Source organism: Microtus pennsylvanicus, chromosome 14, assembly GCF_037038515.1.
Source record: "Microtus pennsylvanicus isolate mMicPen1 chromosome 14, mMicPen1.hap1, whole genome shotgun sequence".
NCBI classification, from domain to species: domain Eukaryota; kingdom Metazoa; phylum Chordata; class Mammalia; order Rodentia; family Cricetidae; genus Microtus; species Microtus pennsylvanicus.
The window spans coordinates 34,958,049-35,082,706 of NC_134592.1; the positions used below are offsets into that span (position 1 = coordinate 34,958,049).

Sequence of the window (124,658 nt, forward strand, 5' to 3'; positions counted from 1 at the left end):
ACAGCGGGTTTTGGCGGCTTTGTCTTGAGACAGGGTCTCAGTGTGTACCCCAGACTGACTTTGATCTCAAACTTGAGGTGGGCCCCCTGCTTCAGCCCCTTGAATGCTGAGATTACAGCCCAGTGGCTTTCATGCCTCATAAAGTACTTAGTCCGGCTGGGTGCCCTCAGGAGGTGGAAGCAGGTAACCCTCAGTGACGCGGAGTTCAAGGCCAGCCTGGGCTGCAGGACCCTGAATAAAAACAGGATACAAGACACACTCGCAGCTGCTCTGTTATAGCAGAACTTTTTTTTTTTTCTGGTTAATAGCTCGCCCAGGAAAATCAAAAAGCATTTGAAATTTTCCCCAAGAGCAAACTATTATTAATTCTTTAAAAACAAACAAAACAAGTAATCTTGGTTTTATAAATCTTCATTTCAAAATCCGTTCCACATACACATATTATCTAGATGAGCGTCAGGTCTATGCGTGTTTATACACATTTAAAGCTTCGTATTTACACACAAATGCACTGACTCCGAAGCACCCTGAGACCACCCCCACCAAAAAGGACTGCTGAGGACAGGGTAGCCTGGGCCTTGGCAAGGGCTCCTCTCAGGGCCTGCTTCTCCTGTCCCTCCCTCACACTTCAGTCTTTCAAAGAACAAAATATGGGCGCCTTTGTCCCACCGGTGTCTGAGCACCCAGCCCCTTTTAACCACTTTTTAAAAGACTTATTTATCCCATGTGTATGAATGCTTTGTATGTATGTATGTACATGCACCGTGTGAGTGTCCGGTGCCTGTGGAGGTCAGAAGAGGGCGTTGTATCTCCTGGCAGTGGAGTTACGGGTGGTTGTGAGATACCATGTGGGTGCTGGCAAGCAAATCTGGGTCCTCTGTAAGAGAACCAAGGATTCTTAACCACGGAGCCGTATCTCTCCCCCACCCCCGTCTTGTTTGGAAAGAATGATAGACTCAGGCAACTTGTGAGGGATGGGCCCCGAAGACTGTCACAGACGAGGAACACGTTCCACGGTCCTTGGCCTCCTGAAAGGTAGAGATCTTCCACAAAACCTGCAGGCTGGTGTTAGTGCCACTGTGACAACAGTGAACCAACCCGTGGCTACTGGCTCACCGCAGACCCAAGTTCCCCTGTGGTGAGTTCATGGCTGCGCTAATTCACTGAGTGAAGCAGCTGCAGGGAGTGGAGACAGACAGGTGAACCAGCTGGGAGGGAGACACAGCTCTGTGATCTCTGGGCAGCAGGACCACAAGAGCCCAAGGCAGCTGTAGCTCTGCCTGACTGAATAATACAGGAGCTTCGGCTGCCTGGCTCCTGATCCAGCTGTGCGGACTTCAGGGGAAAAGCCCCCCCCTCCCCCAGTCGAGGGCTCCCAATCAGGGCTGGGAAAGAACCAAGTGGGATCACATGCTTCTCCCGTTCCCTCTTACAGGTTGTTGAGGCTGTGTATGGAGAAGATCACTTGCAAATAGAAGGGCAGCCCCCAGGAAACAGATACAGCAGAGAGGGTGTGGGTGCTGTGAGCCTGGGGTTGTGTCTTAGGGCTACTCTTCCCTCTCCAATGACATGGAATAAGTGAGGGGCCCGGACAAAAGTTACAGAGAGGAACAGGGGTAAAGAGAGTTTGGGGGTGTCCCGTGACCAGGAACAGAGCAGCAGGGTCACAGATGGGTATGGTGGGTACCAGGGAAGTCTTTCAGTCCTCAGCCAGTGTGCAGGCCCTGCGTGTCCTTGCGGAATAAACATTTTCTTTTCCTGACCAAAGGACACTATACATGGTCAGGGCTCATCATTACAGCCAGGTAGCACCCAGTTGGATCCACCTACCCAGTGGAGACCCAAGGTCAGGGTTTCAGCCTGGAGAGATGGCTCAGTTGTTAAGAGCACACTTGTGACTCTTCTAGAGGACCCAGATTCAATTCCCAGCACCCAAATAGTGGCTCGCGACCATCCATAACTTCAGCTCCAGAGGCTCAACACTTCCTTCTGATCTCCAAGGTCAGGACTTGGTGAGGCAGAGGGACGTATCACCTCCTTTGAGAATGAGTGTACCCCTTCCTGGTGGTGCCCTGGCAGAGAGGAGCCAAGAGGAGTCAGGCTTCCCCCCTCCCCTACCAAGGAGGTAGAGGAGGATTCCCATCATTTCCCTCCCCGAGGGAGCGCAGAGGCCCCAGGCTGGGTGGCCATGATGTGGTAGATGGATTCCCGGAAGCGCTGGTCTCGGCTTAACCGCTTGGCCACCTCCTTTAGCTCTTCTATGTTGTTGGCTTCTAGCTGGGAGGCCATGAAGGACTGAGATGGCTTCACTGGGGAGACAAAGACCCATTGCCCTGTGAATGGCACTTCCCCCATGCTGAGCCCACCCTTCCTCCCTCATCCCAGCCCTACGTGCTGGTGCCTCCTGCCAAAGGCTGGTAGAGCCAGGTTCAAGAACATATCATCCAGCCTGTCTACTTCATCTCAAACCTGTTGTCTTCCTGCCTTGCTGCCAACAGCCTGTGCTACCTGACCCCACGCAGGCATATGAGTGCTCACTGTCATTCCAGGAAGTACTGGACCGGCGACGGTGGAAACGGCAGCTCTTGATGCGGCGGGTGGCTGCCTTATGGATGTACACGGAGTTCTTCATGATGACCGGCATCTTGGCCTCCAGCTCGGCATTCCGGATGCATTCCTCAAAGAACCCTGTGGTGGCAGGAAGGAGCCCTTGAGTGTATCTTTTTCCGGGCCTGTCCTTCCCCACCTAAGTGCTCATTTGGTCAGGTGGGATGTACGTTGATCTGTCCTTTACAGAAAACAGTTCCTCCACACACCACACACAGTCTGTAGCTAGCTCAGAGAAGATCTGCTGGGAACAGAGCTTTTGAAAAGAGGACAAAACTCCAGGCTTTCCTCCCATTACCTCACCCCAGGCCCAACTGCCACAAAGCGGCAGTGCCTAAGGGGCTCCTACAGGACGGTGTCTGGTGTCCGTAATAAAGAACTCCAGGAAGGATCACCTCACACACGCAGGGCCTGTTCCAGGTTCTAATGGGCTTGGGATTAAGGGGCTGAGCTCCGGGATTGGGGCTGGGCCCTGGAGGGAGGCCTTACTTTTCAGGTGGCTCACGTCAGCCCGCATCCTCTCTTCCTTCTCCTTGTTCCGAACCTTGGAATTAAGCCCTTGTTCCAGACTTCTCAAGGCTGCCTCTGCCTCTCGAAGTCGTCTCTCCAGGTCCATGCGCACCTTCACTTCAGCCTAAATGGCGGGACAAGCGAGAGGGAAGCTGAGTCCAGGAAGCAGTCGCCACCTCCCCCAAAGCCTTCCGTGACGGCTTATTTTCTTTGCTAATTCGAACCAATTAGGGTCACTTACGAGACCCACTGTGTAACCGAGGATGCACCCTGAGTGTGGGTGGCACTGTCCCGTGGGTTGGGGTGCCAGACTGAATAAAAAGGAAGGGGGAGAAGGTGTAGATTCGTCTCTCTGCTTCCTGACTGCAGACACAATGTCACCAGCTGCCTCACTCCCACCATCATGCCTTTCCTATCATGACAGACTGCATCCCCTAAACCACGAGCCATCCTTCTGTTAGCTGCTTTTGATAGAAACGTCATCACAGCAATGAGAAAAATGGTTAGTATCCCTTTCCCTATCATCCTGGGCTCAACAGTCTTGGGTGGGCGTTTCCATGTCTTGGTTCCACACCTTACCCAGGAGCCAGATGGCTGGGCACAGCCCTGTTGCTAACAGTTGACTATCAGTGATAGAGAGATTGCTGCCTCCTGTGATAAGCCTGCCCCTGAATCTGGCCAGCTGGCCATTCTGGGAGAGGAGTGTAGGGTAGCTGTGAAGAACAGGGACGGGAAAGCATCCCTGGCCATGTGGAAAGGCCCAGAGCACAAGGCCCATGTGGGCTGCACACCTTGAGCTCCCGCTCAGCCTGCTGCTTCTCTGCGGTCAGCTCCTGAAGTGAGTTCTGCAGGGCTTGAGACTGGCTTGAGTAGAACTCCCGCTCCTCCTCCAGGGCCCTTGAGCGTTCTTCATTCTCCTTCATCCTGTGGGCAGGAGGGGAGCTCACCCAGGAGTCGCTTACAAAGGGGGTTGCCCCTGCCAGAGACATGGCTAGAGAAGGGCTGCATCCTCTCTGGGTCCAGTCAGATAGGGGAGGAGGGAGGTGATGTGGAGAGACAGGAGCCCTAGACTTAGAGGTGTAGGGATTGCTACTTCCCTGACCTCGGGAAATCCTCCAACCCCAGTGAGGCTCAGTTTCTTCATGGGCTGGGTGGACAGCCGCTAAGGGAACCTGCTGGCCAGCCACGGGCACTGCTCTGAGGACTTGATGATGCTCTGAATGATTTGTCAAGTCAACTTTGGGAAAGCCAGGTCATGGGCAAAAAGGAAGTGACCCGTCTTGTCAATGACAGCTGGAATTCAAATCCAGTTGTATAACTTGAGGGTAGTGACAGCTCCCAAGCTGCTGGAGGACCCAGTGGTCTTGGGTGCCTCACCGCTTCTCTGCTAGAAGCTTCTCTGCCAAAAGCTCCTGCATCCGCTCTTCAATCTGCCTGAGGTTGCTATGGAGACCATCATTGGCAAGTGGCTGCTCACTCTGATTGGCCGAAGGCTGTGGCTGGTTCTTATCTTCCTCCAGCATCTCTAGGGTTTTCTTCTTCTCTAGGGAGAGTTCCTGGTGCAAAGGCAGGGAAGGGTGAGAAGGAGCATGGGTTAACCCTCCAGCGTGACTGTCCTGGTCTCCTCGCAATTCCGGGGAGTGATCAACTACTCCCTTGGTCCTCCATGCTGGGCACCTTACACGCCTGATTACAAGATCTCCTTTCTTTCTTTTTCTTTTTCTTTTCTTTTTTTTTTTTTTTTTTGGTTTTTCGAGACAGTGTTTCTCTGTGGTTTTGGAGCCTGTCCTGGAACTAGCTCTTGTAGACCAGGCTGGCCTCGAACTCACAAAGATCCGCCTGCCTCTGCCTCCCAAGTGCTGGGATTAAAGGCGTGCGCCACCAAAGATCTCCTTTCCTACAACATGGCCAGGTTACTCCTCCATCAAGACAGACAGACAGACAAGGAGGAACCCAATGTGACTTCCAAGAGAGAGGGTACCTATCAGGGCCAGGTCCCAAGGCCTCAGGGCAACATGACCTTCTGAGGTCCTTGTTCCTCGAGGAGAAGGGAGATGTTACCGGACTCATGTGAAGATGCCCGAAAGGACCAGCACAAGAGTTCTCCGCACTATCAGCCAGGATCGTAACACGACAAGGAAACTCTGGGGTTGGAAATACCCACGGTAATCACTCCCCATGCCAGGGAAAGCTAAACAAACCAAGGCTCCGGTCACTCCAGGGAGACTAAAACTCTCGCAGCCTTCACGGCACTTCATGGATTCAACTAAGATGCACAGGGGTCCCAAGCTCCCTTCAGGTGCTGGACTTCGGGAAATGGCTAAGACACGGCCAAGTGAAGTCCACAGTTTCGAAAATACAACCCAGCGTGTTAATCCTATAACGGATGTACAAATTCATGGGAACACAGAGCAAATACCTGCCCAGAAGAATCAAGGAAGCTTGACTACAGAGATATTTTAGCTTAGTCTGAAGACAAACAGTTGCCAAAGAAGAGACAAAAAGATATATGTTGTGTAGAAGCAATGGTAGGGTGGAGGTGTGTATGGGGGTGTCAAAAACCTTGTTTTCCTTAGGGACATGCTCTCAGTAGTTGGAGCAGGGGCAAGGGGTGAAGGGGTAGCAGGGGAGGACGGGGGTGGGGGGGTTGTACTTGCATGCTGTGCTAAGAAGCTAGGCCTCTGTCCTTGACACCTGCTGCTTGCCCCTGCCCCTCCGTCCCTGCCCCTCCCGATCTCTTGTATCAGATGAAGGTGACCTGGAAGTCGATTTCCCTAACGCTCAGTTTCACCCAGGAGTGGCTAAGTGAAGGAACCACAGAAGGATGTGGTGAGTGAGGCTATCGCCCACTCTGATCAATCCGGCCTCTGGTATAACCCCAGCACTAAGAGAGCAGGTTTCCCGAGGCCGCGGTCGTCACAAGGGCAAGCCGGAACATTTGTTCTGGGTCTGGGAGGAACCAGTCCTGTGCCAGACAGAGCTCCCAACCATCCACAGACAGGGTCCTTTAGATAGACTCCTCTTCACGCTCATTCTCCTGTGGGTACCTTCCCTGGGAGATATATGGGAAATCCAGTAATATATAGCCCCACCCACCAGCTCGCCTCCCGGGGAAGCAGCCCCCTCACCTCCAGCGTGTGCTGTAAGGATTCCGTGAGGTGCCTCAGCTCCTTCTTCTCCTGTTCTACACCCTTGAGGCATCTTGCGGTGAGTTCGAGCTCCCTGTGGGGACGGAGAGCTGGAATGGCAGCCAGCACCCTCCCCAGCCTCTGCACGCAGGCACGCTTCTGTCATACCTGATGCGGCTCAGCAGGGCCCGTGGACAGCCAGCGCTCTGCAACGCTGGGCACTGAAAACAGCTGCAGAGTCAGGGCTGCAAGGGCGGCTCAGCCAAATGAGGTGGGTTCCCTAGCCAGGTACAGTAAGGTCCTGCAGCCGGGGACTTAGCTTCCAATTCGGTGTCTAACAAGTACTTAGGGAGATTCTCTTATTTGTATGCTAATTAGAAAAAAAAGAGTCTCTATTCCTTCCACCCATATATAACTAAATGACTCCCTTTAATAAGGTCCTTCTGGGCTGTCTCTGATAATCCGTGGTGGTGGTGGTGGTGGAGATGGGGATGGAGATGGGAGGGGGTGGTGATGATGATGATGATGATGATGATGGTGGTGATGGCATTGCTATGACACCGAGCACCATCCATCACAGAAGTAGTTTCCAAATTCTGGACAGACTACATCTGAATCGCCTGGGCTGGGGATATATACATGTCCTACATTCACAAGATTATAATGCAATTAATGCTTAGAATGGGCAACTAGATGGGTAAATAATACATCAGACTAAAGATCCCAATGTGTCATTAACTAAAGTGCGGAAGGACTGCAGGAGAGATGGAGAACGTTGCGGATATTTTTGGGGCAGCACTTCTAGGCCAGGCCAGTTTGCTGCCAATAACTTGGGTAAATGGATCTGGTAAAGGTAGGAGGGGCTTGGCCCTTAGGGGAGTCTGGCCTGCACTCACCCATGACTCACACTCTTGTTCATACCTTTGCAAGAGTGATGGGAAATGACCTGCTAGGGACGGAGAGATGGCTCAGCTGTTAAAGGCCAGGCTCCCAACCAAAATTATAAGAAATGACCTACTGAGGGGGGTGGTTATTTTCTGGGCATACTCAAGATCTGGAGCATTGGAAAGACCAGGTCATAAGTGGTTTCCTGGCAAAGCCCTCTCCAGGTCTGACTGCACATGGCTGCCAAGGCTAGAAAATCCCCCCTGTTGTCCCTCACAGGGCCAGGGCATCCCCCTGTTCCCCCTCCACACACCGGCATTGCCTGGGCAATTCCATCCCTTCCTATCCCTCCCAGGGCCAGGGCATCCCCGTTGCCCCGCCCCCCGGCATGCCCCGCCCCCGCTGCCCGCCCCCAGGCCCTCGGTCACCTCTTGATCTGCTCTTGCTCAACTCGCAGCTCTTGTACCACCTCCTCGAATTGCTGTTTCTCAGCCTCCAGCACCTGGTTCAGGCGCTCAAGCTCCTGAAGAGAAGAGGAAAGTCAGAGGAGACACAGGGCTCCTAGGCTCAGGACGATCCCTCCTTTCGCTAGCCCAGGGGACACCCCAGGGTTTGGAGCATAAGGACAAGCTTGTAAGTTCCGAGGAGCCCAGGCTCCATTCAGCGCCAGCAGTCTCAACTAATCCAAAAGTGTGATGAAGCTGGCCAGGAAAACGGTTAGCAAGAGGAAGGACAGACAGATTTAGATTTAGAAATGATCCCAACAAGGATCTTCCGACAGATGTGACTGTAATTCTGGATGTTGTTCCACTGGGCAACTCTAGGGGTTAGCATCCCAAAGTGAAACTGTCTTCTCATTTTCCAGTTCCAAATTACTCTCTGGTCACCTGGGGGCTTTGTTCTCAAACAGAATGGCATCCTTGCTAGGGAGGGGCACTGCCTATGGAGGGCGATGTTGCCATTGGCTTTGAAGAGATTCAGATGGGGAAGAAAATATATAGAGGGGAGTATCTGATTTTAATCCCCACACCTAGGTTTCTTATCCGCGTCAGTTACTTCTTTCTCATCTAATCTTTCCTGGTACCTGGCTACAAACTGCCTCAGTTTGCTAATGTGGTCACCACCTGGGCAGCTCCCTGGCGTTCTGGTGCCTCTACGCACATGCCCGGCTACAGTACACTGGGTATAGGTAGCTGGGCTCGTGGGAGTAGCTGAGGCCGATGGAATGTGAGCAGGAGGGCAGATAGCTTTTGAAAAGATGATGCATGGTAGGCTATGGTTCCTTTCCCCTGGCATAGGTAGGGGTCCCCTTAGCCTGGATCCCCAGGGATGAGGACAGATGAAACCAAGCTCCGACCAGTCCAAGTAGCTGTGTGAGAAAATACATTTGCACTGTGAAAAGCCATGGACATACGGGGGCTTTTAGTTACTGCAGAAGCTATGACCTAGCCTATAGCTATATTTGACATATCTTATCTAGATAAGATACAAATGAAATTTGTATTCTTGCAATATACCCCCTCCCACAACTGAAGAAAACTTCAGACCTTAAAAAAAACAACATACATACGAAGCCGGGCGGTGGTGGCGCACGCCTTTAATTCCAGCTCGAGAGGCAGAGGCAGACGGATCTCTGTGAGTTCGAGGCCATCCTGGTCTACAAGAGCTAGTTCCAGGATGGGCTCCAAAGCTACAGAGAAACCCTGTCTGGAACCCCCCCCCCATCCCCAGTCAGAAACTGTGTCAGTTTTGAACAACCTACAAAAACCCCCTACCCTCTGTCACCTCTGCCCCTCCCTCAAAGCCACAGATACAAAAACATTGGCACATGATGGGAGGTTTTGTGGAAATCTTCACAGGGAACCAAGAGCAGGGCTCACCTCATTCAGGCAACAAAACTCTGCTCCTCTCCCTGCCTCTCGAGTCTCCTCTGTGCTTGCTCAAACTTTCCCTCCCTTCAACAGCTGCCTCGCTCCTGACCTTTACCACACTTTCTTCCAGGGTCTCTCTAAGTCTCGGAGACCTGTGGAACCCAACCCACAAAATAAGGGCTAGCACATGGTCCTGAGCCAAACAGAAGACCCGCGGGGCCAAGGGCAGCAGCCAGCATCTGGTCAGTCCAGGTTGCTACAGCGCATTTGGAGAAGCAGGCAACCCATGTTGCCCACCAGGTCCATTTCAGCCCACATCTGCCTCCCTCCCAGGTTCCCTCACCAAATCCAGCTTCTCCTTGGACCATCAAATACGACTAATTTCTTTTCCCTTCAGGTATTTAGAAAGAAACAGTGTGTTCCCAAGTCTCCTGTCCTCCAAGCTAAACACATCTTGTTTGCCATGCTTCACAGACCGTGATTTCTCGTCCTCAATAAAACTAATTACATCCGTGAAAAGAATGCAGCTGCAGGGGCCCCTGCTCAGGAAGCCTTGATACAGGGAGGATTCTTCGCAAGGAATTTACAGGCCTAGTGCAATTCCAGGAAATAGCCCGGTGAGATTCTTTTCTATTCATCCATGCCACATCTATTTACCAAGCGCATACTATGTTCCAAGCTCCTGCTGGGCTCCGCATGGAGGATCTGAAGATGTTCTTATGGAGCCCGTGGCCGAGCGTAGCTACGGAGAAACCCTGCCCAGGATTTTAGAGCAAATGTAGGAATCCAGTAGTGCTGAAATAATCAGACATCTCAGAGAGTACTACAAAACAAGATACATGCCCTGCAGGACAGGGACACAGTTCCAGGCCAAGCTCTCCGGATGGAAGGAGAACAGAAAACTCCACGGAGGTGAGAATCTGATGATTCTTGAGCTGAGAGACAAAGATGGGCAGATAAATGGGTTGGAGATTTAGCTCAGTGGCTTATCTAGTAAATACTGGAGGAAAGAACATTCCAGATGGAAGGAATAGTACATACAAAGCCCCCGTGGAAACACGTTGCCTGGAAGAACTAAGCCAGGCCCAGATGAGACATGAGGGCAAATACGAGGGAGAGAGACTGGGTCAGAGAAGCAGGGAGGCTGGTAAAGGAGACGCTGGAGGTCATCGCTGACTTGGGTGAGGGTCTTACTGGGTTTTGGGTGTTTTTTGTTTGTTTGTTTGTTTTCCCTGAACAAGAAGCAAAGAACATTTTGTTGTTTGGTCATTTTGTTTGGATATATAGTGAGACAGACTATCCCAGACTGGCTTTGAATAAGTTCCCCAGCCCAGTCCAGCCTTAAATTCACAATCCTCTAGCCTCTGCCTACTGAGTGCTGGGATTGCAGCTGTGCACCGTTGCAGCAGCTGCAGTGAACGTTCTGAGACCAGAAGGATGGTGATGCGCTTTCTTTTCCCTTTAAACACTGAGCTGGCTACCTTGTAGAGGAAGAGACAGACAAGACGTAGAAACAGTTTAAGGGCACCAGGTGGGATGTGGCGGCACCAGTGCCTGCTAGTGGTGGCTCTTAGAAGTAGGGTGGGAAAGAGAGGAAGGAGGGAGGACAGGGTGAATGAAGCATGATCCCCAAGTTCCTGGCTTGAATAAACCATGGGTGGTACATACCCTGAGATGGGTATGTGAGAGGAAACCCAGTCCTTTCTAGGAAAGGTAAAGGCAAGACATCTTGATCTCAGACAAGGTGTGCTCTCAGCATCTTTGGAAGTCTGGCTGGGATGTGAAGTCAGCTGTTGGGAAGCAGAGGATGAATGGCAACCAGAAGGAAGGGACTGGGGATATCATCCTGGGAGTCATTTGCACACAAATAGCAAAATGTAGTGAGGGACTGTAGTCTAGACAGCCTTAAGATCTAGAGCAGAGAGAGGAGGGGAAGTTCAAGTACTGTGCAAGGCAGCACGGTCTGCAGAGTTGCTGGGATGGTCGCACAAGTTCATTCACACAAACTGCTTGTAATTTAGTAAGTGCTTATCGCGTGCCCCCCAGGCCAGGCTTTCAATCTGAGCACTCAGAAGGCAGAGGCACATGGATCCCTGTGAGTCAGAGGCCATTCTGGTCTGTGTAGTAAGTTTCAGGCCAGTCAAGACAACACAGAGAGACCCTGTCTCAAAATGAGGTATAATACACAGTTTGAAGAGACTATTAGAGTCAGATGGGAAGACTATTAAAATTATCAGACCAGGGGGGCTGGAGAGATGGCTCAGTGGTTAAGAGCACTGACTGCTCTTCCAGAGGTCCTGAGTTCAATTCCCAGCAACTTCATGATGGCTTACAACCATCCATAATGAGATCTGGTGCCCTCTTCTGGCCTGCAGGCATACATGTAGACAGAACACTGTATACTAAATAAATAAATAAACTTAAAAAAATTATCAGACCAGGAATTAAAATCAAAAAACAAACCCAACTGTAGGTTATATACTAAAGACTTTAATAGAAAAAAATAGACGTGTAAAAATAGATGACTAATATATGTAGGGAGATGGATTTTTACACACATACATGCACACACACAAACGTGCATGCGCGCACACACACATTCAAAATTCAAAACACAAGACAATTGGATAATCGCCAAGTATGATGGTGTGTTCTTGTAATCCCAGAACTCAGGAGGAGGAAGCAGAAAACAAAGATGATCAGGAGTTCAAGGCTGGCATAAACTACATATCACTCTGCCTCACAAAGCAAGCAAGAAAAGAAAAAGCAAAATAATAAAGCCACACCAGGAAACAATAAAGAATGCCTTTGCTGAGAGAAACTTCTAACTACACCAGAGAGCTTGCTTTTCATGCCTTCCCACGTGTGTACAGGCAGGACACAGCGTACACCGTCAACTGGCAGCTGCCTATAGAAGAGGCCTCAGAATAAAACAGTCCTTTTGACAACTTGATTTTTCATTTTCTAGTCTCCAGAACTCTGTGAAATATATTGCTCTCGTTGAAGCCACTTGGCCTGATTTTTTCATGGTAGATTAAACTGAATAAAATCAATAAACCACACTATTCAATAATGGCAATATTCCATCAGGATCAATGAACCGCACCATTCAACAAGGGCAATATTCCACATTATTCCCAAGATCGCAGAGAATATTCACCAGTAGAGTCTGGACTCTGCAGGAGGAGAACAGCTTAACAAATTTAAAAAACTAGAAACCACATAATGTTTGATTTTAAGCAATAATGAGATTATACTAGAAACTAAGAACAAAACAATAGCAAGAAAATCCACAGTGATTGGCGATTAAACAATATTTTCCTGAGTAACATGAGCTGAAGAAGTGATTTCAAGAGAACTCCCCCCAAACTAAATATTGAGAACTAAGTCTTTAAAAAAAGTAACATTCCTTGTTACTTATTCAAGTGAACTGACAGTGTCTGCCCACACAAAAACTATCTCTGAGCGTTCATAGCAGCTTCACTCAACCTAGAGGTCCGCCTGTGGGAAAAGAGATAAACCAAGGTATACACCCAGGTAACAAATTTATTCAGCTCTGAGAAGAAACCAGTGTTCAAGCCATGCAAAGGCATGGTGGCCGCTTAAATGTACCTCACTGAGTGAAAGACGGTGAACTGAGAAGTCACGTGTGGCATGCGACTCCAACTTCATGAGCTCTAGAAAGAGCGAAACTTGGAGACAGTAAAAAGATCAGTGGTTTCTGGGTTAGGAGTGGGAGAGATGAACACACGGAACACAGGATTCTTAAGGCAGTGAAACTATTATTTGTGATATTCCAGTGGGGAATTAGTGGCGTTTTACACCTGTCAACAACTACAGAATGTGCTATACTGAGTAAAGCCTGCTTGGTGGTGGTGTCACACGCCTTTAATCCCAGAGCGTGGGACGCAGAGGCAGGTAGATCTCTGTGAGTCTGAGGTCAGCCTGGTCTATAAGAGCTAGTTCCAGGACAGCCAGGGCTACACAGAGAAACCCTGTCTTAAAAGAACAGAGAGAGATAGAAAGAGAGAGAAGGAGAGAAGCCTGATGGCCCTAGCAGATATGCCCAGGCAGCTCCTCATGAATTCTCAGCTAAAAACACTTAGGCTAAGAGCCCAAGGATCTCGCATGGAAAATGCCATGGCTACAGGTACATGGCCACACCATCACATGGAATATTTCCCTGAATTCTAGTCTGTTTAGCTTCTCGGTAACCCAGAAGAACACAAAGAAGCAATTACTTTTATTAAGCATTGGAGATGAAGAACACAACGTCCAGAGGAATCAGATGACAGTCACACCATAGGTGTTGAAGCTGAGACTCTACCGGTCTCCTGGCTGTAGATTCTGAGGTTCCCTATGGTTCAGACTATCTCCCAGAAACCTCATACTTATCAGAAGAACCATCTTGCCTCTGGGATTCAGAATTCTAGCTATGTAGCCCCAAACCCCTTTGCCAATTTTGGATCTAGGAGGAGAAGGTATTGGGGAAAAGTATACCTACCCTGTGGGTGAGCTACCTAAGGAAGAAAAACATTTAGGCACAGGGACTCAGTGTGGCCAGACCAGGAGCAGAATCTGGGCTCCGTTTCTGGCCTAGAGCACATCACCGACAGGGAGCTTGACTCTCGTGTGGTTCTCTTCCTGCTGCCTGCTCCAAGCATCCCCCACCATACCAACATCTGGGCTTGCACCTTACTCGTATTCTGTAGTTGCCAGCGTCCCACTTCAGTGTGACATTAGGGAGGCCTGTGTGCCCTGGGTCTCTGCTGCCCTAATTTCCAAGCTAAGACCTAAATAGTGTGTCTAAATTTTCCTCAGGCCAATTTCTGCCCCAGATTCAACCTCTGTTGGCTAAGTCTCCTCGCCCCATCGGGGGCGGTGTCTCCCACTCCATCCCATGCTGGGTCTCCCAAGTCACCTGTCCTTAAAGTTTCTGACAGTATACCAAAGTCTCCCTTTAAATGAACAGGATGCTATGGAGAAAAAGCCCAAACTCTAATGGAATCTAGATGAGAGTGTGCAAACCTTAGGGTTCAAACTCACTATGGTGAGACCAACTTAGGGTCCCACTCCCTCATTTGCTCTTCCTGGGCACTGGGCACACATTTGGTACACTGACATGCATGCAGGCAAAAACACCCACACACATAAAACACTTTTTGGGTTTTTTCTTTTCTTTTTTCCCTTCTTTTCTTTTTCCTTTTTTTTTGTTTTGTTTTGTTTTTGAGACGGGTTTTCTCTGTGAAACAGTCCTGGCTGTCCTGGAATTCCCTTTGTAGACCAGGCTGACTTAAAACTCACAGAGATCCACCTGTCTCTGCCTCCCAAGTGCTGGGATTAAAGGCATGCACCACCATCGCCCAGCCATAAAACACTTTTTAAAGACATTTAATCCCATTTTCTACTCCACATCTCCAAATTAAAACCTTAAACTTTTTCTTTTATTTGTAATCAACACAAAGACTCTAAAGTCTATTTGGAAGGCTAAATGGGCACAGGAGGTGAAATTTTGGGAGAAAAATGGAAGTGGAGTCCTAGTGGCTTGAAATGAAGCTGTAATGTAAAGCTGCCACAATCAAGTTGGCTTAGTCTTGTTTTTCCCATGGTTGCCATGCTCTCCTCTCACACTGGATGCTGTGACAGGACCTGAGGGTTTGGGGTCTAAAGGAGACTGTGTTTCTGACTTCAGGGTGTGTTTGAGAGACCCATGAGGGCGGGAGGGGAAGGAGCTGAACTCCTGAGCTGAGCCACAGTCAGGCACTGAGCTACAGCTGATGGCCTCAGCCCTGTGGCTGACCTGAAAGAGGACAGTGAAAAGGGACAAGGCTGAAGGCATGGGATTGGGTCAGTCTCTGCCGTGAAGGCTCCTGTGAGCACCACTCTGCCAGGCCAGGCCTCACCCATGCAGGAATGGCCCATAATTGATAATAACATGAGCATCCCAAGAGCTGAGAAAAACAGCTGCTCACTGAGCACACACTGCATGCACAGTGTGCCAAATGCTTTCAGTGTAGCATCGTGTTTCATCTTTACACCATCCCTAAAAGGATGGATTTCATTATTTTCCTCGGGTTTTTGGATGAGAATATTGACATTCAGAGAGGTTAAGTAACTTGTCAGGGACCATCAAGTTAGAAGGACTAAGGCCACATACAACCCCAGGAAGCTGACTCCAGGGCTCCCGGCTTACTTACCACATGCCCTGCCCTTCAGGTGTGGGGACGGAACAAATGGTCAAATGATTGAGACAAGAGTCCCCTTGGCCTTCAGGCTGCTTTAAATATGCACTGAGCCTCCGCAGGGCTTGTACTGCTGGTGCCAACAGGATGAAGGGATCTCTGATGTTCTCAGACCCCATCACTCTTATGTACCAGAAGCCCCCACCCCAAAGCCGAGGCCATTACATCCTCCTATGGATACCAGTAAAGCTGCCTATGAAGTATTCAGACGGCTTTGTCTCTAAGACCTGCTCACTCATTCGTTTCCCGAAGGCTCACGGGAGAAATGTTGCTTCCCACCAAGATGCTGGAGCAAGATGAAGACACTGTCCTCTGGTGGTCTCACTGCTCCATCCCATCTGAGGTCCCTCAGGCAAGTCTCTGGATGCCTAGGGGCCCCCACCACCAGTACCATCCCCTAATGCAGTGGTTCTCAACCTTCCTAATGCTGAGACCCTTTAACACAGCTCTTCACATTGTGGGGCCCCTCAACCATAACATTATTTTTGTTGCTATTTCATAACTGTAATTTTGTTAATGTTATGAATCACAATGTAAATATCCGTGTTTACGGATGGTCTTCAGTGACCCCCGTGAAAGAGTCATTTGACGCCCCTGCCCAAGGGGTTGTGGCCCACTGGATGAGAAATACTGCCCTAATGGCAGCCATGAGGGGGAGTTGAGTCTTCCTGCGCAGTCACACTGTGTGCTTACCTCCCTCTGCTCCCTCTGAAGGCACAGTTCTTCTGTCTCCTCCATCAGCTTGTCTGCCAAGGCAAACACACACTCACTGAAAACAGCAGGGGTCCTGAAGGCAGGGGCCTTAGGTGGCCTCTGTCACCTAAGCCATCTCCCAGGGAAGGGGTCTGCCCTCCTAGTCAGAGGTGGGGGGTCCTGTTCTGCTGAGAGGAAGCTGTCCCACTGGTCCGAGCTGCCTTTCGGGTCATCTTCCCTGTTCTGTGCACCCATAGATCCACAGAGGACTTGACCGCGGAGGCTCGGGTGGGTTTTCAAAGCCTGTGGTCTCTGCGGTTTCCTACTGCTGGCACTAATGCCCGGTTAGTCAGAGAGGGCACATTCCAGGTAAGGGAGGGGTACTTAGAGCAGGCAGTGAGGAGCCGGGGCCCTGGATGTCTCAGCCGGCTCCCAGGAAGAGGATCAACCCACGCACATCATCTCCCCAAGTCATTAAGGGTGTCATTGAGCAGACAGAGCATGGGGGCTGGATCCCTGCAGCTAGGTTTAAAGTGACTTTGGTTAGAGATGAAGAGGATAGGCACAGGACTTGAGACTCAGGCAGGATAATATTTTTTCCACTTTTAGGTCCTTCAACCGAAGGCCTGACACATTCACACACCCAAGGATTTTCCCTTTAAACTGCTCTCCACCCCATGTCTAACACGAGGGACCATTTTGGTCTCTTCTCTAAGGAGGAGGAAATTGAGGTTTATAGAGACTGGGTGACCTACAGATCCACACAAGAGAAAGGTAAGTGACAGAGTTGGGTTTAAAGCCGAGTTCCTGGTCACGAGTATCTCCTGCCCCTAGCTTCCTGGTCAAAAGGACATTTATCGCACCAAAATGCACTCTAGGTGCCAAGCTCCCTGCCATGCCCCAGAGAGATCTCCCGTACCACTCTTCTCTGTCTGTCACCCAGGTTCCCAATTCCAGCTCACCCCGGTAACCAACCTAAATATTCCTGCTTCTCCTTAGCCAGCTGTAGCCCCTGTGCCTCCAGGCTTTTGATCATAGCTTCTCCTAACTGGGCATTTTTCCAGGTCCTGTCGAGGGAAGACAGATGGGAGAGAGGAGAAATACAAACAGTTAAACCAGAAGGAAGGCCCGGGGAGAAGGTGATTGTACATTTTCTGTTAGCCTCTCTTTTGCCCCGCAGAATCTTGGTTCAGTCTGGCACCCAGAGCTCTGGGCATGCCACCAGCACTGATCAGTTACAGTAACTGGAGGCTGAGGTTGCAAAATGGGCCACAAGGACAGAGCCAAGAGCGCTCACAGAGGAGGGAAGAGGCTGTTTCTCTCGCAGCCTTCTACACGCTGCATGTCCACCGTCTGATTCAAAGCTGGGTACTCGGTGTTATTGTTTGGGTTAGAAGATGAACTGGCTTGAACGGGCATGGGCTGTGTTGGTCACGTGGGTTCTGTGATTTGTAAACACCATCTCTGGTCCTTGCTAGGGTTAATTACAGGTCTGGGCAGGCAAGGTGGACATACTGGGGTGTTGAGTATGAGGAGCAATGATTGATTAACGCCTGAGAATTGGAGGCTAGTGGTGTCCACATCTGCCGCCTGACAGTGCAGACGCCTACCTGAACTCACCACCTAGGCCACCCTCATAGACGATCTACAGTTCTTCCCATGCACCTTAGCCTGCTCCCACAGCCCTGTCTCAGGACCCAGCAAAGAGGCAGGTGGGTAGACCAATCTCACCCATCCGCTCTCATCCTGGCCTCTCAGAGACCCTGCTGGCAGACACTCAGACACTTACACCTTCCCAGACTCCTGCAGCATCTCGAGCCATTGCGTCTGCTCAAACTCAGACTCAGCAGCCAATAAGACATTCCCCTGCCGGGAAGAGGAACCAGAGTGAGAGGTAGCAACTCCAAAGGAGAGGGAGGCAACCTCTTCTCTTCTCCCGCCCCCCAGCAGGCCTGGGCCCTGACAGTCCTTTCATGTTGTACTATACAGGGTTATTTCCAAGGGATCAAGACAAAGCTCATTTGTCCTGTGGACCCTGGGCTAGGGGAAGGTCCCCACTCACATGGAAGTCCTGGTGTGAGATCTTCATGGCATAGGGCATGCTGGGCTCTTCTCTGGCCTCCACTAGGCAGCCGCCCAGTGGGATGACACCCTGAGGAAGAAGCAGAGCAGGCAGCTCCCACCCGACCCAGCTCACATCACTTAAGAGTCCCAGGAGGTCCTGGAGAAAGCCAAAGGCTTTGCTAAGCACCGCAGACGGGACCACATCCCAGGGTTATGATACCAAGGCTAGAACTGACTCCCAGAAGGAAGAGAGCTAGGGCTGGAACTGTGACTCAGGAAGAGTGTGTGTGTGTGTGTGTGTGTGTGTGTGTGTGTGTGTGTGTGTGTGACGGGGGACCCAGTGCAGAAGCTAGAAGGCATGTCTTGAGCCCTGAGAGGATTTGTCCTCCACATTCTACCAAAATCACACAACAGATAGTTCCCTAGCATCCCCGAGTGTCCCCAGTGGTCCTTCCCTCGCTGTGGCCCTGGAAAGGAGCCTCCTTACCTTAGGATGTATATTAAAGTATTTATTGGTTTCGAAGCTCTTTCTTTCACTCTCAGAGTAGTAAAGCAGAAAGCTTTCTTTGATGATGAAAAACCTAGGGGGGAGGCATGAGAAAATGGTGAGATCTTGTGGGCCAAGAACACCCTTGGGGGCCCTGGACTCACATGGGAGCCCGCGGGGACCCTAGCTCACACTGCACATGGCTCAGAGGGGCCTCAGATGACCTTCTGTATAGGCAGTGAAGAAGGGAGGCTCGTGGCTGGCTTCCAGGGCTGTCCCTTCAGTTCAGTAGGAACCTGTTGTCTTTCTCCTCAGGTCCCTTTACCCTCTGAACTACCCAGTACTCCAGTCACGTGGGAGCGCCTGTCTAGGTATGGAAGGAGGATGAGACACATGGTTCTAGATGGGTGTTTTGGTGTAATCAAATGGAATTGGGTATCAACTGTTAAGGTCTGCAGCCCTGATACCCCAAGGTGATCCCTGCATTCTCTTTTGTTTCTGACTGCTCACATCCTCTTTCTGGGACTCAAGTTTAACTTGGAATCAAAGTGGCCATGGTACTTTCTGGGTACCAGGGAAGCAAATCCTCCATGCCAACAGGTACATTCTTTGACCTGTCTTGGGCACCCTTACAGAACTATCAGTGGAAGCTTTAGGAAACCAAGTGTGCTCCAGGGGGAGCCCCAATTAGGTCACAAAGCTCCCAGGGCTTAAAGATGCCAGGGTTCTCCTTCCTCCAGGGACACTGCTCCGATGTGACCTGAAACGGATCTGGAGGGATCCTGAGTTGTGAGGCATGCACCTGTGCATGCATATGTGTGTGTGTGTGTGTGCGTGCATGTGTGTGTGTGTGTGTGTGTGTGTGTGTGTGTGTGCACTCCTGGGTGTATACACAGGGGAAAGTTCAGAGCAGCGACACAGTGGAACCTGCTAGGACAGACTCACAGTGGTCAACGGTGTGACTCTCTTAGCTACTTAGCATTCAGTGACATGACACTGGTGACAATATAGGCCACAGCAGGAGTATTTGTACTATGAAAATCAAATGCTGCAGAATCACCCCAAGAGCCTGTTATTAAACTGTTCCCTTCTGGTGGGGAGCTTGAGAAGATGCTGGTGGCATCAAGAAGTCAGAGGACCCTTTCAGGTTCCACCATCCCCATGATCTTTCTTGTGACCACAGCGACTTTGGGGCAGAGTGGAGGGGCAACCTGAATGGCTGCAGCAGCCCCTTTCCCGAGGGAACTTAAGCTCAACTTCATACTTTGTTGTGAGTTCATAGTTTTGTTCTCCCACTCCCTTTTGAGATGGAGGTCTTGCTGTGTTGCTCAGGCTGGTCCTGAAATCATAGACTTGAGCAATGCCCCCATCTGCTGAGACTGCAGAGCAGTCTGACTTCAGCCCATTTTCTGTGTTGTGCCAACCGTCCAGTAACCCCAGAGTAAATGCAGTCCTGGCAGACACTGTGTTTGGGTTCTTGCACTTGGCACCGAGGACTCCCTGGCACACCTGAGTGCTTCTTTATCCAGAGGGGGGTCACTGAGTTCCTGAAGGGTAGGACCATGCCATATCAGTCCCATGGAAAAGACAGATGTCCTCCGATGGTTCCAAAAGAAAGTTACAGTATGTAAGAGCTTAGACCTCCCATTCTCCAGCTTGGGGATGGGAAGTTTGGATAAAGACACTCAGCTCCCTGACCCTCAGTCTCAATAGAAGAGAAGTGAGGACACCTGCATTCTGGGATGGAAGTGGGGACTGAATGAGACCGGAGTCATAACCTAGCCCATGTGTGAAGGACCCAAGGTGGGATGGAGTGATGCATGGCCTGGCGAGGTCCCCTGCAGGAAATGCAGGCAAGCAGAATAGAGTTGCCTTCCCACTCCCACGATAGTGTGACACGAACCCCTTTCTATGTTGACTCCCTATCTGCAGAGGGATTCTGTGTCTGCACACAGGATTTTTAGGCGGTATCTATGGTTCAGCGAACTAATAATTAGGCAGGACCACGATCTAATGGAACTGTGGCTTTATAAAAGAGGAACCTGGGCTGGCGGTGTAATGGTCGTTTGCCTAGCGTTCACAAAGCAATTTCCAGTACCACATAAACTAGCATTGTAGTACACACTGCTAACCTCAAACATTCAGGAAGTAGAAACAAGAGAATAAGAAGCTCAAAGTCAGCCTCCGCTATGTAGTGAGTTCAAAACCAGCCTCAGCCACATGAGGCTCACTAGTGGCACATGCCCCTAATCCCAGCATGTGAGTCGCTGAGATCCAAGGACTACAAGTCTGAGGTCAGCTTGAACTGCACAGAGAGCCCCTATGTCAAGAAGAATCAAAGAAGGTAATCTCCGAAGAGAAGGCAGATACCTCAGACACAGGGCCCACAGGTACCAAAGTCCGGGCTGAGCTGTTCTTGGTTCTAAAAGGAACCAGAAGGCTGGAGCAGAGGAAGCAAGACTACCATCCCTATATCTAGACTACCGAGGGCCTGGGGCTGCTGTGATAGCAATAATGGCAATATTTACATTCACTAAGCCCTTACTGCCCCAACCTACCCGACTCCACAGTTACCCTCCCAGGCAGGTGCCCCGTGCTTCCTATGTGCAGACACAGAGCAGAGAGCTGGCACAAGGACCTGAAACTCCCTGGTAGAGATTGGCTTTCTCTCAGAGTAAAATGACCGTGTGTGTGTGGTGGTGGTGGTGGTTCAGCAGGAGTGACATGACCTGACTTACACTGTAAAAGGCTAGCCCTGGCTACTGCATGGGAAACAGATTGTCCTGGCATAAACAGGGGATCTGCTAAAAGCTATGGCCACACATCACTGTGTGTATGTAGAGTGGATCGAGGCATGTAGAGTTCCAGGATCTTCCTGATACACAGGGCGTCCCCAGAGGTTACCCCCCTCCTAAAGCAAGCACAGAAAGGCAGAGGAGAACACTCCAGGCAGCCTCTGCTCCACGGAGGCCACACTTCAGCAGGCCGAGAGTCAACATGGACTGCCACATGAGCCATACCCAGCACAGACCTAGAGGCCGAGGGCCAGCTCCTACCCACCATGGCTCATCTGACAAGACCCACAAGATCTTTGCTCGTCAAACAGCTGTGGTGGTGGCCACTCTGGTTGATGTCTTTTGGCTTCTCAGCAGCTGAGACCCTTGCAAGTCTAGAGAGGCGTTCCTCTTCTCATACCTTCCTTCAAAGTTGCCCTATTCTAGACACGCTTGTTCAGGATGCAAGGCTGGGGCAGCCCATTTGGGTCCTGCAGAGCTGGACCGCCAGTGTAAGGGCTGGTCACAGCTAATACGTAATTTCTACGTATTAGCTTCTGTGAGGCTGAAAGCCTGCCTCTCGGAACAATGCTGGAGGTGAGGGCTTTCACTTCCGGTTCACAGGTGAGGAAAGAAGGGCTTAGATGTGAGGTAACACACAAAGCCCTACAACTGCAGACGAAGGATCGGAACCCAGGACGATCACGCCCTCCTCCCACCCCCTATATGGCTCGCGGAGCTGCTGTCCTGGCTCAGGACACACACCCAGGAGAGAGACGTAGGAAACCGAACTGCAGTAGGCAAGGTGGGAGACCATCAGATACCAGCAGTGGTGGGGCAAGGATCTAGTCTTCTAGGCCTCAGGTCCCGTGAGGAGCTTGAAGATGATAATTAAAGGCTATCATTTCTCCTGCCTGGGAAGGAGGGAAATGAGCCTCATCACACAGAGGCTTAGCTCATAGCAAACACACGAGAAAAGTTCATTAGTCCTCTGATTACTGCTATTCCTTATCCTTAAGCTCAGCGTCTGCGCAGCCACTCTGGCCCCCTTCCCATTCGGGCTCACACAGCAGCTACCGAAGAGAACATGGCTGCAGGCCAACTGGCTGGCTTCTTGCTTTCCAAACACATGTCACAGCCATGTCCTCCTCCTGTCTGAAGCCTCCCCACCTCCAGGGCCAACATCTGTCCTTGGAGAAGCTTTACTGTCAGCTTTTGCTTTTAGCTCTCCTGGTTACAGGAAGCCTGGAGTGTGTGCGCGGGAAAGGTTTCATGTCAGTCCTGGCTGCCTCCTCTCTCTAGAGGGTTTATTACCACTACTATCATTATTATTTTATTATTGTGTCTCAGATGCTCAGGCTGGTCTCAGAATCACCGTATAGCTGATGCTGACCTCGAACCTCTGATCTTTCTGCCTCCACTCCTGAGCACTGTGGTTATTTATCCGCGTGAGTCGCTATGCCTGGTTTATGGAGAGCTGAGAATGGAGCCCAGGGCTTCATGTGCGCTACACAAGCAATCTACCAAACGAGCCATGGCCTCAGCCCCTACCCTGCTATTTCCACCCCCAGATGGAAGAATTTAGAAGTCAGCAAGGTAGGCCCTTCGCTGCACACACTGTATTGACATTATCTTATTTAAATGTCTCTATGTGATGGGTGGGATTTTTGTTTCCTAGTACACTGGTAAAGAAACTGAACCACAGTGAGCCCGAGCCGCTGGTGAGTGGTAAACTCGGAGCTCTGTTGCCAAAGCTCAAGTTCTCGGCTGCCTGTGCCCTGTGCTGCCAGTACTTCCCACCACCACGTCCTGCTGTTGGCTCCCTTGAGCCGATCACTGCGGAACGGCTGCAGTGCCCACTTGGCTCAGGTCAGAGACCTGTTATGGTGCCAGTTGCCCCACCTAAGCAGGTACCGTGCTGGGCCCTGACAGCTCAGTGAATCTCTGCCCCGAAAGAGCTCAAGAGTTGAGTGCAGGAGAGAGCATGTGTAAAGAAAGAATTTTAAAACGGCTAATGTATATCAAGCTCCTTCTTGGCGCCAGGCCCTGTTGGATCAACCACAGGTTGTGTAGTAATTTATTTGCCGCTTATTCAAGGTTGGTGATGGAACTGGAATACAGAGAAATTCAGGATATGCCCCAGATCACACAATGGGTGAATGGGGAAGCTAACAGTATTGAGCGCTAGACTATAGGGTGACACCGTCAGGCCATGGGAATACACAGCTGCGCAGAGTGCCAGATGCCGTGACCCTGCGGAGCACCGGGGTGCATTAGCGTGACGTTATAACATAGCAGGGTGCGTGACAAAGTTACACGGCACCTGGAGAATACACGGAGATTACAAAGGACCAAGACACGGAGGGAGTAACAAGAGAGGTCGGTGTGAAAAGCAGAAGCAGCTTAGGGTTTGACCGAGGTCTGAGCGGAGATCATAACGGAAGAGGGTTTTGAAGAAGAAAAGTCTTAAGAAGTTGGAGGAGGGGCTGGAGAGCAAGAGACGTTCTCTCGACATAGAAGGGCATCTGTGGAGAACAGTGTGCTCAAGGTTATAAAATATGTCTGCTGTTATAAGCAGATAAGCTCTAAAGGGGTGGCAGGGGAGGGATCTGTAATCAGGGGCTGAGAGCGGGCAGCCCCCACACCCTGCACAGATAGCAAACAAGTCCTGGGAGGTCAATTTGTGGTTTTAGAATTAAGAGAGGTGGCCCTGAGGAGGTCACATCTGGGCAAAGGGGTGAAGCAGTTATTAGAAGGTAAAAATCAACAGAACACACTGAACAGTCAGACAGGAGCAGGATGACCTAAGTCCCATGACACCACGGCCAGGATGTTAGTCTGACTGACAGGATGACACACAGGTGTCATCTAACATGATGGATTTTCAGAGCGTGGCTTCCCTTCCCTCTACCCTGTGCTCTGAGTCTAAGGGCCCAACCAGAGCTTAGTGGTTAAGGCTGGTCTCCTGAGAGAGCCAGTGGAGGCAGAGAAAAATGTTCAGAGCACACACATGCCATGTATAGCAGACAGGCCTGGGGCTGTTAAAGAAGGACCAGCCTGGGGCTGGAGAGATGGCTCAAGTGGTAAGGGCTACTGGCTACTTTTCCAGAGGACCTGACCTGGGTTCAGTTTCCAACACCTACATGTCAGCTCACAACCATCTGTAACTCCAGTTCCAGAAGATCCAATTCCCTCTGTGGCACAGCATACACAAGATGTACAGATATACATGCAGACAGAACACACACACACACACACACACACACACACACACACACACGATACAAGTAAGTAAAATCTTAAGAAGAAGAAGAGGAAGAAGAAATCAAAGCAGCAGCAGCAGCCAGTCTGGTGTCCTGAGCTCCCTGAGCTTTGTTTTGGGGATGTAGACCGCATGAGAGAAACTTGAAGTTGCGGACATCACGTAGGACGGAAAGGAGGAGTGATGGTGAGTACAGAGGAGGGAGGGTCTCAGTAGCATGCATGAGTCTGGGTCAAGAAAGTAGCATTGCCTGTACATTGTATACATACATACAAGCAGGCATGAACAAACAGATGTAAATTTAAAAAAATCGATAAAACCTAAAGTCAACACACAAAAACCGGAAGAAAGGTGTCAAATAAAATAGGCTTCAGAAAACAGAGCAAAGAGCCCGCCTGAAGGCGCTTGCCCTTCTGTGATGTCCCTCAGCTTCCACATTGCCACACTTTTCCTTAAGCGTAGTTTGCTCTGCTCCCAAGACCATGTGATTAGCGGTAGGAGGCAGTGGAGATGGCTGGGCTGCAGGTGGGGAGGCTGAGTTCCACCTAGAGTATAGAACACCCGACAGCAGGACATCTGAGTTCAACACCTGCTGGGGATTATAAGATACAGGACTTAGACTTCTGTGGGAGTTTTCGTCTTGGAGCCAAGGTTATCTTGCTCCCAAGAGGGCGGAAGGAACCTACCCAAGGTCTGGTTTCCCAGCAAGGAGAGGGCGAGCCGAGTTCTGGAGGCACTATGGTGGTCTGTGGAGGCCGAAAACTGCAGGTCCATTTCCACCTTGTCTGCTGGTCAGAGAGTTTGGAGATTGACAAGCATAGTTGTATGTCCTAATGCAGGAGGTGACTGATTCTTTTGAAATTAAGATAGCTCAATACCATCCTGACAGGTGGTCAGGATATGTACGGTCAGGATATGTATGGTCAGGATATGTATGGTCAGGATATGTATGCAAATGAATTTCTGCTCCTTCTGTTGTAACTATGAGGTCACCTAGGGAAGGGTGGTCTTCAGCAGCTATGACTTAGAGACCTTAGCTACCTAGAGGACAGAATGCTAATGATTTGATGCCTCAGAGTGATAAGGCCATTGATTGTGTGAGTTATCCTTTTGTATCATGTTAATGAAGTCTTTTGTTACCTTCTCCCCCAGTTTACATAGGGTAAAAAGCTGTGGAAAAATAAACACGGGTGAATTTCAGGATTTCAGTCACTGGAATGCCCTCCTGATTCTATGTTTTCTGTCTTATTATTTTTATGTGTCTTCATATTCTTTATTTATATCTCTTCAATTCTCACGCCCCTACTCTGGTTAGAAGTAATTTTTGTGGAGGCCTCGACAGTGGTCTCAGAAGGGCATCCCATGAACCCCTTGCTGACTGAAGCCAAGATTGTCCCCTCCTCCTGCTCAGAGCACCTCGGTCTCTGCATCTGCATTTCTGCTACCTCCAGAGGAAGGAGGGGGCTGTGGTCATTTGTTCCCTAGACACCTCTCAAACCCCTCCTTTCTCTGTTAATGAACTCTTCGATTCCCTTCTTTCTGTCCAGAGGAAAATAAACTAACAAGGAAGGCATCTTCCCACTGCAGTGTGGGCAAGGTGGGGATAGAAATGGGGGACACTGGACGCTCCCCCTAAGACAGAGCCTGAGGAGGAGAGGTTTTACAGAACTCAGCCAGCCACAGCCAGTTCCCTCCTGCCTAATGGTTGGTTATTTATGCAGCCCCGGGCCTTTCCAGGCTCTTCCCCTCGGCTGCCCACTCGGGCATCGATCTCCCTAATGGCAAGTCTCTGCAGTGGTGGGTGTTGGCTGCCCTGTCCCAAGCCTTCCTGTGGCCACTAATTAGCTGAGGTCCAGAGACTGCACTTCACAGATGGGAAACTGGAGCCCGGAGACCCTGCCAGGAAGCAGGAGAAGGCTGGCTGCGCTGGGCATGGGGCCTGATTCTAGATTCTGACTTTTTGACGGCTGTTGCTGACTCAAGGGGAAATCATGTGTGTTGGGGCGGAGGATGGGGAGGCATTCTCCCAGAGGTGGGAACACAAAGGTCTAGAGCTGGCAGGTAAGATGCTGTTTTCTGAGCCACAGAGCAGGGAGTCTTTGCATGGTGACAGCCCTGGAGCGAGGAAGGTGAGGGGCTGGCAGTGTCTTTCAAAGGGCACAGAGTTTGGCTTGGCACTGGGACCTATTGTTTTGACTTAGACTGGTTTGTTTTGGGTGACTGTAGGGACAGCAGATGGAGTTTATCAAGGCCCCAACCCAAGTGCCCCAGCGTCTACAACCATGATTTTAGCTAAGAGGTTTTCTGACATTTATCAGCCCCAAATCAACTGTGTATGCAGTAGCCAGGTCCCCCATACTTGCAGGGGAAAAGAGAACCAGGAGACCCGCTAAGGGATCCCAGGCACCTGCCACATCATGGAAGCCACCAGGTGAAAATGCCTGGCGGGAAAAGTCTTAAACAAGGACAAAAAGTCAGGCCCGATGGAAAGAGAAGACTGCCTGAGGTAGCTCAGGACATTCTGCACAATAGCTACCCCACGCCTCACAGGACTCACACAAGTGCTGAGGCAGAGACTGGATGCTCCTGGCCCTCGGTGGCTACATTTCCAACGGTGCAGCCCTGGGAATCTCTCATAACCTTCACCCTGCTCCAAGCCTTCACTTAAAGTATCAGAGAGAAACTCAACTTGGGAGGGACTGGGGCGGGGGGGGGGGGGCTGGATCCCATTAAATCCCCAAGAGAAATCAGCCAGAAGTAATAAAAGGGTATGAAACGTCTCCGCAAAATGTGAAAGCCCATCCACACCTCCATTTGTTCTGAGGTCTTACAGGAATAGTAAATTATTCATCAAAAATCGAACATCTGCACTAACCACCACCACCACCACCACAAGCACATGACCTGCGGTCCTGAAAACATCTGAGGCACTCAGACTCCTGGTGTGGGATGGAGAAAGGGCTGTGGTCCCAGGAACGGTCCCGCCCTCCAGGGAGGGGCTGGGACAACGTCTTGAGTTTTCTAGACACCAGCAATAAATCTCAGTTAGCTTGTGGATGAAAGCGATGAAGAAAAACGGTCCATTGCCCTTGCAGCCAGCTTTGGGAGGTTCCTGCACATCCAGGTCTTGTTCTCCGTCTCCCAATACCTGTCAGGGCCGTTTGTACGTAGAAAGTCGTGTTTATCTAGGGCCTTCATTTGGCGTTGCTGAGAAGGGGGCCAAGGTTGCTCTGTGTCTCCACAATACCACTCCAAACATCAGGGGTGGACAGGACCAATCTACCTTCTCTCCCACTCCAACTTCAGGGCTGTTTGTGTGTGTGTGTGTGTGTGTGTGTGTGTGTGTGTGTGTGAAGGCACAGTTGGAGGGGTTGTGGTTCACTCTGCTGAGTGTTACAGAACGGCCAGTCTCCCAGCCCGCTTTAAGCCTCAACAAAGGGATGGAATTGGCTGTGGAGGTCTCTGCAGAATCTCTGGTTGTTGACGGGAAGTCTCCTTCTGCCAGTCTCGCCCAACTTAACCTCAGTCTCTCTAGCCCACATGCAGCCTCGCCGCTTGGGACCCGGGACTCAGTTCATTCCTCAGGGAATTCCCGGCCACTATAGGCCAGTGATTTCATTCTAACTTCGGCGGCCAACTAAAGTCGCACATTGGGGGACAGCACAGGGAGAAACTAGCTGGGCGGGCCAAGGTCACAGAGGAAGGCTGAGGCAGGGCGGTGACTAGAGGAGTGGGAGGGGTCCTGAGGCCCCGGGGCTCCCTCCCAAGGCGGGGAGGGGAGGTCTCCGGGGACCCGGGCACTCACTTACCGCCTGGACCACTTGGCCGACGATCTCCCGAACGGCCGCTTCCACAGAACCCCGTAGAGCTGCACTTTGGTGCTGATGTCCAGCGCGTCCGCGTCGGCCTGCTCCAGGGACGGCGATGGCGACACAGAGTTAGACTTGGACGTGAACATCCTGTCTCGGAGGCGCTGCCCCGGCCGTGCCCACCCTTTTCCTGGGACTGGAAGGGACAGGGAGGACAGCGAGAAGCAGTGGGCGCAACGAGCAAAGGCAGCTCGGGACGCCGTCGGGGCTCGTCCCAGCGAGCGGAGCCGGACGCCGAGGGGCTCGGGAACCGCAGCCAGCGCCTGGGACGAAGCTCGGGAGCGCCGCCGGCTGGGAGGGAACTCCGCGGGGAGGGCAGCTCCGCCGCAGGCTCGCAGCATCCACTCTCCTCCACCCCCTCCCGCGCAGGCAGCCTCAATTCTGGTGGCCTGGATTGGCTGGGAGTGGCAGGTGAGCCGGCCGCAGGCCAGCGGCGAGCGCCAATGAGGGCAGGCGCCGGCTGCAGAGTCCAGCTCAGAGAGTCCTCAGGGTCCCGGCCTATCGCTCGGCCGGCCGGGGATTTGGCCATTGCACCTCCCCACCCCCAACCAGGCGCCCAGCACTCTCCCAGTTCCTTATAATCTGTGGCCCCTACGTCAAAACGAGGGCTGGCTAGGTGTGCGTGGTGAAGACCAGGGTCATTCGCAGGCACCTGCTCGCCTCTGGGCGTGGGCGTGGTGTTAGGGAACTGGACTTGTGATTCCCACTCAGGCTTTCAATGACTCTGCAAACCTCTGGACCTTGTTTTTCTCACCTTTAAAGCAGAGACGCTTGCTTGGGGCAGGCCGGTGTCCAGCTAAGACTTTTTGGTAAGTGCCCAAGGACCCGCCTCGTAGAAAAGGTTCCAGCAAGGTTCAGGACCCTTCCCTGTCCCCACAGGTGGGTTTCACTTTGCACTGCTGCGCGACTGTCTGGACCAGATCGAATTTCTTTTCCTGGCACTTGGCAGTCTGTGCTGGCATTTGACACTCGGCGTCAATCTCAAACTGTCAAGGCAGCTTGTGTTCGTGATTTATCTGTGCGTCTCCGGTGCTCCACAGGGCTAGGTGCTCTGTCCCCTTCCGCTCTCAGTGAGGGCATTTGTTGACCGCGTCACTCTGGCCAGGCCTCAGGACTGCCTTTGGCCTCCTTCTCTGCAGGTGGAAAGGCACTCCAAAAGCGAAGAAAAGGGTTTGTTTGCATACTGGAGCCGCGCCCCTCCCTCTCCCCCTTCGAGTCTTTCCCAGGTTAAGAACCCACCAGCCCTCAGAGGCAGCCATAATTCACCTATGCCCTTAGTGAAATAAAGAAGTGGAACTGCATCAGAGTTAACAAATAGATGGGTAATCTGAGAGCCAGATCACTTTGCTCAGACTTGATGAATTTGCCCCGAGCAAGCAACATTGAGGTAGTTAGTATACCATATCTCCAGGGCTCATTTGATGAATGCGAACCCCATGTAACCACCACCCAAAGCAAGAGACAGACCTTTCCAGCCCTAGCACCCTTTCCAGTCAACCCAGAACCTCACTTTTCACCATTTGCTTAATTGCCTTAAAATATTTGACCTGAATGCCCTAAAAAAAGGCATCCTTCAAAGACCTCACTGTCACTTTCTCTTGTTGTCTTATCTGCCCAGCTTTTCTTCTTTATAGTCTATAAAACTGTTTTTATCTTCCCGAGAATCAAGCCTGGGGCCTTCTGAATGCTCGGCAGCTGCCCTACCATTGAATTGCATCGTCCCTTGCAGGCACTAGGTCCCTTGCAGGCACTAGGTCCCTTGCAGGTGCTCAGGCCCTTGCAGGTGCTCGTTTATAATCCTGATCCTGGATGCTTTACTACTTTAGGAGGCCTGCTCTTCTTAAACACAACAAACCAAACACACACACACACACACACACACACACACACACACACACACACAATGGAAACTTGCACCAAGAGCCTTTGGTACTGTGTTCCCTGGAGCACAGCAGGACCTTGAATTGCAGGTGGTAGCACACACTGGCACGTGCTTTTCCAGGGAAGCAGGTGGCGAAGGCACCTGACTTGCGTCCAGAGGTTTCTATGGCTTCTGGGCTGCCTTGCTGAGGCAGCAGTAGCAAGGGTGCCCACTGCAGTGGGAGTCACTTGGAGTCAGAATCCTGGCAGCACCTGACAGCAGCAGCTAATGCTCTGTGGCATGAGCAGGGTTTGAAGGATTGTTCTAGAAACTTCCCCTCAAGCCTGGCTCTCTGGCCTTTCTGATAGCCTTTTAGCAAACTCATTCTCTCTCCTGAATCGGGTCAGTGGCAGCCCTGGCCTTGTGGTAAAGGCCAGTGATGAGCTTGTGAGCCATGGCACGGGTAGAGCCACTCGTGAGAAATTTTTCAAGGGGAGGGGCTGAAAAAGCCCAGGGGCTCCTGGGAAATGTTCTGTGATGGAAGAAATGGAGCCTAGGTTTTTTTAATGGTCGAGGGAAGCCAGTCTTGCTCATTTCATCTGCGTGCAGGGTATCTGGACAGCCTTCAACTAACAGTTAAGGTTGGGTAGAAAAACTGTAAGAGGCAAGCAATGAGATACTTCAGCGGTTTTCTTCCCCTTGTCAGACAGCCCGGATGCCGCCAGGTCAGGCATGGGCAAAGCTTTTCTGTTCCCACTGTGTTCTCTGCCCAGTTGACGGGTGTCTTAGTGCACAGAGTCCTGGGGAAGACAAACAAGCCAGGGCAGAGGACGAGTAGGTAGGGGGTGCTTAAGCATTCTTTTCTTTATTCCTCCCTTCCTTTCTTTCCTAGAGATAGGATCTTGCTATGTAGCCCTGTGTAATAGGAGACTGTTGTTTCCTGACAGCTCAGACCCGAATAACCATATAGAAACCAACACTGTTAATTACAACACTGTTTGACTGATGTCTCAGGCGTATTTCTAGCTAGCTCTTACATCTTAAATTAACCCATTTCTATTATTTTATATTTACCACGAGGCTCGTGGTTTATTACTCCTTGCTTCTTGGGCAGTTACATGGCATCTGCCTTCTTTGGCAGCTACATGGAGTCTCTCTGACTCCACCTCCTCTCTCTCTATATCTCTGTTTGGATTTCCCACTTGGCTTTACTCTGCTAAGCCATTGGCCAAAACAGCTTTATTCATCAAACAATAAAGCAACACATATACAGAAGGATATCCCACATCGGCCCTGGTCTCAAATTTGTTATCCTCCTGCCTCCACTTCTGGAGTGCTGGAATTACAGGCATGTACTACATGCTTGGCCAGGATGACCCAGTCTTAGCATTCAAATGAGATTAGCGTGGAAACTCAGGCTAAAGGTTGCCCCAGCCTCCTGGGTAGGTGTGCTGCTGCTGTTCTCAGTGGGCCGTTTCCAGTGCACCTAATTTAGCTAATTGTGGCAAGAGGCTAAGGGCAACACTTTAATCTTCATTGCCCCATGAGAAAAATCAAGATGAAAAAGGTTTATCTAACTTTTAATTCAAGTCTGGTGAGTCGTATGTCCCCAGGAATTTATGCACTTCTAGATCTTCCATCTTTTTGGAACACAGCTTTTCAAAAATATTCCCTAATAAGCCATTTGTATCTGTTGGAACGGCACCACGCCCCACCCCCATGCCTTTCGTCTCTCTTTTCTCAGACAATGTCTCGCTGTGCAACCCTGACTGGCCTGGAAGTCGCTGTGAAGACCAGGATGTCCTTGAATTCATACAGATATCCTCCTGCCTCTGTCTTTAGAGTACTGGGGTTAAAGGTGTGTGCCACCATTCCTTGCTCTAATCTTCCTAATATTGATCTTCTCTTTTTTTCTTATGACGAGTTTTGCTAGGCCTTATTCCCCAGGGAAAGGTGAGTGTGTCATCCGCCTGTTCCACAGCCCCATGACACAGGACAATCAGACGTGATGGGAGTCAAGTAAAGCAGAACTTAGTTTATTACTGTGTCAGCTTATATAGGTTAAGTGACTTCGTGTGATGTGGGGGTGCCTCCAGCCAATGAGAGACAGCCAATGAGAGACAGCCAAGCCCCTCCTCTGGCTGGGGAGGCATCTACCTAGATTTTGCTGCCTCATCCTCGGTAGCTTTGAGACTCCCTCAAACTCAAGCCAGGCTTTTCTCTGTCCTACAGGCCTCGCCCTGAGATAATTTTAGCTCAACAGAGCTTGGCTAAAAGCTGTCAATCTTGTTTGTCTTTCCAAAGAGCAAACTCTAGGTGTGGGGAGGCGGCCCCGTGGTTAAGGGCATTTATTGCTCTCTTGTAGAGGACAAGGGTTCAGTCCCCAGCACCACATGGTGACTCACAACCGCTGGTAACTCCAGTTCCAGGGGATCCGGTGCCCTCTTGTGACCTCTGTGGGCACCAGGCACACATGTGGTACACATACATACATGCAGGTAAACACTCATACATATAAATAATCTTTAAACTATTTCAAAAGAACTGTTTTACTTTTTGTATCTTCTCAGTGTGTTTCATCACTATCTTCTGCTTTGGCATTTGGCTTGTGCTTGTTTGCTAAGACGCTGAGGTGCACTGTTTAGTTGTTTCTGTTTTTTAAGTTATCTACCACTCAGGAGAAACACTTCTGTAATCCAAGTATTCGGGAAGCTGAGACAGGAGGATCACAACTTGGAGATCAGACTGGGCTACATAATGAGACACCGTCTCAAAAAAAAAAAGTTGGGCTGGAGAGATGGCTCTGAGGTTAAAAACACTGATTGCTCTTCCAGAGGTCCTGAGTTCAATTCCCAGCAACCATGTGGTGGTTCACAACCATCTATAATGAGATCTGGTGCCCTCTTCTGGTGTGTAGGCAAACGTGCAGGCAAAACACTATAATAAGCAAATCTTTAAAACAATAATAATAATAATAATAAGTTGTGTACCCAAGGTTACATAGCTAGGCTTTCCCTGAAACATGCTGGGTCTGTGTATACATGTGGAGTGGGGCAAGCCGTCGACCAGACATCTTGATTTGCTCTGAATCTAGACTTTCCCACTGCAGTTCACGGCTTGTCAACTGCAGTGGGAACTCGGGAAATGCTGAGCCACTTTGAGTGTTCTCCATGTTAGTCATTTCTCAATTGAGAACTTACCTGATGGTTCTTTAAGGGTTATCTAAGGGTTCTTAGGATGTATTTTACGTGTTCATATGTTTAGTTGGGTGAGTTTTGTGTGTACCATGTGCAGGAGCCCTGAGGAGGCCAGAAGAGGGTGTCAGACCCTCTGGAACAGGAGCGTTAATACCCCACTCTACGTGAACAGCAGTCTCCAGGAAGGAGCTGTGTGAGGGAAACCTGATGGGGTTGCAGCTCTCGGCTCTTAGACACAAGACCAACTTCCACACTCAGAAAAGACAATAAAAATTCCCTGAAGGGAAATGGAGAGAAGGGCTTCCCTGGCATCAGACCTTGACTGGGCTGCAAAAGCTTCCAGCAACATGTTCAAAAGTTCTTCCCACAGTGTCGTCTCCTCAGCTCCCTACCCACTCTATCCTGGAGCCCCACCCTCGGGCACACAGACCATTTCTTCTGTTTCCAGGCATGCTCCAAGTGAAGGACCCAGGAATGATACAACCTGGTTTCCCTGAGCTACCACAGCACCCAGGTATCCCTATAGGAGCAAGAAGTAGAAGTGGCTAGCTCTGGGCTAGCTCTGGTCAAGCCTGGAGCAGCATCATGTCTCCCTTTGCTAGCACTAATTGCTGAGCTCACATAAAGGCTGTGGCCAGTTTCAGATAACCTTGGTACAGTGGATCTTTGCCTGTTCTACTCCAGCCCACTGCTTGGTTTAGAGTTTCTCTCTGGTGACTGCTGCTCTTCTTTACATGAGCTACTTCAGGACAGAGACGGGGTATGTAATAGGAACAGGACAGGGACGGGGTATGTAGTAGGCACAGGACAGGGACGGGGTATGCAGTAGGCACAGGACAGGGACGGGGTATGCAGTAGGCACAGGACAGGGACGGGGTATGCAGTAGGCACAGGACAGGGACGGGGTATGCAGTAGGCACAGGACAGGGACGGGGTATGCAGTAGGCACAGGACAGGGACGGGGTATGCAGTAGGCACAGGACAGGGACGGGGTATGCAGTAGGCACAGGACAGGGACGGGGTATGCAGTAGGCACAGGACAGGGATGGGGTAATGTAGTAGGCACAGGACAGGGATGGGGTATGCAGTAGGCACAGGACAGGGATGGGGTATGCAGTAGGCACAGGACAGGGATGTGGTAATGTAGTAGGCACAGGACAGGGATGGGGTAATGTAGTAGGCACAGGACAGGGATGGGGTATGCAGTAGGCACAGGACAGGGATGGGGTAATGTAGTAGGCATTCGGCAAGTGCCTACTGCATTGACGCATCTTTGCCCAGTGGTTTTCTGCTTTTGTTGGCCAGCCAAATGGAGGCCAGTGTCTCAAGCTCATAGCTTCCTCACCTATAAGATGGAATCTGTGGCGTGTCTGAGAATGATGTGGAAGTCGCTTTTCCATGACAGACTTTGAGACATTGGCTGTGAGAGCCAAGGGTAATCACTGGGCTTCTGAGGGCCTTGTGTTCTCAGCCTTGCTACTCTCCGCTCCCAGCATGAACTCTCCCCCACACAGCAGGATCCTCCAGAGTCCAGGCTTACCGGTTGTCCCCCATCTGATCTCGAAGTCCAAAGCTGACCACGTGAGTTGGCAATACCCTCTGCTGGTCACCACTGCCTTGACTCTAGCCCCCAACTCCTGACCTTCAGCTGTAATACCTGACACACACACGCACACACACACATGCACACACGTGCGTGTACACACACACACACATACACACAAGAACACTCACACTTGCGCGCACACACATGTTCTGATGTTTCATTACTCCTGCGTCTTTTCTCTGCTCGCCCCTCCTTTGGTCTAGAATGTTGCTCTTCCTTCTTAGTCCTGCTCACACTCAGGCCAAACGACTCCCCTGTAATGCCTCCCCCATGTCATGCCCTGATAAACTCCATTTTGTTGTGCTTTGTTTCTTCTGTGGTTGGATTTTCTAATGTCAGGTGTGGTTGCTGTGCAAGGCTTGGCTGCCTCCAGAGTAACCTTGGAGAGATGTGTCCTTGTCTCGTTTCGGTTTCTGTGAAAAAAGTACTTCGACAAAAAGCAACATAGGAAACTCTTTACCTGGCTTTTTTTTTAAAATATTTATTTATTTATTATGTATACAATAGTCTGTCTACATGTATGCCTGCAGGCCAGAAGAGGGCACCAGACCTCATTACAGATGGTTGTGAGCCACCATGTGGTTGCTGGGACTTGAATTCAGGACCTTTGGAAGAGCAGGCTCTGCTCTTAACCACTGAGCCGTCTCTCCAACCCCCTTTACCTGGCTTATAATTAACTCCAAATTACAATCCATTTTTGGTAGGTCAAGGCAGGAATGCAAACAGCCAATCACACCACATCCATGACCAAGAGCAGAGCGTATAATCGCTTGCTTGCTTGGTGTTCGGCTAGCTTTCTCTACTCACACACAGGCCAGAGCCTAGCCCATGGTACCCATCCACCATCAATTAACAGGACAGTCTTCCACAGGCATGCCTACTGCTCTAGGTAATTCCTCACTGAGACTTCCTCCCAGGTGATACTAGGTTGTTAAAATTAAGCAGTGCAGGAGGTAATGTGGGGTGCATGCACTAGGGGTCAGGACAAAGCCAGGAAAAGTTGAAGGTAGGGGAGGCAAATCAGAGCATGGAAGACTGGTCCCCACCAGCCCTGAAGGAAGGCTTGCCTGCCCAGAGCATGCCCACCTGAGGCCACTCTGCGGCCCCCGTTAGAGATTTCCCTGGCAGGCTCCCTTGCACCAGTCTCAAAGATCAGCTTGTTCTCATCATCAGGCGGCCTGTTGCTCTAACTGTCTCAAAGATCAGCTTGTTCTCATCATCAGGCGGCCTGTTGCTCTAACTGCCCACAGGTGCTCACACCCAAGGATGCCAGGGTCGATGTTTCTGGGGGAGCTGGAACACCTTGCTGTCCTGCCACTTCCCAGCACTAATATGGGCTTTGGGGACCCCAGGGCAGCACTTGGGCAGCAGACTTCTCAGAAATGCATATGCTGCTGCCTCTTAAAGGGTGCTAGGTGGATAAAAATACATATATTAATTTAGCTTCTATCCAGGCAGTGTTGGCACATGCCTCCTAGCACTCAGGAGGCAGAGGCAGGCGGATCTCTGTGAGTTCGAGGCCTGGTCTACAAGAGCTAGTTCCAGGGCAGGCTCCAAAGCTACAGAGAAACCCTGTCTCAAACACACACACACACACACACACACACACACACACACCACCCCCACCCCCACAATTTAGCTTCTAAGAAGATGGGTATTTTATTTGGGTCTTGGTAGATATGTTGAGTTTGGCTAGTAAAGCCATAAGCCATTTATTGTTATAATCTTACATGTTCCTAAAACATCCCCGAGGGAGATCCAGGGAGTTGGTCCCTCATTAGAACCGAATACAAAATTCAGCAGGCCAGATAGGCACCAGTGTTAGTTCCAGCTTCACTCAATAAAAAGGTCGAAGGCAAGTTACTTTGAAACCCTCTAGAACTCACATATCAAAAGGGGGCCCTATCACATGGTTTGGTGGTGCATATCTGAAGTCCCAGCAATTTGGGAGGCTGAAACAGGTGAATCATGAATTCAGGGCCAGCCTGGGCTACACAGTGAGACCCAGCCTTAAGTGGGGAGAGGGCCTTCCACTATTGAGCACCATATTAGCTTGGGATGTTGGTGCAAGTCCCCCAAGGTTGATTTCTGATTCTCAAAGTACTGAGTAAATCTGTCTATGACCAACATTCAGGATAATCCCCTAAACATACCCAATCTTGTAGGACAAGGGCTGCAACAGAAGAGAATTTAAAAAGGCATGCTTCTTCTGCCCCTACCTTTTATCCTGAGCCCAGAAGATCCAGCTAAACCACAGCCAGGAGAGATGGCTTAGTGGTCAAGAACACTTGCTGCTCTTTCAGAGGACCTGGGTTTGATTCCCAGCACTGACATGATTCACTAACATCCCTAACTTTGGTTTTAGTGGATCCAAACCCTCTTTGGTCGTCCGAGGTTACCAGACAAGCACATTGTGCACATATAAGCATGCAGACAAAATGCTCACGCACATAAAATAAAATAGTATACACACATACACACACACAGGCACACATTTTGATGAGAATGGTAGTGGTCTATGCACAGAGGAGGGTGGTGGGCAGGGTCACTCTTAGGACATGCCTTTTTTTATAGCCCAGGAGCAGAGAGAACAGGAACATTGGGGAAAGGCCAGAGGCAGGGTGAGTCTGCCAGGGTGAAGCAGGACTCTGCTCAGAGTGTGGAACAAGGAAGACTTTAGTCCCTGGTCAGTAATTCAGGGAGACAGGAATGCAGGCATGGGAAGAGGAACATCTCCCAATCACTAGAATGAAAAGACCCAGAACTCCCCAGCTACTCCATCCATGTATCACCCATATGGCGACCAGGCAGGACAGCGCCTGGCAGGGGACACTGATATGACCCACCTATCTCTAGAATTTTATATTTCTCTGAACCCTCTCTCCCCTTGGCAGGATCCCATGTAGTCAAGGCTGGCCTTAAACTCCAGATCTTCCTAAGAAATAACACAAAGTAAGGACTGCTAGCTACTTGGCTAGCATCTTTCGCTCTCCCAGAAGTGAGGGCAGGGTACAATGCTAACTCCCTGACTTCAGATTCCACTTCTCTAAGAGGCGGCAGGGACCACAAGTAGTGTGTCCTCTTTGCTGGTTTTTATCTTTTTAAATTTTCATTATTTATTTAATTTTTAAAAGCTGGCTTTATTTGTTAAAACATAAACAAAATATCACTGTAGGCAATTGTTAGAAGAACCAAGTTATGGAATCAGCTTAGCCACTTATCAACAGATAAATGGTTAAAGAAAATGTGGCGGCATTGGTTACGGTATAGTGGTGAGCATAGCTGCCTTCCAAGCAGTTGACCCGGGTTTGATTCCCGGCCAATGCACAGTACCCACCTTTTGGGGGCTGGAGAGATGGCTCAGAGGTTAAGAGCACTGACTGCTCTTCCAGAGGTCCTGAGTTCAATTCCCAGCAACCACATGGTGGCTCACAGTCACCTGTAATAAGATCTGGTGCCCTCTTCAGGCCAGCAAGCATACAGATAGACAGAACACTGTATACATAATAAATAAATAAATCTTTTAAAAAAAAAAGAAAGAAAAAAAATGTGTATGCATATGTAACAGGAGGAACGGCCTGGCTATCTTACACCCAAAATAATCACACAGAAACTGTATTCATTTAAACATTGCCTGGCCCATTAGCTCTAACTTCTTATTGGCTCATTCCTATATCTTAATTTAATCCATTTTTATTAATCTGTGACTGTGGCTTACCAGCAAGATTCTAACCAGCGTCCATCTCAGGCAGGAGATCCATGGCATCTGCCACTCTGCCCTTCTTCCCAGCATTCAGTTCTGTCTACTCCTCCTACCTAAGTTCTGTCCTATCAACTAGGCCAAGGCAGTTTCTTTATTCATTCTCCAATGAAAGCAACACAGAAACAGAAGGAACTCTTACACCATGTACACATGGTGGAATATTATTTGGTCCTAAGGAACAAAATTACGACCTTTGCAGGGAAACAGGTGGAATTGGAGATCACTGTGCTATGTGCAATAAGCCACACAACAAATACTACATATTATCTCAGCTCTGATCTCAATTTAAAAGAGATCACCCACCTCAATCCCAGACTCTGCCTTTATTCCCCAAAGGAGGCAGACTTCTGAATCCAAGGCTGACCTGGTCTACACAGTGAGTTTCAGATGAATTCCGACTACATAGTGAGACCCTATCAAAAGAAGGCAGACAGTTTGGGAAGGAGCCAGCAGAAAAGGGAGAGGAGGGAAAACAGAGGGCAATAAAGGGATTAATATGATTAAAGTGCATCATATTATCTGTAGGCAGATGTCATAATGAAATTAATATTTTGTACACTTATATATATGATATATATTATAAATGATATATTAAATATATGATTTATTGAGCTGGGGGGTCTTATGCAAACCAGGCTGGCCTTGAACTATGCAGTGAAGAATGACCCTGAACTTCTGACCCTCCTGCCTCTACCTGAGTGCTAGAATTACGGGCACCAGCCACCATCCCTGCTGCATACAGTATTGGAAACTGAACATGCAGGGTCTCTTGCATACCAGACAAGCATTCTACCAACTGAGCTACATCCCAGAGCCTGTCGTTTTTGTTGTTTGGTTGGCTTTGCTGAGACAGGGTCTCACTCCTTAGCCCATCTTGAATTCATGGCAGCCTAACTGCTTCTGCCTCTACAGTGCTAAGTCAACAGGCATGGGCATGCCATTAATAAATACAATAAACATGTTACTAATAAATACAACTTAAAAAAACAACTCCATGTGCCAGTGAGATCGCTCAGTGGGTAAAGGTGCTTGTGGCTTGTCAAGCAAGCCTGGTAGCCCAAGTCCGAACCACCCAGAGGAGGAAACTCATGAAAGTTGTTCTCTGCCCTCCAGACTGAGGCATGCCTGCGCCTGACCGCCCCCATGCCTAATTCAAATGTCAGCAATTCCATTTAAGTATCTTTCTCCAGACACAACTGATCAGAGCATTTATATGCTCATATAACACCCTTAACCTTTGGAAGGGGCAGATAATGATCCACTTGCCTGCTTCTCTTTTGGAAAAGCTACTTTTATAAATTAATATCTGCTAATGAGCAGCAAGAGAGGAGATGATTACCACTGGGTTTGTCTTTTGGAGCAGCGGCATTCAGGGTTCCTCATTTCCCCTCTTTCCTCCTCTGTCTAAAGGGTACCCTTCTTCTGTCCTTTACAACCTACCATTACCTAAAAATATTTATATTTTTGTTTTTATGGGGGTGGGGCACACATACCACAGTACACATGTGGAGATCATAGGTCACTCATAGGAGTTGGCTCTCTCCTTCCACCATGTGGGTCTCAGGATTGAACCCAGGGCACTGGGCTTGGCAGTAGGTGTCTTTACCAGCTGAGCCATCCTGACTACCCACCTGTTTTCAAATCTGCATCAGGCCTGGTTGCCAAACACAAATACTGCCATTGTATAAATAAAGAACCATTCACATAAGATGTGCACTAATAAAAATTTAATATCATAAAACAAATCAAAAAACAGCAATTTTGAAACCATTCACAATTAAAGTGGAAAGAGACAAAATTATAAGGCAGCCATCCATGGAATGAATTTATGTGTACAAAGGATCCAGAAAAGGGAACATCTGAAATCACCATTCAGGCCACCAGACCAGAACTGTGATGTCACCACACCCTCAGACTCCCGGCCTACAGGAAGACATCACCAGACAAAGAGCGGACAAAGCCAGTCTGTTCAGCAGCTGTGCTGGACCGAGCACATCTAAAGCAGCACTACGTGGTCTGCCAGTCCTGTCCCTGCAGCCACACACCTGCGGGGCTCCCGAGCTGAACTGCAATGTCTCGAGCACAGAAAGGTTGTCGTTGTACAGTATCTCCACCAGTGCTCTTCAGGGCCGAGGCCCATCTGTACTGCGCAGAAGTGCTGCTGCAAGCCTCTCTTGTAGAACGGCTGCCGAGGGTGTGGCCCTGGGCTGCAACAGTCTGGGGCTCTGGTTTGTGCTGCTGACATACAGTTCCCATGATCACAACTTCACTACCATGAGTTTCAGGGCTTAACACACTCTGTCGCTGGTGTGCCCCTCCTAGTTCTAACCCCTGAAAAAGAGAACCAGTCAGGGACAGACTGTTTTTTTTTTTTTTTAAAAAAAATCTTTTTCCCCTTTCTACAAGAAATGGCACCTTTTCTTTTCTCTAATAATCCAAAAACCCCAGAGCAGGCCGACCTGGCTGTCTTTAACTGAGAAATTTGAAGACTAGGGTGGAATGGGGAGACACACTGCCTCGGTACTGTTCCAGCTGCTGGTGTTCCAGGCCAGAATGTCTGCCTGTAAGACACACGCTGGCAACAGCACAGACAGAAAAGCAGAATCAAACAGGAACACCGCTGCTCTGCTGACGTGGAGACTGACGACACTGCGGGCCCAGTGAGGGGAGTGGATCAGTGTTTTTCAACTTAGAGTTGCCTTTTAGCAGCATGCCTGGAATCTGAAGTACATCCATGTCTCCCAGAGAAAGGGGCTCCAATTGTAATTAAGACTGCTTTGGTTATGAGGAAGGATGGCCCATGCTTTTTATGTAGTACTTCTTTGGTAGCCCATAACTCCACTGGTAATCACGGCAGCAGCCGAAGCATCACCAATGTGTTCAAATGTGTTATCGCATTAAGGCATCCACACCTCTGGAGGGAGTTTTGAGGAGGAAAATGACAGAAACACGTTGGAAAGTGAACATCAAGGTGGCCTTTCTGAGGTCACTGCCTGCCCGTGAGCAACCTCTCCCTCCCTAGACAGAGGCTCTTACCCTACAGCATGGTTCCTGCTGCCTAAAATGCATTGGACCCCTATTAAGGTTCTATGGCTATTTGAGCCTGATGTCCAGGGAAGGGATGAGTGGTTCCCAGGCAGCAGCTCAGGACCTGCGAAGGGCCCCAGCTTTGGAAGGCTCATTACCACTGAGGTGGGGGTGGGGAGCAAATTTAGCAGTTTGATGGTTCAGTCCTTGCCAGAGTCCAAGGCCCAACCCAGCAAGATATTCTAACCAAGCTTAGAAGCAAGATGGCAAGGCACTGCTGAGTGAAAGAGGCTCTGGCCAGCGCAACAATCCCTGACTACTACATGTAGTAAGATGACAGAGGTTACTTCGATTCAAACCAAACCAGACACAGAAATTGGCTATTTACTTGACACAGTGAAGTTTCTAGAAACTTTGGAAGGACTTGATGAGCCCAGACCTTTCCCAAGTTAGCTGTTGCTGCCTCATCAGGAGTCACCCAGCTCCCACACTGCACGCCTTGTCACCTTACGTGGGCTGCAATGGCTACCAGCCTCCAAACAAAACCGCACTTCTGCTAACTTTCTTCACTGTGGCCAGCAGAGGGCTTGCGAGTTTAATTCCACAGCTGCTGCCCCGGTGACAGTTTAGGAGAGAAAAGGAAACCACAGGCATGCTGGCAGTGTCCTAAAAATACAAATGACTGGAGCCACTGCGCTGAAGAAACTAGTCTTGGCTCTCTCTTTATGTAAAGTGTTTTGACATGATACAGAAAATATAAATTAATACAGTATTATACACTTGTCTGACAAAACAGGGTTTAGGCAGATTTTGGCAAACATGGAAAAATCACCTTCGTTTGTTGAATACTTTCTCTGTCTCCACTGCTTAAATTATCAAAGTATTAGTGATATGTCAACTCACACATGAGGAGGTGACATTTTTAAGGGCTTGAAAAAGTGGTATTTGCCACCAAGGTAACTCATTTGAAGGAAATGAAGAATAGGGACAGTGCTGGCTGTCTTTATCATCATGGTTCAGAAGTGGGTGTCCTGATGAAAAGTCATCTCCCACCAGTCCTGACATCAGCAGGAGCAGTGAGCAGCACACAGGTAGCGGGCAGGAAAGAGCACAGCACGGGGAGAGCGGACACTGACATGATTACAGGAGCTTGAGGCCAGCAGCGGACACTCCCTCCTGACGCTCCTGCTGCTCCTGCACAGGAGCTGAGCAGAGGACAAGGACTCAGCCAGAGGGACTGCCGGCTGCTAAAAGAAATAACAGCAGTTCTCAGCCTGTGGGTTTGTGACCCCCACAGGTGTTGCATATCAGATATCTACATTACAATTCACAGCAGTAGCAAAATTACAGTTATGAAGTAGCAATGAAAATAATTTTATGGTTGGGGGTCACCACAACATGGGGAACTGCATTAAAGGGTCATAGTATTAGGAAGGTTGAGAAGCACTGACTTAGCAGAAAAGGACAACATACTTTGTAATAGTGTTACTTTATAAAAGGCTACTACAAAGATGTCAGTTACTAGCCAAATTCCTGGAAAATTTAACATCCCTTAATTCACTGTGATCACGCTGTTGTTGAAGGAAAGCTGTGCCTGAACAGATCCTGGCTCCTCGGGAAGAATGTGCTGCAGACAGGCACCCTGCAAAGGCTACTTCAGGAAAATGCTGTAAGATACCGGACCCTCTTCAAAAGCCAGCCCCACCTTCACTGCTCTACTGGCAGGGCAGGCTCTGTTTAGGGAGGCACGTGCAAAGGAGATGCTCAAGACTCTAGACATCTTTCGCTGGACATCTCTCTCAGGTACAAGTCAGCTTGTGTCTTCTGCCCTTATTTTCCTTACTCTAACCTCAAATTAATTGCCATCACCTTTAGCATCAAGAGGGTGAGTGTTGCCACCTTCTCTCAAGGTGTGTGGCACAGATGCTAAAGCACCAGTCAGAGACAGTGAGACCCATGTTAAAAACCAACGGAGAAAGTGGTAGAGCCTCTACACTAAGGGGAAAAACTTTAGCTTAATTACAGAACACTGTATTGTCATAATTACTATTTCATTGTATGAAGTTCTCCACTTTTCTTTAAAACTAAATTCCATCTTCCCTGAGAATAGGGTTAAGAGAAACATCAAAACTCAATATGTCAAAGTCCCTCTAAAAGACAACACAAAGTCTGTCTGACTATAATGTTCCTGCTACGCGCTGTTCCACTTCTCCACGATTGACCCTCATCTCCCTCGGACTCTAGGAACACGGTGGAGATGGGCAAGGTGAGACGAGACACTGAGGAAGTGAGGGGCGTCCCACGCTTGCTCTTCTTCCTGGATGGCAATGGCCGTGGACTGAGGCTGGAACCTGAACGTTAATGCTGGTGTCCTATTGATAGGATGAGTGGAATGAGGCACCCCAGAACCAGGGCGGCCACCTCGAGGCGGCTGAGGCCTTTCCCTCCAGTGGAGTCAGCTTTGTGGCTGTGCCCCATTCCACCCACTTCAGGGAGGACGTGAACGGTGGCAACATAAAGAAATGTCCCGGCAGAGAACAGCATGGCCACTCCAGTGGCATTGACCTCTGAAAGGGCTTCTTTGCTGCTCTGTGAATTAGAAGAGAGAACGAGGAAAAAAGTCACATCAAAGTTGGAGACAGGAAGATGTCCCAACTAAATCTGAGTATTTATTTATGCTTGGTGCTGCTTGGTACATGGAGGCATCTTGAGATAGAAAATTCAAGGGGAGGTCTCAAATAAAAGACTGAGAACACCAGTGACAACATGCAATCACAGATTTAAAATTTATTTAAAATTCATAATTTTCATTATACAGATACTATGATTTGAGAAAAGAATAAAATAAAAAAATCAAGCTAATTAATATCTACGCTTGTGTTTTTGCAGGAAGAACACTTAAAATTTACTCTTACCATTGTGAAATGAAAGCTGTATCAATAACAGCTGCTTTTCAAAGCCACTTTCAAGTGCTGGTTAGGAGGTTTCACTTATGTCTGAGATGAATCTCAGAATTTTAGTCATAATTCATTAGTTCTAACATTTAATAAGTATCCTCTATGTACCAGGCCAGGTGCTTGAGACAGACTAATCAAGATGCAACAGAGGCAGGCGGATCTCTGGGTTTGAGGCAAACCTTGTCTACATTAAGAATTCTAGGACAGTTAGGGCTACACAGAGAGACACTGTCTCAAAAACAAAACACAACAGAAGTACGCAATAGCTGCCCTCACAACATTTAAAATGTATCCCATTCATTTGTAGCAGGCTTTCTAGAACCAGCAGTCCCCAAATCATGACATGGAGACTTATTATTAATTATCGTATGCTTGTTCCACTAGCTCTTACAACTTAAATTTAACCTGTTTCTCATCATCTACATTTTACTTTGGGGCTTTTTACTTTTCCTTCAATCCTGCTCCTGCTGCTTCTGTGGCTGGCTGGCCTGGGGCTTCTCCCTTGTTCTCTCTTCTCCCCCAATCTAGATTCCTCCTCCTACTTAATCTCTTTGCCTACCAGCCCTGCCTATCCCTCTGCTGTCTAGCTATTGGCCATTCAGTTTTTAATTAGATAAATCAGGTTCCTTAGGCAAGCAAGATAAAACAAATGCAACACATCTTTACATAGTTAAACAAATGCAGAATAAATAAATGTAACATCTTTGCCTAGTTAAAGTACTACTCCACAACATTCAGTAATCTGGGTTTGTAGTTTTTGATTTACAAGGTCTCATAATATAACCTGGGCTAGGCTTGAACTCTCCTGCCTCAGTCTCCCAAGTGCTGGGATTACAGACATGTGCCACCATACCTGTGATCATTTGCTAATCTTTATACAGCCAGCCACAGTCTTTTCTATTAAAAAGAGTAAATCTGTGCGCCCAGGCCATTGGTTAAAACTTCACACCTTGTCCCAGACACAGCATGTACTGCCATGCTTCCTGTGGAAGGTTCTGAAGCACAGCAGTCAGTGAAGAGATACTTGTATTTGAGAAGAAACTATCAGGGCTGCATCATGTTTCAGTAAGTTTATGGTTTTGTGTTGGGTCAGTCATAGCTCTCAGTCCCATTAGTTCACGTGCTGCAGACTTTACATCTATATCTATGTGGGGAACTAGGTACATGACCGTACAGTAAGGGATGCTCACACTTACCTTACTTAATCCTAAGTATGTCAGCATGGACATGGCTGGTGCTGCCAATGCAAATACCAGCAAGTGCTTTCTAATTCGATTCCGCTCCAGGCCAGCATGGATCAGGAAGGAAACCAGCCCAAATGCTGCTGGAGCCTGGAAATGACAAAGTAGCCCTTATTATCACTTGGCAAATAGGGCTTGCTTCCATCTCAAGAAACACATGCGGTGTCATCTGAATATGAACGCTCATTACAGAAACCTAGGCATCCCACCAAGAGCAAGCTTGCCTTTTAGGAATCAGTGTTCTCACAAGATAAGCCTGTGTGTGTCCATATATATGCATCTTGTAGAACTGTACAGAAAATTATTTGGAATTTTTAAATTTTTATTTATTATTATGTGTGTGAATGTAGCCACCTGTGCACCAGTGTGTGTGATGACCAGAGGACAACGTTGGGGAACTGGGCTTGTCAGACTTGCTCAGCAAGCACTTTTACCCACTGAGCCATCTCTTCAGCTATGTGAAAAAAATTCTATGAAAAATAGAAATTGAGAGCCAGGTGGTGGTGGTGCACGCCTTTAATCCTAGCACTCGGAAGACAGAGACAGGCAGATCTTTGTGAGTTCAAGGACAGCCTGGTCTACAAGAGCTAGCCAGGGCTGTTACACAGAAAAAACAGAGAAATCCTGTATCGAAAAACCAAAAAAGAAAAGAAAAAGAGAAAGAAAGAAAGGAAGGAAGGAAGGAAGAAAAAAAGAGGGCTTGAGAGATGGCTTGGTGGTTAAGAACACTGGCTGCCCTTCCCAGCAACCACATGGTGGCTCACAATCAATGATAATGGGATCCTGTTCCCTCTTCTGGCATGCAGGGGTATATGCAGACAAAGCACTCATATACATAAAATACATAATAAAATAAATATTTAAAAATGGAAATCAGTAAGAATTTATCCCTTTGTGTATATGATAATACAAAAAATAAAGCCCTTCAAATAAGATTTTAAGAAAATAATAGTAAAAAAATTAGCTATGAGCAGACATATTTAATTCTGTTAAATAGATAGCAATTAAGAAACAAACAAACAAAAAAGGCTATCAAGATGCCTCAATGGGTCAAAGTGTTTGCTACGAAGGCCTTGAGACCTGAGTTCAAACCCCAGGAGCCGGTCAAACGTAAAAGGAGAAAACAAACTTCACGCTAATGGTCATACATGTGTATGACCATGTACACACACACAAAAATAAATACATTTTAAAAGCTAAAAAAGAAAAACCAACAACTAAAAAACAAAACAAAACAAATAAAACCCCATATATCAGAAATACTTCTAGGACCAAGACAAATTTTAATTACAAATATGTTCAATACCCAATCTTGGCTTACCTTGTGTAGCATTATCGCCACAAACACAATTAACTGAACGCTAGTCTGTGAAGTAGAAGCTGCTGCTCCCAGAGCTACACCATCCGCTAAATTTGGAGACAAGGAAAGAGAAGATGCTATGAAGGACACAAGTGCAGGGCTGGGTGCATGGGCTTCAAAGCCAAGCAGAGCTGGACTTGGCTCTAGGGAAGTTACTCAACCTCTCTGAACTTCATCTTTAAGATGGGGCAAAACATGCATTTTTAGGGCCTCGTGAGGGTGAAAAATGAAAGAACATTCATCTTAGCAAAGAGCTTAGCATCTGGCCCTGAGTAGTCCATATGTTAGCTGTTTTTATTGTTAAAAAGAAGGTATGAAACACAGACAAGTACTGATGAGTCAAACTGTAATGACAGTCGTGCTAAAGAATCTCAAAGGAAGCATCTTTCTGTCTTCAAGGCTTGAGGCCTCAACACAGATGATTCACGTGGGATGGGGACTGCCTTAGTTTGGGTTGCTATCTCTGTGATGAAACACCATAACCAAAGCAATTTGCAGAGGAAAGGGTTTATTCAGCTTACACTTCCACATCACTGTTCATCAACGTTAGTCAGTTCTGGAGTTCCAGCAGCGCTGGAACCTGGAGGCAGGAGCGGATTCAGTGGTCATGGAGGGGTGCTGCTTACTGGCTTGCTCCCCAAGGCTTTCTTAGCCTGCTTTCCAGGACCAACAGCCAAAGGATGGCACCACCACAATGGACTGGCCCCTTCTCATCAATCACCAATTAAGAAAATGCCCTACAGCTTGATCTTACTGAGGCGTTTTCTCAATAAAGGCTCCTTCCTTTCAGATGACTCCAGTTGTGTCAAGCAGACATAAAATTGGCCAGCACAGGGACTTTGGCTGAATGGGTGTGTGGAAACACAGTTTAGGAATGGAGTTGTATGAAGAGAATTCTGAGTGCTTTGAGAATACTGCCAAGAAAACAGGACAAAAGTCTTGTGACCTCAGTTGGTTCCAAACACAAAATTGTTCTTGGAATGTAAAGTTTTTGCGCTCTTCCCAAGTGTGGTAGATAGGAGTGAGTTCAGATTGCTCATTGTTGCTTGCTGTTGCTTCTCAAACATTTATCCTTTATTATGTCTCTAAAAACATGCTTTTGTCATGTGCAGCTTATCCTTACAATTGTATACTGATGGAGGTAGGTCTTGTATCTTATCTGTTGCTTTCATTGGTTAACTAATAAAGAAAACTGCTTGGCCTGATAGGACAGAAAATTAGGTAGGCGGAGTAGACAGAACAGAATGCTGGGAGAAAGAAGTCGAGTCAGGCAGTCGCCATGATTCTCCCACCTGACACAGCCGCAGGTTAAGATCTTCCCTGGTAAGCCACCTCGTGGGCTACACAGATTATTAGAAATGGGTTAGATCAATATGTAAGAGCTAGCCAATAAGAGGCTGGAACTAATGGGCCAGGCAGTGTTTAAAATAATACAGTTTCCATGTAATTATTTCGGGTATAAAGCTAGCAGTGCGGGCGGCTGGGTACCAGGAACATAGCCCGCTGCTCCTACAACAGTATACAGCTTGAATTCATGAGAACTTTATTCATGTGACCTTTCCTTTTTTTAAAAGATATATTTTTATTATTTTTAGATTATGTGTACGTGTGTAAGTGTGTCTAGGTACCTGTGTGGACCAACAGTATCAGATCCCCTTGGAGCTGGAGTTGGAGGTAGTTGCAATGCCTGCTGTGGGTGCTGGGAACTGAACTCAGCTCCTCTGCAAGAGCAGTACATGCTCTAAACAACTGAGTCACCTCGCCAGTCCCATGCAACCTTTCTTACCCTTAGAGTAAAATGCCTGGGGCTCTGAAGAAAGTTGGCTATTGCATGAGACTTTAGTCTATTGCATTTATTGGCTCCATTCTCCCAGGTCCCACTGCCTCTGGATCGGTGACATCAGTGAATTTTGTTAGAAAGCAGAAAACAGCAGGCTAGGAGTGAGCTACTTTTCACACGCCTTTATTTGGTTCTGACAGAATCCTACCATCAGGGTCTAGGTTTGGGTTGTGGTACTAAAGCAAGTCCCATCAGCAATGCTGAGTCTTCTGCTTAGACCTCAGCCTACATGGGGCAGCAGAGCTGTTTGGTGCTGAAATGCCCAAGCTCTTCTCCAGAAAGATCTCAGGGCAGAGGTCAGCAAACTTCAAGCCCAGGCAGGAAATACCTGGTCTCTTGTAACTACTCAACTCTGTCACTACTGTACAAATCAAGCCACAGGTGGCATATAAACATATGAGTACAGCTGTCTTCCAAACAGCAGCAGTATTACTTTAAATGGCATAGTTTCCCAGTGACATGAAATATCCTTTCTGTTTGGTAGTGCTGAGGCTTGAACACAAGCCATTCACACACTAGACAGATGTTTTTCCACTGAGCTACAGTCCAGATTCTTTTGGACAGGGTCCGGATATATAGCTCTGGCTAACCCTGAACTCGCTAAGTAGCTCAAACTGATCTTGAATTTGTGATCCTACTGCCTCCACTTTCTCAGTGCTTGGATTACAGGTGTGTGCCCCATGTCCACCTTATACCTTGTGTTTAGGTATCAAAAATACAGAAATCACATTAAAGGAGGCCACTAAAATTTGAAATAAATAAATAAATAAGTATATACCTATATCAACATACATATTTATGGTTTAATATGTGTATGTAAAAAAAATACAGAAATCGCTCTTAGCTTGTAAACACAGATAACAGGGCCGTGCTCAAGCTAGAGGGCTTTGTTCAGCACCCTCCCCCAAGAGCATTCACTGCAACCCTGACTTACCTGCAGCGTGGACAACCAGCCCCAGCGTGGTGGTAATTTTGGAACTGCTAGGCCTTGCTGTTTCTGGATCTACATGAGAATGAGAAGGAATCACAAAGTGGTATGACATAAAGCAATAGAGACATCTGTCTGGAGATGGTCTGTTTGTTATTATTGTCATTGTTACTGTTTCACTGTGCAGCCCTTGTAGGCCTTGAACTCAAAATCACCCTGCCTCAGCTTCCTGAGTGCTGGGATTAAGAATATACAAGACCACATCCAGCTGGATAAGTATTTTGAAAGCTCAGATTTCAAACTTTGATGTAGATTTTTTTTCTCATTGTTTTTTTTTTCTACTTCAAATACTTAGATGTTCTCCTTGCACTAAAGAGATGGGCGTGTGGGAACTCCTGGATAAATTCCTGAAATGTAAAATCCCCAACTGCCTGAACTTCCTCAGTCTGCAGAAAGTGCTCTCTGGCCTCTGTTTACTTCTTTGCAGGCTCATCTAACCCACCTGCAACTCTGCTCTCATCCCCTCTCCATTTCGCAGCGACCACCCTAGCATGAGCTTTCACCAAGTTACTACAGTTGCCCACTGCTTTTCTTACTTCCCCAAACTCGGCTTAGCCCGTCCCATCAGAGGCACCTGTAGCACTACCCTTCCGCTGTACCGTTAACCAGCTCAGGTCAGCTGCAACCATGTTGTTACGTAGGTTGTTCCTTCAGGACTGAGAACTGAACCCAGGGCCTTGTCCATGCATCTGAGCACTCTTCCACTGAGTCCACTGAGTTATAATTCCCAGCCTCCTTTTTACTTTTTTTTTTTTTTAATTTTGAGATAGAGTTTCACTAAGTGTCAGACTGGCCCTAACTAACTCTAAAGACCATGCAGGCCTTGGGTTTGTGACTTCCCTGGCTTAGCTTCTGATTACAAATCAGAACCACCACACCTGGCATGAGGCTAAGCATCACCTAGGTCCATAGTAGCTCTTAGTATCTAGACCAGTTAACACAGTTTCTCTAGTACTTTCTAACATTTTCACCCCCCTTTCCCTAAATCTCCTCATCTCTAGTTCTGGGCAAGTATTAACTTTCCCAGAGTATTGGCCCAAAACCTAGATCCAAGTCAAATCCTAGGATCACATCCATCAAGAAGGGATCAGAGAATAAACCTAGCTCAAAATAACTGTCTCTTGGTTCAACTAACATTCTGTGTAGCTGCAGAGGTTCCGTATCCCCACCTCAGAGAGAGAAAACGATGTCCCTGCTTCCATCCCAGGCCAGTTGTAACCAGTGCACTCTGTCCTTCTTCCTCTTCCCGTCTAACATGTCTCACGTACTGTATGCAGCACTGGGCACCCAATGCTGCTTTATAACTCCTTTTTCTGGGGATGGTACTGCTTTCATGGGAAACACAGGGGTGGGAGTGGGGGCAGGCATGAAGATCCAGCCCTAGCTAAGGAGCTCTTGGCATTTGGTAGCTGCTAGGAGAGAAAGAGACCGTTCTCCTTTAGAGTGGATCCCTAGTAGGTCAACTACTCTCCAGAGCAGCCTCCACACCCCACAACCAAGAGTATTTGTGCAACACAAATTAGACTTCATGGAGAGGGAGAGGAAGGAGGGAGGTGTTCAGTTCTACTCTCAGCACTCACATCTGATGGCTCATAGCCACCTGTGACCAGCTCCAGGGGATCTAACTCCTCTGGCCTATGCGGGGACCCTCATGTGCAGAGACACACACATGGAAAATCATGTAATTTTTTTTTTTTTGAGACAGGGTTTCTCTGTGGTTTTGGAGCCTGTCCTGGAATTAGCTCTTGTAGACCAGGCTGGTCTCGAACTCACAGAGATCCGCCTGCCTCTGCCTCCCAAGTGCTGGGATTAAAGGTGTGCGCCACCACCACCTGGCCATGTAATTTTTTTTAATCAAGCAAGAGGACACAATGGTTGTTATAAATCTACAGGAAGAGACTGAAGTTCAGCATAATGTTGACAAGTGAATTAACTTTTACTGACATTTAGTAATACATAAAACCAGAGCTATGTATGTGATATACTCCTGTAATCCTAGCACTTGGAAGACAAAGGCAGAAGGCTGTGTTTGAGGCCAGCCTGGGTTATATAAACAGAGGAGGCCTATATAATTTAAAATTCTTTTATTGGGGTAGGGGGTTAATAGAGAGATGGCTCAGCAGTTAAGAGAACTGGCTGCTCTTCCAGAGGGCCTGGGTTCAATTCTGCGCATCAACATAGTTAGCTGTAGGAGGCTGGTCTGACGGCTCCCTGAGCTACACCAAAGCAGACTGCTGGCTTCATAGATCTTGATCATCTGGTCAAAGCACTTTCAAACTTCTTTGTTTACTTCTTTCCTCCCTGTATCTAATAAGCAGATAATAATTTACTCACTATCAAGTTCTTTGCTTGTTTGGTTGGTTAGTTTGGGGTTTTTGTTTGTTGGTTGGCTAGCTGTTAGATAATTCTCACTGTGTATCTCCTGGCTGGTCTGGAACTCAGTATGTAGATAAGGATAGCCTTGAATTCTCTGTAGTGCTCTGTACTAAGTTTATAAAGATCAACATTCCAATAAGTGGGCTACAGGCTTTAGCCTGCCTAAGGGTTTCATAGCACAGAAGAGATAAAGGACTTCTACCCTAGACTCTTACCCAAATGCCACTGCTTTAAGCCCAGCAGGGTCGATAGATCAATAAACAGTTGTGCCATGCCACAACTTACTAGCTTCACAACACTTGAGGAAAACAAGTTTGCAATTAAGGCTACTGGTGCAGACTGACAAGTGCCCACACAGCCCCCAAAGCCTGAGAGCTACTCACCGTCAGTGGAATGCACATGGGAGCTGCCAATCTGGTCCACTAACAACATAAACACGAAGCCCAGGACAAGGGACACGCCTATGTAGGCATGCAGCTGTGTGTGGTCGTGGCTGTGCTCATGTTCATGGACAACTGGTATTTCTGCTGCTTTGTCTGATGCAATCACATTCTGCTTTGTTTCACTGGCTTGGTGGTGTTTTCCTGGAGCAAACAAACCACAAAATGTAATAGCTTCCATTTGTGTTTTAAGTGCTACTTAATTTACTGCAAAGATACCTAAATTCCTATACTGAAACTGAGGCAACCATAAACTCCTTAAGTTAAAAGGCTATAATGAAAACATTCCCAAATGCCTTTTGCTTTTTGGTATGCAGACCTTCTGACTGCATATCAACTCAAAATCTTGGACATGGAAGCAAATCACCATACAAGAATGCAGTCACATTTCAAAGGGCCCCAAACCTAAAACTTCCCTTTTCATCTGAGAAGTTCATGCCAGTCTCCTAAAAAGCACACAGGGTTTTACACTGATGAAACCAGATGAAGGCAGGACAGTGGCAATGAAAGCAACTGTGGGCAAATTCACATTTTCATACCTAGGTTGATATGACATTTACAAATAAAAAGCAAACAGGATAGAAAACATTTAGCTTTCATAAAATATTAGTGAGTAATCATACACACACAGGAGTCATATCCTTCCATTTAAATTTAGATCATCAATGTGGTTGGGACACTAATAATCAACCAAAGGCTATTCCAATTTATAGTTATGTGTTTGACACTTCAAACATAAATGAAACATAAAAGACCAACCTTTTTTTTTTTTAACATTTTTATATAATACATTTTGATTACATTCTTTCCCTTCCTGCAACTCCTCCCAGGTCCTCCCCTCTTCCCTACTCATCCAACTTTATATTTTTTCTCTCTGTAAACAAAAAGACAAAAAAACAAAAACAAAAAATCCAACTATCAAAACAGACTAAAAGAAAAGAAAGTCAACACGACTAAAAAATACCTAAACAAAAACAAATCAAAACAAACAAAAGCACACACACAAAAAAACCATAGGATCATTTTATCTCAGTAAACTACTCCTGGGGATGTGGCCTGCCTTGAAGTGTGGTTGATCTACTTGGTTTCCATTGAAGAAAATTAACTGTCCCTATCCTAGCAGGTTTCAATTGCAAATAGCTTCTTGGTTATGGGTATAGGTGAGACTTTGTATCTACTCCCCTTCTCAGTGCTGGGACTTGTCTGGTTTGGACCGGTGCAGTTTGTTCAAGCCTCTGTGGGTTCATATGTAAGTTCATATGGGCATCAGTCCTGTTGTGTCTGGAAGACGGTGTTTCCTTAGAGTCATCTATCATCTCTGGCTCTTAGAGTCTTTCTGCCTCTTCTGCATAGATCCCTGAGTCCCGAGGGAAGGACTTTGATGAAGACATCCCATTTAGGACTAAGTGCTTCAAAGTCTCCCACTCTCTGCACATTGTCCAGTTGTGGGTCTTGTCGTTAATTTCTATTTACTGCAGGAAGCTTCTCTGATGAGGGTTCAGCCATGCTCTCCACTATGGCTATAGCAGTATATCACTACAAGTCATTTTATTCCATGATCCTTTAGCAGAATAGCAGCAGGTTTTCCCCTAGGCTCATGACCTACCTAGTCTCAGGTTTGTGGGCACTCTAGCAGCGTCAAGTATAGGTTCCATCTCTTGCAGGTCTTATATCCAATCAAAAATGACTGGTTACTCCCATAACAAAGGCCAAACATCTTTGTATGTGCGTGCATGTGTTATACATGCATGTGCTCAACTGTGTGTATGCATGTGGAGGCCAGAGGACAGCTTGAGGAAGTCAGTTCTCTCCTTCCACCATGTGAGTTCTGTGATCAAATTCCCGAGACCATCTAGCTTGACACTAAGTCCCCTCATCTGCTGAGTCACCTTGATTGGCACACCATCTGATTTTTGGAGTCAGGGTCTCTCACTGAGCTTGGAGTTTGTCATTTTGACTACAGTGACTGGCTAGCATGCCCCCGGGATAGGTTTACCTATGTTCTATCCTCCAACATCTCCCCTCCCAGCACCAAGAGTACAGATACATACAACCATGGCTGGCTCTAGTTGTTTTTTTTTATGTTTATTTTATTTGATCAAGGTTTGCAACAAAGTTCCAGAAATCCTCTAAGGCCAGGCAATGTGAGAAAAGACCCAATTCCCTGAGTGAGCTGTTCATGAAGCTGTAAGGGTAAAGGCTAAGTTGTGACAGGGGGGTCACTGGGACGGAGAACACAAGCCATCTTCTTCTGAACGCAGTAGGACCCAGTGGAGACAGCACAAGAGAGGCCACAAATGCTACAGGGGACAGAGCTATGGGGCAGGGCTATGTAAATCCATCAGAGCACATGAAATGCCACCCTGAATCACAGTCAAAAGACACTGAATGGCAGTGTTTGGTGTTTGGGTTTCCAGTTGACTTTGATCTCATCTTTCCATAGTATAGAAAATGTTCTCAACCTCCTGTGGTAGTTTGAATGTAATTGGCCCCCATAATCTTATAGAGAGTGGTACTATTGGGAGATGTGGCCTTAATGGAGGAAGTGTGTCACTGTGGGATAGTCTTTGAGGTCTCCTATGCTGTTTCAATCTACTTCCTATTACCTGTATATCAACATGTAGCAGCTACCTCTCCATCAGGTGTCTGCCTGCATATTTCCATGTCCCACCATGATGATAATGGACTGAACCTCTGAACTGTAAGTGAGCTGCTACAATGAAATGTTTTCCTTTGTAAGAGTTGGATGGGCAGGGCGTCTGTTCACAGCAATTGAACACCTTCCTGATGCTGTGACCCTTTAATACAGTTAGTTCCCCACGCTGTAGTGACCCCCAATCAAAAAATTACTTTTGTTGCTACTTCGTAACTGTAATTTTGCTACTGCTATGAATCATAATATAAATATCTAATATACAGGATATCTGATACGCAACCCCAGCAAAAGGATCGTTCAACCCCCAGGTTGAGAACTGCTGTTCCATACTATCTTCCAAACGTTTACTCTGTGCTACTGTACACTAGGAAAGACCTAACATGTTTCTTATTTTGCAGGGGCTCACAGTTAAGAGAATGCCTTGAGTCCCAGAGGAAACCTTGGTCCTTTTAACAGTTTCTGAACTGCAAGAGTGTAACGGCGTTAAATGAATGCAGACAGATTGTAAAAAAATATATATAGCTTTAATGGCGAAATAGACTTATAGAACCACCGTTCCTGCGGAGACCAGGAAAGCAGAAGAGAAGGCTGGGAGCACACTCGCCAAATTTATAGACAAACATTAGCCCGAGGCGACCATGCCCCCTTAGGGGCGGGACTTATCCCTACATCTCCCCTTTTTGTCTAAATAAGACAGAACTAAACCAAATACAACTATATACAATAATAACAAATAATAAATATGACAAACAATATAGAGAACAAAAGTTTTGCTAAACATTCTATCTCAAGGAGTCTAAATAATGTAGAGAGTGGGCTGGTGAGATGGCTCAGTGGTTAAGAGCAGTGACTGCTCTTCCAGAGGACCCGGGTTCAATTCCCAGCACCCACGTGGCAGCTCGCAGATGTCTGTAACTACAGTTCCAGAGAATCTGACATCGTTATACCAATGTGCATAAAATAAAGTTAAATAAAGATTTTTTAAAAAAAAAAAGAAAAAAAATAATGTAGAGAGTAACTATAATTATATAATCTTCAACTCTGTCAAAGATCTGAGAAGGGAATAAATATTACTTAACAAATGAGATATATCCAAAATGTGCAACAATTGACAGAGACAACTGACTACCTGGGCAATCACCCAAAGTCTCGTTTGCAATGTTGAGTCAACCAATTTTGGCTAAGGCCTAACATAACTGACATACCATTATTAAAGGCAAGGAACTTTTCAAAAGTATCTTACCCTGTCTTGGCAGGATATGACAGTCCTGTTTTATCCATTGATGCACGCTCTGTATCTCTGTCAGTGGTTGAGGTATGGGCATTTCTTTGCCCAAAGGCCAGTTCTGCCAAATAGAAAGGCTCCAGGTGGAGTGTCTTTGGTGCTCAACATTCTCTCGGGAATAGAGCGGTGTTGCCAGGAGCAATTGTGTCTCACTATCATGAAACTCTGAGTTAGATTAAAGGCCATTTTCTACAGCTCTTTGAATAGATTGAAGATTATCTATCTATACTGAGTATAATCTCTATATATCTAGAGAACCTGATTAGTCTAATTATAAATGACAAACTTAGATGACTATTTATCTATATAATTCTCAATATCTATCTAACTTAAAAGACTAAGACAATAAACAACTGTGTAACAAATGAGGATAATGACCTCCAAATATAAACACTGTACAAATATACATTGCAATATGGTAAATATATATCAATACACAAACATTATATAAGTATCTTAATCAGAGGTAGAAATGTACACTGCAATATGGTAAATATATACAATATATATTTATCAATACAATATATGTCAATACATAAAAAATGTTTTAAACAGAGATAGAAACATGCATGCATACAATAGTCAATATAATTTAACTTTGTATCAATATACAAGAATCGATACCAATATATTTGTCTAAAAGCAGTAACTCACAATTATAAATCTATTATCCCATCATTCCCTCTTTTTTTTTTTTAAATGATCCCTGAGCTTATAAAATTCCTCCCCCAACCTCCCAACCCCTAAATGATGTCCCTAAACTCAGGGGTAAACTTTACTGGGAGAGGGGACGTCGTCCTCTAGAATTACTTCCAGCTGTCATGGGGGCGACGTTCTTTCTGGGGGATCCTGTGAAAGTAAAATGATGGTTAAATTTCAAGATCAATGTCTTTTAAAATTGCAAATAGTCTCTGAGTATTTTGTGGAGGTCTGGCCAGAATGTTGTACAAGATGTGCACCATTTCAGCTAACCAAGTTGGGATCGTCTTGTGCAGCTGGTATCCAAAACAGGTCTTGTAGTAGCGCTATCAGTATCATGACGTCATATCAACCAGGTAGAGTTGTTGTTGTGGGGCCCCATCTTCTTCCTGGAAACTTCAAATGTCACTTCAGGAAAAACTCATTGTTCATTGTGAAAAACTTAAACATTAATCATATAGACATATATAGACATACATATATATATTCAATGAAAGGCATGATAGATATATTCAATGAAAAGTATGATAGATATGAAGAAAAGCAAAGATGTTTTCTAAACTCATATTTCTTTCTGTCCCATATCATGGCTCTTGACATGAGACAGAAACTCCAGAAACTCTGGGTTTTTCTCTTACTAACAGGCTTGGAATTGGAGAGGGACTGGCCAGAGTCCAACTTCAAAACCAGCTCTACATATTTATAAAGAAATGTTTAATAAGACATATATATATATAAATTAATACTTACAAAATGTGTCCATCCATCAGTAATTAAATATTCAGGGTCCCTTAATTTCTTTGAAGATGAGTATTTTCCTGTGGAGATAAGAAAAGAACCCTGCCTCCAACCTATCTGTATTTCTTACCATCAGTATGCTCGCCATCCTTATGAAAGAATTGTTATTTATCTTTTCCAAGTGGCTTCTCTTCTTCAAACCGAACCTTTATTAATTTTGATGGTATCCACAAGTTTTCCTCACCTGTGGGGATAAGAGCAAAACCCCTTCCCCAACGTAGCACATCTCCTGGCTTCCATTGTGAGGTCAGCACATCCTTGAAATAAACTGGTTGATTTAGTTCAGTAGACTTTTCCATTATCCAATGTCTTTCTGCAGCCGTTGTTCCCTTCTCATTAGCGTTGAGAAAATTCAAGGTTAACAAAGCATTATGTAACCTATTTCTGGGGGTGTTTTCCACCCCTTTCTGTTTGTTCAACATATCCTTTATAGTTCGATTTGATCTTTCTATGACTGCTTGACCTGTAGGATTGTATGGTATACCTGTAACATGCTTGATATTGTAATGATCAAAAAACTGTTTCATTTTCCTAGAAACATAAGCAGGACCATTATCCGTCTTTATTTGTGTAGGTATACCCATGATAGCCATGACTTCTAATAAATGAGTGATTACTGAATCAGCTTTTTCTGAACTTAAAGCAGTTGCCCACTGAAAGCCTGAATAAGTGTCAATGGTGTGATGAACATATTTTAATTTGCCAAATTCTGCAAAGTGGAACACACCCATCTGCCAGATTTCATTCCTTTGGGTGCCCTTTGGATTAGCCCCTGCAGGCAATGGCATTTGGTTATATAAAGAGCAAGTAGGGCATTTCTTTACAATCTCCTTAGCTTGTTGCCATGTAATTGAAAACTCTTTCTTCAAACCTTTGCTATTAACATGATGTTTTTTATGAAATTCAGAGGCTTGTAGCACACTACCAATCAATAATTGATCAATTTCTGCATTACCTTGTGCTAGAGGACCTGGCAGACCCGTATGGGATCGGATGTGTGTTATGTACATAGGGCAAAGCCTGTTCCTGATCAAATCTTGAACCTGGAGAAACAATGAGGTTAGTTCTGTATCATCAGGTATAAATTCAGCAGTTTCAATATGTAAAATAACTCTTTCTGCGTATTGTGAATCAGTGACTATATTAATAGGTTCTTTAAAATCCCTTAGCACCATAAGAATGGCATATAATTCCGCCTTCTGGACAGAATTATATGGACTTTGTTCCACCTTACCCAAGTCTTCTGATTTGTAACCTGCCTTCCCTGATTTATTGGCATCAGTATAGAATGTACGGGCTCCAGTTATTGGAGCATCACGGACGATTCGAGGAAGAATCCAAGAAGTTCTCTTTATGAAGTTAAGCCTCTTGCTTTTTGGATAGTTGTTATTAATGTCTCCCAAAAAATTAGCACAAGCTCTTTGCCATGGTTCGTTGTCTTCCCATAATTTCTTTAGTTCATCAGCAGTGAAAGGCACTATAATTTCTGCTGGGTCTATGCCTGCTAGTTGACGAAGTCTCAGCTTGCCTTTTATAATTAACTCAGAGACTTTTTCCACATAAGTTTTCAGTTTCTTACTTGGTTTATGTGGTAAAAAGATCCATTCCAAAATAATATCATCTCTCTGCATTAAAATTCCTGTAGGAGAAATTTTTGATGGTAGTATGACGAGAATACAATCGAGCTCTGGATTCACCCTGTCTACATGTGACTGTTGTAATTTTTCCTCAATCATTGTCAGTTCCTTTTCTGCTTCAGCGGTTAATTCTCTGGGACTGTTTAAATCTTTATCACCATCCAAGGTTTTGTTCAAATGAATTATTAGATCAGGTGTTATTCCAATAGCTGGTCGTAGACTGGAAATGTCTCCTAACAGTCTTTGAAAGTCATTAAGAGTCCATAGGCGATCTCTCCTAATTTGTGCTTTTTGTGTCTTAATTTTTTGCAAACGTATTTTATAACCTAAATAATTAACAGAATCTCCCTTCTGAATCTTTTCAGGAGCGATTTGAAATCCCCATTTAGGTAAAAGTATCTTTATTTCTTCAAACAGTCTGTTCAAGGTATCCATGTTTGAATCGGATAACAAAATGTCGTCCATGTAATGGTATACTATAGATTTGGGGAATTTCTTGCGTATTATTTGCAATGGTTGGTTCACAAAATATTGGCACAGGGAGGGGCTATTTAACATACCCTGGGGGAGGATGGTCCAGTGGTACCTCCTCGAAGGTTGAGAATTGTTATAAGTAGGCACTGTGAAGGCAAATTTTTCTCTACCTTCTTTTTGCAAAGGTATAGTGAAAAAACAATCCTTTAAATCAATAACTATGAGAGGCCATCCTTTTGGTAATAAAAAGGGCAAAGGAATTCCAGATTGCAGAGGGCCCATAGGTTGAATAACCTTGTTGATGGCCCTGAGATCTGTCACCATTCTCCATTTACCTGATTTTTTCTTAACCACAAATACAGGAGAATTCCAAGGGCTGGTAGATTCTTCTATATGTCCAGCATCTAATTGTTCTTGTACCAGCTGTTCTAAAGCCTGTAACTTTTCCTCAGCTAAAGGCCATTGCTTTGTCCATATTGGTTTCTCAGTCAACCATTTTAGAGGCAAGGCTGTTGGTATCTCTGAAGGGACATCAATTGCTTGTTCTTGTACAGCCTGAATGGCCGGTTTTCTCCGTTTGTAATATCTTTTAATATTATTCTCAGAAATATAGGCTCTAGAAGTAGCAGGAATGTTAATTTCAGTATTCCATTGTTGTAATAGGTCACGACCCCATAAATTCATTGTGATATTGGCTACATATGGCCTTAATTTTCTTATTTGTCCCTCTGGCCCTATACATTCAACTCATCTCGTGCTCTGCCTTACTCGAGATAGGGTTCCAATTCCCAGGAGCTGAACATTTACATTCTGAAGAGGCCAATACGGATGCCAAGATTCTGGGGTAATGATACTTATATCAGCACCTGTGTCCAGCAGGCCAGTAATAAAAATGCCATTTACACACACTCTCAGTTTAGGTCTTTGATCATTTATAGAAGTTTGCCAAAACACACGTAACTTATCTTTCTGATCATTATTGCTTGTAACAGTAGACATGGGGCTTCCTAATTGTTCTGACGAGGCACGTTCTCTGCAGAAACTGGAAATGACTGAACCATGTTTGCCATGGGGACCTGTGAGGCCCCCCTCTCACGTTTTCCATCTGTATCAGGTTGCCTTGTCCATCTCTTGTAGACCTGCATTCATTCATCCAATGTCTGCCTTTTCCACATCTTCTACATAAACCTGAAGGCTGAGTCCTCCTATTTCTGTTATTTCTAGAAGATGCATTATTATTATTTTTGAAAGATGCATTATTATTATTATTATTTCTGAAAATCTGTTGTCTACAATTCCTTTTCATATGACCCATTTTGCCACAATTAAAACATTTGGTATTCTGGTTTCTCCTTTTACCATTGGAAATTGCTTCTTCTACCCATGCTTCAGTGCCATAATCAAATGTATCAACATTGAGTGTATGCAAGATCCATTCTTCCAAGGGTGCTGATCTGAACTTTAAAGGACCCAAAATTCTTTTGCATTCCACATTTGCATTTTCATAAGCCAAAGACTCAATCATTATACGTCTTTCTTCTGGGTCAGATATTCCTATTTGTACAGCCTTAGTTAATCTTTGTAAAAAGTCACTAAAGGGTTCTCTCTGACCCTGTTTAACTCTGACAAATGATTCCATTCTCTGTCCTGGGTCTTGTACCCTGTCCCAAGCCCTTAAGGCTGCTGTAGTACACATGGAGAGTGTGTTTTCATCCAAATTAGCTTGTTCCTGAGGGTCAGAAAAGAGCCCTTCACCTAGAATTTTATCTAGGGAAATGTCAATTCCCTTTGCTTTTTCCTGCTGTTCTAAGAGTCTAGCCTCTTGCCTGAATAAGCATTTCTATTTTAATTGCGGTCTACTCTCAAGTACCGCAGGGCTCAGCTGGAGCCAGTCCGAGGGGGTTGCTCTGCTTGTCGTGGCCCAAGATCTTAGCATCTCTTTAACAAAAGAGGCTTGCATCCCAAAAGTCATGACAGCCTGTTTTATTTCCTTGAGATCATTCATACAGACAGGCTCCCGTGTATCCTCCTTGATGACCCTAGGGTTTCTGGAACCAATCACCTTCTCTGTTGTTATTACTGGAAAGGCAGGTAGAGCTGTAGGTAGAGCTTTGTGGAAATTGTCCCGGAAAGATTTACCCACAGATGTAGTTAAAATTTGCCTTTCTACCCTTTGCTCTTTTTCATCAGAATTTAGAAATTCCTCAATCTTTTCAATTCTATTCACCATTGCCTTCTGCAATGTCTGAATCTCCTGTCCTGAATTATGTTCCAAAGCCTTCATTGAGGATTCTAAAGTATGAAGTTTGTCCGTTAGAGATAACATCTCATCTTTGGACATAATTTTTATGGCATAAACCGTGCCTTCTTGTATTGACAATCTTTCCGTCAATCTGTCATAAGCTTTAGACAAAATCTGATTGTCACGTTCAGCAGTTTTGATTCTCTCAGTTAATGTTTCATTTCCTACAGAAAGGGACTGAAACTTACGATCCAAATCATCTGTTGCCTCTTCCATAGTAATGAATTTCTCCTTAATATCAGCACTAATGTTTCAGTTCCTACAGAAAGGGACTGAAGCTTACGATCCAAATCAGCTGTTCCCTCTTCCATAGTAATGAATTTCTCCTTAACATCAGCCTGGAGAACGTCAAACTGATTCTTGAGAAGATTGTTGTCATTCTCAATTGTTTTTAAGGGTTCAATCTCTGCCTTAAGAATCCTGGATTCGTCTCGTAAAGACTTTATCATATTTCTATTATCAAACCATTTAGTGCCAATGAAAACTACGAATCCCAGAAGGATCCATAGATGTGGGGTGATAGACACCTCTTGTAAAAGCTCCCACATGGTACAATTAAAAAAACTGTTAAATTCTTGAACAGTAACAGTGTTCAGACATTTTATTTATAAAAGAAAAATTTTTTACCTGCAATGATCGGTTCCTGCCAGTGGTGGTCTCTGTGTTTTTGGAGCCTGTCCTAGAACTAACTAGCTCTTGTAGACCAGGCTGGCATCGAACTCACAAAGATCCGCCTGTCTCTGACTCCCAAGTGCTGGGATTAAAGGCGTGCGCTACCACTGCCTGGCCGGCCTCCCACTCACAGAAATCCACCTGCCTCTGCTTCTCAAGTGCTGGGATTAAAGGCATGCGCCACCACTGCCTGGCCGGCCTTGAACTCACAGAGATCCGCCTGCCTCTGCCCCCCAAATGCTGGTATCAAAGGCGTGCGCCACCACTGCCCGGCCAAGTCACTTTGTATCAGACCAAATCTGCCGCTGTGGCAGCTTTTGTTGCAAAACCGCAGGTACTTGAGCTTCTGCTAATTCAGGCAGTGGGGTTCCGCTGCAAACTTAGCCAAGGCAGGAAGAATGGGCCTGTGTGGCCGAGTGTATCTCGGACTCGGCACTGGGGCCGGCGTCACGAACTAAAAGACAGCACCCGGGAGGGTGCTGTGTTAGCTAGCGGGCTACCCGCTTGGGTCGGGGGCAAAACAGCCCGACATTGGATGCCAAAATGTAACAGCATAAACGAATGCAGACAGATTGTAAAAATATATATACAGCTTTAATGGCGAAATAAACTTACAGAACCACCATTCCCACGGAGACCAGGAAAGCAGAAGAGAAGGCTGGGAGCACGTTCGCCAAATTTATAGGCAAACATTAGCCCGAGGCGAACACGCCCCCTAAGGGGCGGGACTTATCCCTACACAAGAGTATGGGGACTTTCAAAGTCGTATTCGTATTGAACATATTTTATATTATGAACCTATGAGGGCCAGGGTCAAGACGTGACGGTTGGAAGTTAACAGGTTGTTTCCCAAAGACTTGTATGTTTGAAGAGTTAGTTCTTAGCCCTGGTGCTATTTTAGGAGGGTATGAGACTTTTAAGAGGTGGATCCTTACTGGAAGAAATGACTTGCTGGTACAAGCCTTATGGGTTATATATACACACCTCTCCCTGAGTCAGTTGGTCAGTCAGTCAGTCAGTCAGTCTGTCTCTCTCTACTTCCTAACGGCCAATGCAATGTACCAGCCACTCTACACTCCTGTCACCATAGCTTTGAGTTACTCTTGCAGCCAGACTTTTCCTGCCATGAAAGACACGATCCCTTTAAACCATGAGCCAAAGTATCTCTCTTCCTTTCAAGTTGCTTCTTCTCAGGAATTTGGTCACAGTAGTGAAACAGTTATTAATATAAACACCTTCCAAAATAAAGACACCAGGCCCAGATGCTAAACCCATCAATAACTCTACAAAACACTTAAAAGAAAAATAGCAGTTCAGTAACTTCTCCCAGAATATGGGCAATAAGGGAATATATATTTCAACTCTTCTGAGTTAAAATCTCCAGCACCAGCCAGGCATGGTGGTGTGTGCCTGTTTTTCTAGCACTGCTGAGGCAGAGGCAGAAGGATCTGTACAGCCCTTTGGTCATACAGTCTAGCCAAATTGGTGAGCTCCAGGTTGAGTCAGAGACCTCATCTCAAAAAACAAGGTTGAGCATGACGAGATAGCTGAGTAGGTAAAGACAATTGTAAGCAAGCTTACTTGATCCCATGGACCCACATGGCAGAAGGAGAGAACCGATTCCCACAAACTGCCCTTTGACCTCCACACATGCACCATAGTACATGTGTACCCACCCCATACAAAATAATAAATAAACATAACAACAATAAGGTACTGAGGGAGAGAGGAAGAGATCTGACATCAACCTCTGGCTTCCATACTCCACGGACACAAATACATACATGTACATGCATCACAGAGAGAGAGAGAGAGAGAGAGAGAGAGAGAGAGAGAGAGAGAGAGAGAGAGAGAGAGAGAACTGTTAGACTTTAAAAGATTGAAATCACTCATTATTGCAAATGAATATTAAGTAGTTAATGAATTGTGGCATTCAACTGCTAAGGATGCATTCAATATCTAAGGTGTCTAATGTTATCTCTGTAATACCCTTTTTAAAACAAACATGAACTGTATCCAGAAGAAATTTCACTCACTCCTCTACGAACACTTCTCATGTAAGGCTTTCTCTCTTACCCTCCAGAACCTCTTCATAAAGTGCATGCACCCCTTCAGGCACGATAACCGCCAGTGCAGTTCCACAGAGAAGACCAGCACCCAAAACAGTCACCAGCTTCAGTCGCTCCTGGAAAAACAACAGAAGACAGTATTAGAACACAGTGCTTCTCAACCTTCCTAATACTTGACACTTTAATACAGTTCCTCCTGTTGTGGTGACCCCCAACCATGAAATTATCTTCGTTGCTATTTTGTAACTATAAATTTTGCTACTATTAGGAATTGTAATGGAAATATCTGTATTTTCCAAAGGTCTTAGGCAACCCCTGTGAAAGGTCATTCAACCTGCCCCCAAGGGGTCACAACCCACAGGTTGAGAACTGCTATGTTAGAAAGACTGATTGATGAATGGGAATGGCCAGTAAGCATGAAGAATGATTGGCTTCATAAATAATACAGTTAAAGATGAGAAGCTGGGCACACTGGCTTCTGAGAAGGGTGAGGGAGGAAGACTTCTTGAGCCCAGAAGTTTGAGACAACTTGGGCAACACAACAAGATTATGACTTCTTTGTTTATAGAGAGGCAGAGTTTTGTATAGCCCAGGCCAGCCTCAAACTTGATAATGTAGTTAAGGATGGCCTTATTGTTGGATATCTGATCATACTATGAACCCCAAAATTGTGTTATTTACTAGAAAAAAAAACATTTCTCTCTGTGGTGTGGCTCAGCCCTAGTACACACCTTTAATCTCAGAGCTTTCTGGCAGAATATTGTAAATAGGATTAAATAGAGTCAAGCATAGGTTAGGAGGCGGAGCACGCAACCAGTTGACAGGAAAAAACCAGAGAGTATGAGGGAGTCAGGAGGCCAGATAGAGAGATGCACTGGAAGGAGAAGGAGAGGACATTCAGTTTGAGGAGTTTTGTTTGGGCCAGCGTAGGAGACATAGGAGAAAGCTCTTTCTGGGATGTCAGCAGAGGAGGAAAGTCAGCCACGTGCTTTCTCTGTCTCTCTGAGCTATCAGGTTTCCACCCCAGCATCTGGCTCCCAAGACTTTATTGGTAAAACTGAATGGCTGAGATTTATATAAAAACAACATGACGTTGAATTTATGCTCCTCCTGCCTCTCGTTCCTAAGTGCTGAGACCATGGGTGTGAGATCCACAAGTGCATCTGGTTTTATGCAGTGTTGGGGCTTCATGCATTCTAGGTAGCACTTAGGCACATCCCCAGTCCATTTGTTTGTTTTTAATAAACAGCTCATTTTATTAGTTAAAAACATGCATACAAAGTAATAGGTCTCATTATGGCACTGAACCACGGAGTCGCTGCTCCAGTCCATGGCAGTTATGTATTCTGAGCATATGTCCTTCCCTATTTCACTTCCACTAGTCCTTCTCCTCTTCCCCCACTAGCCGCCCTGCCACTTTTGAGTCTTTTTTTCTTTAAAAGATCATGAGTTTCATTAGGGTATCATACAGGAGATGGGTAAGGGTTTGTTTACAGAAGCATGAGCACCTCACAATGGCTACACCACTGAAGAAAATGTCTCAGGCTGGAGAGATGGCTCAGCAATTAAGAGCACTGACTGCTCTTCCAGAGGACCCGGGGTTCAATTCCCAATACCCACATGGCAGCTCAAAACTGTCTATAACTCCAGCTTAACTCCTCTTTTGGTTTCTGTGGGTACTGCACACATGTGGTACAGACATAACATGCAAGCAAAACACACACACACACAAAATACAAAATAAAAAAAATTAAAAAAAAAAAGAGAATCCTTCTTCCTCCCCCATCAACCACTAACTTTCTCAGGAAATAGTAAGATCTCACACTGCCCTGGCCAGGGACTACCAGCCTGAGCAGGCTTTGAACCTATGACAATCCTACCTCAGTCTCCCAACTGCTGGGATTGCAAGTATCAGCCAGTGAGACTACAACCCTTGAAGCAAAAACAGAAAGTTGGCAATGATGTAGGGAAACATTTACTATTCATGAACAGGAACAATGGGTGTATTTCCTTAAACGTGACAGGAATATAAACTGCTATAGCTTATTTGGGCCACAATATGACACTTTAGGTTTAAAGTCTCAACGATGTAAATTCTTGAGCTAGAGAGATGACTTAGTGGGTAAGAGAACTTGCCATACAAGTATTCGAATCCCAGAAACTTTGTAAAAACTTGGGCAAGGCTATGTGCCTGCCTGTATGTAACCCCAATGCTGTGGGGAGGCAGAGAAGGACCACTGGGTTTGCTGATAGCCAGCCTAACTCCAGGTTCAGTAAGAGATCCAGTCTCAAAGGAATAAGGCAGAGTGACAGAGCAAGGTACCTGGTGTCTTCCTTCACAAGCCACCTTCACACACGTACATATACCATACACACACAACATTCTTTCATTCACACATACACACACACTCAGAATAAAATTAAAGAGTGCCTTTTGCTCAGGCTCTCCCCACTCCCTGCTCCCCCTCATACCTACCTTCCTACCAAAGCTGATTCACAAACTTCACTTCCAGAAATTCACCCAAAGAAAGAGAAAAGCAAAAATAAACACGCACTTATGAAGAGTCCTAACTTAATTTAAACTAAGTGTCCAAGAAAGGAAAGAACAGCACCTAAGCTACAAAAGCTCTGGGAGATCAGTGTCTAGTCATGGGTTCGGGAAGTCATGACGTACTGGTAGGAGGAAAGTATGATAATATATACTGATAAGCTCATATCTGTGAGAAAAGTACTTGTAGATGGATTTATTAAAAAGTATTTATAGTTACTTCTCCAACTGCTGCAATGAAATCCTGGACCAAAGCAACCTAAGCAAGGAGAAGTTTATCTTGGTCCCAAGGTGAAGGCACGGTCTGACATGACAGGGCAGTTAAGACAACAGGAGCTTGATGTAGCCCACTCACATCACACCCACACCAGGAGGGAGAGATCGCCTCACTTTCTCTTTTTATGCCACGTGGAATGGTGCCCTACAGTAGGCAGGTCTCCCTAGTTCAATTAACCTAACCAAGACAACCTCCCAGAGGCCCATCTCCCAGGAGATTCTCAATCTTATCAGTTGAAAACTGAGATTAACCACCATAATATACAAAAAAAAGCATACATTAAATATAACAACTTTTGTTTCATAAGGTATAAACAATATACAGTATATAATTATATATAACTTATAAAAAACACATGAAAAAGTAAACTTAGGTATGAATACTAACATGGTTCTGTGGGTTTTGTTCCGTTTTCTTTGTGTTTGTGTGCACATGTGTATGTGTATATGCATAACAGAGACCAACATCAAGTATCTTCTCCTCCACCTTATTTTTTGAGGCAAAGCCATGCTTGCAGAGGACCCAATCTACGATTACAGCACCCACAATAGGCAGCTCACAATCACCTCCTAGAACTGAAGGCTCCAGGTGACCCCAACATCCTCCTCTGGCCTCCTCAGAAGCACATGCATGTGCACACACACACACACAGAGAGAGAGAGAGAGAGAGAGAGAGAGAGAGAGAGAACAGATAAGTTACACAGTGCAAGAATGATTCAGGGAATGCTGGGAAAACACTACTCATTTAGTCTGTTTCAGGCCAGGCATCTGTCCCTGTTCCTACAGCAACCAAGTGACACTTCACCTTCTCCATCTGCTTTATCCTGTTGTTCTCTCATAGATGTTATCACAGGGCACTCCCCCAATAAAGTTCTGCACACACATCTCAAAGTGGATTTTCCAGGGAACCCACCTAAGTCACTGAGAGAAGACTTGTATTTGAAAGACAATGAACCTCACAACTCAATACCCAGACACAAACACCCTGGTAAAAAGCTTCACAGAGGATATGAACAACCAGTAAGTCCATAGACTACTCAACAGTTAATTACCAGGAAGATGCAAATAAAACTCATGCAAGACTTTTCATACCTATTTTAAAATATCAAAAATTAGAAAACAAACAAAAACAGTCACAGCACTAAAAATGACAAGGATATAAACTGAAACCTTCGTCTACTGCTGGGAGCATGGAATGAAGGCAGTCTCTAACAGGCATGGTCAGCATTCCCTTTTTTGGGAGTTACCAAAGAGAAATAAAAAAAACTTGTACAAGAATGATCATGGACTGGAGAGATGGCTCACTGATTAAGAGCACTTCTTCTTCTGGAGGACCCAGGTTTGATTCCCAGCACCTATATGGTATGTCAACAATGATCTGTAACTCCAAGAGGGTTTGATGCCCTCTTCCAGCCTCTGTACATAGCAAGCACACATGTGATCACAGACATACATATGTACAGGCAAAACACCCATACATATAGAATAATTTTTAAATATTTACAAAAGAATGTTCACATGGGACATAGGAGTTTGAGGGAGGAGTCAGCATAGTATAACTCATATATGAAATTCTCACCCCTGAAAAAATAAAAAGCCGGGAGATGGCGGTGCACTCCTTTAATCCCAGCACTCAGGAGGCAGAGGCAGGTGGATCTCTGTGAGGTCGAGGCCAGCCTGGTCTACAAGAGCTAATTCCAGGACAGGCACCAAAGCTACATGGAGAAACTTTGCCTTGAAAAAAACAAAAACAAAACAAAACAAAAAACAAAAGGGAGGAAGAAGAGAGGAGGTTCACAGAAGTCAGACATGGTAGTGTATACTTGTAATCCATACTGCACACTGTGGGGGCTGGGCAGGAGGCTTTTGATTTAGAAGGCAGATATCAATTATCAAAAAATGTCTGAGTATAAGACTGGACAAAAATGTAAGAAAGCATCCTCCTTTGATATATAGATTGAAAATCAAAGAACAAGGATGAGAACTGATTTATCTGAGACCCATGCTGTATGGTTAAGGCACAGGGTGGAGAGCCACGCTGTCCAAACATTCCATGATCATGTACAGTCAGCACATGCTACAGTCCATCCTGTGCAACCATCTCAGAAGAACAGTAGTCACACAGCCTATCAACCAGGAACATCCTGTGCAACTCATCTCAGAAGAACAGTAGTCACACAGCCTATCAACCAGGAACATCCTGTGTCATGGGGAAACAAGAGTTATGCCTCTTTTGTGAAGGGTTAAAATAAATAAAGAGAGGGCTGGAGAGATGGTTCAGAGGTTAAGACCATTGCCTGCTCTTCCAAAGGTCCTGAGTTCAATTCCCAGCAACCACATGGTGGCTCACAACCATCTGTAATGAGATCTGGTGCCCTCTTCTGGCCTGCAGGCATACACACAGACAGAACATTGTATACATAATAAATAAATATTTTTTAAAAAAAAATAAATAAATAAAGAGAACAGGAAACAGCCAGTGCTTCACAAAATTTCAGTGTCATCCCTATGCCACCCCTGACAAGACAGGGCCTCACTATGTGGCTCTGGCTATCCCAAAATTCACTATGTAGACCAGGCTAGTTGGAAACTCACAGCCTCTGCCTCCTGAGTGCTGGGATTAAAGGTATGCACCACTATGCCTGGCTGCTTTGGTTTTTTACTATAAAGGGTTATTTATTCTGACAGGAAACGTCACCTACTTTTTTGTAGAGAAATTCTGGAGAATTGGGCACTGCCACTTCACTGGCTTTACCTCAGGAATGCAATGGAGCCCCTTTCGACAGCTGTACTGGAAACAGTCCTGACATATTCCTTACCCATGAAGCCATGTCAAGAATTCTTAGAGCTGGGCTTGGTTGTGCACACCTTTAATCCCAGCACTCGGGAAGCAGAGGCAGGCAGATCTCCGAGTTTGACGTCAGCTTGGGCTATGCAGAGAAACCCTGTCTCAAAAATCAAAATAAGACTTAAATGTTTTAATACTTTGTCCCCAGTTAGTGCACTGTTTAGACAGATTCAGGAGGTGCATTCTTGCTGGGGGAAGTATGTCACTGGGGGTAGGCTTTGAGGCTTCAAAAGTCATGTGTTGTTCCAAGTTTGTTCTTTCAGCTTGCTGTTCCCCATGTCTTCCTGCTGCCATGCCTCTCTGCCATGGTGATAAACTCAGCCTCTGGAACTATAAACCCAAATAAACTCTTCCTTCTATAAGTTGTCTTTGTCAAAGGTTATACAAATATTTAAAGGACCATAACAGGATTCTGTCTCAGTAAGCATGAAGCAACACACCATTTGTCTCATTAATGCAAATATCTTTGATCATAACTGGACTTTTTCCCAAGGAGCAGAAAACCTTGTTCATTTATTGTTTCAATTTTCAGTATTAGAAAGAAAAGATTATCCTACAGTAAATTTACAGCTTGGTGGTGACCAACACTCCGATGAAAAGGACTAGTTAAATGACATAAGCACCACTGCCGTGAGCTGCAGTGCCAATTTTTATTAGAAAAAAATTCTTAACTACCAGTCTTAGTTTGGGTTACTATTACTGTGAAGAAACACCATGACTAAAGCAACCTAGGGAGGAAACGGTCTATTTGACGAACACTTCCACAGCACTGCTTTACCTCAAAGGAAGTCAGGACAGAGGAACTCAAAACAAGACAGGAACCTAGAAGCAGGAGCTGATGCAGAGGCTGTGAAGGAGTGCTTCACAGTGCTTATTGGCTTACTCAGCCTGCTTTCTTAAAGAACCCAGGGCCACCTGTCCAGAAATGGCACAGCCAACAAAGGGCTGGGTCTTCCCAATTAAGAAAATGCCCTAAAGGCTTGCCTACAGCCCAATCTTTCCAAGATTTTCTCAATTGACGCTTGCTCTTCCCTGAAGACTCTAGCTTGTGTCAAACTGACATAAAACTAGTCAGCATACCACCACAATCATTTTAGACTCGATTTGATTTATTTCAACTCTGGAAATAATGGCTCTATGGTGTCTGTATGGCTGTATTCTCTCATATAACTTTACAACCAGGGATTTAATCTCAAATTTAGTGTTTATCAAAGTTAACAAAGTGCTGGCAACTCCTCTTCCCTGCCTTGTGGCAAACCACTATGAGTATATTTAAATGAAGAACTACAAATTCCAGGCATATTCAAGATGGGAGGAGAGCTCCCCAAGCAATCATTTCTGTCAGAGTAATGAACTGTTTTCTCGAGAGAGGCACAAACTACGCAGTGAGGTTTTGTTACCTCATTCCAAAACTTCACAGTTGTAGCTGATTGGGCTGAAGAATCAGCCAGCTGTATTAATTAAAACAACAGCTTGCATCATTGCCATTAACTATCAGTGCAAAGCTTTGAAGTCTGTTTAATTTCCTTGGCAGACAGCGAGAAAATTAAATAGTTTTTCTTTTCCAGCTCATAAAATAGTCAACAAATTATTCTGTTCAACCAAATATAAACCAACACTTTTAGAAGCTTTTGAAAACTGAAAATTCCTGTTTCTATCCTTGTGTTCCAGCCCACTTTAGCACTCAAAGCATCAACAGAGTCCAAAAAACAGAGGTCAGTCTGTTAGAGCAAGACAGACTCCATCCAAGCACTGAAGAGATAAGAAGATATGGAATAATTCTTGTTCAAAACAACAAAGCTTTTTTCCACACTCTTGCAAACAAGGCCGATTCAAGGAGCTCTTGCTTAGGATTATTTTAGCCACTCCATGACCTGTCATTAAGTATTAGTAACTCAGATCTGAATTTTGTTCAAGTTCTTCTGTCTGATACAAGGCACCCCAAAGCTCCTGGGCTCTAAGAGGCAGCTGCATGAATCTTCCCTGCTTCCGTGTCCTCCTCTGTAAGAGGCTGCTGCTATCACTGCAAAGCAGCAGGATGTCAGCACACTGCACAGAGTCACCGTTAGTGTTTATCTTCCACATCCTGTGCTGCACAAACACAAAGCTTCTCACACTGGGGAAATGTCTGGAGCAGCTGAAATGAACAGTGGCTGGGGGCATCTAGACTTCCCTTTTCTAATTCATTTAACATAAAGATTAAGGAAGTCTTCCAGGAAGCAATAATAAGCATGCACTTTATTAATGCCACTTCCTCCAATCTTGGAAGATAAGATTAATCTGTTTTTCTTCCTAAACTTAAAATAACTAAATATGCCAGTTGGGAGTGATGTGTGCTCAGAAGCCGGGGTCTTTGAGTTCAAAGTCAGCTTGGCCTTCAGAGCATTCCAAGACAGCCAGGGCTACACATGAAAAACCCTATCTTGAAACACAAAACAAAAAGAGAATTTAACATAAATACAAATCCTATGTAGATTCTTTCAGTTGGCCATAAAAACAAAAGCAGAAACCCACTAGCAAAGAAGTTGGGGAAATACTGGCAATAAACATACCAGTAATATATAAAGAGCCCAATAACCAGACTAAAAATAATATTTTTTCTCTATTAAAGTTTTTTTTAATGATAATTGAAAACAAAATGTCATTTGTGTTTGTTGGCAAATATATTCTTAAAAGATTGAGAACCTTCTTAGGGACATTTATGCCCTTTCACCCATCATTCTACTTCTCTCTCTCTTTTAAGGCAGGGCCTCTCCATTATGTAGCCCTTCTATCTTGGAACTCACTGTGTAGACCAAGCTGGTCTTCAACTCACAGAGATCTACCTTCACCTGCCTCCAAGGGGTGTGTGAAGCCACTAAAGCTGGCTCCTGTACTTCATTCCTTAAATCTGAAATATGTCCAGAGTTTTCAAAAATTAACTGAATCTAATCATGTCAAAAACAAATGAATATACAAGAATTTCACTACATAAAATGATTGAATGTAGTAAAGACATTTGAAAACACCTGCATTAAATTTGAACAATAAAGGAAAACAAGAAAATATTTAAATATTTCCCAAATAAAAGGGAAAATGTAAAATTATGCATACCTCACCTACGCAACCACGTTAAAAATGTATACAGAAGAAAGTAGATATAAAATTATTAGTGATCCTACTAGGTTGTGGGAAAACATTATTAAACATTATTTTCTTTTCCTTCTACACCATTATATTAAATTTCCTACAAACTATCTGTAATTGACTATAAACAGGCCTTTAAAAAAAACAGTGCTGAAAGCAGGAGAGATGGCTTAGCAGTTAAGAGAACTGGCTCTTAATTCAGAGGACCTGGGTTCAATTCCCCAGAACCCATAAGACAGCTCACAACTGTCTATAACTTCACTTCCAGAGTATAGATACTCTCTTAGACATGCATGCAGACAAAACACCCATACACATAAAAATAAATAATTTTAAATGCTAACTATGGGCTGGGAATATAGCTCAGTGCTTGCCTAGTATCCATGAAGCACTGGCTTTATTTCTAGCGCCACATAAAACTAAGCATGGTGGCACACACCTGCGATCCCACCAGTAAGGTGGAGGTAGAGGATTTGAGTTTCAAGGTCATCCCTGGCTACTTTGCAATTTCCAGAGCACCCTGGGCTAACATCAGATCCTGTCTCAAGTGGGGAAAGCAGCATATCTTTAATCCCATGGGGCAGAGGAAAATGGATCTCTGTGAGTTCTAGGCCAGCCAGGGTAACATAGCGAAATCTTGTCTCAACAACAAAAACTGCTGGGACCTGGAGAGATAGTTCAGCAGTTAGGAGTGCTTACTGCTCTGTCTGGGAAGGTTTGGATCTCAGCACCTACATCAGAAGCTAAGGAATATTTGTAACTCCGGCTCCAGGGGATCCAACAATCCCATTCTTGGTCTCTGTGGGCTACACATACACACACACACACACACACACACACACACACACACACACACACACACAGACATACAGAGAAATAATTTTCTTTATTGCTTAAACTGCTAAGTTAACTAAAGACCATATAAATAGGCATTTAAATTATTATACAATGAAGCTCAGTTTCCTCTCTACTTAACAGGGTTTTAGACTTCTTCCTCATCAGGCTTGTCACTACGGAACTTACATGTAAATTTAATGTAAGCCACTACCAATTACTGTGCTCTGATTGCATCAGAGAGTGCAGTGCCCAAGTGTAATCATTAAGATGTTCTCCTGGAGGAGGGAGGGGTAAATGTGATCAAAATACATTGAATGAAATCCTTAAAGAATTAATAAAAAATATTGTGAAGATTTATGCATAGGAATGCTTTCTCTGCATTTATGTATGTGCACCAGGTACATGCCTGGTGCCTGTGGAGGAAGAGATGGTATAATCCCCCAGAACTGGATTAGGGATGGTTGTGAACCACCACGTGGGTGCTGGAAACCAAACATCTGCAAGAACACATGCTGTCGGCTGGAGAGATGGCTCAGAGGTTAAGAGCACAGGCTGGTATTCCAGAGGTCCCGAGTTCAATTCCCAGCAACCACATGATGGCTCACAACCATCTGTACTGAGGTCTGGTGTCCTCCATGCCAGAACACTGTATAATAAATAAATCTTTAAAAAAAAAAAAAAAGAACACATGCTGTCCCACTAGCCCCTAAACATACTCTTTAAAAAGGTTTTCTCCTTCACTGAGTGGTTTTAAACACTGTATTTTGAGGTTTTATAATTAACTAGAATGCTTTTCAGTCTCTTGTTCTCTCTGTCTTGTGTATCTACTAATCACTGTCCTCTGCCGACAGTTGAGAAAACCAGCCTGGGCTCTCACAACTCAAAAGTGAGTTGATAATGTATAAATCTTTAATCTAAAGAGACATTTGGAGGATTTCATACAAAAATCCAGACTTCTAGTTCTGGAGGAACAGAGAGCTTTGGCAGTATTGGGCAGCCTGTATCAATGGCAGGGACTTTCTGCTCATCAGTTCTGGAGAACAGAGAACTTTGGTGGTATGGGCACCTGTATCAATGGCGGGGGCTTTCTGTTCACGATTCTCACTCACTATTCCCTGGCGACTCTGGGGCAGAAGCTAAAGGTCAGTTGCCACACATGTATTATGATAATGGACTTTCCCATCTATTTCTTTTGTTCTTTAAGACATGGGAGCCTGCTATGTTGCTTCAGCTGTCCCTCAACTTCTAGGCTCAAGTGATTCGCTTGTTTCAGCCTCCAGCTTTGCCCCAGTTACTGTTGGATCTCATGCCAGACTGGAGTGACTGCTCAGCCTTGGTGTTGCTTGATTTTTCTGAACAATTACCCAGCTGAATCAGTCAGAGTCCAACCAGGAAAGAGAAACCATAAAGCCATTTGAACATAAAGAATAACTTTAACAGGGGACTGAGCAATGGGAATTGGCTAGTTAGGAAGAACTCTAAAGAATGTACAAGTAGCAAATACAAGCAGTGGCTGCAACCTAAGGACAGAGATAAGAATGCCTCAAAAATAAATAAAATAAGAAGACTGAAGTCCAACTAATGTAGAAGAGGGCATGGCTGTGGTCCAATGAACAACAGAGGCTTCTGAGTTACTATGCTGGAGAACTTGCTGGAGACAAGCACTCCAGGTTGTTGGGAAAAGCTGTTTGTGGGTTTCTCACTAGAGATTATCCTATAAAACCACCCACAAGGGGTGCCAGTGAAAACTGCTGAGTGCCCCAAGAGCCTAGGCTGAACAGCCAGCTGCAGTGTAAGAGCTGGGCACAGAGAAACCTAACCTGGTTTGCTAAGACTCCAGGCATGCTGCAGGCCCTGCCAGAGCTGGACACTGTATGGCAAGGCTGGCCTGCTACAGAGATCAGTGCCAGAGAAACTACCTAGAAGCCTGCTGAGCAAGCATGCCAGAATTAAAGGGTAATACCTCCCTCTTACAATTTCTCTCCAGTAACCTCTATTGACAAGGAGTTAACATCCTGCCAACTGGCAAAAGAAATAGAGGGCACACATTTTTGCAGAGGATGATGAAAGCCGAACTTGGAACAAAAGGCACCCAACTGATAACTGGCACACTAGTTTACTAGAAAAAGCAGGAGCATGTGAGGACCAAATGCAATAGAGAGCAGACAAAATGCTTGCTCTCAGGATGTCTGACTAATGACAGACTTGCTGCTTCTTTGGATTAACTAGGTTTTGGGATGACCAAATTCTAGACAGGAACGGTATCGCCAATGCTCATCATCACTGTAACTAGCAGCTGTCAAGTACCTGGTAAGCCATACACCTTCTACTCTAATCGCCTTACATGTGTCAGCCCAGGTAATCCTGCCAACATTCTATGAGGTAGGTGCTTCTATTGTCCCCACTGTACAGCTGGGCAAACAGAGGCCTAGAAGGTGATGTGCCTAACCTCACATAGTCAGCAAGTAGCAGAGCAACGACTTATACCTATAAAGTCTAGCCCTAGGGTTTATAGTCATAATCAGCATGCTAAACTGCCTGCTGGCAAAACTTGTTTGTTGTTTAACAGTTTCTTTGCTTTTAGCTAGTTTTCTTCCATTTGCCTGTAAATGCATAAGAAATAGGCTGAGTGTACAGCTAGATGGAGAACCCAGGATTAGCTAGATTAAAATACCTAGGATCAGGGCAGCAAGGAGAATCTTTCATGATTGATATCGTCATCTAGACCTTGTCACTCCAAAGCCCATATAATTGAGACAAAAGAATTTCTAACCCAATAAATAAGCCAACCTTTCCTGGCTTAGAAAGTTAGAAATCAAACACTAGTATTCAAGCATAATTGAGGGGCTTTCGTTTTTCTTTTTCTTCTTTTTCCTTGTTTTCTTAAAGTCAGGGTCCTATTATGTAGCCCTGACTGGCCTGTAACTCACTGTGTAGACCAGTCCAAGCTGGAACTCATAAACTCCACCTGCCTCTGCCTATGTGTGAGACTAAAGGCTTCAACTACCACACCTGGTCTTTTTTTCCATTTCCTTCTTTTCTGACTTTTTTTTCTTAAAGAGTGTTCCCACTATGTAGACCTGAATGGCTTTGAACTCAAATCTGCTTTGACCATCCATCCCACCTGGGATGACAGACATGCATCCCACACCTTGCTGAGGGTTCTGAAAGCCCACCACAGTCTAAGTACCACACTCAGTACTATTCTTTGTTACCTAGAATTTCAAACCGAGACTTAGTGGATGTTAAATCTCATTATTCAAAAAAGCCTCATCTCTAAATTCTTCAATTATGGGGTTGGAGATATGGCTCAGAATTTGGTAGACGAAGACCCGAGTTCAGCTCCTTGGCACCCATGTAAGAATCCGGGTGTGATGATGCATGTCTGTAACACCAGCACTTGGGGGCAGGGACAGGCGGATGAGGCGGGGGAGAGCCTCAATGGCCAGCTTGTCCAGTTGTAAAGGGCAAGCTCTGTTTCTGTGAGAGACACTATCCAAAAAACAAGGTGCAGAAGCACTAAGACAGACAGACAGACAGACAGACAGACAGACAGACAGACACACACACACACACACACACACACATTTTTCAGTTAAAGGCTAGGTTAAGCCTGTCACCTACAGGATTATTCCGATAAAGTTTTCTTCTTCCCTGTAAGAGGATATCACTTTTTGCACCACAATACTGAAGACTGATTAAATAGTGAAGATGTCAAGTTGGAAATTAATCTTAGATCAAAATGGCAACTACTTCAGACTCCAACTGGGCTTCTGGGCCTAGCACATATGCAACTATTTACCGTGGAATTTGAAGTCTTTCTACCCCAACTAAGACCATGGCAGGAGAGAACCTGGGAAGACAAGACATTAGTGGTGTTAAGATGCTCCTGGGCTGGTTGGTGAAAAGAACCCATTTAAACAGATCCTGTTTTCATGCCGTCTTTACAGGGCTCATAAGGGCAGTATCATGCAGTGGACAAACACTCTGACACGGGAAGTCAAAGTCTCTGCCCACCTAAGTGTGTGGCTTCTCCTGCCCTAGTTTACTTATTTGTAAAGCTACATGAACAACATCTCTGGATCTTTGTCCTGGGGATTAAATAAAACAGCGTATCCCAGTGCCTGGTACACAGGAAGAGTTCAACAAGCACACACTGGGGTAGAGGTGTATGCCCTTGTTCCCAGCATTCAGGAGGCAGGTGGGTCTCTGTGAGTTCCAGAGTTCCAGGACAGCCATATATAATAAGGATCCTGTCTAAAAAAAGAAAGAAAGAAAGAAAGAAAGAAAGAAAGAAAGAAAGAAAGAAAGAAAGAAGGAAGGAAGGAAGGAAGGAAAAAAGGCTATTTTTACTATGCCAGCACATTTTAATTATGCATATCCACATAGCATCTTAGAGGAAATAAAATCTCCATAAAAATATTGAATCTGATTATATCCTAATTTTGTCTCATTTAAACTTAGTTTTATCAGCCATAGAACATTATTACAAAACAATCTGTGGTTCAGACTCTGAGGAAAGACATGTTACTGGCTGCTTTCCACATAAGGATAAATTTACTGAGGTAAAATTTAAAATCTTAGAACTCAGAAATGAAATTCAAAAGAGGCCCAAAACACTGCATTCTCATAAGGAAATAAGAGAGTAAGACACCAAACAATACAAAAAGTCCTAGAAATGCCACTTGGTCAAACCTACCTCAAAAGGGACAAACTGACAGAGAAAATGCAAACTGAACAAACTTGTTCTTCAAACACATAGCCTTTCATTTGGTGATTAAGTCAAAATACCCAGAGAATCATGAATTAATCACTCACTATAATCAGACACAAAGAAAACTTCAAAATGTGAAAGGACAAAACAAAGCTTAAAACTAACATTTAAGCAAAGAAAGAGAAAGAAAGCTAAATGCTAAGAAGTCTCCCACAACACAGGGAGGCTGTAGGACAAAGTCTGGCCCCTCTGAAACACTACCCGTGGACGCTAAGGCCAACCATCACAAGACTTCTGCAGCACAGATGACGCAGAACCATTCCTGTGATTCGGAAGGAGGTGAATGTGGAAGTGTAGCATGGCTAATAAAAACCCAGAGACAGACAGATCGTGGGGTTCAACCTGAAGAGGAGAAAGGCAAAGCAGCCCGTCACTAGAGAGTTCTTACCGCTAAGAAATCCTCAGACTGAAAAGCTGAAAAGCCCCGTCATTATTAGATGTTTGTTCTCAGCTGGACAGTGGTGGTACATGCCTTAAATGTCAGTGTTTGGGGACAGGCAGGTGGATTTCTGTGACTTTGAGGCCAGCCTGGTCTAGAGAGCTTGTTCCAGGACAGCCAGGGCTACACAAAGAAACCCTGTCTTGAGAAAAACAAAAGTTTGCTCCCAAATAAAAAGTAAAGATTATAAATCAGGCTGGGAGTAGTGGCACACTCCTTTAATCCCACTCAGGAGGCAGAAGACCTCTGTGAGTTTTGAGGTCAGCCTGGTCTACACAGTGAGTTCCAGGACAGCCAGGGCTACAAAATGAGACCCTGTCTCTAATAATAAGAAGCAGTTGGAAGAAGAAGAAGTAGAAGTAGAAGTAGAAGTAGAAGTAGAAGTAGAAGTAGAAGTAGAAGTAGAAGTAGAAGAAGAAGAAGAAGAAGAAGAAGAAGAAGAAGAAGAAGAAGAAGAAGAAGAAGAAGAAGAAGAAGAAGAAGAAGAAGAAGAAGAAGCAGTTGGTGTCAGAGAGGGTCAGGGAAATGGGAGGGGGAAAGTGCAGAGGGAGGATCAACTAAAACTAAGGATATATAAAAAAGCCTTAAGAGACCTAATTAACGGCAAGCTAATAAAAAGAAATAAATAATGTACATGGAAGTACCCTATAAGGATAAATAAAGTTGCTTCCAAATTTGTTTTTAAGTGAAAATTCCAGTACCTGGGGTAGCTAGTTTTATAGCAACTTGACACAAGCTAGAGTTACCAGAGAGGAGGGAGCCTCAACTGAGAAAATGTCTCCAGTAAGGCTAGGCTGAAGGCAAGCCTGCAGGACATTTTCTTAATTGGTGATTGATGTGTGAGGGTCCAGTCCACTGTGAGTGGTGCTACCTCTGGATAGGTAGCCCTGGGTTCTATAAGAAAGCAGGCTGAGCAAGCCAGTAAGCTTGCTCCCTGCTTGAGTTCCTGCCCTGACTTCCTTTGATGACAAATGTGATATGGAAGTATAAGCCAAATAAACCCTTTCTTCTCCAAATCGCTTTGGTCATCACAGCAATAGTAAGCCTAACTAAGGCAGGTGGGCTACCTCTCTACCAGTGGTTGGCCAAGGAGGTCTCTGAAAACCCCCAAACAACATAAACATTTGTCATGTCTGTTGATTGCTCATCAAAACTACATAAGATTCTGGTGCTAAAGACAGCATATACTTTGTTGCAGGACCAGATAAATCAAACTGGAACAGAGCTGAAAGCTTCTTTCCTGTTAGCTAGTACACATCATACCAGAGGATGCTATGCAGGTTGCTGGGGGAGAATCATCACTATAAGTCTCACTTGGTTGTTAACTGTGTGCTACACCACCAGTAAGGCAAGAAGTGCCTGCTGGTGCAATACTGGCAAGAGAGTAATGGGAGTAATCCTTATCTGAGTTGAGATCTCCACAGGTATGTCATAAATACTAGTGGGAAAGCTACTGGTACTGGTTGGCTAGATGGACATGATGTACCCATTAAATTGCTGTCTAAATATTACATTTATACCCATAGATTAGTGCTGCTGTTACCTTTGGTCAGAAAAGCTTCTTCTTAGCAGTGGTCTGTAGAAGGAGCTGCAAGCAGGCCTGCTTTTTGTGCCACCCAGCTCCCCGAACGGCTAGCTTTACACCCAAAATAACAACACACAAATTGTATTCATTTAAACACTGCCTGGCCCATTAGTTCTAGCCTCTATTGGCTAACTTTCACATCTTGATTAACCCATTTCAAATGATCGAGGAGGGTCATCTGTCTATGTGTTATTCTCATTGGTTAATAAAGAAACTGCCTTGGCTTTTTGATAGGGCAGGATTTAGATAGATGGAGTAGACAGAACAGAATGCTGGGAAGAAAGGAAGTGAGACAGATGCGATGGAGCCAGCCGCCAGGTCAGACATGCTGAATCTTTCCCGGTAAGCCACCACCTCGTGGTGTTACACAGATTATTAGAAATGGGTTAATCAAGATGTGGGAGTTAGCCAATAAGAGGCTAGAACTAATGGGCCAGGCAGTGTTTAAATGAATACAATTTGTGTGTTGTTATTTTGGGTGTAAAGCTAGCTGTACGAGAGCTGGGCGGAATGAAAAGCAGGCCTGCCCGTAGCTCATCACTACAAATGGCACCCAGACGTGGATAGCTGCATCCACAGAAAGCCTGAGAAAGCTTCGGAAAGAATAGAGTAAAGCATATTTTCTTGGTAGCAGCAATTTCTCAGGTCTACTCTGCTTGCTAGAGGTAAGCAAGTGTTCTCATCTAAGAGAAGCTTCCTGACTCAGCTTTAGTTGCAAAACCTTGCAGCTCTTTTAAGAGGTCCTGCCAAGAAATGCTTAAATAGTGTTAATAAAAAGGCAACCTCATGCTTTTCAGTTTTCAGCCATAGCAGGAAAAATTTTTTAAAATACTGGCTTTCTGGGCCGTCCTGCCAGGGCAAACTCTGACTTTCAGGTAGGTGGTCTGACTAACTGTGGTCTGTGAGCAGAATGCTGCAGCTTGCTTGCTGTCAGGGACCTTGAAACGTCATAGATTTGTGGTGATAAACCTGGCTACAGCCAGTACCTCTGCCATGAGGCTGAAAAGCTAAGGAATGGGCTGGATCCAGCCGTCAAAGCCACAGCTTTAATCCTTTCCATAAAAACTCATGTGGTCAGAAAAAGAGATAAACAGTAAAGAGAGATTTAAAGATGAAGAAAACCTCTAACTGATTTACTATGTGTTAAAAATATATGCAGGCTAAAGGTTAAAGTTCTTTTTTTTTTTATTTTCGAGACAGGGTTTCTCTGTAGCTTTTGGTTCCTGTCCTGGAACTAGCTCTGTAGACCAGGCTGGCCTCGAACTTACAGAGATCTGCCTGCCTCTGCCTCCCGAGTGCTGGGATTAAAGGCTTGCGCCACCACCGTCCGGCCAAGGTTAAAGTTCTTAAAGAAAGAGAGTAGTTGGGTGTGGTAGTACACACCTTTAATCCCAACACTTGGGAGGCAGAGGTAGACTGACCTCTGTGACTTCAAGGTGTGATAGCACACACCTTTAATCCCAATGCCTGGGAGGCAAAGACAGGCGGATCTCTGAGAGTTCAAGGACAGCCTGGTCTAAAGAACAAAGGTATACAGAGAACCTGTCTCAAAAAGTAAAAGTAAAAATAAAAGAAATAGAGGTTAAAATAAAGCCGCATAAAGATGGAAAATACACAGAGAATCTTGATACTGTATGCTATTATGTTCTCTTTGAATTGTTTGAATGCTGAGGAAAAAGCAACAGCTGCTAAAAGATATTTGTTTATAAATGCTACTGAACTAATCCAACATAGATATTTTGAAAATACATTGACTTCAAAATTTGGATCTAAGTTTATGATGCTTTGGAAAAGTCCTTTTGTTTTCACAGAGGATGAGACCCTATGGTTTGCTTCTATCCCAATATGGTATTATAGACCACACCCTCCTGAAAGGTCACTGTGAACACCTTCAGAAAATTACTTCCCCCAACAGGTTATACAATGAAAGACCTAATCAACAGTGCCCCTATACAGCAGGAAGAAGTTTGGAGAGAAATAACTACGCCCATATTCCCAAATATTGTTTATAAATGTTCTTTTACATTTAAAGGGGGATATGATATAGATATGAATAATTTACATTGGTATAAATTTTATTATATTATATGTATTCCTGCTCTTGATTAAGGTATTGTGATTGTGTAGTTCATTAAAAAATGTAATGTATAATTAGGAAATATAGGTTGTTAATGGATAATCATCAATAATAATCAAGCTTGTAGTTATGTTAGTTAAATTTTCTAGATATATAGAGATATATTTCAGTTAGATAGGCATTCTTCATATCTTTCAAAGGCTACAGAATATGGCATTTTAAATGTCTTAATAACTTAGGATTGTTCATAACAGTGAGCACCAATCTACTTCAAGAGGAAGATGGGCATCGAAGAGGCTCCTTATGGAGTTGGTTAGCCATTTGGGCAAGAAACTGCTCTTGCCAGGACTGTTGCATAAACTGGACACAGAGAACCCGCAGAGAGAGAACTGCTGAACTTGCCTAAAGGTGAGATGGTCTTTCAGGGTTCCTGACTCATGAAAGAGTCTGTGAGGCATTCAGCAGGACACAGCAGATAGTGACTGAACTGTCTTTGAAATTTCCTGCTTCATGGAAGAGTCTGTTGGATACTATGGGCCTGAAGGCTGAAGATGGATGCCCCAAAGATACAGAAGAACTTTGGGTAACTGTCCAGGCAGCGAGATGTCTCTGTCATTTCTAGAGTTTGGAAGTTGCTTCTTTCTTTTCTTTTTCTTTCTTTCTTTCTTTCTTTCTTTCTTTCTTTCTTTTTAATTAATAAGTTGCTTCTTTCTTGTTTACTTAGGTAATATATTCTTCTGGAGTCTTTGAAAGAGTTGAAGAATAAATAGATATAGTTTTCCTTAGTTATGATAAAAGATAAAGTAGATATAGTGTAACTGTAATTCTTGCTTGATAACTGTTTTGTTATATGTAACTTTACTATGTTAAAGTTAAAGCCTTTCTTTTTTGTTTAAACAGAAAAAGGGGAAATGATGGAGGAGGGACATCTGTCTATGTGTTATTCTCATTGGTTAATAAAGAAACTGCCTTGGCTTTTTGATAGGGCAGGATTTAGATAGATGGAGTAGACAGAACAGAATGCTGGGAAGAAAGGAAGTGAGACAGATGCGATGGAGCCAGCCGCCAGGTCAGACATGCTGAATCTTTCCCGGTAAGCCACCACCTCGTGGTGCTACACAGATTATTAGAAATGGGTTAATCAAGATGTGAGAGTTAGCCAATAAGAGGCTAGAACTAATGGACCAGGCAGTGTTTAAATGAATACAATTTGTGTGTTGTTATTTTGAATGTAAAGCTAGCTGTGCGAGAGCTGGGCGGAATGAAAAGCAGGCCTGCCTGCAGCTCATCACTACAGTGGTCAGTGGTAACTGCAAGACTCTTAACTCCAAGTGCTAAGAATAAGAAACTGTTGAGAAACCTGCCATCGATGGGGCTTTTATGTCACCCTCTCCAAATTTCAGGGAACACCATGGAAGAGAGGATAGAAAGAATTTAAGAGCATAGGAGGGAATGGAGTGAGGTATAATGCTGCCTTCAGAAAACCACATCACCACTGTGCTCTTGATCTCCATGCATCTGTGATGACCAGCACAAAATTGGGTCTGACAACATCCTATCATGGAAGGGAAAAAAACTCATGAACCACCCTTTCCAAAGTCACCTCCTGTAGAACCTAGAAGCAGATAGCAGATATTGGCAGCTGGAGGAAAAGGGGCACATAAGGCACAGCCCAGCATCTCCCTGTCTACCTAAAGGTAGTTAGTTAATGGTCAGTCTGGGATGACTTCAGATGTAAAACTACTAGTAAGGAGTTCATGTACCTGTTATTAACCATTCACCCAGGATCCTGTAAGCAACCCTAATAAAACTCACTGGATCATCAAAAAGAAATAAAGACATACAAGTCGAAGAGAGATTAGGTGGGAAGAAGGGGATCAGTGGGAAAAGAAGGGGAGCAGGGAAGGGCAATGAGGGTAGATATGATAAAAACACATGTATGCATAAATACCCTGTAATGAAACCCACTGTCATGTCTAATTAACAAATGTTAATAAAAATAAATTTTAAAAACTATAAATCAGACTCTCTGCTCCTCCCTGTTCTAGAGACAGTTATATCTTCAAGTGCAGTGCCAGCCTCATCCCTGAGACATGATGGTGAAGGCTGGCATTAACAGATTTGGCTATATTGGGTGTCTGGTTACCAGGGCTGCCTTCACCCCTGGCAAAGTAGATACTGTTGCCATTAAGGACCCCTTCATGAACTTCAATTACATGGACTACATGTTCTAGTAAGACTCCACCCACAGCAAGTTCCATGGTACAATCAAAGCTGAGATAGGAAACTTGCCACAACGGGAAGACAATCTCCATCTTCTGGGAGGGAGATTCCCACCAAAATCAAATGGGGTGATGCTGGTACTGAGCATGTTGTGGAGTCTACTGGAGTCTTCACCACCAGGGAGAAGGGTAGGGCCCATTTGAAGCAGGGAGCCAAAAGTGTCATGACACCGCTGACACCCAGAAGACTCCCTGGGAAGCTATGGCAGTGGAACTGCCCAGAACATAACCCTGCATCCACTTGCTAAGGTTGTGGGCAAGGTCATTCCGGAGCTGAATGAGAAGCTCAGCAGCATTGTCTTCTGTGCTCCTGTACCCAATATGTCCACTGTCGATGTGATATGCTGCCTGGAGAAAGTTTTCAAGTATGACAACATCAAGAAGGTAGTAAAGCAGGCATCGGAGGGCCCATTGAAGGACATCCTGAGCTACACTAAGGACCAGGATGTCTCCTGCGACTTGAATCTATACACCAACCCTTCCGGCCTTGATTTTGGACTGGCATTGCTCTCAATGACAACTTTATATCATTTCCCAGGATGACAATGAATATGGCTACGGGAACAGGGCATTCGACCTAATGGTCTCCAAGGAGTGAGCAGCTCTGGACCACACACCCCAGCAAGAACATGAGAGGAAGAGAGATCCTCAGAGGCTGAGGAATCCCTGTCCCTACTTAATTCCCAACATTGAGCATATCCCCTCACAATTTCCATTCTCAGATCCCAAGAAGGTGAGATTAGGGAACCTTACTTTCTTGAATACCATCAAAAATAAAGTTTACTGCACCCCCCAAAAAATTATAAATCATATGAAGACTTTAAAAGGCTTTATAAGTAGTACTGAAAACCCTCCCCACATTTCAAATGTCCTTCCCATGTTCTAGGCCTGGGTTATGTATTCCATTTCATCCTTACAACAGTCTGTAAGACTGGCACAGATGAGATCTGAGTGCTGAACTGCTGCCTCAAGCAATGACACTGAATTGGATTTTTTTTGTTGTTTTGCTTTGGTTTTTCGAAACAGGGTTTCTCTGTGTAACAGTTCTGGCTGTCCTGGAACTAGCTCTTGTAGACCAGGCTGGCCTCAAACTCAATGAGATCCACCTGCCTCTGCCTCCCAAGTACTGGGATTAAAGGTGTCCACCACCACCACCCAGCTTGTTGTTTTTGAGATTATAAATACAACATTTCTTCCTTCCCTTTCTTCCCTCCAAATCCTTCCATATACTCTTCTTTGTTCTCTTCAAATTCATGCCTTTATTCATTAGTTGTTATTGTATATCTATCTATATATATGTGTGTGTGTATATATATATATATACACATATACATTCCTGAATATAATCTGCTCGATTCGTATAATCTTGCTTGTATGTATGTCTTCAGGGCTGACCATATGGTATTGAATAACCAATTGGTGTGCTCTTCTTTCTTGTTTTGGTTTTGAAACATGGTGTCTCTAAGTAGCTCAGGCTTGCTAGAAACTCACTATGCAGCAGAGGCTGGGCCTCAAACTTGTGATCTTCATATCTTAGTCTCTGAGTTCTGGGATAACAGGCCTGTTCTGATGACACCCAGTGACTTAGTGTCTCCTCCCCGAGATCAGGAGTTAGTCACACTGAGCTCTAAAATCTTTGTTTGCCGACTATGGATTCCCACTGTCTCAGCAGATGAAAACGCAAACTGCTTTCAGTCAAAAAAGTCCCCAAACTGAAAGTCTTCAGAAACTTTCATAACAATATAATGATTACAATTACAGAAATAATTTTATGTCTGCTGACTCTACTAACAACACCTGTGGGATTGCATTTTCTACACCCCCCCACACACACTTCATTTCATTTTTGCCAATGTATGGTCTGGATTGGAATAAAAATTTAAAACAATCAACCTAAAATCCCACTCTGGCCATCTGTATTTACTTCATTCATCAAGCGTAAACTAGTAAAAGAGGTTTAACCTATTTCCGCAGCACTGTTACCAACTGCCAGAGAAAGCTGCTCCTTAGCAACTGAATCTAAAGCACACAGGATGCCACACAGGACCTCATTTATGGAAGGCGAGCTGTGGCCTCTTTTACAAGTCTAGCTTTTCACTTCCCCATATGCTGAAAAATTAGCATCTTCATTACCATAGTTATATATAATTAATTTGACAATTAAAATTTGCCCTTTGTTGTTGTTTCCTAAATCAAAAATTCATGAAGGTACAGTCAGTCTCCAAGCCTAAGGGCAAAGGACGCCACACAAGCATGGAGAAAGGCGGTTTGTGGATGAGGAGAAAGTTAGGTGACATCAACGTCACACCCTTTTTAATGGTCAGTTGTAACAAGTGGACTTTGCTACAGCAATTTCACCACTAATTTCTAACACTAATGCTGTAAGAATTACTGGTTCCATCGCTCATCTGGCTTTATTTCTGTTCTGAGAAATTCTTCAGACAGGCATGGAGGGGCACATCTTTAACCCCAGCTTTAGGGAGGCAGAGGTAGATGGATCCTTGTGAATTCAAGGCCAGCCTGGCCTACAGAGCGAGTTTCAGGACAGCCAGGGGTATACAGAGAAACCTTGTCTCAAAAAACAAACAGCCAGGAGGTGGTGGTGCACACCTTTAACCCCAGCACTCTAAAGGCAGAGGCAGGAGGATCTCTGAGCCAGTCTGGCCTACAATGTGAGTTCCAGGACAGCCAGGGCTGCTACACAGAGAAACCCTGTCTCGAAAAACCAAAATAAATAAACAAAAATTTAAAAAAACCAAGTTTGAAAAAAAGAAAACTCGCCAGGCATGCTAGTACACTCCTTTAATCCCAAAACTAGGGAGGCGGATCTCTGTGAGTTCAAGGCCAGCCTAGTCTATAAAGTGAGTTCCGGACAGCTAGGGCTGCTAAACAGAGAAATCCTGTCTCACAAAACAAAAACAACAGAAAGAAGGCCAAAAACCAAGCTATAAATTGCTTAATTGAATTTTGTCCCAATTACCAAGCCTGGTGGTGCACACCTTTAGCCTTGAGAGGTAAAAGCAGGCCAGCTAGGTCTACAGAGAGAGTTCTAGACCAGCCGGGGCTATATGATGAGGTCTTGTCTCAAAACAACAATAAAAAACCTAAATAAATTTTACATCAATTAAATATTTAAATATAAAAACCAATCCAAGCCTCACAAATGTCACCCTAATAATGCCAATCCAATTCTAACACATAAGAAAATATATTGGGACTGGGGAGATGGCTCAGTGGTTAAGAGCACTGGGCTCTTCCAGAAGATCTGAGTTCAATTCCCAGCACCTACATGGTGAATAAATATTTTAAAAGAAAGAAAATATGTTAGAGGAAAAACAGGAGGTTCAGAAAGCCTAGGCAGGAAAGTGACCCAAAAGTGAGGCTTCACTGGTAGAGAACTGTGTGACATGTCACCTGCTGTCCAGCTCTATCCAACTGCTACCTTGACAGAAGACAGGAAACAACAATAACAAATATTTAAACACGCTAATCTAACAGTAAGTCTGTGGGCTGGATCTGTCCATGAGCTACGTAGTACATGTACTATGTACCTATGCCACGACAGTGGCTGAGAACGACTCTGAGTCAGAGCAGCTCTCATTCCAAGATATTTGATGAACTTTTCCAAGTCACACAGCCTTAGCTCCGTGAGTCTGCTGTGAGTTTTGCTTTGTGACAGTGCTAGGTACCAAACCTAGGCCTTGTACATTCTAGGCAGACACTACTATTGGCCAGACCCCAGCACTTTCAATGAGTCAAGATATATATATATATATATAAACTTTTTTTAAAAGAGTGTTATCGTTACAGTTGGACAGATGCCTCAGAGGATAAAAACACTACCTGCTCTTTCAAAGGACCCAACTGTGGTTCACAACCCTTTGTGACTCCAGTTCCAGAGGACTCCATGACTTCCTCTGGCCTATAATGTACACAGACACACGTGTAGGCAAAATATCCATACACATATCATTATATCCCAAAGGGCACAGTGAAAAAGACAATGGAAAAGGAAGAGACAAGTCGGAGCAAAGCGCTCCTCCTCCCTGGCTGAAGGCTGTTTATCCTTCCACTCACCACCTTTCCACAGCAGGCTTTCCACCAAAGCTGTTTCCTCCGACTCTCTTCAAGGCTACCTCACGCCCCATCTATACCTCATCTTCCTTTAAGAATATCAGTCCTTTTCAGGAACAGAACTCAGGCAAGGGCTTCTTTTAGTGCTGACCTCGAGGACAAAACCATGAAATTCTCTTGAATGGTGTACTTTTTTTCTCCCTAAACCTTTGAGCACTGCGCACATAGGGAACTCTTTGGTGACAATCTAAAGAATGGAGGTGCGGACCTTTCCCTCCCCCTCGGCTAACCTCTCAAAGGGAAGACAACCTAACAAAGAACCAAAGCATCCAAACATAGTAGCCAAAAAGTTTATTTCTAAGCAAACAGATGTGAAAATAATGGCAGAATGTCCATTCCAATCCTTGGCTTCTTTGAATAAGTAATTTTTTTTTTTTTTTGGTTTTTCGAGACAGGGTTTCTCTGTGGCTTTGGAGCCTGTCCTGGAACTAGCTCTTGTAGACCAGGCTTGAACTCACAGAGATCCGCCTGCCTCTGCCTCCTGAGTGCTGGGATTAAAGGCGTGTGCCACCACCGCCTGGCTCCTTGGCTTCTTTGAAAGGAAATGATAAGAACATCTAACTTTAGTTGTTTTTTTCCCCCTTACACTGATTGTAGGCTGGCAACCTAAGCTTTCCTCAAAAAGCATTCACAACCTCTCAAGAAATTATTATACTGATTTTGACTCACATGGACAGTCAATAGTCTCCATATGTTTTTATCTGGTACCTTGTTTCTTTGAAACCTCTGGCGACCACCAGAATGTAACTATGGTGTCTCTCTCTAGAAAAATGCACAGAGCCCCAATTTTATATATAGTTTTCAGACAAGTCTGAACATTCCTGCTTCTTCAGCGGGCTATCCATCACTCTCGGTTAAGATTTATTTATAGGGCCCAGCACTCGAGAGGCAGAAGCAGGCGGATCTCTGTGAGTTCGAGGCCAGCCTGGTCTACAGTGAGTTCCAGGACAGGCACCAAAGCTATAGAGAAACCTTGTCCACAGCTACACAGAGAAACCCTGTCTGGAAAAAACAAAAACAGACGAAACAAACGAAAGATTTTTAGGGCTGAACGTGAACTTCGTTTCTACTATGAACTGCTAAGTATCTTTTCCTTAAAAAGACCTTAGAGCTGAGAAACAGCTTCCCTGCAAATATCACTGGCTAGCACCGTCCTAACACTTGGGGGAAAAAAAAAACCGGAGAATTTCTTACCTCTGAGAAATTAACAGCCAAAGGAATGATTCCAGCCACGTAACATCCCACCAACATTGCCAAAGACAGCAGACTAATGGAGAGAAAATCATCCATTCTGCCCTCCTGCAGGTACTCTCTCCCACCAGGTTTCAAAATTCCAGCGGTATGAAAAGGCGCTTAGGCTCTTTAAACGTGTGGGTTTTTTCCCCAAGAAAACAAGGGAGTTTCGCACGTCTCTCAATCTTGCCACCAGTCGGTGTGTTCACGAAGCACGCTGCTCTCGAACGCACTAAGACGCAAGCTCCTTTTTGCTGATACTAGCACCAGAGAAAACTTTGCGAAATCTCAGGCTCTTGGACGCCAGTCACCGGGATTCCGGTGGGTGACAGATGGAGAGATTGCGCGAAAGAGATCTCTTCAATCTTCGGAATGAGGGTGCCACAACGACCCACGCCCCTAGGCAGTGTATCTGGTTGCAGCAGGAAAAAGGTAAAGCCCAAGTGTCTTCTTCCCAGGCGGCACCTGGTTCCCTAGGGTGGCCCCCGCAGGTGATCCGCCCCCAGGGAAGGGACCAGCCCACCAGTCCCAGCAAACTCCCTCCCAAGTCTAGGGTCGAGCAAGCTATCCTGCAAGTCTCTAACGGCGGGCCCAGAGGACTCAGCAGCAAAGTCGATACAAGGCTGTCCCTGCCCTCCACGGGGTGCTGCCCATGGTACTTCCCTCAGCAAGGCCCTGACCCTCAGTCGCCAATAGTACAGCGGCCATGGCCGCCAAGTGGCACCTCTTCTTTACTCCCACTTCCGGATTGTCTGACCGCCCCCTCAGGCAGGGCACTTCCGGGTTACAACCGACCTATAAGCCGCGGTACTTATATTGCCGCCATTTTTTTAGAAAGGCTTTTTTAAAAAGAGACCGGTATCACCGTTACGTTCTCCATCACTTTAGCTACCTGGCTGCTTACTGAAGCACAGAAAGCAGCGTCCCGAAGCAAACTACTGTCTCTAAAGCGGCAAAAATGTCTCTTACACAGCTCAAAGCCCTTACCCAAGATGGCTAAAACGGCGTCAATATCCGCTCTAGAAACCGGAAATGTGTGAATCTCTGTGGTCAAAAAGGCTCTTTCGCGTCGCGCTTCAGGCCATTTCCGGCGGCTGCTCTCGCGGGATTGGCTGTTGGCGGCGTTGCGGCTGAGCTCGTGTGCGACGGCGGCGGTGGCGGCGGTGGTGTTAGCGGCGGCTGCAGCAAAGCATCTGACGAGATGGTGAGGCCCCAGCACTTGCCGGGGGTCCCCAACTTCGAGGGGCACCCCTGCTCCCGTACATCTTCCCGTCCCTCCTGTCTCCGCCCATCCAGCGCGAGCGAGCTGCTCCCCGCCCCCCACGCTCACGCTCAGGGGTCGACCCTTCCCCTTCCCGACGCCGAGACGCGGGGCCTGACTGTAGGCCCCGGACCTGGTCCGCCCTGCGGCTGCGCGCCCGCCGGCTGCTGGGAGCGAGCTGTGCGGAGGGCAGAGGATGCACCGTTTGAGGATGGCTGCCGGGAAGAGGGAGGCGTGGGGTGCCCCTTCTTTCTCTCCAGATGCACTAGCGAGCCGTTGGGACAATAGCCGGGTGACGATTGTCAGACCTATGACTGAAATTGACAAACTCGCCGCCTTGCTGTTCGCCGAACGTGGGGTGAGGGGGGAGGGGTTGGATTTGCTTTGCCTCCTCAGCGGTCCCCGCAGGTTTTTTTTTTTTTTGTTTGCTTGTTTATTTGGTTGGTTTTTTTTTTAAAGTATTTCCCTTTTTTCGGTATCCTCAGTTGACCCGGTTTGGCAGGTCCGTCCGCCTTCAGTTTTGTTCTTAAATTTTCTTGAGAGTGGAGCCTGCAGAGACCCCAGGGTCTATAGTCTGTCGTCCGACAGGGATGCTAGGGAACTGTGGTTTCTCCGTTCTGTAAAGGCTCTTGTTTCACTTGGTACATTATGTGTCTGTGTTTGTGCGTGCGAGTACAGGTGCCCGCTGAGGCCAGAAGAGGGTGTGAGGTCCCCAGGATCCACCAGGATCGTGAGTGGCCGATGTGGGTGCTGGGAACCAAACTCAGGTCCTCCGTGAGCGTAGCACGTGCTCTTAACTACTGGGCTGTATCTTTAACCCTCTCGTTGTGGTTTTGCTTTGGGCGGGGGCGGGGGGGGGGAGGTCTTAAGAGATTCTTTTTTTCTGTGTATTGGTGTTTTGCTTGCATGTCTGTGTGCCACTTGCATGCAGTGCCTGCAGCGGACAAAAGAGGGTGTCCTGTCCTGGAATTGGGGTGATTATGAGCGGTCCTGTGGATGCAGGGAATTGAAAAACTGATCTCTTGCAAGAGCAACTTGTGCTCTTAACCTCAGCCATCTCTCTAGAACCCCAGCTCGCCTGGGAAAGGTTCGCGGGTTTTTAGTTGGAGCAGGATTTGTGTGTGTGTATTTGTGTGTACACTTTTCAAACATTACTATTTCAAATTATTCCTTAATTTGCCTTAAAATTTTAAAAATGTGGCAAAGAATAGCTTGTCTAGGATAAACCGTTACAAGATTACAACTATAGTTCTCGTAAGACTTTTTTTTTTTTCCGAGACAGGGTTTCTCTGTAGCTTTTTGGTTCCTGTCCTGGAACTAGTTCTTGTAGACCAGGCTGGCCTCGAACTCACAGAGATCCGCCTGCCTCTGCCTCCCGAGTGCTGGGATTAAAGGCGTGCGCCACCACCGCCCGGCTCGTAAGACTTTTTTGCTTCACAAGTGACATAGTGAAGTGCTTTTGAGTAGCTGGCCTTTATGAACCTGTATAAAACAAATTAATCCCACGCTTTCTCTGGCTATTGATCAAATCACTAACATTGTTCATGTCAGTGCAGGTGAAAATTAGTGTTTCCTTTGTTACCAATTTAAGAATTTTGCCTCAAGTCTTAAACTTAGTCCAAACAGCTCAAATCTTGCTGGGGTGCGGGAAAATATAGTGCATTCTTTGGTATATGAAATTTGAAAGTTTTTGTTTTAATCCAGAAAACCTAGCTTTCAAGACATCTCAGTTCCAATTTGTTGACAGTTAAATTTTTGTATCGTCTCACAACAGTTTGGGCATCCTGACATAGGAATAAACAGATTACATGGGGTTTGGGGAGTGGCTTAACCCCAGCACTCAGGAGGCAGAGGCGTCTCTGTGAATTCCAGGACAGCCAGGGCTACACAGAGAAACCCTGTCTTAGAAAACCAAAAAAGAAAAAAAGAAAAGAATTATTTTTTAGCCAGAAAACAAGATGAATAATTTAAAGATTGGACTTGCAGTGGAGTTGCATCAGGCATGGAAGACATTAGGTAAGGCCATATAATCCCAGTAGACCAGTGAGTCTGCGCTCCGCAAGATTCCTCACCTCAGGGACGTTTGGAGACATTTTTGATTATTTATTCCTACTTTGAAAGGGTTGGTATTAGTGGCGTCTAATGAGTAGATGCCACAGATTATCCTACAAGGCACAGGACAAACCCAAAGAATTCATTTCTGTCCCAAAGTATGAGAAGTCAAACCATGAAACTGACCCCAACACCTCTGCCCACCTCCAGTGAGCAGGAAAGGAACAGTTACAGTGTTTTAGGGTGTATTCACGTAGCTTGCAGTGTGGTAAGTGGTTTAGGTATGAGCTAGCTCCGTAAGGCAAGTCATCTACTAGGTTCAATAGTTTAATGGATTTTTTTTTTTTGTTTTAGGATAGTATTTACTAAATACATTTTATATTACTAATTTATCTTACACCTTGATGTGAGAGTAATTTCTGAATAAAAGTGTGTCTCCACTATTGTGTTCAAATTGTCAAAAGACCTTAGGTTGACGCAGTGATTATAGTATCCCTTTCCCTCCCTCCCTCTCTCTTTCTCTCTCTCTCTCTCAGCGTTAATAGAGCTGGAAACCAGTGGACAGGTTTTTGTGAGTACTTTCTGGCAGGTATATCTGGAGTTGGAGAAATGACCCGAAGTAACGTGCTGACTTAGGGGAGTTGTAAACCCAGCACTGATCACATACTTGGATAGCAGCATCCATATTGTGGGAAGAGCAACCTAATTAATTATGTTTTAATAACTAACATTCGTGTCATATACAATGTTGTGATTATGACTTTCTGAAATGCATATTAGGATATACATTGAAATTGTTTTTTCCCTTCAGTCTCACACCATTTTGCTGGTACAGCCTACCAAGAGGCCAGAAGGCAGGACTTATGCAGACTATGAGTCTGTGAATGAGTGCATGGAAGGTGAGTGGACACAAGAGCTAAACTGATCAAGAGGGAAATCTTGACGTCGCTGAATACACACACCATTCTCCCAAGAGATAAATAGCATTTAAGAACTGCAATTGTTTTTCCCCCTAGATCTTTTTGAATGACTATTTTAAACAGGGAAAATCAATTTTTAGCATGGAATATTAAAATATTTTATGACTTGTGGGAATTTGCCATAGAGCTCTTATGTATTCTTGCTAAACTGTAGCACTAGAGAGCTGTTATGGCCTTCTCTGAAAATGCCTTATGAAACTTCATAACCTGCCTATTAAACTAATAAATGTTAAAAGCTAGTTGGGTGTAGTGGGTGGCGCACACCTTAATCCCAGCACTCAGGAGGCAAACACAGGCAGATCTCTATGACTTAAGGCCAACCTGGTCTACAGAGTGAGTTCCAGGATAACCAGGACTGTTACATCGAGAAAGCCTGTTGTGAAAAACCAAAAAAAAAAAAAAAACAAAAACCCAGCCAACAAAAGCCCACGAGAATGTTGGAAAAAAAATAAGTTAGCTAAGACAAAGCCAGGGTTCACAGAGTCAGATCAGTATGATTTATTGTGCGTTTGCTAAATTTTCACTCCACCCAGGGAACGATTAGCTCTTAATGTTTCTTCACTGGGTAAACCATTAGCACATAGACTATTCTTTGCAGTGTGGATTTGGTTTTGTGCTTAATCGTTACAGCATGTTAACTGGTTGTGTTGTTCTACACTGTCTCTAGGAAGTTGTTCTTTGCCTCTTTCTATTAAAAGGTTATGTAGTTGCTTTCGTTTGGCTGCTCAACAAGTCCCTAAAACTGTTGATTATTTAGAACTGACTGGGTTAAGTTCCAAATCTAACAGCAATTAATAATGCCTATAAAAACAAAAGCTACTTATAATCGAAGGTGGCTTCAAAGTAGCTAGGGCAATACCCTTGGCACTGCCATCAAATTCTACTCTTAAAGATGAAATGGGGAGCCAGGAGGTGGTGGCACACACCTTTAATCCTAGCACTTGGGAAGCAGAGGCCTACCACTTTAACATAATGTCTCTAGGTCTGGGTTGTGGACAGTGGCCTTTCCTAGTCTTTGTTAATCTTAGTAAAGTCTAACTTTGTCTATTTATGACAGTTTTGATACCTACCCAGGCTATCCTAGAATGCAGGAGTCTCCTACTTTGACCTCTTTTGAGTACTGGGATTATAGATATGTACCACTGTGTCTGCCTCTGGTTTATTTTAATTAGTGAACTTTAATTGATGTATGGCTTTAGAATGCAATCCTCCCCCATTAATATCTTATATTGATGTGGTACAGTTGTTACAGTGGCTGAAAAAGTCTAAAAATGTTCAATACCTGTGGAATTTGTATTTCAGATCTTTTCAACCCATGGTGAATGCTGACACCACGAACCCACTGTATCCGTTGCATACAAACTTTTTTTCTTTTTTTTTTTTTTTTTTTTTTGGTTTTTCGAGACAGGGTTTCTCTGTGGTTTGGAGCCCGTCCTGGAACTAGCTCTTGTAGACCAGGCTGGTCTCGAACTCACAGAGATCCGCCTGCCTCTGCCTTCCAAGTGCTGGGATTAAAGGTGTGTGCCACCACCGCCCGGCTCATACAAACTTTTTATACTGGTTTCTGCAACATAGCAGTGTACATACATTTCAGGTTCTTCTATGTTTTATAACTGCCATTTTCTTTTTTAGGTTAGAAATTGTAGTTTATGGGCTTGGTGTAGCTCATTTTACAGAGTGACTTGTCTAGCATGTACAAAGCCTGAATGTATTCATTGGCACCCCATAACAGGTATGGGGTGTGTACTTGTAATTCCAGCACTTGGGAAGTAAAGACAGGAAGATCAGAAGTTTAAGTTTATTCTCAGCTATAGTGAGTTCAAGGCTAGGCTGGGCTACATGTGACACTGTTGAAAAGACAAAAAGTGGTGGTTTGGTTCCCACTTTTTTTTTAAATTTTTTATGATTTATATAACTTTATGTGAATCGGTGTGAAGGTGTCAGATCCCCTGGAACTGGATTTTCAGACAGTTGTGAACTGCCATGTGGTTTTTGGGAATTGAACCCGGGTCCTCTAGAAGAACAGTCAGTTCATAATCGCTGAGCCATCTCTCCAGCCCCCTAGTTCCCACTTTAGAAAGTTAAAAAACTCGCTGGTCATTACCATCATCGTGTATGCTAGCACTTAGGAGACTGAGGCAAGAGGCGTACAAGTTTGAAACCAGCCTGAGCTGAGTACTGGGTTGCTTTTTGATAAAACCCATTGGAGGCGTGAGGTAACTGAGATACTGGGGTATAACTCAGTAGTAGAGCATTTTGGTTTTGGGGTTTTTTGTTTTGTTGTTTGTTTGTATAGAAATAGACTGATTGTCATGTAATGATCTTGTATGTTTCAGCCTTTATACCTCATTTATTAGTTCTAATAGGTTTTTTAAATATTTTTATGGTTTATTTAACTTTATTTTATGTGCATTGGTGTGAAGTGTCAGATCCCCTGGAACTGATCTTCAGACAGTTGTGAGCTGCCATGTGGGTGCTGGGAATTGAACCCCGGGTCCTCTGGAAGAGCAGTCAGTGCTCTTAACCACTGAGCCATCTCTCCAGCCCCTATGTTTTTTTTTTTTTTTTTAACTTCTGGCCTCCTTGCTCTGGCTATGACCTGTAACAGAGTGCTGAGTAAATGTTGGTTCTTCCTGGTGGTAGCAGATTAGCATAGTCTGATCACTAAACATTACAGTAAGGACAGGTCAGTAGTGCCTTATACACCTGAGCAGTGAATTTGCCTTCCTGGGCTTCGCTTCCTTATAATTTTTTCAGTCCTATGATGTGTGTGTTTGTGTTTTGTTTTGGGGGACAGTTTTCTCTGAAGCTTTGGAGCCTGTCCTGGAACTAGTTCTTGTAGACCAGGCTGGCCTCGAACTCACAGAAATCCACCTGCTCTCCCCCCCAAGTGCTGGAATTAAAGGCGTGCGCCACAAGTGCCTGGCTCAGTTATATGATTTTAGTGTAGTATGCTAGTAGCAATTAAAAATGATGGGGATAGCTTAGTAAAGGAATAGGCACCAGTGAGTGTGAAAGCCCAATACCTGTGTAAACAAGCCAACCCTGGCAGAATGTACTAATCCTAATGCTGAGGTGTAGAAACAAGTGGACCCTAGGGACCGGCCAGCCTAGCCTGAGTAAGCTGCAAGCTGGTGAAGAGACCTGTCTCAAAAATGTCATTTCACCTCCGTGTGTGCAGACACACAAACATGTAAAACTGAATGTGGCCTTTCTCTGAAATTTTTAAGTTGCCTTAGAGGTGCCTTAAGGGCTTTTGCTTTTGTATTACAGAATAGGGCATGTTGCCCAAAGGTAACTAATATTGATGGCACTTATCCTTTGAGTAGTTGGTGGTAGCAATGGACTGAAAAGGTTTATTCCCCCAGTATAGAATGCTTTACTGGTTGAAAATTAATAGGTAATGTGCTCTGTTGATAATTGTTAATATACTATAATTATTGATTGGGGTTTTGTTTCTGGTTTTTGGAGACAGTCTGGTGTATCATAAGCTGGCCTTAAACTCACTATGTAGCTGAGGCAGAGCTTGAATTCTGATCCTTCTGCTTTAGCCTCTCAAGTGCTGGGATTACAGGTGTGCCTACCACACCTGGTTTTATGATCTCCTTATATTATTTACAAGGTTTCATTTGTGCCGATGTTTATATGCATTATTTCAGATAATCTGTAAAACCCTATGGAAATGTATTTGTCAGGTAAGGTTTCTGGGTGGAATCATTTGTCCCCAGTTTTATGATAAAAGAGCTGGCTTTCTGAATTCCTAATGAATCCAGAGTCTAGGATCTTCAGTACCATATCAGGATAAGTTCCAACCTCATTGCTAGTTATTGTGACTTTTTCCATTGCACCAAAATTTGAAGGTAAAATAGGGAATTGTGCTGTTTTTCTGCTCTATTAGAACAATCGTAACAAGATTGTATTAGAACCTGATAACAAGAACCACAATATAATATGGATGTAGTGGCACAAACCTTTAATTCCAGCACTTGGATCTCTGAGTTCCAGGCCAGCATGGGCTATGTAGAAAGTCCCTGTCCAGGGGGGGGGGGGGGAGACAGCCTGGAAAGGGCCATTGCTAAGGTTTTTCTAACATAGATACATTGACAAGATAGCTCTTGTTCTCTCCCCCTTTAGGTGTTTGTAAGATGTATGAAGAACATCTGAAAAGAATGAATCCCAACAGCCCCTCCATCACATATGATATCAGTCAGTTGTTTGATTTTATTGATGATCTGGCAGATCTCAGCTGTCTTGTGTAAGTATTAGCAACCTTATCTTTTAATTTGTATTTTTCTACTTTGGTCTATTGTTACTAGTTTTTCACTTACATATATATCAAAAATTAAATTGACAATATAAAGCCAAAGGCATAGGAAACTGCCAGTTGATATTGTAGGGTGAAGATAGGCTAATTTTAAAAAGCTCCACATTATCTGTGCTCTAAACCTAATAGTTTTTTTTCTGGAGTTTCTTGTCCTCTTAGGCTTTTCCCTAAAGTAACTGATTTCATATTAAAACCAAAGTTCTTTGCTTGAACTTTAGCTTTAGTCCTAGCCTGTGTGTAAACTTGTTTTTGTTTCATTGGTGTGAAGTTTTAGATTTTAGTATGCTTACTATAGTTATATTTAAGTTTTATTGAGTAGTACTATTTAAATATTGCACTGTAGTCTACCTGTTGAAGTAGACTAAATTGGCACTTAATTAGGATGTATGAACAGAGACCAATCCTAGAAAACGATTCACTCTTTAGAATATTCCTCATAAAGCAGCATTAGTAAACAACTGGCTGTTTCTTTGCATTTGGTAAGGTAAGGCATGTTAGGCAGTGGTCTGTGTGCTTGTAATAAACCTCTGGCTTTATTGTCCAGGAAAAAATAGGTATTGCTTAGACAAAGCATTCCTTCTTTGGAGTTTATTTCCATTATTGGAAACTGGTCCTGTACGTAGGGGTGCAAGCTTGTAATCCCTGAATCTGGAGGATGGAAAGTTTAAGGCTAGATAACTTAGTTAGCTCCTGTCTCAAAATAAAAGGTAAGAGCAGACTGGGGTGTATGTACCTCATCATAGACTGCTGCTTACTAGGCACAAAGCCCCATATCAGTCTTTAGTACCATGAAAAAAAATAGCATGTAGATTTTTACGTTAATGGTTAATAGGGTTCTGGTGCCAGGAATATTTAGCAGTGTGTGTGTGTAAAATGGTTGACAAGATTTATGATCTAAAGAAAAAGAGAAGGAATATTGTTCGTCATCACTTAACTATTAAGTTGCTTCACTTTAAGTCTTGATTTGCTCACTTATTTTTTATTTTTAAAGATAACTGTAGTGGGCCAAGCGGTGGTGGCGCACGCCTTTAATCCCAGCACTCGGGAGGCAGAGGCAGGCAGATTTCTGGGAGTTCGAGACCAGCCTGGTCTACAAGAGCTAGTTCCGGGACAGGCACCAAAGCTACAGAGAAACCCTGTCTCAAAAAACAAAAACAAAAAAAGATAATTGTAGCTACTTGCAGGATTATTTAAAAAAAAAAAGATTGAGTTAATTCGGATACTTAAAGTAATACCCTATGCTTGATAACGTCTTTAATTTTAATAAGTACTATTGATTGTCTAATTTTTTTTACGTGTATGAGTGACTTGCTGGATGTATGTCTGTTTACTATGTGCATTTCTGGTGCACATAGAGGACAAAAGAGGTCAAATGGAGTTACAGGTGGGTATGAGCCATCATATGGGTGTTGGGAGTTGGACCCTAGACCTCTGGAGACCAGAAGGAGCTTTTAACCACTGAGCCATCTTTACATCCCTGCTCCCATTTGGCTTTTTTTGTTTCTCGACAGGGTTTCTCTGTAGCCTTGGCTGTCCTGGAACTTTCTCTGTAAACCAGGCTGACCTTGAACTGATCATCTGCCTCTGCCTCCAAGCCCTGGGATTCTGTACCACCACACCTGGTGCTTGTCTGCCTTTTTATACTACAGGGTTTTGTTGTTGTTATTATTTTCTGTGTATGGTATTTTGCTTGCATGTGTTTGTATACCATGTGTATATAATACCTTTGGAACTCAAATATTGAATTTCCGGGTACTGGAGTAACAGAACCTTGTGAGATGCCATGTGGATGTTGGAGATCAAATCCAGGTCCTGGGCCGAGCAACCAGTGCTTTTAACTGCTCACTAAGCTCTCTCTCCAGTGCTATACTGCAGCTCTAGTGTGTATTCCTCACCAGATAGGGTTCAGTTTAAGGCCAGCTGCTCTGTTCAAGTCCCATAAAATTACCTTGACTGGATGGATGCTCAGTGTCCTGTAGGCGCTGAAAACCTTCATTGTCAATAGAGTTCTACTGTAGCTGGTCTTCCTGCCTCACCCTTCTCTTCTGAAAGATGTGTCCTTCTGAAATTTTCCTCTGTAGGCCTTTGGCTTTTATTTTAAAAGGCAAGTCTTAAACTATGAGTTCCTTAAACATTAGCAGAAAGTTGTTGTTAAAGTAATATTCTTTTAGAGATTTCTTAGTTGATTCAAAACAAATCTAGCAGATCTAAAGCTTGTACTAGAGTTTAGCTTTTGTTTTTTATTCACTAAAGGAACTTTGAAAATAGAAATATGTGGGAGAGAGAACATGGGTTTTGGTCAGTAGGTGTGTGACTGAGTGCTTAGCTCTGAAACTTGACTTCTTTTACCATCATAAGATTATACTGGGTGATGCAAATCTTCATTAAAACCACAGCATTGTCCACTTTGAAATCACGTTACGTGTGAAAGTGCACGTATTAAAGCCACTCGAGGGGAGTTATAATGTGTGCTTTAACTGACCACAGTGACTTTGCATGTTTCTTTCTGTTCCTCAGTTACCGAGCTGATACACAGACGTACCAGCCTTATAACAAAGACTGGATCAAAGAGAAGATCTACGTGCTCCTTCGTCGACAGGCCCAACAAGCTGGGAAGTAGTTGAGTTGGAAGCATTAGGGGCTGGGGGTGGGCTTGGAACAGGTGCATACAGCGTGCTGTAGTGAACATTTTGTATGATAGTAATCCTGTTTCCATTTTGTTACGCTAGAGCCAAGATTGAATGTATGACATGGAACATGAATGATACTTTCATTCTAAAAACCACCATTTTGCCCCTTTACTCTTTTTCTTTTCTTTTCTTCTTTTTTTTTTTTACTTAAACATTTTTATGATAATTCAGAGAGTGTTCTTTGCCATTTAAGGTTGGTTCCGGTCCTTGAAACTGTTGGTGTCTGCTTTACAGCAGTGAGTGCACTAACCCCTGTGAGGGGTGGGGTGGTGACAAGCTTAGTTATGTCCTCTGGGAAAGTCTTAGTGAAAATAAAGAAATGTTCTGTAGTTGTATTTCTCATTGAGTGTTTTGGTTTTTTGTTTTTGTCTCTGAGCATTGAATATTGTCTGGAAAAGCCCTAACAGTTTAAAATCAGTAGGTTGCTACACAAAGAACTTGAAAGTTTATGTATTTGGACCCATTTTGCTGTGATTTACTTATATGAAGCTAATGAACTTTTACCTCAATTTTCCAGCAATCAATAAATCTGAGTTGTAGTGACAATATTTGTATCTACTGTGGGTGCAAACATAAGGTGCTTCTGGACTCCGCAATGGGAAAATCTCCCTTGACAAGTTGGAAATAGTACAAATGCATTCAGCACCCCAACCTGTGGAGCATCACAACTGCAAACAGTACACTGGATTCAGTGCCTTCCTCCCCCGTGACTGTGGCTCAATGCAGCTCCCTTCCCGGCATTACTTCCGAGCATTAGACCTGAGAGCGCTAGCTTGTGGAAAGAATTCAGAACACAAAATGTTCCTCTTTCACAACATCCTAAGTTGGGAACACTCTCCAAGAGTCTCTGGGAAGTCAGAGTCTGCAGCAGGGAATACTAACTATCCACCCTTCCGTGGAAGGTACTAGGATGAGGGGAGGATCACAGAAAAAGCACAAAGCCGTCTCAGTTGGAGTACGGTGGTTCTGTTATGTCTTGAACACCAACTGTCCTCGTCATTGAGTACTGCATACTCCTAATTCTGTTACTTCCCCAGTGGTCAGCATCTTCACACACCATGAGGTTGATAGTTTACAGGGGAGGCTCATGATCGGCCTACTGTTCCTTTTTCCCTGCTCCTCTCCCATATTAGACCCTTAACTCTGTTTTATGCAAAATAAATTCAGAAATTAATGGCCATCTATTGCAGTACTGCAGATGAACTTGAGGCCTTTACACATTGAAGTCATGCTCTCTTACCACTGTGCCTATCCCTGCTTGATCGTAATGGAAATATCACTCTGCCATAGACTTAACTAGGGTACCTATCAGAATTCTAGTCATGATGGTTCACTGGGAATTAGCCTGACTTAAATCTCAAAAGACATAGCTACAGCGGTCACATCAGGTGGACATTTTTTCACAGTACCTGTCCTGCTGACGTAGTTCTCTCATGGTCTTGGCTTTGTTTAAGGTGGAACAGCAGATAGGAAGGGATCGGTACACTTCATTCATACAATGTAGTGTATGATGTTGGACATGGAAGAAAATGTTTCAGCCATTTCCAGTGTCATACATGAGAGGTCAAAGTGGCCTCTCAGGGTGCTGGGTAAGATGGCTCAGCAGATAAAGGTATTTGTCATACAGACCTAGCTTGATCTCAGTAACCTGAATAAAGTTGGAAGGAGTAAACTGATTCCATACAGCTATCCTCAGACTTTCCAATTGAAAATAAAAATTTTTAAATTTAAAATATAATTTTTTAAACCAGTCTTTTAAAGTGAGGTCTGTAATAAAACTTAATGGTTCGACCCAGCTATTACCACTGCCCAGTGTTGGCAAAGATAGTTACAGTCACTGACTTTTCTCCATAAGTAAAACAGTTTTGATTTCTGCTGCCTAAGACTGAGACTTGAAAAACTAATATGCCTTCTGCTATATACCTGAGGGTTTCTAAACTGTTGATCATGGCTGTCTCTGTCTTCCAATACCTGATCTGGGAGCTCAGGAATATTAAAGGGAGATTTCAGCTACCTCATTTCTCTTCCAGTTGTTTGGCTTAAAAGACTTGCAGCACAGGCCAGTGAAGTGGCTCAGCAGATGGTAAAGGCGCTTGCTGCCAAGCCTGACATCCTGGGTTTAATCCCTAGGACCTACATGGTGGAGGAAGAAAACTGACACCCAAAAGTTGTACTCTGATCTCTACATGCACACTTGTATACCCACACAGATGATAATAAAATTGAGGGGCGGGGAGTTCCAGCAAGTTGCAATAGCCTTGTCTGAGTTGCAGTGTTGGGTAGGAGTGGTGGTGAGCCATTTTATGTGCCGCAGGGATGGACAGTTTTATCCTTGTTATGAAATGGACCAGACTAAGTTGGGAGAAAGGGCAAGATGGTTCATTATCACATCAGCTTACATGAAGGTATTATTTGTATCTTGTAGTATTTGACCCTTAGAGATGGACAGTTTTTACACCAGCTTGATGAGACTGGCATTAACTTAGGCCAACATTCTGCTGCTTAGAAACCAGGGTTAGTCTCATCATCATCCCTGTAACACATTATGAAGGTTTTTGGTTTTTTGTTGATTTGGTTTTGGTATTTTGGCTTTCTGTTTTTTCCTGTATCAGGGTCTTCCTCTGCTGACTTATCTGATCTGGCATTTGATATGCATCCTATTCTAGGATCCTAACTATAGAATCTACAGTCCTGCTTCAGCCACCAAGTGCTAGGATTACAGGCATATGCAAGCATGTTTGCATTTATTTCTATAAAAGATGAAAAAAATAGAACCAGGCTGTTTGATTTGCTCAGATTGCATAGCAGTAGACTTTGCTAGGTGGAAAAGACAAGATTTTAACTTCAGATCATAGCTGGAGACTACAAAATGAATAGCTGTGAGCTACATAATGCATCTGGCTGCTGTCACAGGCCTGATTAGACTCAAGCACATAGATTCACAAGACACATCACTCAGTACTAACTTACTCATAAGCAACAGCATACTGACTGAGCTGTGTTAGGGTTACCATTGCTGTGATGAAACACCATGACCGAAAGTAACTTGGAGGAAAGGGTTTATTTGGTTTATATATCCTGAATCACAGTCCTTTGAAGAAAGCCAAGGCAGGAACTCAAATCCAAGGAAGAGTGATATGTACTGGCTTGCTCAGCCTGCTTTCTTAGAACACCCAGAACCACCTGTCCAGAGGTGGCTCCTCCTGCAATGGACAGGGTGCTCCCACATTGATAGTCAAGAAAAAGCCCTACAAGGCTTACCTACAGTCAGATCTTATGGAGTCACTTTCTCAACTGGGGTTTCCTCCTCTCAGCTAACTCTAGCGTGTGTCGAGTTGACAGGAGTGGGCAGCGCATCAGCCTGGCAAGTGTTTCTCTTCTGTATGGTGTTCGTCCATCTTCCCAAGGATTATCCTCTGCAGAAAGATGGAGCTCATGTACAAGAGATGACTTGTGTGAGAGCCACCTGGTTTAGATGGCTCATGCACAAGGGTCACCTCATAGCCGTCTAGGTGTCTTAGACCAAGGTGTGCCCAGGCATGAAGAGTCACTACTGAGAGAAATTGTTGTGTGATGTTTTATTCTTTTGGCTCTTTTTCCGGGGGCCCGCCACCCAGCTCCCAGGTAAACACATGGAGGTTTGTTTTACTTAGAAATGCCAGCTTGACTTGTTTCTAGCCAGCTTTTCTTAAATTAACTCATCTGCCTTTTGCCCCAGGACTTTTTCTTCTGTGCATCTTACTTTCACTCTCTTTGACTGGCTGTGTAGCTGGGTGGCTGTCAGGGTCCTAAACCATTTCTCGTGCTAGAGTGGAGGTCTGAGAATTAAGACAATTCACACGACTAGATGGGAATATAGTGATCTTTCAAGAAGTCCTGAACTCATATCCTGAAAAATCACCCATGTTTATTCTCCAAACAGCTTTTATATCAAAACGTAAACTGAGGGGGAAGCTCATTAGCATTATGTTTCCTAGGCAACAGGGAGAATGACTTAGGTCACTGCCATACCTATGCCTGTTCTGTCACATTCTGAAAAACACCTCTTCCTAAGTGGCCTCCTAAATTACAATAGGAGGAGCAGAACATATCCTGACCCTTTATTGGGATGGCGTCAGGTTGTCTCACTATCAGAAGGCTAGGCGACTACCTTCTATGTGAAAGGTGCAAATTGTGCCTTGCCAGGTCGCTCAGAATTCTGACTGCCATAAAATGTAGGAATATGGCCTGTATAATCTGGCCTCTACAGGTGGCTGGCCCTTAGCTTTCTCCTCTCCTTGTTCTCTCATTGCTCCTCCTCTTCCTCGTTCCTCTGTCTGCCAGCCCCACTTTTCCTTGTTCCTGCTTTGCTATTGGCTGTTCAGCTCTGTATTAGGACCATCAGTTGTTTTAGACAGGCAAAGAATCACAGCTTCACGGAATTAAACAAATGCAGCATAAACAAAAGCAACACACCTTAAAATAATATTTTGCAAGAAATAGCTGTTCTCCCTCCTTGAGTCTGTAATTTCCCCCATTTAGGTATAATTTGCCAGTTGAGGGCCATTATTTCCATAATAGGCAATCTTGTAGCAAATTATTCCATCCTCTCAAGAATAAAGCTGAAAGCCAACCCACAGTCAAGTTTGTAGAGCAGAACTTGTGTCAACCCCTAATCCGCACTTGAGAAGTTTAAGATGGAGGGCACATCTAGCCGGCTCCCCGAAGGAAGCCCCTCTCTCTAATTCTGAGGGATTTGTTTCTGAGACATTCTAACTTGTTGCCAAACCTGGCCTCAAACTTGTGGGCTCAAGTGGTCCTTGTCTTCTATCTCCTGAGCAGCTTGGAGTCACAGCCTGGCTAGAGGGCGGCTTAAACAGGACATGGACGGAGAGGAAGATAGGACAGGCAGGGAGGGGATGTGGCCTTGGATAGTAAGCCACCGTGCTTGGAGTAAAGCGACCATATAACACAGATAAAAGTCAAGACTATGGCCACAGGGCCTTAGAAATCAAGCTAAGGCTTAGGCTGCAGGTAGCCTTAAAAGATTTTTCAGTCATAACCTGTCAGGTCTTTGCATGAGAAGGAGTGAGCACTCTGCTGTGTAGACGACTGGAAAGCCAGAGAATATAAAATCATCTAAGTCAATCCAGGAAGTTTTCAGTGAGGCAGGTAAGATGAGAAATTACAAAAAGGCTTTTGACTTGCATTTCAGGAGCTCTCAGCCATGCACTTTACAAGACAAACAGCACATTTGCAGGTAGAGTACAGGAGCGTGGCGTGTGATAAATGAAATATCTGGGCCTAATGTCTGGGAAGTGGGGCTAGGGAGGGCTTCTTAGTAGTACCCTAAAACCATTCTCGCGTGTGTGTGCTCGTGCGCATACACATACAGACCTTCCCAGTCGGGAAGGACTTTATCCTCAACTACGATCCCGGTGCTTTTACTTTTGCCAGAGATTTTTATCCTAGCAACAGGAAAAGTAACTCATACAACAAAGTTCACTGAAAACTTAAGAGTGGTGATATGGTAATGTGGAAGGGTGTGTGTGTGCGAACACACGCGTGTGTGCACTCATGATAGTGCACATGTGTGTGTTTGCATGAGGACAGCCTTGGGTGTCATACATTCCTCAGGTAATTTGAGACAAGCCTAGAACTATTTGGCTTAGAACTAGCCAAATAGGCCAGAACGCCTAACCAGAGGCTAGGAGATGGGTCCCAGGGGTCTGTCTGTGCTTTCCTAAAGTTGAAAGTTACAGATGGCTCTTTGTTTCTTCCTTTTGAGACAGGGATTTCTCTGTGTAACAGCCCTGGCTGTCCTGGAACTAGCTCTGTAAACCAGGCTGGCCTCAAACTCACAGAGATCCGCCTGCCTCTTTCTCCCAAGTGCTGAGATTAAAGGCGTGCGCCATCACTGTTAAAAGTCCTGGGTATTGAACTTGGGTCCCCACACTTGTCAGGCAAGCACTTTACTGAACTGTTTCCAGTCCTGGATTATTTTTTTTTTTAATGAGGGCAATTTACTTACATGTAAGCAGAAGAAATGTCTAAAGTTTTCATTTCTTTAATCTTTTGAGATTATAACATAACTACATGATTTACCCTTCCCTTTTCTCTCTCCAAACCTTCCCATCAACTTCTTCCTGCTCTCTTTCAAACTCAGGGTCTTTTTGCTCATTAATTGTAGTTACGTGTGTGTGTGTGTGTGTGTGTGTATCAAATACAACCTGAGAAAAATTATAAGAGCCAGAGGAACGGGGTTTTGCTGCGAGAATGTCAGAAGCTACACCTACAAAGTCTCACCATCATGGCTGTCTAAACATGAGCTGAACAAGAACAACAATAATCTGGGCATGATGGCGCATGTCTTTAATCCCAGCCCTCAGGAGGCAGAGGCAGGTGGGTGTCTGTGAGTTTGAAGCCAGCCTGGTCTACAAAGTGAGTTCCAGGACAGCAAGATCTGTACAGAGAAACCTGGGGGGTGAGGGAAGGGGAGGCACACAGCTGATGACTGACAAGGCTGATGTGTCTGGGAAGGCTCAGGAGGCCTCAGCCCTATGCAGAACCACAGACAACTAAGGAATGCCGAGAAATAGTCTTCCCCAGGGAAGAGCTCGACAATTGGCTATCCAGCACCAAATGTTCAGCCCTGAAAGCATATAACGTAAAAGTAACATTATACAGATTCAGCTGTTCGTTTGTTTTTCAACAATGTATTGGTTTGCATGCTACAGATTTTCAAACTCTAGAGAACTGAATTCAGTCAGAGTTCAGACCAGAGAAAGTGAAAAACAAAATTATCCAGACGTCCACCTCCAGCCATAACAACCATAAAGCTCAGACTAATGAACGAACAGTTTCACTTTTGAGACGCTAGTCAGCAAGGCAACAGCAGGCTGGGAATCCTGAATGAGGAGAAACTTGCGGGAGCCCCACACCTCGGATTTTTCTGGATGGCAGTCATGGGGAGGATCCACACAGGGCCGGTCGCCTTCTGATTGGAGAGACTGATTTAAGAATCTAAGTGAAGCTGGGGGCAGCTGGCAGTCACAGGGCAAAGATCTGGATAGAGGGAAGCTGAAACCATGATTAACTAGGAAAAATGAGTATCTAGGGCTGAAAAGGTGACTCAGTAGTTAAGAGTGCTTACCGCTTTCGCGGAAGCCCCATGCTCAATCGCCAACACCCACAAGGTGGCTCACAAGCATCTGTAACTCCAGTTCCAGGGGATTAGTGCCCTCTTCTGGCCTCCTCAGGCACTGCACACCTGTGCTCATACATTCAGGCAAAAACACTCAGAGTATTTTTTTAATTTATTTATTTATTATGTATACAGTGTTCTGTCTGCATGCCAGAAGAGGGAACTCGATCAAATTACTGATGGTCGTGAGCCACCATATGGTTGCTGGAAATTGAATTCAGGACCTCTGGAAGAGCAGTCAATGCTCTTAACCTCTGAGCCATCTCTCCAGCCCCACTCAGAATATTTTTAAGAGGAAAAAAACGCATTTATCTTTCAAGCATTTCCCTTTAAGAGGAACCTTGGTTCCATAGAAACTAAACATTAAGAGCTTTAAAAAATAGCCTACTTCTTGGCCATTGTAAGAGAAAAGAGAACCCAGCATAAGCCAAGGTAATCCATTCACACTTGAGGCCTCTCTCCAGGAAGCAGCCTTGTTATATTATTCCCATTTAGCATAATGCGACCTAATGCAGTCAAACCCTGTGATACACTCCAGCATCATGTTGGCACAGTCATCAGTCATCAAGTCCTAGAAGTGTCCCAAAAGGCTCTTTAGCATCTTTATCACAAGGTGAATTCTTGAGCCTACATTACCTGCCCACAAGCTCTCATGACAGGAGCTGCAAAGGGGTGAGTGGCAACATTAGCCACCATGGACGTACTGGAAATATCGGTGTCTTTTCATTTGAAGTCGTTTACCACAGAAATATGTAACATTACATACTAATTACCTTGATTTAGGCATTCTACAATGTGAATACACACACACACACATACACATACATACACACATAAGCTTTTCTGTGTCTCACTCTCTCCATTTCTGGGGATCAAACATAGCATTGTGCATGCTAGAATACAAGGTTGTACTTTCTGAAGTTTTGAGACAGGTTATCCCATATTCCTGGCTGGTCTCAAACTCATGTGTATCTATAGATGACCTTGAACTTGGGAAGCAGAGGCCGGTAGATCTCTGGGAATTGGAAGCCAGCTTGGTCTACACGGTGAGTTCCAGGAAAGCCAGGAACATAGAGACCCTGTCAAAAATTCACTGTTTAAAGTAAAAGCATACTGTCAGGTCTATAACAAGCAAGCTGTATGTCATCATAGCTGTGGCTACAGCTCAGTTGGTAGCATGCTTGCCTACCTAATCGTGTTTGAAGGCCCAGGTTCAATCTCTAATACCATATAAACCATGCATGATGGCACAATTTGTAATCCTGACACTTGGAAGGTAGAGGCAGGAAGATCAGAGGTTCAAGGTCATTCTTAGCCACATAGGGAGTTTGAGGTCAGCATGGGCTACATTAGACCCTGTCTCAAAAACCAAGCTCCAAACCAAACAACAAATAATCCACGTGCAACAGATGGCTCCTGAGGCGATTCATCAGGCACTTACTCTGAATGTCTGGGTATGTTACTCATTGGCCTGAGGTGAGGCAAACATTCTACATTTTGCAAAACTTTCAGGTAACCATATTCTGAATAGCAACAAACTACATATCACATAGCTTCCCGTGAAGTAAAGAAGAAAGTGCCTGGTCCATTTAGATGCACAGTTATTAGTAACTGGAGCAGACGGAGCACTGTAAGACACAGAATCGGCTACAAAAGCAGACTGGTCCTCGGCACTGTGGGGAAGAGCGTACACTTTAGTACCAGGCGCTGTACAAAGTTGTCGTGGGAGAGGATGTTGGCGTGAGAGGAGAGGACAAGGAGAAAAATGACAGGCACAATATGGAAAGAACAGCCAAACAGCAGGCTAGCCTTTCAGGTGGAGAGACAGGTGGAGGGGCTGAGAGTCCGAGATCATCAGGACATTTGAGAGAGAGCAAGGCCGGGGGAAGCTAGTTGGTGATGGGGGCGATCACTGATGGAGGCCTTGGGGGAATCACTTCCCAGTGATTTACTCCTTGTCTGCTCCAGTCGGGAGCTTGAGTCCATTGTAAGCCAGCTCTAAGAAAGACGTTTGTCTTTGAAGACAACAGCAATACTTTCTGCTACGTTTGAGGGCCTGTGCCAACTCATCCTCCACACACCTTTCTCTTTTGTAATTATATCCTTGCTCTGGATGCCAGATTCCAGACATATTGTGAAAAGGTTGGTCTAAAAGCCTCTTCGCTGCCAAAGGTAATTTGCTTTATGCTCCTCAAGAGAGCAGGGAGGCGCTAACAAGAACTGATTGCATCACTTAGCTGAGACAGGCCCTGGGTCCTTGTCAACAGATGTTTGAATTTAAGGCCTCTGGTCTGTAATTTAAGAGAAATGGGATAGATCATCGTTTCTTCCTTAGAAGTCTGGGGCTGGAAAGTTGCCATGGTTAAGCTAATGCCCACCTCCACCTCCAGGCTCTGGTTGAGGAAGTACCTACCCGGCTGCAGGATTCTAGGTCTAGCCACTGTGTTGCTCCTGTGGTCTCAGAGGAAGAAAGTGTGAGAGAGCCTTCCTGGAGCCAGTGTCTGCTCCAGGGTGATTAAGCAAAGGACACCCAGTAACACTGGTCCCCTCAATGGCCCTGGCCATTCCAGGGATTACTCTGTCTTTGACCCATTGTGAGCCCTGTCAGAGACATAGCTATCACTTCCGCCACGATGTGGTTCCAGCAGAGGCTGCCACAGTCACCTGCCATCACCCCAGTCCCTATGGCAGGCCACGGTTTGGATGACAGAGGAGTTGTTAGTGGGGGATTTGAGGTGCTGGTACTGAAAGGTCATCAAGAACAAAGACTTTCCAGACTGGGGGACTGCTATGGCTCTCCAGGACCTAAAAATCAAAAACCTTGCTGTTCCCAGAAGTGGTGGCTTCTGAGCCAGGCCTTCCAGAAAATTTCAAGGAAATTTCAAGGCCTCTTTCTTTTGTGGGAAAAGCCGTGGTTGCCTCCGACGTAACTATGTACAAGAGACCTGTATGGCCTGGGTGATGGGAGAGCATTTCTGTGGATCATCAATTTTTCCTGCGCTGGCGAGTGCAGAAACTGGGATTGTGTGTTTGAGCTAAGAGTCTCTGAGTCAGTCTTCAGCAGGCCCAACAGGGGGCAGTGTTGGTGGTGGCCCCCAAAGCATGCTGTCCCAGAGCTACCCATTGGGGGTCCCTTAGGCATGCCCACACAGGCCACCTCTTCCCTTCCCATGAGCAGTTTGCTGAGCATCTTCCCTGTAGGTCTGGTAAACGCCCAAAAGTTTAATAGAAAGATGGGGCTTGGGGTGGGGAAATGACTTGATGGGTAAGGCACTTGCTGTGCCAGTGTGAGGACCTAAGACTGTACCCCCACATCCACTAAGATCCAGATATGATAGTGTCTAGAACCCGAGCTTCCATGATGAGGTGGAAGACAGAGACACAAGAATCCTGCAAGCTCACAGGCCCGCTAGCACGATGCGGGCAAACGAGACTCTGTTGCAAACAGGACAGAAGGTGAGACATCCAAGGTTGTCCTCTGACTTCCAGGCACACGCGGTGGCAGTTGAGTGTCAACACACACATCGTCACATCATATACACATACATACACACACAAAGAGAAGAGGGGAAGGAGGGAAGCAGGGACTTGGGGAGAGGCTTTGATACTAGCCTTCTGGTCACCCTCTGCATCGACATCTCTCTGCTTGGGTTCTAGTCCCCTGCTTGGGGTCATTCCTGAGTAGTCACACTGCTAACTGTTCACATCCACATAGGTGACTTCACATTCCTGTGACAGCCATCACATGGCAACTGGCCTGCTTTTTTCCCTCACTTTGCCCGAGTAGATGTGAGCTCAGTGAGAGCTGACGATCGTCACCCAGACATCAGGCTCCTGGGCTTTCATGCCTTATGCTTTATTAACACTTAGTGCTACTGATAAATACGACTAGAAAAGAAGCCTGGAACGATTCCTGTTGCCATCACCTCACATCTGCCCCTGAGAGGCCTGGGACCCTCTGCAGCCTAGCTTCACAGATGGAATCGCATTTCATGAAGATACTTTGTAGTTCTCCCTGAAGCACCAGAACATTGCCTTGAGGTTTGGTGAGGCTCTGAGGGCTGCTTTGGTTTTTCTACTGTGTACTATATCAAAAGGCTTTGAATTGAAAAGGCTGCCAGGCATATTATTAAGATTCCGCTGGGCCGTGCTGTCTCGTCCATTGTCTCCTGTGTTGTTTCTGTATCTGGCCCAGCATCCTGAGAGAGATTCGAGACAAAGGAGGATGCAGCACCTGCAGCTGGTTGCCTCAGGATGAAGGTTGCTGTACCCACGCTCCGGGTGCTGATCTAGGTCTACATTGGCTCACGTGCACCCTCTGTCTCAGGCCTCTGACAACAGGGCAGCTCTGGGTCTCCAGAGTGAACAATTCAAGAGCGACAAGAGAACGCCCAGGGTGGAAGCGATTGCTTTCGTAATACCCTGGACTAGAAGAAGGCGCCATAACCTCCGATGTCTTCTATTTATTAGAAAAGTGTTATTAATGAGTCCTCTCTTATTAGGATTTGCACAAGGGCATGCCACCATTTGGTGGGGACCCTTGAAGGGGATCATATTGGAGATTATTGCCCATCACCCAGATGTACCCACATGAGACACAGGAGAAGGTCGCTCAGTGAAGAGTTCTTTATTGTCAGCAATGGAGAGCAGGCTCATGCCAGAAAGGACTCTCGAACCTCAAACCGAGTGTGTGTGGGGGTATCTCTAAGTCTGAGGTCTTGTCAGACTTAGAGATACCCTCGTCCGTCTTGCTAGTCATTTTGCCTGAGAGCCTCTTTCACCTGCCCTGAGGGCTGGGATTACAGGCTGCCTGCCTAGCTTTTTATGGGTGCTGGCATCTGGATTCAGTCCTCATGCTGACCAGGTCAGCGCTTTATCAGCTCAACCATCTCCCCAGTGCCACTTTGAGATTCTTAAAGACTGTCAAAGACACTCTGCGGCCCGTATTCTCATTTGCACCAACCCCCTCCCTCCCCCCGCCCCAACAGTATCCTGTGTTGGGGCGTGATGCTCGCTGCTCCCAGAGAACTTGCCGCGTGGTCAGATTTCAAGGACCCTGAGCACAACTGTGAACAATCTCAACGGAACTGTTCAATGTTTAAAGAAATGTAAAGAATATGTGTTTTTCAGAGATAGTATAGTTTAAGAATAAATTTTGTGAGTTTATTCTTTGGATTCCAGGTTCAGCCCTTTCCTAGCTGTGTGACCTTGGGTGTCGCACATGGCATCTCTGAGTCTGGATTTCTTCATTCCAAACGGAGATGCACGCAGGGTCGAGCCCATCGAGCTGCTGCGGAATTGGATGAGCTAACGCTATAAGCACCCAGAGTGGGCCCTGGACATCCTAAAGGCAGGTTCTCTCCACCCCCCCCCCCCTTTCTTTTCCCGTTTCCTCTCTCCTGTGCACTCCTGGGATGGAAAATCTGGGTCAATGTGAGTAGCTGCTTAAGTGAGAGGAATATTGACGAGAAAAACTCAGGAATTATAGCCTTCGGGGGAAGCAATAACATTTCACTTAGAAATTGTTTGAGCGAAGACCGTAGACATCTGCAATTTGTATGCAAATAAATGAGACTCTTCTGCTGTCCTGAGCTGAGACATAGCCCTGGGCTAAAGCTTGCAGAGAAACCTCTGTGAGCTTCCTTCCGCTGCCAGCTTAAGGAAAGCCTTCCCCAGTTTGGAAGCTGCAGCCTCCACTGCCTTAGCCCCTTAAGGACTTCATTAGTATGTCAGACAGCTAACTCGCAGGCCTTTCTCACGGGGGCCCTCCGCATCCTCTCTGCTGTGTAATCCACGAGCTCACACTCATCGTCTGTGTAATCAAGGACTAATGCGGCATTAACTTGCAAACGCCGAGTCTCCTGCTATTGACGGAAAACGAATTTGCACTGGGTCAAACCTCACCTGGCTTCCTAAAAAGCCACATCAATCGACAAATTAGAAGAGGAAGCTGAGAACAAGCTGGCGGGTGTGTCCTCAGACTCTGACTCGCAGAATCAAGGGACCGCAATTGTATTGCTATGCACGCCCTTGCATTCGTTCATCCAGCAAGTACTTATTGAGTACCTACTGTGTGCCTGGCACTGTACTAGATGCGGCGGATAGGTCTGCATCCAGGGAGTTTGTGATTCAGTAAAGCAGCAAACAAACAAACAAACCTGCAGGCAACTCTAAGAAAACCCTGACTCAAGATGCAGGTAAAGAGCAGACAGCCAGGGTCCTTCCGCCAGGTGTCTAGGAATAGAGGAGCCAAACCTCATGAAACTCTTACCACTTATTTGTTCATTTTATTTATGTAGCCCCGGTTAGCCTGTAACTCACAAGATAGACTAGATTGCCTTCAAACTTGTGGGTCATCTTCCTGCCTCTGCCTCCCAAGTCCTAGGATTCCAGAGGATCACAGACAGGACGCACCCAGCAGTGTTCGGCACCCTTACCTTATCTTCCATCGCTTGTCCATGTCTTCGATCCTTCACTGCCAGGCTTTCTCGACCTGCAAAATTGACAAGCTCAGGGCATGCCTGTCTGTGTAAGAGGGGCAGGAAGGTGAGCCGGTCTAGGGAACCTAGGCTACCCTCCAGCTCACAATCCTCCTGCCTCCACTCTGGAATGCTGCGCTTACAGGGGTTTATCACCGTGCCAACATCAACACATTCCCTTTTTGATTCGTGCAGACACAGCTGGGGCTGGCGTCGAGGTCAGACTCAAGAAAGACAACCTAGTTGGCTTCCTGTTCCAGCGATAACACACTCAGCAAAAACAGCCTGGGGAGGGATGGGTGGGTTTATGTGGCTGACAGCTCACAGTACACCGTCAAGGGAAGCCAGAGCAGGAACCATGGAGGAACACGCTACTCTCTGGCGTATACTCCATGGCTTACTCAGTTTCCTTCCTTAGATACCCAGGACCACCGCCCAGGGGAGGAAATCACCTACAGTGGGCTGAGCCCTCCCACATCAATCATTATTAATCAAGAAAATGCCCCCATCGACTTCTCTATAACCTAATTAGATGGAGGTATTTTCTCAATTGTTCCAAGCTTGTGTTAACGTGACAAAAAAAAAAAAAAAAACCTAACCAGCACACAACTTCTTTCTAGAAGGGTCCATTTTGCCTTACATAGAGCCTCATTCATTCGTTCATTCATTCATTCATTTACAAATGTTTACTGACAATTTTTGTGTGTATGTCACACTCTGGTGGTGCAGCCATGAACAAGGCAAATGAACCAGGTTTCCTTTGAGTACCAGGCCCCCTTCTATGCATTTACTGCAGTTCACTTTTAAATGTCACCTAATCTCAGAATAGCTCCAAGAATCTCTGGCCGACCACAGCCCCTCTTCTCTGCTTCGGGTTACTGGAGACCTGAGTATATGAGGCAGGGGAGGTAGGTACATGAGAGAGGAACCAGTTCTGCTCTGAAGACCTCAAGTGGAAGCCGCCATACGCTCCTCCTCCTGGCCTCCATATGCCGAGGACATTCAAGGCCTGGTTGAGTAGAAGTTCACTGACCAGCTTACGTCTCAAAGTCAAAAGCAACACTCTAAGAAAGCTTTCTTAGACAGATTATAAATGGCCAACTCAGAATGGAAAAGGATGCCAGGATTCCCACATTTTCTATTCCTGGCTTACCTCCACCCGCTCGGGCCACTGTGCCTGAGCTGAAAGGCCTCCCCCTGTGTCTGGGGAAGGTCCGAGGCAGCTGGGTCACAGACACATGCCCTGATACACTCTGGACTGCTGCATGGGCTTTCCAGGGTAGAAGGCCTGCATAACATCACCCCACTTCATCTGCCGCCATGCTGTTCCCTTTTTTTCTTTTGTAAATCACCAAACGGCTAAGCCAGAGCTGGAGTGATTGCTTCTGCGAGGCTGGTCCTCCCCGGGGGGGGGGGGGGGGGACGACAATCCGGTGGTCCCACATTAAAGCCACTGGGAAGGAACCGGGTGCGGACACATTCGGTTCTAATCAAGTAAAGGTAAGAACACAGAGCCCAGGTATCTGGTGCACACTTTGGGTGATCCCACCGTGCTTCCTAAAACACCCCGGGCCCCACAGGTCTTGGTGTATACGGATCTGAACAAGCACAAACGAACATCTGAAGATATTAGTTTAATGGCAGGTCCCAGCTAGGGAAAGGCAGTCTGCCTGGGATGTGAGGGGTGAAGCTGGCCAGCCAACCAAGCAGCCTGGGGCCTCAGGGCTGAATCACTCAGGGGTTTCACCTCCTGACTTCCAGAAGGTACCAAACCTGTGGTGAGGGACACCAGGTCCTCAGGTCTGGCCTGTTTATTCTGTGTGTGTCTGGGAAATTCAGCCTCTGCATTCGCTTCTGCCTGTGTAAAAGATGATACAGCAACTGAGCCCGAAATGACTGAACCTTCTCAGCATCCATCCAGGGAAGGAGATGGGACGAGGGACACGGTGGCCGGGGGAAGACTTCACTGTGAGAATGTGTAAGTTTTGTGTTGGCTTCAGTGTCCTCAACATGAGGCTAACAGTTCAAAAGTTCCAGGGTCAATGTGAACTCAGAACCGAGACATACAAAGTAATCAATCAGGATGGTAAGAAACAAGCATCCTGGGTCAAAATCGTATTTTTGTTTTATTTTGTTTGATTTAGGGTAGGGTCCATAGCCCAGGCTGGCCTAGAACTTATAGGACTTCTCCTGCCTGAGCTGCCTATCATAATTTTAAACATTTTTAAATGTATTTTTGTGTGCATGCAGAGTATATGCATGGCATGTGTATGAGGTCAGAGGACAATTTGGAGAAGTTCTCTCCTTCCAACCATATGGAAAATGGGGCTTACAATTCAGGTCAGCAGGTTTGATGGCAAGTGCCTTCATCTCTTAATCTATCTTGCCAGACCAGATCTCATGATTTGAGCGCTGACTTTGCCTTCTGTTAACTGGACACTCTTTAAAAATTTTAAAGATTTTCTTTCTTTTTATTTTATGTGTATATTAGTGTTTTGCCTGCAGGTATAGCTGTGCACTATATATATGCAGTGCCTAAAGAGGCCAGAAGAGGGCACCAGATCCCCTAGAACTGGAATTACAGATGGCTGTGAGCCACCATGTGGGTGCTGTGAACTAACCCCCACAGGTCCTCTGCAAGGGCATCAATGCTTTTACCCACTGAGCCATCTCTCCAGCTCACACTGGCTAATCTTGATCATATGTGTTAATGTCGCGGGGAGTCCTTTCCTACCTTTGTGGATGGCGTGACCTCAAAGAATTGTAAAAAGGACTGAGAAAGTTAAAATGGCAGCTCTGAGGTCACAGGGTAAAGCAGCTCCAGAGAGGGCCCACCATGTACCTTACAGAGCCGGTGGTGCGGCACTGATTCCTTGATTAATGGGGTCTTTGGGGCGGAAGCTTGTCTAGAAGGAAGGCAGCCACATGTGGCTGCTTTCAGAAGAGACTCATAAATCACAGAAGGAAATGCTGGCATGTGGTAGCTGGCTCAGTCGCAGCCCTCAGCCTGGACTCACACCCACCCCTGCTCCAGAGGGATCCATCACGGTCTAAACCCTGTGGCAGGCACCCTGCTTAGCATATGTGAGGGCACAGCACATAGCTCTGAGCCTTCTGCCCCAGGCTGTGGCTCATAACTTCTAGTCAGAAGACCATAACTTAGTCATCAAACCAGCTTACTCAAATAGGAGCAGGCAAACTGGGTACCGTGGCCCCAGCCCGGAATCCCAGTGCTTGGGAAGTGGGGCCAAGAGGAGCAAGAGTTCAGGGACATCTTTGGCTCCTTGGCAAGCTGAAGTCAGCCTAGGCTATATGAGACCTTACTAAAACAAACAGAAACCAAAAATCAAACCAAACCAGAAAAAGCATGCATCAGAACCTTGCCGAGGTAGTCTTGCATGGTGGTACACGCCTTTAATCCCCACACTTGGGAGCAGAGGCAGGCGGATCTCTATGAGTTCAAGACCAGCCTGGTCTACACAGCAAGTTCCAGAACAGCCAGAGCTATACAGTGAGACTCTGTCTCAAACAAAGAAACACAACCCAAACCACAGCAAATACAATGATGCCCTAACCCTGCAGGTTCTCCCTCCCAGTGCAGAGGACAGAAGGCTTACAAAGACGCCTTCAATCACTTGGGCAACTGAAAGAGAGGAATCTGGCCAGTAAGTCTAAGGCAGAGCTAGGTGTTAGTATTCAGGCATCTGTACCTGGCAGCCATTGGGGTTCTGATAGGCTAGGTCCTCAGCTGTAGCCACTAAGAGCACCTCCTGTGCACATTCACTACGTCCCCTTTTAACAGGTCCCTGCCCACCTCCCATCTCTTTCTGCCCCCCCCCCTCTTCTGCTGTTTCTGTCCCCAGAGGCCAGTGGTCTCCTCCTCCTCTTTCCCCTATTTACACTCCCTTTTCCCTAATAAAAAACCCTCCAGGTAAGTTCTGTAGCATGGCATGCGTCTTTCTCGCGCTGGTCTTTTTTTTTTTTTTTTTAATTGTAACATTGGTTCCCTGACTGGGAAAGGCTCTCTTGGTGTTGCCTCCTGCTCACCGGCAGTTTGAGGCACGTCGAGATCCTGGAACCCGGCCCACATAGGACAGCCTCGCTTCTCCAGCAAGTCTCTCCATCCAAAACTGGCATGATTAGTGAGCCCCTCCCGCTTCTCCACCTCTGGCTATTTCCCACGAGTGAGGAGTTGTCTCTTGAGCACGGTTTCTCATCTTTTGACCTTGTTAAGTCCTGGTACCAGGCAACCACGACTCTCTCGGGCTCAAAGCCCTCGGCCCCACCCTTTGCATGACGACTCACTGTGTCTCTCGGACCCTCGGGTCCTTCGGGCTTTGCCCTATGGCCTCCGCTCCTTGGATGATGACTCTCCTGGGTGGCTTGTGCCTTTCTCATTAGATCCTCGCTTGATAAAAAGCTATTGGATCTTGTTCTGCCTCACTTACGGGGAATAAGCCTGCCAAAAGTCTGCTTCCCAACACTCTATGCCCTGATGTTTTACAGGCCCTTTGCAATGATCCTGATGGAAGGAAGGAGGCATCACCCCTTCACCCCTTCACCCCTTCACCCTTTCACTTTTCCCTCCCCAATAAACCTTTTACACTAACTCTGTGGCATGTGGCGTATTTGCTCAGTGACAGAGCTCAACGAAAAGTAAGCACTTCATGCTGGGACCCTGCCCACCTGCCTCACCCTCAACAGATCCGCTCTCTTCCACCTGCTCCAAATCTGCTTTCTCTCTTGTTCACTGGCGGCTTCGCCTTCCATTCAATATTGGCAACTGGGGCTCTGGTGGGGGTTACCTACCTCTGACCATTCCCCTGGATGTGAGGCTTCCTTTCTTAAGCACAGCCCTCCTTGCCTTCTGGCTTTTCTCGAAGTCCTGGTACCAGGCGACTGTGTCTCTCTCAGACTCAGACCCCTTGGCCCCAACTTTGTAAGTCTGATAAAACACAAAAGCTGTTTGAGCCATCTCAAAATTGACCCTCTCTGAATTCCAGGGACACTGGGAACTGCAGCCCCTTGGGTCTTACCTCTCTGCCTCATTCATGGGAACTGTGTCATCGTTTATACCTCCTTGCTCCCATTGGGATGTTTTTTTGGAGACCCACTGACCATGCCTAACCAGTGTTGTTGCAGGCTTACCAGCTGTTGGCCACAGAGCTGGAGACACAGAGCTGGGTGATGCCGTGCTGATGGGAAAGGATCAGGTGCTTTTTAAGTCCTTGGGAATTGACTTGAATCCGCTTTGAACAGGATTTTGCTAGATCTGGGTGGCTCATGATGGTTCTACAGAGCCTGGACTGTCAAATGGGGCAGCCAGCTACTCCAGGATGTGGCCAGCACCCCAGCTTTTTCAAGTCCCCAAAGATGAACAACAGCCCCCAGATCAGCCGGAAGTAGTCTTGAGAACATGCATCCTTGTCCTTGCCTCACCTGATGCCTTTTATAAGAAATAAAACGGGAGGAATCTTAGCATTCAGGCATCTGTACTGGCCTGACCTTGGGGTCCTGACAGGATCCGTCCTCAGCTGCAGCCACTAAGAGCACCTCCTGTGCACATTCACTTTTAAGAGGGCCCTACCCACCTCCCATCTCTCTCTTTCTTTTTCTCTTTCTTTCTCTCTTTCTCTCTGTTTCTGTCTCTCTGTCTCTCTGTTCCTTTCTCTCTCTCTCTCTCCTCTTCTGCTTCTGTCCCCAGAGGTCAGTCTCCTCTTCCCCGCCCCTTTTACACACTCATTCCCCTAATAAAACCCCTCCATGTGAGTTCGGTAACAGCGTCTTTCTCTCTTGCATGTAGCTTTTGATTTTTAAATTACAACACTAGGACCACACCCATTTACTAGAACCTGGAGGGACTCTGAACAGGTGGTCCTCACAAGGCCTTTACTGAAAGACAACTGTCACAAGGCAGGCTTGGTTTTTGGATGGCTTGAGGGGAGACCTAGGGAACAAGGAGCAAATCGTTTTTCATGGACTTCTGGGTTACTCACCTCCATTCTCTCCACCCAGGGCCGTGAAGTCTCCTAGGCTTCCTTAAAGGAAAAGTGAAAACCACACCAAAACCAAAACAAACCAACACAAAGTCCAGCCCTGGAGAAATGATTACTAGTCCAGGTCTGGCCTCTGCAGCTTTCTTCCAGATCCTTCTGCAGGAATGGTCTGATCTGAGTCATCACTACATTGTGTACACAGCCAAAGATGCCCAGGCCACCCAGCAAGCTGACCTTTGAATCCACCCTGGCTTCCCCTAGACCTACCCAGCCCAAGGTAGTCAGCACCCAGGAGGGAACCTGAAGCTGCTGGGAAGCATGGTTTTCAGAAGGCTAGAGTGTCTTGTTGGCTCACGCCACCTTAGCAAAAGGGCCTGACAGAGAGCAGGTACTGTGTGTGTGTGTGTGTGTGTGTGTGTGTGTGTGTGTGTGTTTGTGTTCTCTTTACTGGCTACTCTACCAGCAGCTGCTGGCCAGGAGAACACAGCCTCTCCCCTGCTCCGTGACTAGGCCTTTGCTGAGCTCCTGGCAGGGAGGTCTTCTTACCATGAGAGAAGCTGCTTCTGGGAAAAGCAGTGACTCAGATCAGCACAGGCAGGGGACGCACAAAACACCAGAAAATGGTTGGGTGGGGATTATCTATCTATCTATCTATCTATCTATCTATCTATCTATCTATCTATCTATCTACCTACCTACCTACCTACCTACATATTCCCCCCTTGTGTGTGTGTGTGTGTGTGTGTGTGTGTGTGTGTGTGTGTGTGTGTGTATCTATGTATGTATGTATGTATGTATGGATGGATGGATGGATGGATGGAGAACACAGTCCCTGCTCCATGGCCAGGTCTAACTCTGGCAGGGACGTCCTCCTAACAGGAAAGAAGTTCTGGGTCCCCTCCCTCATGGAAGAGCTGTGACTCAGATACCGGAGTGACTCACACACAGTGGACAAAAGCCAATACAGTTGGGTGAAATCATAGGGACATTGTGAACTCTAGCCTTTCCAGGTTTCCTTCCCTGGTCCCTGGTGGAGAGGACCACACCTACCCAGGGCTGTGACAGAGTCCTGGGGCCTCCTGATGGGCCGTGGTGCTGTCTGGATAATTTCTCACAGGTATAAATGAGGAGCGAAAAGAAGAGGCTGTTGAAGACCAGAGGCCAGTGGCTGGGAGCACATTGGGAGCAAGCACTTGCGCTCTGTGCTCTGCACCACAGCAGCCAATCAACAAACCAGCCTGGGGAACCAGACAGACAGAGAACTGACTCCAAATCCCAGGACCCAGGAGCAGCTTCCTGCGGGGCAAACAGGAGATTGACCCTAACACAGACATGGCTCCTGTGTCCCCAGCCCTTGACTGTCCTGTAGGCTTCTGTGAGAACTGTGATTAATGGCCAGTAGCTAGCTGGGTGTGGTAGCTTGAATGAAAATGGCCGCCACAGATGCATAGGGAGAAGCGTTATTGGAGGTGTGGCCTTGCTGGAGGAGTTGGGGGGGGGACTTTGAAGTTTCAGAAGCTCATTTCAGGGCTAACAGCTCATGGCCTCTTCCGGCTGTCCACGGATCCAGATATAGAATTCTCAACTCTCCAGTACCAGGTCTGCTTACACACTGCCACGCTTCCCGCTGTGACAGTGATGGACTGAACCTCCGAACTGGAAGCCAGCCCCAGTGAAGTGATTTCCTTTATAGGAGTGGCCATGGTCATGGTGTCCTTCACAGCAATAAAACCTAACTAAGACCCTAGGCTAACTAGTCAATGGTAGTTAGCCGGGCTCCCAGAGGGAATGGAAGGAGGACAAAGGGAGGACTTACAAACCCAAGAACTTCAAGAACCAGAAACGGGAGCCAGCTTGAGGGCTCTTCGGCCAGCCAGGGATTTGCTCTATGCC

The 124,658-nt window shown here is 45.7% G+C and overlaps 3 protein-coding genes and 1 non-coding gene across 6 annotated transcripts; 2 read left to right on the forward strand and 2 right to left on the reverse strand.

The window, feature by feature from the left end:
• Positions 1-396: 396 nt before the first annotated feature.
• Plekhd1 (pleckstrin homology and coiled-coil domain containing D1) lies at positions 397-28,734 on the reverse strand. Its single transcript, XM_075948134.1, has 13 exons — positions 28,333-28,734; positions 18,488-18,581; positions 17,999-18,088; positions 17,726-17,802; positions 16,912-17,003; positions 15,937-15,989; positions 7,559-7,653; positions 6,246-6,339; positions 4,495-4,673; positions 3,909-4,041; positions 3,097-3,241; positions 2,539-2,688; positions 397-2,309 (listed from the first exon to the last, which is right to left on the reverse strand). Exons 1-13 carry the CDS (start codon positions 28,731-28,733, stop codon positions 2,143-2,145), a joined length of 1,770 nt encoding a protein of 589 aa, XP_075804249.1. The 5' UTR covers position 28,734; the 3' UTR covers positions 397-2,142.
• Positions 28,735-38,308: 9,574 nt separating this feature from the next.
• Positions 38,309-38,383, forward strand: Trnag-ucc (transfer RNA glycine (anticodon UCC)). Its single transcript has one exon. It is a non-coding gene; the product is annotated as a tRNA-Gly (tRNA).
• Positions 38,384-40,531: 2,148 nt separating this feature from the next.
• Slc39a9 (solute carrier family 39 member 9) lies at positions 40,532-92,895 on the reverse strand. Of its 2 annotated transcripts, none has more exons than XM_075948449.1 (7): positions 91,762-92,895; positions 65,648-65,756; positions 52,992-53,192; positions 50,179-50,247; positions 47,366-47,451; positions 46,000-46,134; positions 40,532-44,435 (listed from the first exon to the last, which is right to left on the reverse strand). In XM_075948449.1, the coding sequence occupies exons 1-7, from the start codon at positions 91,855-91,857 to the stop codon at positions 44,205-44,207; spliced, it is 927 nt and encodes a 308-aa protein (XP_075804564.1). In that variant the 5' UTR covers positions 91,858-92,895; the 3' UTR covers positions 40,532-44,204. The 2 variants fall into 2 exon arrangements, with proteins under 2 accessions (XP_075804564.1, XP_075804565.1); XM_075948450.1 differs by having other exon boundaries at positions 44,078-44,430; positions 46,005-46,134; positions 91,762-91,984.
• On the forward strand, positions 92,879-103,442 carry Erh (ERH mRNA splicing and mitosis factor). Of its 2 annotated transcripts, none has more exons than XM_075948452.1 (4): positions 92,879-93,004; positions 95,925-96,012; positions 100,228-100,348; positions 102,935-103,442. In XM_075948452.1, the coding sequence occupies exons 1-4, from the start codon at positions 93,002-93,004 to the stop codon at positions 103,035-103,037; spliced, it is 315 nt and encodes a 104-aa protein (XP_075804567.1). In that variant the 5' UTR covers positions 92,879-93,001; the 3' UTR covers positions 103,038-103,442. The 2 variants fall into 2 exon arrangements, with proteins under 2 accessions (XP_075804567.1, XP_075804566.1); XM_075948451.1 differs by lacking the exon at positions 92,879-93,004 and adding an exon at positions 93,143-93,419.
• Positions 103,443-124,658: the final 21,216 nt, after the last annotated feature.

What these genes read in the sequence shown, in the direction of transcription:
- Plekhd1 (XM_075948134.1), bottom strand. Translation starts at nt 28,733, where the DNA reads ATGCTGCGAGCCTGCGGCGGAGCTGCCCTCCCCGCGGAGTTCCCTCCC. An exon ending in ACTTTAATATACATCCTAAG is followed by an intron (nt 18,089 to 18,487) that starts GTAAGGAGGCTC and finishes CTTCTTCCTCAG; the next exon opens with GGTGTCATCCCACTGGGCGG. An exon ending in GAGCAAGAGCAGATCAAGAG is followed by an intron (nt 6,340 to 7,558) that starts GTGACCGAGGGC and finishes CCGTCCCCACAG; the next exon opens with GGAGCTCGAACTCACCGCAA.
- Slc39a9 (XM_075948449.1), bottom strand. Translation starts at nt 91,857, where the DNA reads ATGGATGATTTTCTCTCCATTAGTCTGCTGTCTTTGGCAATGTTGGTG. An exon ending in TGGCGATAATGCTACACAAG is followed by an intron (nt 46,135 to 47,365) that starts GTAAGCCAAGAT and finishes TGTCATTTCCAG; the next exon opens with GCTCCAGCAGCATTTGGGCT. An exon ending in CATACTTAGGATTAAGTAAG is followed by an intron (nt 44,436 to 45,999) that starts GTAAGTGTGAGC and finishes TCTAATTCACAG; the next exon opens with AGCAGCAAAGAAGCCCTTTC.
- Erh (XM_075948451.1), top strand. Translation starts at nt 93,258, where the DNA reads ATGCACCGTTTGAGGATGGCTGCCGGGAAGAGGGAGGCGTGGGGTGCC. An exon ending in TGCTGTTCGCCGAACGTGGG is followed by an intron (nt 93,420 to 95,924) that starts GTGAGGGGGGAG and finishes TTTTCCCTTCAG; the next exon opens with TCTCACACCATTTTGCTGGT. An exon ending in TGTGAATGAGTGCATGGAAG is followed by an intron (nt 96,013 to 100,227) that starts GTGAGTGGACAC and finishes CTCCCCCTTTAG; the next exon opens with GTGTTTGTAAGATGTATGAA.